Genomic DNA, 144,179 nt, shown 5'->3' on the forward strand with positions numbered 1-144,179 from the left:
GTTGTCATATGCTCTTCCCAGGTGAAGACGCGCTTGGTACCCTCGTAGCCTTAGGTTGAAGAATGCTGTTAAGGGAGAGCTCCTAGATTACTAGATTATGCAATGTGATTCTAGTTTATATTAAATAATGTTCTTTTTGCATTCTTCTTATAACAACGTCGTGGATATTAAATGAAATTATTTAAAAACATTAATTAGAACGATACGATATAAAGGTACTTGGTTCATTATTATATTATTATTGGAAACCAATGTTTGTGTGTACATACCTTTACACGGATTAGCCTTGTTTCGCATTAAATACGAGTAGTAACAGCGAACGGAGAAATTGGTTTATGTTACGACAGAGTTCACGTGTTTAAATTATACAGTTCAATTATTGAGGTTAGAATTAATAGACTTTTTTTATAAATTTCATAAAATGCTGCCTTTCGCGAAATAATATATCACGAGCGAAAAGGTCCACAAAAAATTTTTATTACGTATATTCGAAAACATATGGGTACTACCTATTTCGAGAGAGCTTTACTCGGAATTTCTCTACGAGATCGAATCAGCAATAAGGAGATCAAAAGATGAACGAAAATCACAGACATTTGGCAAGTTGAGATGGTAGTACGTAAACCATATAGTTGATGACCACGGACCGATAAGCGTAGTATGGGAAATCACCCACAAAGTGGATAGACGACAATATGGGTCGTCGGAAAACGCTGGAAGCTGGCCGCTTCCACACAGTCCTCGAAAATATTTGTCTAGTTGTAGACTTTCTACGACTGAAATGATGACTGACCCATTGTCGTAGCCTTCCATGTTTTATTAACTGATATACCCTAAAATTGAGGAATATATATCCATTTTGTTTATTCCAGAGAGTACATGACCTTGCATGGTGTTTGGCGCGCCGATGCTCTGGTAGCAATAAAGTTGATGAACAAATTTTTCATCGTTACTAACAGGTTTTGAACAACCCAGGCAAAATAAATATTGACGTCCTTTCAAACAAAAATACACAATTTTACTGCAACTTAAAACAATTTTAATAAAAGCCAAAAGATCAAATTTACACACTAAATAACTGTGGAAAAATAAATATTTATTTAAAGTAATGCAACATATCTTTTAAATAATAAAAAAATAGTAACAGGCACATAATAAATACAATAAGTAAAATTATACTCAAAATTTTCTGTTTAAAAAGTTAATTAATCCTTTAAGGGACTAAGTGTAGTACGTATAAATAATAAAGTTTCTAAACGTCATAAATCTTACTTCCTCTAGTTCTAAACCTAAAATTAAAAGTATTAAATAAATAAATCTTAAATAGTTTTTAGTTGATTGAAATGTAAGGAACTTGGTTTCGTGACTCATGTAAACGATTGCTTTTATAATATATACTTCAAGCATTGTTAAATTTCATTTAATTAGAGCAACTGTTGAATTTCTGGTCGACTCTTCCCAGCACGTCAGCATTCCAAGCCTTCATCTTACCTACTTGTAACCTTAAAATAATTGACGATTCAAAAATGCATGTGAAAGCCTTCTTGAATAATAATATTGTGAATTTAAAAGGAAAGATAAACTCATGTTGCGAACGTGTGACATACATAATTTTTTGTAATGGCAATTATCAAAAATTAATTTAAAAAAATATTATAATTTTATATTGACGTCACTGAAAATTTGAAGTTTCTAGCAGTCGCCTAACTTTCCCGCTTCTTTATGCAACACTTGATACATACGTGTCATATCAAAAACTTCTTTTATGTTAATAAATTCATATAAAATATTATAATTCTTTTATTGTAACAATCATTTTAAACACAATACCCACTTAACGAGAACATTAGGACAAGCATGCGAATACCGCTCTCGTTTCTATTTAACAAAAACGACGACAGAGCGGCGGCATTTCCAAGAAAAACGAGCCACAATGTCAAGTTATTTGGTTAATTTCGACAATAATTACTAAGATTACTCATGGAAAAAAGCAGTTGGCCCTCCGAATTGCGCTGCTGTAAGTGAACAAGGAGCGATTTCGTTTAAAAGGCTTGTAATTGTTTTAATGACAATTAGTAGGGGGCAAATTAGCCTTCTCAAGATGGCGCCGTGTGTGGCATCCATCCGTTACGGTTGCGTCGAGTGTAGCGATGCGGGTGCGAAGACTGCCGACGTTAGCTGTTCATTGACGGTTTATTTATTTTTTAAATTTACGACACCGCCAGTGAGAAAGCATTGGAGTCGAATAAAAACATAATTACGTATATCTGTTTAAGGTGTACGTGTAACAATCATTTTTATTTATTCAATTTAATGGACTAAAAATCACCACATCCTCCAATTATATTGTGGTTACTATTTTATATATAGGTTGATATAACTATTATTTAATGAACTTAAATCGATTTTCAAACACGCCGTAACCGTCAACTGCAATTTTTATGTCGTTGGTCAAGCTATTGGGATACCTAAACGCGCCTTGAAAACCTTACGACCTTTTATAACAATTTTATTTAAAAAATATATAAAGACGAAAAAGTAATTTCAAATGTTTGAATACAGTGTTATGGATGATGATCGAAGAAACAAAATACAAGAAATTTATTTTATATAAACACTAGAGAATAGTATAAATACCTTTGCCTCATTTATCTTCAGACAAAACTACGAAGTTTGGTTTTGCTCCGTGTCGAGTCGCACGGGTGTATTTTAGACAGAGAGATCAATTCACGTCCGTTGTCCTAATGTATAAAATAAAGATGGATTATATACATATTTATTTTTCTTGTGCTGATATTAATCTTTGTTGTTTTCATTAATGTAAAATATTGTACGCATCGTATTTTCACATACAAATATGTATATTTGTTTTCGTAATCTATTCTGATTCAATATTCATTTGTTGAAATTCTTATCCATCAATTATAGCGGCCACTGGTGTATGTGGAAGAATACCAGGAAAGCTCATTTTAATAGAAACTCCAATTAGATTAATCTCTCGTATAATTAAATAAATAAAAAGGCATGTGAAGTATATTGAAACAGCAATGTACATCGTACAGATTTATAAAACAGACTACAATAAAGGATTCTGAATCAACTTTATATCCTGCGACACATATGATTGATGGTCTTTTATACACTGGCTGTACGTTCCAATATTCAAGTTATACAAATTTGAACTTTACAACATCAAAGTTACTTTTATTTCGACCGCATTTTTAGATTTGTAGTGCTGTATGGGATTCCTGTGGAACACATTTTTTCATATATTCGGTCTCAATATGTCCCGCGATGTCGATATAGATAAGATAACTTAAAATGGTCCGAAGATATTACAAAACTCAAAGTTAACTGTTAAACTTAAGTGGCAGTAAATTATTAAAGGTTCTGTTAATGGATTTTTGAGAGAAAAAATTTAGCCTACATACTGCTCGAAGTTATTCACCTGTCGCATTCCTACAGAAATTGAAAAAAAAATTTCAGAATAATCTCTTTATATGTGGCAAATGAAAATAAGTGTAGAAGCTTTTTGCTTTTTATTGGCAAATGAGCATTTACCTCTTGAAGAATTTTACACATACCAATTTGCTATAAAAAATGACAAAAATTTATCTTAAAAATAATGTGTCAAAATAACTCTTAATAAAAAGAAATCTTCAATAGACAGCCGTTAAATGCACTCACGTTAGTGCTTCCACATTTTATATTTTTTATCTACATACTGTGAACATTGATTTTCTACATTCGTTTTTACGTTAGAAAAAAACGTCTAGACATCTACGTCATCACCATCATCATCGTGAATGATGAACAATGCTATTATTCACTTTTTAAAATTTATTTGTTTACACATATTAAATATTAAAAATTTGTTACACTTTTCACAATTTTTCTCTAATAACATTTCACATTAGCGTTATTACAATAATGCTTTTCTTTCTCAAACAATTGTTTACTAAACATGTAACGACATTTTCTTTAAATTCTCTATATAAATATAAAGTTATCACTTAAGCTTTAAACACCTACAACTAGATATAGATTTCCAAATGAAAGCGAACCGTATGCAAGCGGTTTGCATCTAGCATCTTTACACGACATTAGCACGGACAGTAAACTATCCTTTATTATTTTTAATAATGGTAGCCCAGTGGTAGAGGATTGAGACTTGTGACCAGAGTTCACGGATTCGATTTCCAAGACACAATCTTATATAATTCACGCTTTGTGCATTAATAATATTTGATTGCCGCTGCTCATGAACAAGTTTCCAAAAGATTGTCAGCAGCGTTCTCTGCATAACATAATACCACACTGCGATCACCGAGTCGCCTGCTAAGCATGGCAATTATGTTATATTCCTTCATTAGTATTTTTGGGAATGTCCTATGCCTTGCAATGGATGTTTAAGGACTTAAATGACGACGAATTTATTAAGATTCTCGTCTCACTAATTATATGAGTTTTTTTGTTTCACGTACGGGTTTACAGTTCAAATAATATACGTTTGATGGATGAACTAGTAAAAGTGACGATTGCTACGCTTGCCAAAGCGCAGTCTAAAAAGTCAAACTGCCAATTAGCGATTCCCTTTTTAAATTAACTTTAACGTATTTAGAATATCTAATTACCAATGTGTCTTGACTCATGAAATATTCGTAACACACCTAAATAAACTTACGAAATGGAACGCACCGGCTGCTGCCATAAAATGCAGCTTTCAAAGGTATAATTAAGTCGCCGCAGACGCCATCTGTTAACAAGAAATATAAAATACTGGAAGAACCGTATTCACAGAATAACGAGAGCTGTTTATTCGGCAAATGATTGCCATGATTGCTACACATAAAAATAGACATAAAACTTGAACTTGTACATTATTCAATACCCTATATAAACCTTGTATCATCATTAAGATATTATAACATAAACTAGAGCTATAAAAATAATTACTATTAATTAATATATTTATCGCACAAAAGTAAAAAAAAAATCTATTATCCTTCTGGTGCGCCCGTTTTTTTTTTGTCTTAAATTGCACTACTACCCAAATGACATTTACGGATTAACCAAATTCTACGGGGCAGTTTAGACCACATATTTATAAATTCGCTAAATCCAGTAAAAGACCACCGAGCTCTTAGATCACTTAGGCGGAGGTTCCGTGGAGTAACTAGGTTTAGGAGCCCCTCGAGAGAACCTCAACTTGGACTGTCACTCGTCGATAAAATCCGATTAGGATTTTGACTCAAGGGCGCCCTACGGGGCTGAAGCATGACTTGGTCGCTATTTCCTTGTGTATCCGTTTTTATCTGGGATATTTTAATTTTTCGCAATAACGTGTGCAATATAAAATCTCTTATAGTATAATAAAGTCTCTTCTAGTTCTTCGAACTGCTCATAGTAAAATTCACAACCACGGTCCTCATTGTACGAATGGGCATTTTATTGCAAATTCGCTTGTATTACACTATCAAACTGAAATAGCAAAATTCATTTCATAGATGCACGTCGGTATATATAAAGTAATTGATATTTCCTAATGTAGATGTCCGCCGAGACGATTTCATACTAAACGGTACTTTGTAACATACGTTTATGTTCTGGTTTATAAGTTGTTAACGATGTGGAAATTGTTGTGCGCTAATAATCTTATAAGGCATTTACCTTAGTAGAATACCAATTGCCTTTCTTTCCTGATTCAACAAGTTACATCTTTGCAACTTCGAAACTGGGCGTTGACTGCAGAGTTTTGATATTTTACATAATGCGGATGTAATTGTATCAAAAATGAATATTAAAATAACAATAAAATTTAATTATATTATTCTCAATAATTTTTACACAAATTAATTATAATTTACACAATTGTTAGAGCTATTTACGCCAGACCTAGATTTTTCAATCTTCGAGACTGAATGAGTTTAGATATCCTCCTTGCTGCGGAAATAAGAGTAACAAAGATGTTTGATGCATTAACATAAATATTTATGGAAAATAATGAAAAAATACAGATGTGGCATGGGTACGCTCCCACTAAGTGAACATGACATGTTCGCAGTCACGGGAAGTCGCTAGATGCGGACAGCGCAAGACAGGTATCTGATATTATGTAGATAGTATAATTAGTTCATATAACTGCCTGAGCGAATGACAACATACAAATGTACTGCTTGTTCACCGAGGTAGACATTTAAAATTTCGACACTTAACAACTTTCGATATTCTTAAAAATTTGGTACGAATTTAATTATAACAAAAATATTTTTCTTTAAAAATAGTTAAGAATATTATATTTAATGAAATAACAATTGTTTTAGCGAATTATACATTTTTTTTAACAATCTAAAACTTTCGAACTTCGAGACTAAATATTTTTCTTACGTTATTTATTGGTACCATAAAAATACAATTCTAACAAAAATATATTATTTAAAAATAATGCAGATATTAATTTTATAATATTTAATAACTTTTCTCGCAAAACTAAGCTTTTTATGCAATTAAATTGGCATATTCTGATTGCTTTCATTATCGGTTAAATCGGGAATTTTTCATCTATTTTGAGCTATAAAGACCCTTTTTAAAATTAACCTGAGACCTCCATAGTATATATAGCAAAATTACTCAGAAAATCCCTTTCCCTTCTTACAAATAGATAATATAGAATCTGCGATTGGTTTTATAAAATTGATATCGTTTTTGATTTTCTCGTAATGTATCCGTGACATAATATTAAGTAGATAAAGATTGTAAATAATGACATATTACGTAAAAATACTTAAGTACGTAATATTTTTTCTAATCGCTAAGAAAAAATAATAATGAAAGTTTAAAAAAACTACTGCGTAAGTTGGTCTTAGTCTGTCTACCAATCTAGTTAATAAGAAGTTGCGTTGATAAATAGAAGTCGATTTACCCCCGGGACCTCTTTAGTAATCCTTGGGTTAAACAACTAATAAAATACGGTTTTGCCACCGCATTAATAGGTTAGGTTTTACTAGTTGGTTTGTAAAAAGAGTTTTGAATTTACAAACAATTTCCATTTTAAATAAAATATATTATTTCATAAATTGTCGCAAAAATTTTAGGTGTAAATAGAAAACTATCTAAAAAATCGACACATAAAATCTTTAGCTGCTTGACGTTAATACGTAAGTATCTAAAATACTAAAAGCGAAAGAAATACGCTATAACCTTTAATTTTAAATTTGAAAATAGAATAAATTACATAAATGAATCGAATGCATTGGCAAAGCAAATATCTCAATACGTGAATTTTCCCGCCAAGCGGCTCCCCGTCGCGCTTGCCCGTTGTGCGCCGCCAACTGTCACATTGACAAGGGATAAAGCAATAAATGCCATGATAAACAGTCTACCAGAACGAGAACAAACCTCGCAATTGAAATAAATATGTAATCGTTTGTAAAATTAACGGCCTTGCCTGCATTGCACGAATAGTTCGAAATACAATTTTATTTGACGCTACTGACAAATTATTTCAACAATAGCGACACCATTTTAACATTTATTACTTTATACACTACTCCGTGAAAACGTTGTTGAGTATTTTATATTTAATCTTGTGTACGGATGTTTTTTTTTTTTTTTGAAATATAAGAACTTTAGACTTTTCATCAATTTAGGTTTTCGAGTCTGCCATTGCACAAATTGTAAAAGGGAAAAATATATGAAATGGTTTTCTGATACATTCATAGCCCTCTTTTATTTGCACTTTTGTAAATGAAAGAAACAGATGAAACTTTTAAGCGACAAATTGTAAAGAAATTAAAAGATGCGTTTACATGCAACTACTTTTTACGAGGTGTAACAGTTTATACGGTGTAACATCGCCTTGTCGATTAACGAAAATTGCCTCTTAAGAGTTGTCTAGTAATATACTACACACATTGACCGAAGTTGACCTTTAAACCCGTATTACAACTGTCTTGTTTTACATACAACTCAACAACAAGAACGTCGCCGCAACGGATGACGCACTTCTATTTTACGCTTATCATAGTTGTCCGCGAATCATACCAAGAAACAGGAAATAAAACAGTACATATCGTAGGTAAAACAAATTATTACAAAAGGCAGCAAACATTGACGGATATATAGAACCGATATACATAAGAGAAAGAGAACGCGTCTACGCTGTCCAAGCGACAGATGTGGACTGACATTTTGCCCTCATGTAAACGCATTCTTATCTCTTTATCATCATCCAATCCGCAACTTAAATGTGAGTCTGCGAGATTACATCAGCAAAGAGAATCACTCAGTACAGAAGCCATGTTCAATTCATAACTCTTCTATTGCTTTGTTCGATGAATTTTACGACTAGCAGGTGTTACTCGTGCTAGGCGCAAAACACACCTGAGCTACGACAAGCTTCACGACCCCTCGTGCCCTCACTGCCATGTGACGCATGCGCGGTAAATTCCCGAATGAATATGCGCATAACAATACGTCAAAGTGAAAGTCCAAGAAAATCCAGAAAGAATTAACCGGAAACTCAGTGGAGCTTGTAATTTTTATTATGATTATTTTGCGAATAAAAATCCTTAAACTAAGAACAATTCATTTCTAAACATATTTATCCTGAACATATTCTGAAATAAAATAATTTGTTTTTTTGCAGAGCTTGTACTTATTTTTTTTTAGTTACATAGAGATACTCGTGTATAGCGTTGAAGTGAGAACGTGAACGTTACATATCTAACATCACATCATACGTCAATTGTTACTGTCCACTACGGCCACGATACTTTTAAGGCTCAAACTATTCTTGAGCGGTCAAATTTAAATTCGCATATTTAAAGGTCAGTCGCCAGCAGGGTAACTATTACCGTAATTGTAATTGCTGCCAGTGTATTTAAGTCAAAACTGTAAACAGTACGCAATTGTAAACTTAAGAGTAATGGCGAGAGCTATTATATATCATCCAACATCCAACCTTCGATGTAGAGCAGGGTTTTTTGACTCATTTGCACGGTTATAATATCCACATAAAAATTGTTAAATTTCATTTAAAAATTATTACTTTTTAGTTCCTCGCTCTTCTCAGAAGTATAGCATTCCGAGCCAATGTTAGCTTACTACCTTTAATTTTTAAATAATCTACAAATGCCTGCTGAAATAAAGATATTTTGAATTTTTAAATGCCTGGAGCTTCGCTGTCAGATTAAATCAGAAATTAGGTAATCCACAGAAGAACTAGTCACCGACGTAGATAAAAAAGAATTGCAAGTCTAAAGTGGCAGCGGGCAGGGCACAGCATTCGTCGAACCAATGACCGCAGGAGCTGAAAGGTTCACGAGTGGCAGTCAATGCCCGGTAGACACGTCTTGGGTAGGCTCTGTACTAGGTGATCCTAGCAGCGCAAGACGAAATCGAGGCAATCTTTGAGGAAAGTCTATGCCTTGCAGTGGGCGTCGATCGGTTGATATGATGTAAATGGTGGGACAATTGTAAATAGTCTCTGTATATATATAATACACACTACCTAAATCACACCAAGCTTTTGTTTTCTCGCAATCGAAAAATGAAAAAAACCTTGTATTACCCGTACAAGTATTTTTCTTCCGCCACTCGCATGGCACATAAAATACGTAAATAGTCATAGTCAATGAAAAAAGGAAGGTAAATTAGACACAGCAAAATACAATTTTTTTCTAGTGTAAACGCACCGTTACCTTGTTATCACTAACAACCAATGAGATAGTGTATACATTTTCTAGTGTTAGTAAATGTCGAATGCCATGCAATAATATTTTACATCACACCCTGATACTAATTAATGAAGCCATTCTTACATCACTCAGTACTGAAACCATCATTAATTCCAAATTCAATAATTTTGTGCGATGAATTTTACAACTAGCAGGTGCTACCCGTGCCAGGCGTAAAACACACCTGAGCGTCAGCGAGATTCGCGAGCCCCCGGATCCTCTCCGCCATGTGGCGCATGCGCTTTACCCTATGACTGTCTACAAATGTATTCTTGGTCGAATTTTCATTCGGGAACTCAAGGCGCATGCGTATCATAGCATTGAGGGTGCGAGGCGTTGCGAAGCCCGCCTTAGCTCAGGTGTATTTTACGCCTGGCACGGGTAAGACTTGGTAGTCGTAAAATTCATCGAACAAAACTATTAAACTATAAAATAAAGGTGACTCACTACAGGAATTCTGAGTGATCTCCTTTTTGAAATAAGCTTGCTGCCTCTCATTCCAGGTGCGGTGTAAATTCTCCATCATCATTATTATGACTCCTCCCTCGAAAATCGCCACCATGTCCGGTCTTGCACTGCCGGAATCTTTCAATTTCCCGTGATCTTCTCTATGTCACCAGTCCACCTATTGGAGGCCACTCCTTATAAGATAGAATAAATACTAAGACAGTCCATGCTAATACTAGTAAATGTACAACAACAAAGAGAACACTCAGTCCAGAAGCTATCCTATATTTTTAAATCAAAGGTTTTATTCGATGAATTTTACGACTAGCAGGTGTTACCCGTGGCAGGCGTAAAACACACCTGAGTATCAGCAAGATTCGCGAGCCCTCGGACCCTCTCCGCCATGTGGCGCATCCGCGGTAGATTCACAAAATTGGACTAAAAGTACAAATAAAAAGGTAATCGTATACGTACGTAAATGTATACATAAGGGTTTTTAACAGGAACAATGAACATAGAAACAAGAAAATATTCTAACAGAACTTTCCACAGAATCTTACAAGCTTGCAAACTTATTGTCATTCTTAGGAACTTGTACTTAATGTATCAGAGTACTTTGTACGATTGCTTTTGCTTATTTACCCGCAAACACTACCCCTTATTACATATATACAAAATCCATGATACTATCTTAAACAGAACCAGTGACCCCAAGACCTTGAATATTATTTTTGACACCAAATTTCTTTTCGAGACATTCATTAAGAAGAAGGCAAACAGATCATTTGGTTTCATATAATATGAGCAGCAGAGTTTAAAATTGTTAAATGCTTCGTAATTTTATACTGTGCTTCTGTTCGTAGCCATCTTGGATATGCATCCTATTTGTATCGAGTGTATATTGAAAGAATCGAAGTTATTCAGAAACCTTTATGACATTTTCTACAATTTAGAAACCGTGTACGCGTTCAGCTAATGGATGTGAATTAAAAACTGAACACGTATCTGAATCTTTTTAAAGACGAAATCACCAGTATACATGATTAGAGGGCGCATGTGAGCTACCACCCATGCATGTAATTAGTACTCAAAATAAATACAAATATAATGACAGCGGTCATCACTGACGGAGTCTGAATTCAAATCCATATGAGGCTTTACACCCAAAAGCGCAGGAAAAACAAAAAGAACGCTACAACGACGTTCCTTATCAAACTACATAGTTAATAGCAAGTTTCCATTTGCTGCCACTATATGAACATGGCGGATGTAATTTATCTGCAAAAAATTATTACTGACACCGTGATTCTGAACTCTTGAGTGACATAAGATTTAGCACTAGTAAACTTGTGCAAGCTCACATTGTTATACGTTCACTGTATACCGGAAAAATTATTTCCTTATACGAGCGTGCAGACTGTACAACGACCTCTTGCACGAATTCAACTTACGTGTTTGATAATACCGTTTCTCACTTAATAATAGACAACAATAAAATTATTTTCTTTAATTTTCGAGCGCTGATTTAAGAATTATGAGATAAAACTTACCATTTTAATATATAAATTAAATACTGTTTTAAATCTAAACTACGTTTATTTTTAAAATAACCATTTCCCCTCTTTTTTTTTCCTCTCTAATGGTTGACAGGTCAGGGTTGATAGGATTATTTAAAGATATGTAGATAACAGAATTATATTTACGTCGATATTTAGATTTTGTACTGCTTTTCTACACATTTGTTGAAACTTTTAAATATATCAATTATTTAAGTTTTAAAGGTTCTTTGGCTTTTGTGACCAGTCATAGAACATACTCACGTGAACGTTACATATTCTTAGCAGAATTTTCATTTGGAACCCCACCGTACATGCGTCACATGCCTGTGAGATCTTGTCGTTTCGATAGATGTCTTTTAAAACTTGAACGGAAAACATTTGTTAATTGTAAAATTCATCTAGAAAGCTCCTTTTCGGGTAAACGGGATCAATCAACACAGGAACGAAGCTAGTAAACACTCTTTTCCTCTGTCGATGAAAGAAAAATAATGTGCTTGAGTAGTCTCTCACCACGGCCCGCATAAGGCATACATTGCTAATAACAGGGTAAACTGAACGCATCCGCATAGCGCAAATAATTATTTTTATATTATGTCTTTACATCATTTAATTATTTAGCTAAGAGGAAGCTGACGGCTGTAAAATATTATAATAATATAGCTTATTATATATATAATATAGCTTATTATTAGTACATCTGCTAACATACTGCAATTACACATTATTAAATTTTAAATTAATGAATAAGTCTCTTTTGGACGAATATACTACAGTAATGGTTAGTAAAAATAAGAAACATCAAATACACGATTTTTTTTTTCAAATCATAGACATATTAATATATTTTCTTGTATTACTTCCACGACTTTTTGCCGCCTATTAGATTCTTTTCACGTCTTGAAACAGACTTTGGTACCGTACGAGGGTCAAACTGAAAGTTCTTAGAAAATCAAAAACTAAGCATTCTAGCAAGTTATTAGTTTTATTATAACTTTTCAAAATAGCGTCCATTTACATCAATACATCGCTGCATTCGATGGAACCATTGAGAAAAGCACCTTGCCCACTCGGCCTTAGGGGTCTCTTCGACGGCGTTTTGAAACGCAGCCACTGCTACTTCGGCGTCCATAAAATGTTTTCCTCGAAGTTTTTCTTTTATTTTCGGGAATAAATAAAAATCGCAGGGTGCGAGGTCGGGGCTGTACGGCGGGTGACCCAGTAATTCCACGTCTGAGGTCGCCAAATAGTCGATCGTTTGCCTGGCGGTGTGCGACGAAGCATTGTCGTGATGAAGGAGGATCCTGCTGCGAGGTCGTTTCTCTCGAACTTTTTCCAAGACAAGTGGCAAACAGTTGTTAGTGTACCACTCTGCATTAACCGTTTTCTGATCCTCTAAGACAACTGTCGCGTAATGACCTGTCTTTCCGAAGAACGAGGCCACCATCTTTTTTCCAACACTTCGACCTCTCTTCACTTTAGTTGGCAACTCTTCGGAAGGAAACACCCACTGAGCAGACTGTCTTTTGGTTTCCGGATCATAACAGTTAATCCAGCTTTCGTCACCCGTTATTATGTCGAACACAGCATTTGAGTCACCTCCGTTAAATTTTTGGATCATTTCTCGGCACCAATCAACACGGCGGAGTTTTTGAGCCTCGGTCAAATTATGCGGTATCCAGCGGGCACAAAGCTTCCTGACCGCTAAATGTTCATGGAAGATTTTGTGCACTTGACTCATACCTATGCCTAGACTTGTCCGAATCTGCTGATAGGTCACTCTTTTGTCAGTCTCTATCATACGCCGCACAACACTGATATTGTCTTCAGTCGTCGCTGTAGAAGGCCGTCCCTCACGCAAATCATCGGTGAGATTAGTTCGACCACGTTTGAATTCATTAAACCAGTTGTAAACTGTGGCACGAGATGGGGCTTCATCGTGAAAAGCCAATCGAAGTCGATCATAACTTTCTTGTTGACTTATATGACATCGAAAGTCATAAAAAATCATTGCACGAAAATTTTCTCGGCTTAAATTCATTCTGACGTGCACAGACAATTTTCAATTTGCCGCCAAATCGTAAAACAAATGACAAATGAATGAAATGTATACTCAATATTATTGGTAAAGAGTTCTATTTTCAAAATTTAAACTTATTTTTTTAATATAATGCTTTTAAGTTGCCAGTTCTAAAAACTTTCAGTTTGGCCCTCGTAATACGAAGTCTAAGACGTTGCAGAGGCAGACAAAACGGACTTTTCGATGAAATTTTAAAAAACAATTATTTTTCTTTCTTATTTAATTGCGTTAAAATAGGTTAACTATTATCTTCTCAGTGATTGATAATACTGAAGGTCTGTCTTAAAACACTGACGAAATCGATCTTTCCACGCCACCCTATCCTACGTTATCCTCAAGGTAATATTTATGAAGTTTAGTTATTGACTTTGCTTTCACTCGATTTTACTGGTAACAGTCCAGCGGGCAGGTCGGCATGTGGTCTTTTACCGTCTACTTACCCTATAAACAATTTGTAGACGTTACTTTTTGTTGGTAACACATAACACAATTACTTTCCAGGTGGTTCGAAAATTTACCATGATTCAAAGCCATACAAGAATATCGATAAAACCATATTTCTTACGTTAATTATAACAGTGAAAACTTATCTCTTAACTAATTATTTATTTTATGTTAATATTATTTAAAGTTCTTAAAAAAGAAACATGAAATGATTCCAATAAAAGTACAATACAAAACAATGTTTTACTTAAAACTAATAACGCACGACATGCACACTTACATTAATTGGGTCAAATAAGTTGAATGTCTCTATGGAGATGACTCTGGGGATATATTTAATGGATCAAATATCTGTCAGTCATAAAGCTTTCGAAATTAAGTCTGGACGTGGAATAATTAGACTGCATTATCACCTCCAATGATTGAACTTTACTCGAACACATTCTCAATTTACAAAAATTGATCTAATTCTATTTCCCTTTTATGTGAATGATTTGCATTAAAATATATTTATTAAGAATACATTAAAAAAAAACAAAATGGCAGTCACATCATTTGTACATATATTTTCGTCTTATATATATTAACTAATCTAAATTAACAAACAACATTATTTATAAAGGAAACCATCTCTGTGCACCATCCAGTCTTATAACCTCACCATTTAGCATAGGATTCTCTACTATACTGGTTACTAAATGTGCAAATTCCTCTGGTTTGCCAAGTCTCGATGGGAAAGGTGTCATACGCTTTATAAACTCAATCATCTTCAATGGTAAATATGATAAAAGTGGTGTATCAAATGTCCCTGAAACAAAAATTAAACATTTTAATAAAATTTAAGTCATATGCATTGTGTGTAATTTTGTTTGAATTTCACAAAACTATTAATAAATATAATCAACAGTCTTCTCCCAGATATTTTATTAAGTTAAAACATATTCAGATTTTTATATGATTAAGACCAAATATCACCACTTGCACCTAGTGTATACACATGTCACATATTTTCAACTTGGAAATATGGTGTATTATATCCATATATTGTTATGTATACATATATAAATATGGGGTATTATATACATATGACATTGTTAATGATGTAGTTATGCCCATAATATATAAGTCTGAAAAATATTTTTTAATTTCAACTTAAAAAAAAAATAACTAAAACATTGTAAATTATACTTATTTACACAAACCTGGTGCAATAGTAACTACTCTAATCCCTTGTGATGCGAGATCTCTAGCAATTGGTAAAGTCATTCCTATTATAGCTGCTGTGGAAGCTGCATATGCTGCCTGACCAATATCACCTTCGTAAGCTATTGTAGATGCTGTATTAACAATAACACCTCTTTGACCATCATCATTTGGTTTATTTTTACCTAGCAAGCCAGCTGCTAACCTAATTGTGTTGAATGTTCCAATAGTGTTAACCTAAAATAAAAACAAATTGTTATTAACTTTGAGAGGACATTTTCAGACAAAAAACTACAATTATCTGTATTATTATCTACATCCACATAAGATAAGACTAGGCTCTCCACAATTTGCTACCCATGTGTCCTAAATTATTTTGGCTACACAGTACACAGTCAACCAGATAACTTCGATAAATTACTGGTTATAGCAAAAGATTCACATTGTAGTATTGGATATCAATTGGAAGCAATAGGATGCAGTCTGAAAGGATCAGAGTTCATTTAGAACCCTAATAGCTTTAATTTAAGGATGTTATTAAAAGAAAGCTCAGTTGATTCTAATTTCCATAAATTTGGGCTTTTCTGGCATTTTTTTTCTTGATAAGTAGATAACATTATGAAAGAATTGAAATTCAGTAATTATCAAATCACCCATGAAATTGAAAAAATAAAAAGAAAATTACTTTAGTGACTTACATTTAAACACTTAATAAAATCATCTTTACTGCATTCCCTGTCTTGTTTAAAGTTGTACACTTGGTAAGTTTGTGCAAAACCCGCACAATTGACCAGAGTGTCTAATCTCCCAAATTTTGTTTTTGCTAACTCCAATGCTTTCGTTACATCACTTGTTGAAGTCACCTAGAAATAGGATTTATAATGGATAGCACACTTTTTTTTAATAAATGATAAAAATTTACTAGTACCATAAGCATTTGAAATACAACCTTATGAAAGATTCATTTGTACTAAACTATCACCTTACTAAGAAAGAGCATCGAAACACTTATAGAAAAATTGATAACTTACACAACCAACAGAAACGACAACATTATCGCCGAGGCTTTTCGCAAGTGCCTGTGCTCTTGATCCTTGAATATCCAATATTACAACTCTTCCATCATTCTTAGCTAATCTTTCTACAGTTGCTTTGCCTAAACCTGAAGCCCCGCCGGTTACCAAACTCACCATTCCCTAAAGAAGAGGTTATGTTCAATTTAAACAAGTTTAAGATTATAAGAAAGTATAATATTGTCATAAATTTGTCACCTTTAACATGATGTTATATATAATGTATAAAACTTATGCCTTAAATACGAAATAAGTCATCTAGCATACTTCTTTTAAATTCTATGTAATAAACCGCTCAATATGTTATTGACAGCTACGTAAATAAGATCATTATGAGATGTGAATTGAAGTTTGGTAAACCAGCAAAGTTAAATTTTGAAGTACAAAAATTATAACATTTATTAAAATTAATTTATTAATATCTAAAACCATAAGTACAATTTAAAATATCTATATTTTTATTTTCTTTACATTGTTGATTTTTAATGAAATACAAGATGTTGGACACTGTATTTTATAATATTCTTTAATTCAAATTTTCAAAATAAAATATCAATGTTTTTTATATTATTCCTCCATACATATAATCCAAAAAAATCACCAATACTAAAATAAATCTTGCGTTTTTAAGTGAATAAATCCATTTCTTATATTCAAGTCAATTTGAAACAATTTTCAATTTGTGTTTCAATTAAAATTTATCTACCGAAATTTTCGTAACACGCTATTATATTTTAATGATAATTAAAATAATCACCTAGAAACTTTAGATTGTAAACCGTAATTGCATTGAAGTACATCTCTAGTCAGCCATTGAAATAAAATGTGAAAAATTGGTACAATCGAGAAAAGTTTATTTAAATTAACTTAATTTATCACATAAAAATATGCGAAAAACATTTTATATGAGTGTAAAATTTCATATGTGTATATAAATATAGCACGGTGTTTCCCTTCTCTAATTAATAACGATATATTATCGACTTCGTAAAGCCGGCTTTTTGTTCAATTGAAGACATTCAAATTTTGAATTGAATACAAATTGTACCATGGCTAAAGTTGAACAGCCGATTTTTATATTACCTAAAAAACGAAATGGAAAGAAACAAAATTCCGTGTCGGGTCACGTTGATCACATTATAACAGTGCAGGTTTGTATCCTTTAACTTACATTTTCGTGATAATTATATTTTTTGGAAAATTCTTTCATGATACAAACTAATTGTAACCTTCAAATCTATTATCGACTACAGTTTATTTCAAGATAATCCATAATATTTGCTATTCCATACTAGTATACTAAAATGTAAAAACATTAAACCTTTAATTCTATGTCTAAGACTACTACTATTTTGCAGGGAGTTGCTGATAATGATATGTCAACCAAATATAAAAACGGACTATCTCCAGTTACTGAACATGTTGTCAATGGCATTATACATTCAACTATGGAAGGACTGAAATCAAATATGAAAATCAATCTTCCAATTATCAATGATGTTAATGATGAAGACATGAATGACACAAACATTCTCATTGACTCACAACAAAAGTTACAGAAGAATGGATACCATGCTCTCTCCACTTTACACAACAGTCGGGAGATTATAGATTTATCTCCAATTTATGAAAACTCTTCTGATGCTTGTTCTAGTCTTGGAGACCTGAGAGAAGTGAATGAAATGGAAACTATAAAGGGATGCAGAATATTAAACTCTGATAATAATGAAAGCACTTGTGCTACTCCAAACAGCATGTCCCAAACTCAATCCGAGAATAGTTTTGAAATGGGACCTCTTACAGACAGTCTTAAGAACAGTGCTAAAAGGAAAAAGCGAGTTAATATTGTTCCTGGAGTGGTTGATTATGAGAATGCGGATACTGAAATAACTACACTTAAAGTTGAATCTGAGGGGTCTATTTCACCTACATCATTGACTGATAATTCAAAAGACGGGTATTTGACAATGACGGGTACAATTAAACGAGGAAAAAAGAAAGGACAGAATGTTGATGTCAAATTGAATATATCCAGGGAAGAGCTAGAGATAATAGAGGCCTCTATTGTGGCTGATGAGTACAGTAAAATGGATGTGTCCAAGTGTTCACTGTATAATGGACCACACATTTTTGTATTCAGCCTGCTTTGTGTACCTTTTGTGGTTTTCATTTCAGCTGCATATTCATTCTATATTGGTACATTAGCCTGGTATAACATTTTCTCACATGTCACTGAAAATTTTAATTGGATCAAAAAGGCATTTTTTGCACCCATTGTTATTTTATCATATCCCTTTTTAATAGTAATTTTTACAATTGGTGTGGGATTATATGCTGGCGTAGTACAACTCACTTTCAGCGGAGCAAATTGGTGGAAAGATGTTTGTGATTTTGAAAAAGGGTTCTATGGTTGGCTTTGCAATTTGTTAGGTATGTCAGAGTGCAGCCCTTATGAAGTAGTTGTTTTAATGGATGTAAAACCATCCTAAAACAAACTTATTAATAAGAGTAAAATATTTTAGGCAATTTGCCAATATCACTGCCATTCATACAGTCAAAAAAGATTTCTGACAAAAAAAGTGGCAATAATATTTTTAAGTATATTAATTGAATTAGTCATATCTAGTCATTGACATTTACAGTTTTGATCTTTATTACTTAATTTATTATACCATATTATTAATATTTTTTGGAAAACTAAATTAAGAAATAAAGGGCCTATTGGTGATAAAATGTAATGGAAGGGAACAAATGGATTGTCATAAATGATAGAAAGAAAAGATTTTACTGAAATGAAAAGATCTTCCAATGCTCAATTTCTTCCATTTTTTTTACTCTTACGAATTTTGATAATCATTTTTCTAGTCAAATAGGTTATTAATAAGAAATTCTTTTAACATATTTTCAATTATTAGGAATGTATTTGTATGTTTATTGTGAAACAGAAACAACAGGATATTCTATTAGTTATGTTATATGACTTATTGTCGCACAAAATAAACTGCAAATCAAGGAGCAATATTAATTAATTTTAAATCCAAAACAGTATTTATATGACATATTGAAAGTTGGCATGTTTTACCATAGGAAACTGCTTTTATTGTATTACTGCAAATTATTCTATTTAAATAGTTATAACAGGACTTTTAATATGTAGCTTTACAGTAAAAAAAAATGTATGCAAAATAAGTTGATGTTTTTAATATAAACTAACAATGCGACACATAGACTATATTCTATACAATAAGAGAGGAGATATGCTTAGCAAAATGTAACCATTTATACTGCTTAGCATTTAGGAAACTGTATAATATTAATGGTTCTATAGAAAACATTTTGTGACATAATCAACATTTTTAATAATAAGAAGACTGATGTACTCTAGTCACTATTGTGTCCATTTTCTACATAATAAAGTATTTTATAAACCTCTTGCCCTTTCACTAGATATCTACAACATAAATGTACACAAATAAAACTGGCTGCAGTCCAGAAGATTTTTTTATGGTTTCACGATGCATCTTTTGATTGATTTGACTCAGATTGCGTCCCTTTTGGCTTTAATTCCACATCTATTCTTTCTTTAGCTCTAACTATTTTTGATTGCAAATAGAAAGAGCCACCTTTGGATTTATCATTAACATTGAATAAATGATCATAATTTTTCTTAACTTTCTCAGGGTCTAGTTTATCAATATTCAAAATTTGCATAGCTTCTTCTAATGTAAGACCCGTGGAAGCATTGGCAGCTGCCCTTCTTGCACCTTCTGGTCCGCCACCAGCCCGCTTTGCGGCTTCTTGAGAAGCAGCTATTTCTTGTTTAAGAGCTCTTGCAAAAGCTTTTCCAACAACTTGAGCACCCAAAACAATTATTTGAGCTATATATTTAGCCATTGTAAGTATATCAAATTAAATAATGAGATAACTTGGACCATAACGAAAAGTGAAAATGTCAAAATCAAAGTTGTTAAATTGTCACTTGAGGTTAAAACGCGTTTATGTAAATTTAACATGTAAATTAATTATAGACTGAAAAATATTTTTACAGGACCTGAACATTTAAAAACTGTTGTGATGAGCTAAATAGTTCCTGTGTAAATGAAGTTTTAAGTTTCATTTTTAAATTAACTAACGTTTACTTGATTTAAAAAGTGTAAATATTTATTTTTTATTTGTTAAGGCTTGGCGCTGTTTGCCCATTGGAATTTATCGTTTCTTTAAATTTGAGGCAGACCGTTAGCTCAGATTTATTAAAAAATAATTATTCGATAGCTCAGAGTCTCGTCTTAGATTAATTTTTTCAACCAGGTAGGAGACTACCGAACTCGAAGGTTACCGCAAAGTAGAAAAATTGTTTAAATTGCGAAAGCCCCATAATATATAAGATTTTTAAACCTGAGAGACGATTGATAGATTTAAATCTTTTGCTATCATTTATTAAAATTATACTTGTCACGTAATATATATTACTGAATAATGTATTCATTTTGCTGAAATAAATATACATTTATTATTTAGATTTTATTTAAATAAAATTGGCATTACAACGAATTAGAAAATTAACGTAATTTTTTTTAATCTGTAGGGATTCAAGATTTCGCGCGTATTTTGACAGCAACAATGATAACCCGTTCGCTAGGTTCTTTTTATTTTTAGGATCAAAACTTAATTGTTCAGTTTTTCTTTACTTTGTCGTGTATATCGGGCAGCGATATATATTTTGTTAAAAGAAGATGGTATGTAACGTATTCTGATAAGTGAAAATAAATATTGTTATTTAAAATTTTACTTAGTCCAATACATAAAAGTTAAACTAAGAAGTTTTTTTATTTATCAATTTAAACTAAAAGGTTATACACGTTATAGAGTTCACCAATCCCTGATACTCCGTCTGAGAGAGATGGAGCTCGGTCAAGAATGACTTCACCGGCACGAGATTATGAAATGTTTGAAGATGAAAGTGCTATACTGGGAGAAAATGCAGCTGAAGAGGAAGAAGATGGAGAAGAGCTTTTTAATGACAATATGGAAGCGTAAGTTATAAAATTAATTTAATCATAACTTAGGTATCATATTGATTTAAAAACTTTTAAATTGTGATAGGACAAGGAATCATATCATATGAGTGATTTTTGTATAACTTTATTGCTATTCGACCATACGAAACAACTGAGTGACAAATGTTTTATGCACAATTAGTAAACATGTCAAGCCAATCATTATTAGACCAATATTTTAAGAGATTCTATTAGAGTATTCTATAATATTTTTGAAATTTGCACAGAACAAAGTTTTAAATAAATGTTGCGTAAGTAAGCAAAATACTTAGATGTGTATCAGTATGTAACTATTAGTCTGTGGTTATGGTATCGCTACTTGGTTGTAAAGAGAAAGTGAGAACTACCCTGCTCCTGAAATGGATGCTTAAGTCTCAGAAAGCCGTTCAGGAGCTGCTTTCAGCTTTGCAGCTTTGCCTGCGGTGGATAGAGGTATCCAAGGATCAAGCATGGTTTTTGTACTACCATTTTGTGCAGCTCCTTTCTTGTGCTTTCGTGCTTGTTTGTTATTTTAATAATTATTGTAACTATCATATGTTTTACAGTTAAAACCTCCTTTGTAATAACAATATCTATGCCAGAAAAAAATCATTACATAATATGCCCACTGCAAGGTATATGTCATTCTAAAAGATTGCCATGATGACCAGTCTTGCCCTGCCCACATCCAGAAAATTCTCATGACCTTTAGTCCCTGGTTTATTAATTAGGATTTGCTCACACTGTGTCTGCTGGCCTTTGATCACTTGCAAGAAATTTTCAGACTATGTTGTTGCTTGAGCAATTTTCCATGCCTACTGTCACTTCAGACTTCCACTACAATTTTAGGTCAAAGAAGTGTTAGAAGAAGAGTTACTTCTATGACCTATGTTTTTCTGTGGATCTCCCTATTTCTGATTCAATTAGCATAGCTCTCGCCATTGTTCTCCGAGTCACTTTGAGCCTTCTTACAGGGCTTATTTTAGATAGCCATATCCAAGACAGGAAAAATTACTCTTACATTATAATAGAGTAGTAATCCTGACACAAAATTAGTGCAATGGTAATGAACACCAGCTCACATAGACAAGACAAGAGTAGTAGAGCCTAAAGTAAAGTTTTGCCTAGATAAAATTAAGACAGTCAATATAATATATCTATTTGTGTATTAGAATATCAATAGAACTAAGAAATATAATTATGTAAAAAAAAAATTATTAGAGATTAAGGTCTTTTGGACTTTATAAAATTAATAACTATTTGTGAACAACTGTATTGTTCAACAATATACTCCTTTGTATTATCACATAATAAATTAAGAAAGATTATTTAAAAAAAAACTCCTAATCTGGTTTTAACTAAAAAAGATTGTTTAAATTAAAATAAATTTTGGGAAAGAATTACTTTAACTACTATTTAGAATATTAGTCAAAGTGATTACATTATGATAAAATACCCATGAGGGTATCAAATGTGCCCAGATATGAAAAACAATTGTGATTCTTATCTAAGAAATGATCTGAAAAACATAATTCAATTAAAAATAAATGTATGCTGGGCTGCAATCCTGGAACTTAATTTGATTTCAGTTTCTATCAAATTATGCACTCTGGCTTTGTAATAAATTATAGTATATTTAATTTTATATATACTATAATTTATTACAATGAAGTATAAATTTTGTCATATCCCATTTTGCATGTACATTATGAAACTGTCTAGGGTTCAAATTTAATAATTTTGGCATATTGTCTAAATTAAGTTTAAAAGTGTTCTGACGTTTGATTTTATTAATTAAAAAATTCTGTATTACAGGGACTATCGGCCTATGCCCGCGCTTGATCGATATGACAATGAAGACTTAGATGATGATGACTATGACCCAATGTCAATTGAAGACCGTGTTGCTGCTGAACAAGAGCTGCGGAGGAGGGACAAAGATGAAGGCCGTATTAGACGAGATGATCGTGGTTTGCTTTATGGTTAGTTTAGTTTTTGTTTTTCTCACTAAAATACAGTTGAAAGGTTTTTCTTTTAAATTGAATTTGTTTTGTAATAATGAAAGAATAAGTATAATATGTGTGGGTGTGATTTAGAAGAGAGAGTCAAAATTGCATTTTGACCATTTGGCTATAGTTTGTTTGTGTTAAGAATATAGAGAAACATTGCCAGCTAGATTAAAAACCTAAGTCAGCAGACAATGATAATTCACTAAATGTAATATTACAGTTAAGCATGAACCAGTATTTTTTAAAGAATATAAAAGATTGTGGCCTATTATAATAAATTGTTAATGACAAATAACATGCATATATTATGTTTGTTAAATAAAAATTAACTAGTTTATGTATTTTTTTCCTGATGCTGCTTTTTGTGAAAAGTCAACATTTGAGTAAGTAATTCAATAAAAACTAAATTTTTACTTTTATATTAGTACTTGGTATACATTAGTTTTTTTTTTCCATTTAATATGTTAAAAAAAATACTTGTTTAAATAAATCAAAACCCATTGAATATATATAATATAATTGTGATAAAATCAGTTATTGATTATATAATGCAAAATATGCATTAAAACATAACAATTTACTGCTTGATATGATAACTTATCAAATAGTCATCATTTCTGCCTATGTCATAGGCCCCTTTTATAGATTTTCTATGGCACTGGTTGGTAGCGGCTTGCATCCAATGCTTTTATGTCAAAAGTCTTAACAAGATTACCACTTGTTACTCTTGCCAGTCCGTAATTATCATGCCAGTACCATAATACCCTAGTGGCCATCTGTTTTGCGCCATAATTACCGAAGCAATTAGCCATTCTGCTGGACTGTTACTAATTTAGTTTGTTTATGGATTTGTCCGTTACCGTTATTTGATCCCGCAGAGAAATCTCTAGCGTCGCCCTGTCAATGAGTTGTTGAGTGAATGTGAGCTTGCTTATCTGACACCAATAGAAATATGTGAAGGTGGCAGTTACTGTTTGTAATAATACTACTGTTATAAGTTATCAATACTTAAATAGTAGAAAAAAAACTTTAAACATCCAAGTTTTTATCAATCACAGAAACCTTTTTGCTCTACTTTAATTAAGTCTATTCATGATTTTAGATGAATCGGACGAAGAGAGTACAGATGCTCCCCGTGCGAAACGTCGCCGAGCTGCTGAGAAAGCTGCAACTGGGATTGAAGAACAAGTGGAAGAAGGCATTGAAAGTATAGAGAATCTTGAGGATACTAAAGGCTATACCACCAAGGAGTGGGTGTCAATGTTGGGGCCTCGTACTGAGATTGCGAATAGGTAAAACAATGATTGATAATAGTATTGTGAAATTTTGCCACAAATTTATTATATATCATTATTTAATTAAGGAACTATACACACTTGTGTGAAATAGCTCATTTTTGACATCAAACAGCATACACTAACTACTTAGACACTGAAGCATCCTAGAATCCTATTGCGACGATGATACAACAAATAAAAATTTAATTTTTCAGCCGTTCCATCCTGGTGTCCACAGGCCCTAATTCTTGTATTATTATTATATTTTTGTTTACTTCTGTTTTACTTAGTCATAAACATCTCACACTGGACTAAAATAGGCTATTGTGATATGTTAACAAGTGTCTTTTATACAGTAATTTTAAAATGTTATATACTCTAAGTAAATCAAGAATAATTATAATTTATTCATACGTTGTATGATATATAATTAATAAATAAATGTTTAAAAACACAACTGATTAATTATCTCTTAAACTAAAAATAATCAGCCCATGAGTATGTTTATTAATTCTTCCCATTATTATTTGACATAGATGTAATATAAAATATATTACACACATATGCCTTGTAAAGTTTTGGTATATTAATTAACTGATTACTTATATATATGACAATATATTGTCATATATATAAGTAATCAGTTTACTGGTGCCAGGACATATCAATTTTTTTTTAAGAAAATGATATCTAAAAACTTATTTCTTTAGGCCTATAAGTTTTTTAAATACAGATTGGACTGAACAAGGGTTTTAAACCTACTAATAATACGAGTCATACATTCTTCAGTCTTCAGTCATATGAGTCGTTCATTATATATTTATCAAGTTGGTGACACTTATATGAGTATACATGTTCTAGCTGTTTGGGATGTATATCTTGCATGTATTGAAGAAAAAGTATAATTAATTTATTATCTGACACAATCCTGAATTATAAATTATCATTGGTAGGACTTATAATATTTTGGTCAAAGGGAGGGAGTCAGCAGAGGTCAGTAAAGATGAGAAGTTTTATCCGACAGTATCTTTTTTCCCCAGTTTCAAAAATTTCTATTGTATCATGTTGAAGTCTTTATCAGAAAACTATGAAATTCATGTTAACATAATTTAACATAATTTTTATTTAATCTCTAATGTTTAAAAATGTTTTCACAGATTTAAAAACTTCCTTCGCACTTACACCAACAGCAAAGGCCAATTCGTTTACAAAGATCGGATCCGACGAATGTGTGAGCACAATCAAGCATCATTTCATGTAGAGTTTGATGTCCTTGCAAGAAGGGAACAAGTGCTTGCTTACTTTCTCCCAGAAGCACCATTCCAAATGCTACAAATCTTTGATGAAGTGGCCAAAGACATTGTGTTACAGATATTTCCAAGTTACGAACGTGTTACATCTGAAATACATGTGCGAATATCTGATTTGCCACTAATAGAAGAATTAAGAACATTCAGAAAGCTCCACTTGAATCAATTAGTGAGGACAGTGGGTGTAATTACTGCAACTACTGGTGTTTTGCCGCAATTGTCGGTGGTGAAATATGACTGTAATAGATGTGGTTATATTCTTGGACCATTTGTACAGTCTCAGAACTCAGAAGTGAAGCCTGGATCTTGTCCAGAATGTCAAAGTGCAGGGCCTTTTATGGTAAATACTATTGTCTTCTTCCTTTAAGCTGATAAACAACCTGTGTAATGTTCCCAACTTCATCTCGCAAACTTCGTCATTATGACCGGTCGTTTGCTGCCTGATCGTTTTTTACTTCCCGCGACCCTAACTACGTGAGGGATCTACCCACGTTACGTCTACCGGTTCGTGTTCGCCACTCAAGAACCTTTTGGCCCCCATGACTATTGGTTGCCTAAATGATTTGCCCCGCCCACTGCCATATTTGAAGAGCAATTCTTAGACCTACATCTGAGACTTGATGATAAGTTTTATTATGTACATATGTAATATGCTAAAACCAAGTCATTGGATATTAAAGGGATTTTGTGATTATTTCTAATTAAAATTCTGAATAAAGTTAAGATAGACAAAATAAAAATGCATGGCAAAAAACCACTTTGAGTTTTTTGTGGAATCTTATTGGAGCTTTAAGGTTGAAGGATGCCAATACGAGTTATTTCACATTAAGAATACAGTGAATTATCATTATTTACTAGTCTAACCAGTGAGACATTGGTCAATTGAAGGCATACTTTAGAATGTAACAGATGTGTTTTACAATTTGTGATGTTATATCTAACAATATTTCACTGCATTTTTAGTGCAAACATACTGTAGACATACTCTTTAGTAACATCTATTTATTTCCAGGTGAATATGGAGCAAACAGTATATCGTAACTATCAAAAAGTAACAATCCAAGAATCTCCAGGAAGAATTCCTGCGGGGCGCATTCCCCGTAGCAAGGACTGCATTTTATTGGCAGACCTGTGTGATAGGTGTAAACCTGGAGATGAGGTGGACTTAACTGGGATATACACTAACAACTATGATGGATCACTTAACACTGAACAGGTAATTTTTTGTTGATAATACTGATACATATATATTCAACCAATCATTATACTAGATAGATGCGTTGCTAGTTTCTAGCCAAGCAATAGCAATTACAAACCAAGTTGAAGTTCGGCTCTCTCAACTCGAGCAAAAATTCCCGGGTCCCCTCTTGGGGGCACTTGAGCCTAGTCACTTGGACCATTTGATCCGATCCATGTGACCGAAGCGATCTAAAAGCCCTACTAGTAGTATATAACAACCCAAGCCAAAGCCGAAGCCACCCCAAGAGTCCATGAGCTTCGAGACATTCAAAAAAGGTTTTATGCTAGGCACTCTTAGCTTTCTGCCACCTCAATCAAGTAAGAATCCATACCTAAAATAAAAATTTTCAACACTTGGGCAATTACATTTTTATTAATATTAATAAAATTTTATAAAAGATTATAGTCTGTCCTTGAGAAAATTAACAGTGTTATTTTTTCTTTTTTAATTCATTAAAATATAATTTTCGCTTGGCATACGACCCGCAAGACACTTCCGACATATTATTGTAAAATTACAGGGAAGGCCTATGTCCAGCGGTGGACATTCTGTTTGTGATATGGTGATGATGATATGCTAGCATTTATGAAAGTCTCCCATGTGTACAAATATTAATACTTCTTGAGTCATTTTTTTTAAATTTTGAAAAAATTAAAAGCAAGTTGTTAATTTTACATTAATACTTAATTATTGTGTGAGTTAATATATAAAGCAATAAAATAACATTACAGGGTTTCCCGGTGTTTGCTACAGTAATAATAGCAAATTACATAGTTGTCAAAGACTGTAAGCACATAGTCGAGTCGTTGACCGACGACGACGTCGCCAGTATAGTGAAGCTGTCTAAAGATCCTAACATCGGAGAGAAGATTGTGCAGAGCATGGCGCCTTCAATTTATGGACATGATTATATTAAGAGAGGTCTAGCATTGGCTTTATTTGGAGGGGAACCTAAGAATCCAGGTAAACCTAAACAATTTTCATCCTCATACTTTATTTTTCACATTATCTTCTACACATTTTTCACAACATTCAACATGCATTGCAACATTCTCTTACATTCCCCTCTATATTTCATTTACTTTTCATACGTCACCTTCCTTACTTTGCCTTCACCTTCAGAGTACTAATATATAACATCTTATCATAGTATCTCTTACACATAAACAGTGTTTGTAATAAATGTACATGTATGACAGACGAAATGCCAGATCAAATTGTTGACTGTTAATTGATTTCAGGTGAAAAGCATAAAGTGAGGGGAGATATAAATGTTCTCATTTGCGGTGATCCTGGGACTGCAAAATCTCAGTTCCTGAAATACACAGAAAAGGTAACAATGCTAGAGGTTTCATACTACTCATTATTACTTCATCATCATTTGTGACATAGGACATCCACTAATGGATTTCCTCTCCACATTCAGAGAAATTCCAAGCATTCATTCCATAGCATCCTAATTTTGATGTTGCCACGGGCTGGAAAATGCAGTGTGGGACGTCCACCCACAAGGTGGATAGACTTGTTAAGCTCTTTTGAAGGAGATGGATGCAAACCGCATCCAACTGATCCTATTGGATAATAATTGATGGCTGTAATGATAGTGGTAATTCGTATTTTTTTAGATAGCGCCTCGTGCCATTTTTACGACCGGTCAGGGAGCAAGTGCTGTTGGTCTCACAGCGTACGTGAGGAAGAATCCCACAACGAGGTATGTACTTCTTGTATTATTTTAGTAATATTTTTAATTTATATCCACAAAATCATTGACAGCGTAAACAAAAAGTCATATTAGCCAATAATAAGCCAATATACTAAAATTATAGCAGTGAGCAGGACAATAGCAACATATACAGACAAATGATGGACATTGGAGATGATTAAATTAAAAGAACCAAAAGGAAGAAAAAGAGGGTGCCTCAAAAAATGGTGGAATGAAAATATAATACCACAAAGTGAATAGGGAAAGAAAGCTATGAATAGAGACATATAGAAAAAGCTGAAGGAGGGAGGCCTTTACCAAAGAAAGGGTTTTGATCTTTGGTTCCGGATAGAAGTAAAGACAATGAACAAGATAAATATTAATAAGTCCATATATAAAATCTTATTTTAAAAGTATTTAAGTGTATATATATAGTATATACTATATATATACTCTCCTGCTGGCCCCTTAAACGTATTAAAAGACAAGAAACAAATCTTCTTATAGTTTGAGAGTGATTGCAGAGAAAATAAAAGTGTAAGGATCAAGTTTACCCACGTAGTTTGAAGAATTTCTCACGATAAGTGGCAGTAGGCACATAGCTCATACAACAGATGGCCGTTGACATCGAAAATTCTCTAGTGGTGACCACGAGTCGGTAGCCGCGGCGTAGATAGGCCTCCACACTAAATACACCGACGACTACTTCTTACTTGATAAGGTCTCACAAAGTCATTGGATAAAACGAAACGCGGCATTGTGGTAATCTTTGGATGTGACCTAAGACTTGCAGTCTATTGGTTAAACTGAATTGTAAAACATACTTAAGCACATGTAACAAAAATGTAGAACAGGAATCAATACGCTTTATAATATACACGTAATATTAATTTAGAAAGAAACATTTTATATGTAAATTAATTTGCATTTGTATATCATTCACAGAGATTGGACGTTAGAAGCGGGTGCGTTGGTACTGGCGGATCGCGGGGTCTGCCTAATCGACGAGTTCGATAAGATGAACGACCAGGACAGAACCTCCATACATGAGGCCATGGAACAGCAGTCAATCTCCATATCCAAAGCGGGCATTGTCACCTCGCTTCATGCTAGGTGGGAACTAAATTTTTTTTTTCACTAATAAATATTTCTCACATTAAGTTCAATGGTATGCATAACTATAGTAGCTAGCCAATTTTAATAGACTAAATAATGGAAAACAATTTAATGTTGAAGTGTTATATGCTCATTGGACCAAATATGTCTAATGTAGTGACATGGCTCTCTTTTGTGAGACAACTTTAACATGTTACATTCAATTTTTAGGAAACTGGTTAAGGAACTATTTACTAGACCTATGATTATTAATCTGTCAATTAATATTTTTATTCTTCCTCTGTTTTTTCATACTTTTTAAGGCAAGTGCAATCCAAATCAGTTAGATGTTTTTATTTACTGTTGAATTATATTTATATGTATTGTACCGTAATATATGTTATACCTTATTTATTATTAATATATTTGTTATATATACGTTTTTATATATGTATGTTTACACATTAACTACCCATTATTTATACTTCCACCTTTTCTATGCTATGGTTGTCTGTAAAAGATTGAGTTGTGTGATAAGACCGCCCTTTGTACTCTTTTGTTTATTATTATGATATTATTTAAATGTATCCTAGCGTGTACAACAAACGACATAAAATTTTAAAAAATAGAATAGCATTAAAAACTTATTTAATACTGAAAAAAAAAACCGCAAAAACCAAGACATCCTTGAAAATGCAAGTGTTCTGTGGTTGTCTTTTATGTAATGAGAATTGTTCCCTAAGCATAGAAATAAAACTCCTAGTTTTGGTGTATACCATGAAGTGGTCTACAATTACTGTGGTAAATACCAAGGCATGCCGATATGAGCGATGTGATACGAAGGGTCGATCGCTTTCGGTATATAGCATAGCAAATCACCGTCTTTTCTAATACGAATACTGGATGCTACAATTGACCATAACAAAATGTCCTTTTCAGAGCCACCATGACAAATGTTTCTTGAGACGTCATTCACAGTAAAACATTACATAATTGACGGTAGTGGTAGAAATTTTACTTCTTTACTTAGTGTACTCATATGTAAGTACACTCTGGACTGTCCTCTCCTTCATGTTTATCATTTTCATCTAAAAGTTAGAAGTAGAGATCGCCTCGAACGATAAGAGCGTCGCTTGTGCCTCTATATGAATTTATTCTTTTTTTATTATTACTTAATGTCTGTGGTGTACAAAAGTGTAAATAAATAAGTATTGTAGTTATACTTCTTAAACCTTGCTAAAGATATCTTCTTTATCACAGATAAATGAAATCTTATTAAATTATTTACTACTTATTTACTTCACCGAACCTATATGTAATAGTATGTTTCATGTTCACATTTTACAATTAAGTGAAACCTAACTGAAATCAAATATCTATGAAATTCTTTGACAGGTGTTCAATCATCGCAGCAGCTAATCCGATCGGAGGCCGGTACGACGCTTCGCTGACGTTTTCAGAGAACGTGAACCTTTCGGAACCCATTCTGTCCCGTTTCGATGTTCTCTGCGTTGTGAGAGACGAAGCTGATCCAATGCTGGATGCACATTTGGCCAAGTAATTTAATTGTATAATTATAGTTAAAGTCGAGGAAGTCCTGCGGTTGCTGTATATTGGCTGATATGATGATGATGAAATATAAGCATCACAATGATCTTTTTACACCCACACCTACTAATTATCACGTTTTCTTAGAAAGTGATTCACAAGATGCCCCATTCTTTGTGTTGTTCGAATCATTGGTGTAGTATTAATTTAAAAGCCTATGTCTGTCAACTATTGAATAATACGACAGTTTTTAAAAATGTTAGGAGATTTTTTGAGCAACCAAAACAATATAAATTTTTAAACTGATGATGAAAATACATAGTAAGCTTAGAAATGAACACAACCAAAATTATATATGTATTATTTACTACTTCAAAAAATCCAGATAAAAGATGATGATATGGAGTACATATACAATAACTTATATTTACACAAACAATAACTAGATAAAATGCATTACACATATCATTTTGTAGGTAGTCAAGTATTATAAATACGAGACTTCGAGAAATATGTTTCTTCTTCAATTGTTTAACTTATCTAAGAGTCGATTTGGGGACTCTGTGAGTCTGAACCAGTACTCTGGTGAAAAGCGATTCCCACGGAGCCTAACCCAGAACTGATGTCCCTCACATAGTTTGGTTGAATTTCTTGGAAGGTACATCGGATGTTTACAATGTTTTGCAGACAGCTGATTTGGAAAAGTCTAGGATATAGATATAACTTCTTGCCTAGTTTGCACATTATTCTGTAATAAGCCGTATGCTGTTTTTATTACTAGGTTTGTGGTGAGTTCCCACATAAAACATCACCCAACTCAAAGAGGCACGACCCTGGAGGATACAAATGCAGATGACATCAGTATACCACAGGATCTGCTGAAGAAATACATTGTTTACTCCAGAGAAAATGTGCATCCCAAACTACAGGTAACAAACACAGTATTAATCTTTTTATTATTCTTAAAATGATATATAATTTATTTTCATTTTTCAATTTAATGCTTTTTCAAGGCTTCAATATTCTTTTCTTAAATTTAATTTCTTTGTGATCCTCTTAAAACTGCCATTACCTTACAACTAGCTATCAACTTCGGCGACTAAAAAATTATCCAAAAATAAAAATACTTTACAAATTTCATTAATGATTATTATTAGAAGCTAAGGACTTGATAATATTAAGACTTTAAAAACATCAACATGAAAACGGATATTAGATAAAAACAAAGATTAGCATTTATTACTGTTTATTAAATTACCTACTAACCATGACAATTCCAGTTTTCAATATGTCGAAATATTTTCTATTTGTATTTTTCTTATGTTCAGGTATTAATAGAGTATTTGTTTTCTCAGAACATGGATCAAGACAAAGTGGCCAAAATGTATAGTCAACTGCGACAAGAGTCTCTCGCTACAGGCAGTCTACCAATCACAGTGAGACATATTGAATCAGGTAACATTTATGTAGATGTTATATTTCTTTTGACTATCCCATACATTATTGGGAGGATACAAAGTTCTTAAGTTGCTTATAATGTAGGTAAGACGTAGTCACAATCTTGATTCGAATTCTAACATTAAAAGCACTTTATAAAGCGTTAGCATGAACCTTAATTAAATTAATGGTACATGGTAATGGTAATCTCATATGTCAATCCAATAAAACCCAATATAACCAACAATGTTGTTATGAGCTTGTAGAGAGGTAGAGACAATTTTCATTAAGTCACTAATTGCAGATGGACTCGGCATAGTAAATGATATCTTAAATTAAGCTAAGCTGTTATGGAAATCGCGCAATCAACCAAAATAGTACGTCAAACATTATTTCCTAGTGCTGTCTCGCTCGCACAGTACCTAGTAAGTGCGTGTCCAAGTTCACTGATCCATGAGTCGTACTACGCAAAATGTATAAAAATGGCGACAATTAAGAAGAGAATCAAGAACCATATCGATTAGCAACAATTGACTAGCAATATTGAATACAGTATTTCTTATGCATTCAAAAAACTTTTACTGAACAACCTATCTCTTGCGTTGTACTTACTTTTAATATTTGAAGAATGTGAGAGAATTGTTAGTCAACAAAAGTATACCAATTTGCTGTTTATTTTTTCTATATGTGTGATGGTAATATTTATTTAATTTTCTAGTACCTTTACTTTGTCACACTACTTGACTTTTGACCACCCAATGTTCGTTTTTTAACGTTTTTTTTTTTATTTTAACTGTCTACATAAACACATCTTCTTCAAACAGTTATCCGAATGAGCGAGGCACACGCTCGTATGCACCTGCGAACGCAAGTCAACGAGGAAGACGTCAATATGGCGATACGAACTATGTTGGAGAGTTTCGTTGACACACAGAAATACAGTGTCATGCGTGCTATGAGACAGGTAATTATTAAGTTTTGTAAAAGTGGCTAAGTTAAAATACAATATAATCATAGTAGTGGTAAGCTAATGGTCAAGGCCCATGACTTATGGAACCTACTCCGGAACTTTAAGGCCAGCCGCCCGAAATGAGGGACTATCTTTTTGTACCTTAAGTTATTACTGGTATACACTCTATGCGTTTTCACATTGCCTCTATTCATAAATGGAAAAAGAAAGCATTAGGTGGAATCTAGTATATCATACAACAAGAATCTAAAATATGTTAGATTATACTGATAGAGGAGGCATGTGTCTATTTTAAAAGTAATATTACAAATGTAACATCCTTAGCTTGTCCAAGAGAAATAATTTCACATATTCCTAAATAGAGTGATAATGGTAATATATCTGTATTAAAAACTGACGCAACAAAGATGTACAATTTCCTACTATACAAGATGAAGTTACCAACATCTAATAAAACCTATTGTACTAAGACTAGGTATTGTCTTAGTACAATAGGTTTTATGAGATGTCTCAACCAGATATTCTGAAATTAGCTATATCAAACTAGATAGATCAATGTATGTATATATATTATTAGCATACACAGATGAACAATTGCCCATGCTTTCCAATAAAGTAACCAAAATTTTTAGTATATTAAATGCTATATAGTTTGTCTAAAAAATGTACCTCTAATAACATGTGGTTTTTGCACATATTTTGATTATGATGTTTTATAAAAATTTATTTCTTTTTCAGACATTCCAGAAATATCTGTCGTATAAGAAAGATCACAGTGAACTGCTGTATTACATTCTGCGTCAACTCACAATGGATCAGCTGGCTTATATGCGGGGTCTACACAATCACTCCCAATCTACCATTGAAATATCAGAAAGGGATCTTGTGGAGAGAGCGAGGCAGATAAACATAACAGATTTGAAACCTTTCTATGAAAGCAGGATATTCAAAATCAACTGTTTCAGCTACGATCAAAAGAGGAAAGTGATCATTCATACATTACCTGAAGTACCCAGTGGTTCGCCATAAGTTTATTGACATACTATTCATATAATCTAATTGCGAAATTATTAATAGTACAAATTTTCATCTAATCCTCTATACTTTAATATCATTATAAAATAATAAGAATTATTAATTTGGTCAAATTTGTAATGTGTATTTAAATAATTTTTTTTTAAATGCTGATATTTTAATGTTATTTCAGTCCAAATCAACATTAAATTTGATAAAGCAGTAAACAAATATTTGATATAAAAATCAGTAAATATTTTTTTTACAATATACAGGGTTATTGGTTATAAGTGTAAAATCTTTGAAGGCATCAAAAAATTAATGGTTTCAGAAATAATACTAGTGATAATATAGTAAGAAAAAGTATTTTCAAAATTCAGATTACTACATATTAAAGTTAATTATTATTTACTTTCTATACCTGCAGGATTTGTAGTACCAGAAGTTTTTGGCCCATCGCATTTAAATCGAAAAAATAGATTAATAGAACATTACTCTATACAGGTGATGGTTTAAGTTTTTTCACCTATTTACAATTACCCTATACAATATCTTTTATAAGCGAATTTTCTTTCGTAATGTGTAGTAAAATAAGCTACTTGAAATTATGTCCGAACTTTTAAGGCTTTTGGTGATGTAATTTAAGCATGTCTTCAGTAGTTAAACCATTATCAATTATACTGTGTGAATGCAATATCTGTATGGACATGAGTGAGAGGATTAACAGTAATGAGTGATTTTAGGAAGGTACATCTCAATGTAAATAGTAAATTCACAGTAATAATAATGATGTTGATACGGGATTTGTTTTTGTTTCTTTTTAATGAGCAGAGGTCCAAAATTCGGATATTTACCAAGTTTAATGTTGAGGTATTGTGGAAAGCACTTTTGTATCAAAATAATACAGGGTCGAAAGCTACTCTATATGGTGTTGTGTGAAACAAGATAGAAGCGGCTAAACAATTTTCTATATTAGTTTTGCCTCTATAAAGATTTTTGAATGTTATAGTGGCGAATATTTACGCTGGTCGAAGTGTAGTTAATATGTCCAAACATGGATCTTACCTCAACAGAAAATAAAAAATCAAAAAATTGTGGTAAAAAGTTATTAGATTTTTTGACATTTTGTGGAAATTTATTTGACTCATGTAAATTTATTTTCAATAGAAATTTAGTTTAAGTAGAAATTTAAATTAAAAGGTAGCAGGAATAATTTCAAATTTCTTTCCTAATTATCAATGAATGTCAATATAAGTGCCTTGAATAGTATGTATGAAAAATGTTATAATTTCATTGAGAATCACAATTGTGTCCTATGTCTTAACTTTTATGAAACTTTGTTTCTTTGTGTTAACCCACCTCTTACGTTATTTGTTTAATATTATTCTACCTTCATGATTAATTGAAGAATATTATGTAATTTTAATAAGTATGATAAAACGATGATTGTATTTGTAATGATTGAATTAAATAAAACTTGTACACTATTTAAATATTTTAATTAATTACTTATCAAAATTCATGAGACAACTTTCATTTTTTTAAATAAAAATTAAATTAGATTCAAGAAACACATTTTGTCACTATACAGTCTTAAACATATTTTCAACTATAACCACTAATACAAATTCAAATTAATATTATTGTTCCTAATAAAAAACAATCTGCAATTTTTATACAAAGCATAACTGGACTATGTCAAGTTATAAGATTAATGCCTCTACGATTTGAAATTACATCAATAAGACAACATACTTTTACAATAAATCCTTAAAATTGTGAAATAAGTGACCTCATCACCAATAAACAATAATTACAACAATTTTTTACAACACTAAAACTATGAGAATTAAAATGTCAAAGTTCACAATTAAATTGTTTATCGGTCATCAGGTAACACAAACAAATACATTACAATCACAAACAATTAACACTAGAAATATTTGACCTTAACTATGACATGCATCACCAGTGGGGTAGTGCATTGCAACAGAGAATTTTCTTTTTTTTTTAAATGACCGGCATTGTAAATTCTCTCTTGCAACCTACTTTTTAAAGAACCTCTTCACAGTGGCAATCTCTTAAAAATAATTCATTAGCTGTGATAAGACTTCTGGTAGATTAAGATATAAAAGAGAATTTAAGAATCACTGCTCCCCGATCCGGATTCAGACTCACTGCTGCTGTCGCTGTCACTCTCTGAGCCACTGCTGCTGTCGCTCTCTGAGGATTCGGAACTGTCAGATGTTGATTCTGAGGAGCTGCTGGAAGAATCCTTGTCGGAGCAATCTGAACAGTCAGAGCTGTTGCGTTTCTTTTTGTTTGGTATCTTGCATTTTCCATAGCTGAAAATAAATTGTTCATGTTACCATCATTAGAATTCCCCCTGCCTCCCCCTGATTTCCAATACAACCAGAATGAACTGTGGCATGATCAAAACATAGAGTGAATGAATAATTATACCAGGAACTACAGTATCTACATTCATTTGAATGAATATGTTTGATAGCCTGATTTGTTAAGATAGTATGCAGCAAATTTGAACTTGTTGCAACTATGGTTTAGCTTCAACAGCTAGGAGAATAGAGTCATATTCAGTGTATTTGTCACATCATGGATTTCAAACAACACATTAACAAAAAATTTTGTTTGGCCCTTCAAGTTTGATTTAAAAGCAAAAATGGTTCGATAGAACAGGGGATTGGCAATTTGAGATCTTTGCAAGAAAATACACATCTCAAATGGGTCCATGCAAAGCATTTTAAGTGATAATTTGCAAATGATGTGCAAAAAAAATTATGACTTTCTGTCCACACACTCCTTATTCTCCGTATTTAACACAATGAGATTTCCATCTTTTCCCAATAATAAAAATCATGCTAAAAGGAAAAAATGTTGACACAATTCCCAATATGAGAGCGGCAACAGATCAGCTGAAGTAACTTCTAAAAGAAGCATTTCGGAAGTGTAGAAGCATCATGGAATCAAGTTAAGTGCATCGCTAGCCAAGGAGAGTACTTTGAAGGGAAATAATTTAAATTTCCTGTAAACTTAACATTTTATTAACAATAAATTTAGTCATCATATTTTTTTACCACACCGAGCTAGCTACCTACCTGCATGCTGCATAGATAATATATTACATATTGAATGGTTAACAAGTGAATCTCAATTTAATAAGAAAGTCAAATATTACAAACAGAAAATTTATGTATAGACTACCCTCTTGTTCATACATGAAAAAATAATAATATACAATTTATGTTGATATAAGCTTTGAAAATCTAGTTTTATTAGTTGCTTTTAAATTACTATACCTAAATAATTATATCAATTATGCATATGATTTAATATATAAGTTTTAATCTAGTAAAATTTAACAATAATATTAATTTATAGTAAAAGAGGGCACTTCAAAAATAGTTTATAGATTTTGGGTTAAGCAATACATTTTTAATTATTTAAAATTGTTAGTCATAATATATTAACTGTGAATTAAGGGTAGACCAGTGTTGTTTTTCTATTTCTGTATGATAAACCAATTACAATTGTAATAACTAAATTTGAGATTCAAAAATACAACAACCATATGGTAGCTAAAAATCAACATTTTCTTAATTTGTATTTCAAAGAAGAAATAACGAAAATAAAACGAAAATTAATACAACCTTATATATCACGAATACTTAGAAAATTTTGAACTGTATATCAGGGTGACTATTTTGACCAGCTACCGCCAATGATAAAAATCATAGTAGAATGCGTAACAAGACAGGGAAAATCGCAGCAAAAAATTAGCAATCCTTACCTGCACTGCCCTTCGTCCTTAGATTTTAAATTCTTTTTAAGGATTTGTGTACGTGATGGTCGAATCAATATTTTTCTTTTGCCATTGCATTCGTAGCTCCAGTGGCCATATTCCAAACATTTCTGACAACGAATACCCTGAGGAAATGCAGCGGCCAAAGCAGCTTGCCTGTAAAATAATTCGTTATTGATCTGCAACGTTAGTAACAATAGCAAATATTCGGAAGATTATTAAAACATATATTTTACTTTTTTCTTTGAGCTTGATGTCTGTTATAGGTCCCCAACGTCATTTTGTTTTAATTTGCTCACTTTAAGATTGAAATCAAAATTAAATATTCGCTTTTGATAAAGTATAATAATCCGCAGGTAGGTCAGTAACTCTTTCACACTTTTCAATCTGCAAACAAACTAAGTGATAGATTCGCGTCAAGCGTGGCCATCACACTTTTGTTTCTTTTTCTTTTTTGACAAATTTAGAGATGATCGATGATTAGCGATATTGCACTATTTAAAATTTGTAAAATTGATGCTTTAATTACTTATAGAAAATCATTAGAGTCATCACGGCATTATAATTATAATTTTATGTAATTTAAAATATTTCTATTGGTTTAATATTTATTAAAAAGGAACATTTTAAGTTTTTTTTTTACTTTTCTATATAATAAAATATGCGCTATACCGTATATAAGCTCATCACCTTGATATCTAAAATAGTTTGCCCCATTAGACCAGTAATTTGATTATCTTATATTCGCTGGACAGAGTTAACAAAGCACCTTCATGCGATATTTTACACTTTTACTTACTTACTTGTAGTGAGCGTCAATGACTTGAAATGAATGTTTAGGTACGTTTATTTATTGTTACTTTTTAAATATGCTTAAGTAACAATTTTTTATTGTTGAAATAATCCTTAATTATTTTACTAATAGAACTTGAATTTTTAGCTCATAACTTTCTTTTTTGGTTAATTGACTACTATAAAATGGTTAAATTAGTTTAAACAGAAATCAGTATAAATATATGCTATATCGTTAGTTAAACAGAAACAATATATACACGAACAAAAGAAAATGCTCGTACCATCCTTACGAAAGATCTGATTTTACTCTATGTAAACGCATCCTTAACTTGTTATCACAGATCGATAAAATTAGTTGTATATTTTCTTTTATTCACTTTTTCTGACATATACAGTATAGTTTACTAATTTTAGAATTAAACATCTTTTTCCGTTAAATTTTGTTAAAAACATTTGACACATTTCTGTTGACTTGATAGAATTTTCTGTCAAGATGACATTTTATGTAATATTCTGACAGTTTACGTGGAGGTGTGTGAGTGATCATCTGAGCTCTTGTATTATTTACTGTGTATAAATACGAGTATTTTTAACACAGATTTTCAATAGACTTTTAAATAGGAGTTTCCGGTTTGAGATGTCCGAATATAATTTTGCAATAATAATATGTCGGATTGGTATTGGCGGGTGATTGCCTTGAAGGCAGCGTTTGCGCTTACTTATTTAGTTTCTTATCTCCGTGCCGATGTTACGATACCGAAGTTACCGTTCTGTAATCCCCACAACGTGAACGGTGCGCTTAACGAGTGAGTTTCCTCAAGAGTTTAATAACAAAAATCTTTAAAGATGTTATTAATTTCTAAAACTTGTTCAAACATGTAACTTCGGTTTGTTTATGTATTACAATTATTATTACAACTTATTCGTGGGTCGTCAAAGTTATCCTAAAATTAGAATAGTTTTACCTTATCCACCTAATGTGTGTAAATAAATAAGAATAAGATTACTTGTTTCAAGCAATCATTATCCAATTAATCATGACCTTGTCGTGTCGATAACACAACTGTAACTGTACAACTTTGGTACCGTTAACCTAAGCATAATATTTACCAAATATTTGTGACGTATATGACGATATACTATCTATATTTTTAGGGAACAGTTTGTACATTAATATATAGGTATTTTAATCATTTTTTCTGTTAAATATATACTTAAATGAACTTTTTATAACTTTTGTTTATTATCGGCAATATGAGGAACATATGTAAAACTTACAAATAATAGTAAGAGAACAAATGAAGGACTATGAAATTACTATACTGTAAGAGATTAGATATTTATATGCATATTTGTCCATACTTATTTTTTGACCTAGAAGTTATAAATGAGGTTTGAAATATTTACTAATAGATAACACAAGGATTTGTTTCCAGAGATTCTCTTTGCAGCCACTGGCCTAGTTTGCCAGTTCAATATTCCTTTCACTTAAGTATTTTCTGTATTAAGCTAATAGTTCAACTGTAGGTAAATATGCTAGTTGCATATAATATCTTATATACAGGGTGATTGGTTATAAGAGTAAATGCTTTATAGGGGTAAATGTATAGCTCAATTGTCGGCAAAATGGTTTAGAGCTTATACACTTAAACCTAATCATCTGTATAAAATGACCACTCCAAAATATGATATGGTGCTACTGGAATGTTACAGGCCACTGTACAACTTCTGACATTACAAAGTCAACTAGGACAGATAGTAAATAATAATTAATTTTAAAATGTAGTAATCTGAATATTGAAAATGCTTTTTCTTACTTTATTATCATTAAATTATATATTATTTCTAAAACCATTGATTTTTGAATAGAGTGTACCGTATATAATGTGACTGCAAATAAACACTTTTAAAGCTTTTACATCTATAATTAATCACCCTCTATAATGTTAAGTTTTGACCAAACAAAATAAATAGTTATTCAAACTTTACAGCTTAGTAATAGTGAGTACACTTGATGGAAAATTGACTGCATTCTCTACACAAGATGGGATTAAAGCGTGGGATGTTGAAACCCAGCCATTGTTGTCGTCAAATCTTCACCATGTTGAGGTATTTTTCATTTAAATCTACTTAATATTGGTTACTTTTAACTAGTCCTGCCAAAAGTTGTAGAGTAACTTTTCCCACAGCTCTTGATTAAATTGACTAGTGTTAAAAAGTTGCCTATACTGGAGAGGGCCTTCGTTCAGCAGTATACTTCCTATAATTGAAATGATAGAGGTCATCCCAGAAGAAGATTAAAGAAGGAAGCATCGCCTCCATCACAGATAACAACAAATGTCACGCTATATTTATAGAATTTTCTACAAAGTATATACAATATATGATAGAACAGAATAAGACTCAGAACTAAGTCAAAAAGGGTTGACCAAGATTCAAAGCTAGTCATTAAACAAAACAGTATAGGTCTAAGATAAGAAAAGATAATAAAATAGCTATAATATAGAATAAAAATAAATATTGTAACAATTAAACATGAGCTATTGTTTCAATGAAAAATGAGAAAAATTAGAAAATATATTCATATTATTATGATGAGTTTGAAGATTAGAATTTGTGGAACATCTTACAAAAAATTAAGTAGGATGATATAACTGTAAATATTTATTCCAAAACTATGAAGAAGTAATGAAATCCATTTTACTTAAGCATGTGTAGAATAACAAAAAAAAAATTTTGTTAAATACAAATTAAAATACAGAAAAAATTTAGTCAATAAATACAAACCATATAAAAATACAAATAAATATTTATTTTCGTTAACTTTATTTATATTGAGGACTGGACCAACTAGGAGTTATGGTATTCCTACAATTATATTTACTTACCAATACAGTCTCATCACACCTTGATAAAAAGCAATGTTGTGTCAGCGTATTTCTAGACTTGGCAAAAGCCTTCGACACTGTCTCTGTCCCCATACTTTTACAAAAACTGGAGAACGTTGGAATTCGTGGAACTGCTTTAAATTGGTTTAAAAGCTACCTTACACAACGGAGACAGCGTGTAAAGATTGATAGTATTACTAGCTCGGAACATTCTATAAATTTCGGCGTTCCTCAAGGCAGCATCTTGGGTCCGACTCTTTTTCTCCTCTACATTAACAATATTCATGAGCTCCCCTTAACAAATGCCAAGATTATTTGCTACGCCGATGATACGGCAGTGGTTTTCCACGGCCCCTCCTGGAACTCTGCCTGTAATGCTACTGAACGAGGGATGATACTTATTTCGCAATGGCTTGAACAGAACCTTCTGACTCTGAACAAGCAGAAGACTCAATATATATGTTTCCATAAGTCAGCGGCCTCAGCACCGGATGAAACCTCTATCAAAATCCATCATCCATGTCCTGGAGGAGTTTGTTCATGTGAGTCGCTTAAACGTACGAAGTGCCTCAGATATTTAGGAGTTCACATTGATGAAAACCTTTCATTTAAATTCCATATAGAGGCTCTCTCGTCAAGAGTCAGAAAGATTATATCAGTAATGAGAAGTGTTAGAGATGTAGCAAATCGGGAAACCCTCAAATCAATTTACTACGCATTGTGCCACTCAATAATAACATATTGTATAACATGCTGGGGGAGTGCTGCCAAAACCTTCATGATCCAAGTCGAGAAAGCACAAAGATCAGTCCTCAAAACCATGCTTAGGAAGCCATATAAATATTCTACAGACAAACTGTACAAAGAGGCTGACGTTCTTAGCGTAAGAAAGCTTTACGTTTTAAAAAGCACGCTGTTGACGCACCGCAAAATATTATCTGCCCCTGATGAGTACAAATATCTACGAGATAAAAGGGTCTACAGAGTGAATATGCCAGTGGTGAATACTGCCTTCGCGCAACGCCACGGTCTCTTTGCCAAGGCGTTTACATATAACAGAGTGGCGATGCACTGTAACATTAAAAACAAGAAAATCTACGAGGTAAAAAATATCGTGTCAAACTGGCTTGCCTCGTTGTCCTATGGCGAACTCGAGAATAACCTGGATTTAAATCGGCTAAACTAAAAAAAAAAAAAAAAAATAGTGATAACTCATCTATACATAATCCTCACGACACAGGCTTAGCCTAGTGTGAGGGTTATAGGAAATAGAAATTTTAGAAATAAGTAAACTTTGTTAATCTATATCGCCAAATCTAAACTGTAAATAATTTTTGTCAATAAATAAATAAACAAACAAACAAACAAGCTATATAAATAATAAAACCATGTAAAACAAGAGTTGAGTGTATTTTGTTTTTATAACAATATTTCACTCTTAAATGTACATAACGTAATGTAAACATACACCACATAATTTTTTCATAACAGGGTCCATAAATATTTATATCCTAAAAAAATTTAAATTACAAATTATACATATCTTGTATGGTAAAAGAGCAATACAAAAGCTTTTTTTGTTATGTTTCCTTTGTTTTTTTTTTGTTATTTCAGTGTACAATAACATAGAAATAAATGAATATATACCTTCTTGCTAAGCCCTTCTGCCGCCTATAAGTAGTACATAAGTAAGTACTAATTAAGTGTGCATTAAAACTTGTGCCAAACAATGAAAAACATCAAAACTGCTGCTGGTGATAATGTATTATGAGCCTGTTTATTGCCTGGCCATTAGTGGATGTACCATGTTTTATTACTTAAATAAATCGAAGTAACTAGATATTGTTGCCAATCTCTTACTAAGTCGAATTTGAGTGGGTCCTATTTCAATGATATCTGTACCAATTTTCACAGTTAACAGCTGGAGGGAAATGGGTGCGTCTAGTTCCATCATTACGTGGCTCATTATACAGCCTTAGTGGTGACACCATTGAGCCTTTGCCATTTGATGCTGAACAGCTACTATCATCATCATTTAAGTATTCTGATGACTTAGTAATTGCCGGTAAGTTAATTTTTTTTATGGCACTAACAGTGAATTTTTCGATACCTGTTATAACTGGTGTAAGTCTTGTGAAATAGATCCAGCGCAGATTAAAATTTAAATATATGTGACATATACTGTTACACTAATAGATTACAATGAAATACATTATGAATTAATATATTAAAAGAGGCCTTGAACTATTGCCAAGATACAAGTTCTTACTTAGAAATTAAATAGCAAAGCTACATCTGCAATTGCATGCCAAAGTTTTACATGAATATATTATGCAACCTTTCATTGTAATTTTCGTTTCTCCAATATTATGATAATATTTAGCATTTATGAAAATGTTGTTGATACTTACTCGGAAAGCTAATTATTGTCACGGACTCTATTAAACTATATTTGTAAAGAGCAACTGTTGAGTTTCTCACAAAATTTTCTCAGCAGAACTACCTTCAAAACCAGTGGTAATTTCCTGGATGGCTAGTAATGCCGTCATGTAACGTTGATTGGCGATTTGAAAGTGCTTGTAACAGCCTATTCTACTGTGGGAGTCGTATATACACTGATGTGATGTCTGAATGAATAATAGGTGTAAGATTTTGTGGGCGAGCGTAGCCGACGGGCGAACTTAGTGTGCCGAATTAGTGCAGCGGGCACATGCACGCACCGGTGACGCGGGCGCAGACCTTTTGTTACTTTTGTTTCTTTTGTTTCTTTTGCGCCTTTGTTCTATTGCCCGCTTTCACTCGGTCGCAGAGCACATTGCGCCCCAGAGTCCTACGACGAATGCACGTCCTTTTTGCTCGCACTCAAGCGCTCATAAAAATTTGTTCGTGTGTTAAATAAATTGATAAAGTGTTACAAACGTCTTTAAATAAGACGCCTAACTCTTTACTGGTGACCCCGAAACGAACGCAGCAAGCATTAAGATGGAATCCAGAAGCGGTAGTCGAGAGCGCAATGCAGACGGAGCGGATCAGCAATATGCCACAGAGGAGAAGTCAACATAGTGCTGACCGGGAGCAATGGCAACCGCAACCACAACCGCAACCGCAATCGCAACCACAACCGCAACCGCAACCACAACCGCAACCGCAACCGCAACCCAACCGCAACCGCAACCGCAACCACAACTGCAACCGCAACCATAACCGCAACCGCAACCGCAACCGCAACCACAACCGCAACCACAACCGCAACCACAACCGCAACCCAACCGCAACCGCAACCGCAACCACAACTGCAACCGCAACCACAACCGCAACCGCAACCACAACCGCAACCGCAACCACAACCGCAACCACAACCGCAACCACAACCGCAGCCGCCAGCGCAACTACGCACACCTATCTACAAGATTCAGAGTCTGGCCAATCGAACCGACGTTAGTGTTAGCTCATATGATGAAGCGTACATGGACATGTATGGTGCTGCGGACAGGTCGCAGTACGGCGAAACACTACGACTACGAAGAGAGTCCACCGTTACCATAGATCGACTGAAACCAGCATATATGACCAGAGATGACAACACGACACCACAAACCAGAACCGAGCAGACTCCGACTTTAGCCAATTCCGTTCCTGAAAATATCAACCCCACTTTGACAGAAGAAACCGTTCCAGTAAGGAAAACCAGATCGGGACGTACTGTCCGCTTTCCAGACCACTATCGACCTCAGTGACCTTCGGTCTCAGCGGGGGAGTACTGTGGGAGTCGTATATACACTGATGTGATGTCTGAATGAATAATAGGTGTAAGATTTTGTGGGCGAGCGTAGCCGACGGGCGAACTTAGTGTGCCGAATTAGTGCAGCGGGCACATGCACGCACCGGTGACGCGGGCGCAGACCTTTTGTTACTTTTGTTTCTTTTGCGCCTTTGTTCTATTGCCCGCTTTCACTCGGTCGCAGAGCACATTGCGCCCCAGAGTCCTACGACGAATGCACGTCCTTTTTGCTCGCACTCAAGCGCTAATAAAAATTTGTTCGTGTGTTAAATAAATTGATAAAGTGTTACAAACGTCTTTTAATAAGACACTAACTCTTTACTACTAAAGAACATTTTGATTTTTTTCTTTAATACATCTGGCCACCAATGTTGCATCAATACACATGTTTTCCCTTGCTTATTAACTAAAACAATTTTTTTCAGAATGTATGCAAATCAGTGGCGTAGCTATGGTATTTGGGGCCTGGGGCAGATTGGAACTTGGTGCCCCCCCCCCCCCCAAAGAGTCTAAATAATTTCAAAATTCAGAACAAAATGTAGTTAATATATATATTTTTTTAGTTGAAAATAATAATAAATATATATAAAATAACATTAGATTTTAATCAAATTTATTGGGAAAATTTAAAAACGAACATTCCTCGCTTTTTGGTCTGCAAAGTCATCAATCACATTTTCAAAATCAATAGTGTCGACTAGTTCATTTTCTATTGACATTATTGCAAGAATATTTAATCTATTTATCATTAAATAATCTTGCAATAATGTAATAATTTATTATTTTGTCATTAAGGGCCCTTTTAAAAAACACTTTATGTGTTTTGTGAATGAAAGGGCTTAAACACTGTGTATATTATAATTTGTAACCGTTTATTTTTTTTAATGTTCATATTATTTAACAACTTTTTAAGCATAAAAATAGTAAAATTCGATATTATTTTTATGTTATTTACTTTAATTTATGGTTTTCATTTTTCTTTTAACATTTCATTATTCATCATTCGAAAAAAAAATTCAAAAAAATTATTTACAACTTTGGTGCCCCACCTACTTGTGGTGCCTGGTGCGGCCGCCCCGCTCGCCACCCCCTAGCTACGCCACTGATACAAATCGTAACAAAGTCATTAATTGGATTATTTATTGTTTCAGGTGCTAAAGAGACATTATGGTTGGGCATAGATGCACACACTGGTGTCGTAATATATGAGTGTGGTTCTTCTGGATGTAGCAGCGAGCAACAGACTGCTGGAGCTGGTCGTGATGTTTTAGTTTTGCGGCGACATTCCAGTACAGTTCGTGCGCTCGAGCCACGCTCTGGACAAGAAAAGTAAGCACGCTATACATAAAATAATTCAAATAAAAAATTAAAATATTCAATATTTGTTGATATTGACATTATTCAGCATTACTTATACACTTAATTTTTTTTACACAGTAGATAAGTTCTTTAGAAAATCATGCAAAAAAAATTGTGTTAAAAAATACATGTGATACATAGTAATATGGGGATCGCCCAATCAACCAATAGTGCGTTAAACATTAATCCCTAGTGCTGTCTCGCTCGCACAATACCTACCACACGCAAACCTGCGCGGGTTCACTCACCCACGAGCTGTACTATGCAAAATGTATAAATATAGTGGCAGTAAAGAAGCCAAAGAGAAGCTAAAGAACAAAGAGGTATAGGAACAAGCTAGGAGAGAATTAAGAACAAAATCGATTACCAACGATCTACTAGCAATATTGAATACAGTGCTTCTTATAAGTTCGACGAACATTTACTCAACAACCTATCTCCTACAGTAAATTTGAGGATATATTCATCAACTTTAAAAGATTTTATAAGATAAATATTTTACCTGAAATCCATGCAAAGTAATAATAAAAGCCATATTAAATAAGTATTTAAAAACAAAAATTAAAATTGGTGTACAAATTTGTACACTTTTTTTTCTTTTATTATTAATGGTCTCAGTTGATTTTTGTTGTCTTTTAATAGCTGCTGTTTTTTTTTAAAAAATATTAGTAAAGAAGTAAAAATCTTGTTATATATTAATATTGTTAGTGGTGAATACCATTATTTCAAATTATTTTGGAAAAGAACTAAAAAGAGAATTATGTGTATTTAATAAAGCATAAACTGGCATCACATTATCATTTGTCATAGGTATTAGATATCTCTTTATTTGTGCCTGTTCCCCAAGACATTTTTCTAACAAACTCATTAGTAAATTCCTAAAAAGTTATTTGTTGCAGATGGAACTTTAGCGTAGGGGAACACCAGTTGGCAATAAGCCGACGGGAATGTTTGGGCGCCAGTTCTCCGCCCAGTCCAGTCTCTGTTAGTGTCGCGATGGCTGAAGGAGTTGTTGCTGTTAGGACCCCGGGGTCACAGAATCCAATTTGGCAACAAAAAGTAGGTTACCAATTAACATTAAATGTAAATTATTTTGACATGTTGACATGTGTTCTTTGTGGATTCATTTATTTGATGCTTTTATCATAAAAAAGTACACAAGACTACCGCTGACGGCTATGTTGACAAACTCCTTTTGGTGATCCGATATTTTTACACAAATGCCAAATGATTAGGCTGACTAAAGATAAAACAGATAAAGATTAAAAAATAGTCAAAGTATATAGTGAAACTGACCGACCATAAAGTAATAACAAATATCATTTATTTTTAAATTTTATTATGAAAGTAAATATAGATAAATAGCTGTATCGACGATGTGGCGATCATGAACTAATAGACGTAACTTGGGTAGGAGCCGTCTTGATTGATGACTGACAGCATAGTCAAGGTGGCGGGAAGACGCTGGAAGCGGTCGTCGTAGAAGTCTTTGGGGGAGGCCTATCCATGCAGAAGACATTTATCGGTTGATATGATGAATGTTGATTTTGACTTAAATCAAATATATTTTGCATAAAACCGTCTAAGTAACATCTTCTTCTTCTTCTTTCCCTTTTCCCTTTATTTGGGGTCGGGTCTCCTTATCAATTTGCGCCAGGCCACTCTATCCTGGGTTGTCCCTGCATCAAGTTGAAGGGTTCCCAGTTCCTTTCTGATATTAGACCACCACGTAGCTTTTGGACGCCCTCTCCCTCTTGGGAATTCTGGGAGGCTTAAGGCAGTTTTTACTACGTGGTTATCTGGTTTCCGTTGAATGTGGCCATACCATCGTAATCTTTTTTCCTGTAATTTGCTGGGGATCGGAGCTACCTTAAACGAACCTCTCATATATTCGTTCCGTATTTTGTCCATTCTAGTGACGCCACCCGACCATCTAAGCATCTTCATCTCATTGACATGAAGTGTTTGCTCGTGTCTCTGACTTACAGTCCAGCATTCCGAGCCGTAGAGCATAGCTGGTCTGACAACTGCTTTGTAGACTTTACCCTTGGTCTTAATGGGCATACGGTTATCACATAGAACGCCTGACACTTCCCTCCACTTCATCCATGCAGTTTGTACCCTGTTCTTGACATCAGCGGTTGAGTCTGCATCGATACTTAAGGTCGACCCTAGGTACCTGAACTTAGTGACGGATGGTATTGGAATGCCACTGATGTTCAGATTGCTATGGCCTTGTGTTGGTGTTGGTGCAAATGCACAGTGCATGTGTTCCGTTTTGGATCTACTTATGCGGAGGCCGTTGGATTCTAGTTCTCTAATCCATAGGTTCAGGTCTCTCTGCAAATCATCCGCTGATTTGTTTGCAAGAACAATATCATCTGCATATAGAAGGCACCATGGTAAGGCATTCTGTATATCCTTTGTGAGGTAATGCATGACGCAGTTAAATAATAATGGGCTAAGTGCGGATCCCTGATGAACGCCAACTGTTACTTCGAACGGGTCACTGAGTCCTGCCGGGCTTCTCACCTGGGTCGCGCAGTTGTAGTACATGTCTTTTACTATGGAGACATACTTTTCGGGGAGGCCTTGAGACCTGAGAGCTTGCCATACAAGTTGTCTTGGCACTCTATCGAAAGCTTTTTCCAGGTCAATGAAGACAATATGTAAATAAAACAATAAATAAAACATAAATAAAACCGTCTAAGTAACATAATAGTTAGAATTACTATGTAAGAATTACTATGCATTAGGTAATGGATTTTGACATCCAGTCATCTTTTGATGTACTTATAAATGTACATACATATAAAGTTTCATTCTTATGTTTTTATTTAAGTGATATTATATTTACAGCTTGAAGCTCCGGTTGCAGGAATGTGGCGATTACAAGATGGGTCTTTGCAGCACATGGATGTACTGTGGGAGGCAGCTCAAGCACTCACAGGAGTTGAACCCTTACCCCCATCCTTGTATGTTGGTGTACATGATCGGCAGGTCAGTACTGAATACATTTATTGAATATAACAGAGGTGGCCAGGCTCTGATAGTGCAAGCTTTTTAGAAGTTTTAAATTTTTTGTTATCCGCATTTGAATTAGTGTATAAAACATGGATAAGAATTTTTTTTTTTTACAAAAATATGTGAATTGAAGTTAGATATATTGGACACGTATATGACAGCACGCCTAATAATACTTAAGATGTCGCTTAATCAATAGTGATCGGTGTTAGGATTTCTTATATCTTAGGAATAATTATAATAATATTCACACCAGTAATTTGTTTCGATTTCCCAGGAGCTAACATAGGTAATATAAATTTAAATATTTAAATAATTCGATAATCAATCGGTCAAACAGCCACATGTGGCTTGCGAGCCGCAGTTTGGCTCACTCCTGAAATATAATATCTGTTTTAGTACCCGGTGATAAATATTGCACATCGACCTTTGGAAAGAGACAATCGGCTAATTTCCGCATCGTAGAACGTTATCTCTGTCGCACGAAATAGAACGATTTATAAAACGTCACATAGTTAGTGTGCGACAGAGATAGTGCTCTATGGTCTATGAAGTAGCTTTATAAGAAGGTTCAAAGTCAAATAAAGAGTAATGAAGAGAGCTATGCTTGGAGTTTTGTTTAGGGATCGAATCAGAAATGAGACCAGTTGAAATACCAAGGTTACTGACGTAGCTAGAACAATTGCTAATGTAAAGTGACAGTGGGCGTGGCACATCGTTAGGGTACGAGACAGTAGACGCGGCGCGGGTAGGCCTCCCACAAGTTTGATCTATGACATAGCTTAGGTCGCGAGTAGTTGCTTATGGGCAGCACAAGACTGGTCATAGTGGCGGTCTTTGCGGGAGGTCGACATCTTGCATTGAGTGTATAATGGCTAAAAAGAAGAAGAATGCTGTTTGTAGTATTTTTTTTAGTATTTATTAGGGTGCTACTTGGTTATTTATAATTAAAGGACTGCACAGCATCTGTCGGGTCAGCTAATTATCTGTGGCGGTCGACTTATGTTTATAACTTAAAGCTTGCAATTAAAGAAAATATAAGTATAAATTTTGCGTTAACTATAATATTTGCACTTATCATAACAGCAAAGATAATTCTCTCTCTCTCTCTCCTGAACATTATTAATCCGATCTGATCATGGGGTTTGCTTTCCTTATCTTCTTTGTCCACCTCGCGCGATAGGACACGTCGTTCGCGGAAACTTTGCAGGCAGTCATGTCTTTCGCTATGGTAGATACCATAGCCAGATGGTCCATCTTGTTTTCGGTCTTCCTCTTCTTCTGGACCCAGAAATGTTTAGATCCATAGCGATATTCCCGATGTATTCAGGAGCCGACTCTCTTGTTGCTTATCAGCGATGTCACGTACCCCGAGGCTACCGCGAATGTACTCGTTGCGTATTTTATCGAGGCTTATTACTCCGCACATCCACCGAAGCATCTTCATTTCGACGACTAGGACTGAACGGGTATGGCTTTGTGTCATAGCCCATGTTTCATTCCCTGCAAGGATAATTATTTTAATTAATCTGTGTACAAGGGATATGTGGTGTAATGAGTGCTACTTTCTGCCCCAGCAGTGGCAACAATGTAACTGTAATAAGGATGTATTAAAATATAAACAAATTGCATACAAATAATACTCACGAGTAATTCTATATCAAGACAATTAGATTCTTATCACTTTAAAACGACTGCACACAGATAAGATAAGAACAGATTAAATATGATTAACATATAAAAAGTAAATGTAATCATCTACTACATGTGTACATTTGTGTATGACTAATATTTACATTTATGCTTCCATTGTAGTGCATTATTTCTCTTGTGTGAAACTCAAGTGCATTTTGTTACTTTTTTACAATGTTTTAAATGTAAAGTTAAAATTTAATTATTCAACATTGGAACCTTTAACAGAACTCTTATTGATCGTCAACTATTTCTTTAACATATTTTTTTTTATTCTACACTGCTTCGCAAGGTGTTCTAAAGATGGAGAAGAACCAGGAAGAACCTCCACCATAACACATATATTAATAGTTTAACAACAAAGATTTATACACATACACCTGTTGTTTGTTGAATGAATAAATATAAAATGATACCTTTTTATGAGTAGTGGCGGCCCGGCGTTGAAGGGTTGACATTAGCGAATGTTGGTCGCGGGTTCGATTACCGGCATTCAATATTATATAATTCACGCTTTGTGTATTAATTATATAGAATTGCTACTGCTCATAAGTTTCCAAAAGATGTACAGCAGCGTCCTGTGCGTAATAATACCACACTGCGATTGCCAACCTGCCTGCCAAGCGTGGCGATTATAATATATCCCCCCATAAATATCTTTAGGGGAGACCTATGCGGAAATATGCGTTTATGGGGTAAAACGCCGACGACGATATTTAATTACTACAATAAAAATTCTCGTTGCTATATAGTGCTATATGATAAAACATGTAAAGAATACATCCAGTAAATTATATAATCTTTTATTAAATTGACTATATATGTGTATCTTCCTGGATAACTGAGATAAGCCATTGATTATTGAATCAACTTTAATTTTGAAAATAGTCTCTGCCTGTTTATGTTTATTTGATACTAATAGATATTTCTATATAATGAAAGTTGGTGATACAGGTTGTCCCATAAATAAAAGTCAAACGAAAATCAGTTGATAGGATAGCTTATGCGTAACTTCTTTAAATTTTAACCCTTTCGCTGCGAAGCGCCTAAAAATGAATTACTCTCCCATCAACCGGGCGCGATAGTAGATTGTCTATTCGAACGACACGCATTTGGTTATGTGACAAAATATCCGCACAGGAAGCGTATGCAGCTGCCGCATTGGTAACAAACAAATTAATGACCATAATCATGCAATTATTAATACGATAATGTAAAATAATGTACGGCGCCAGAAGGCGATGTTCGGCTGTGAGAAAGCATCTATAGCCGAGCACCTGAAGGCGCTATTTGCAGCGAAAGGGTTAAAAGTAATTACATTATAATAACTTAATCAATTTTATGCAACATGTTACGTTTTCTCTGTAACGTTTTACTGCAAATTTTTGTTTTTTCCTCTTAGATGTTACCGTAAGCGACTTTTCTATATGTAAACAATAAAGAACTTACTACTTTTACATCTAGCTGAACCACTCATTGTCCTATTTGGTATAGTACAATAAAACATCTTTTATTTTCAGCTATACATCCAAGAGAGTCTGATGTATGCACAGAAGTTGGAGACATCGGTGGCTGCGAAACCTGTGCCTTGGAAATTGAAAAACTCCCGTCAACTTACCAGCGAGACGGGCACGGCTCTGACCGTGCAGGATCCTGATCCAAACACCTTATCGCTTGTCACGCTGTACAAGAATCCAGGGCAGACAGGTAATAAAAAGAATTTTACATTAAATAAAGTTGGGTTTATAGCTGCCATTTTATTACCATGTTTTATAGTTAACTAAAGTGCAACAGGATTATAACTCATGCATCAAGTTACTGTTATAATTTTTTTTTCCAAAAAAAGAATAGCCAGGATTAAAAAAATATTAGTTAGACCGGAAAGGAAAGTCGTTTCTGTCGTCATATTTCACAGAAAAACCGGTTGATTTTTACCGCTCCGGCATTGAAAATTTGTATACTGGATGACAAAAGGTTGTTGATAACGAAGGTGAATATATTTTTGATACGAAATAAAAACTTGTTAAAAATGCAGTCGTGTGATTTTAACTTAAGAAAGCGACATTACTTTCCAGTCCCCATAATAAATATTTTTTACCTAACCCAAACTTTATTTTTAGTTAAGTTTAGTCTTACATATAAATCATAGTAATGTTTTGGAACATTTAATAACACCAAAACAAAAAAAAATGTCATATATTTATTTTAGTATATATCTATACATATTACATATCAACAATTACATGTAATGGCCCCTTTGGTTTTAAGCGTAGAGTAGCGTAGACTATGTAAAAAATTTAAGAAATAAGGGAAATTGGGAAACGAAAACTACATATTTCGAAAACAAGAATAAAGAAAAAATTTTGAAATATGAAACCATGCAGAATTTTCGTAAAAGAAACGGATAACATCCAAAATAGCATATTTGTTTAGAAATAAAAGTAAAGATAAATAAGAACAAAAAGTAAAAAATGTTAAATAATTACATCATTAATAAAAGTATACTTATTATTATTATACAGCAGTTTGTTAAATGTGTCAATTATAAATTAAAAATTAATATTTTTTAAAAATGAGCCAAATAATAATAGTTTTATGGCAAACTTGAAAAAGACTTATGGTGTAAATAAATCTATGGAAATGGGCTGCATAAGACCGATCTTTAGGGGAGGTGTATGCCTATCAGTGGGCATATATATGTTTAAATGTACATTACGTCAATATTTTGACAATTCAAAGATATCTTGAAAAAACCCGCTCATTTCATGGAATAATTATTGTTTCAGGTAATCACGGCTTCTTTCTCTACCTCCAAGAGACGTGTGATCAGGCAGTCCAGGTGTCAGATGACACGTACGAGACTCCGGACATTGTCCTCCCGAACAACAGCGACGACCAGTTCGAACACCACCATGTCCACGTCCACGTGTACTCTCTTTGGTTCTGGTGGAAGGAAGTATTCCTTTTAACAGTTAGCACAGCTCTACTACTCAATCTGCTGATATTGCCGAAGTTCTTCGCACCGAAGCTCCGTCCGCCCACTCCGTTGCCAATGAACCAAGAGGTTATTGTTGTGGAAAGACACTATGAAAGGCCACGTTCGAATAGCAGTAAAGAATATTCTGGAAGGTACGAGAATGATTTTACGCCGTTAAGATGTTTAGGACAGGGCGGGTTCGGTGTTGTGTTCGAGGCTAGAAATAATATCGATCATTGTTCTTATGCTGTGAAGAGGATTACTTTGCCTAAACGGTAAGAAATGTACACATCCTTTATAAAATTTTAATAATGAATAATATTATTAATTTTGAATCATAATTATCATTTTTAGTAACGTCCACTGCTGGACATAAGGCTCCTCCATAGATTTCCAATAAGATCGAGTAAAAGCTGCCCTCATTCAGTCTTTTGCGACGACCTTAACAAAGTCATTTGTCTTCTGAATGTTCAATATCACAAAGAAAGGTATTGTGTATCAAACTGCGTCAATGTTATGTTGCTGGGTGCTATTAATAAACCTAAGTAAAAATAGTACCGGTTTATACACGTTTAAAGCCAGGCGCCACGAGCGGATAATTACAATTATAATAATTATAATTGATAATATTTTTGTTTGACGTGAAATAAATTTTACAACAGACAATAATAGATTATATCGTTGTTCAGTTAGTGTTGCGTCACCACAAAAGGCGTTATTGCGAATTGAGCTGTCTTTCATAAAAAATAAAGTTGAAATTGGCATGGATATATCTATCATACAAAGCACAAACACATGTTTGCACACATATACACAGTGTCATGACTGTTTCACATATTTTTTTACACCGGCACACACAAAGAGAGGGAGACAGAGGCGCACACGCGTACATAGAACATACATTTAAATTCTCTATAATTACTGTTCCTTTTAAACTGTCTTTTTATGTATAATGTTAATTTCGTGGAAGCTTTAGCGAAATAGCGTAGTCTTTCAATACAAGCAAAATCATTTTGTTTTAAAGGTGTCTGTATACCTTAACATTTATATATATATATATATATATATATATATATATATATATATATATATTACTTTACAGTCAGTCGAAACGCGAACGTGTGTTGCGAGAAGTCAGAGCTTTGGCAAAGCTGGAGCACGAGAACATAGTGAGGTACTTCAACGCGTGGTTGGAGGAGCCGCCGCCATACTGGCAGGAGCAGAGGGATGCGACCCTCATGAGGTACGCAACTTTGCCACAATGTGATCACACACTGATCATCGTGTCAGGATTACTGTGAGGATCCAATCTGGATTATTTTTCAGATTTTTCTGTTCTTACTTATGACCATATCTACAACAATTATTAAAATATTAAATTATAAAAAATCTAATATTGAGCACGGCAGTGGCATTTGTATTGTTTTTTAAATTGTATTGTTATCAAACCATATTTTAACAAGGAATTGAAACGGATTTGGTCTGAAATCTGTTCACTCTTAAAATACAAATATAAAAAAAACTATTGGCTAACACTGGCAATTAGCATACGAATGCAGTAGTAATATATTCCTTGTTTTTGAGAATCGATTTCTTTGCATTGTTCCAAATTGTTTACCTGGCTGCATCCCTTTCTAATTACAAGGATCCCACTCAAATAACTAATTACTGAGATTTTATGTGTTTTTACTGTTTTATTTTTATTTCATTATAATTGCACGAAAATCTTTATTATGATTTAGTGTATAAGCTTTGTTTTTTAGTAAATTGTAACAAAAAAAAAATTATTTGGGAGATTGGGAACTTGCTCAAAGTATGAAATATCGTTATCGTATTGCTTGGCTTGCAATACCTTATTATATACAATTAATAAAAATAATAATAAAAATAATGTCTGTTTGTTTACTAATAAGTTCGATAGTTATATGAGAAAGAACAAAGAATACAGTTCACTAATAAACGGTTTAATTTAGAATTAAGCACAGTACAAATAGGAAGAGATAGAAACAAATTATAGCCAAAGAGAAAAACATTAAATATAAGAAATACTATTTTACGGCAAACCGAAAGAATATAATGCAAGGCTTATTACCTAAGCGTGCGTCTAGCGCCGGAGCACAGCTAACGATCGCGAGCGGCGGACGAGGCGGAGATAGCCGAAGTTGACCGATGCGCCAGCGCAGGCAATAAACGCTTGTGAAATATAGTTGCGATCTTTGCGATACTAAAAGTACGACTATTTAGTGTGCGTTCTTTTAGTTCGTCACACAGTACAGCGTATAAGCCCCCTCAGAGTGTACGTTTTATCGTAATTATTGTGTGTTATATAGATTTAGTATTTTTATATAGTACTCAATCTAGTTCAAATTACCGCTCTACAATTTCTTGCGTGTATATATACTATCTATATGTTATCAGTAGTAAAACTACAATTAGAAATGTTATGTGTGCGTGGATTTTAATAGAACAGGAGACCAATGTCTGTCTAATCAAAGCCCATAGTTTCTCTTCAATCTTTTAACTATATTGACGTCGTCAAGTAATTTAGAAGCAAGCGGATTGGTATTATGACCTCATTAAATGATGGACCTTTCAAATTAAAATATTAGGGGGACCGAAAAATAATATCGCGTTTTAAGTTAAAATCACATGACTACATTTAAATTCAGTTTTCATTCTTAATCAACAATATATTCACCTTTATTATCAACAACCTTTTGCCATCTAGTATACAACGTTTTGCAAGTATGTGATGAGCTACCAAATGTTAATCACATATCGACATGCGCAGAAACGACATTACTTTCCGATCGCCCTAATAATATGCTAATTTCGCAGAGAGTTAGGTGGTATGTCTTTAGTAAGCAGCGAAGATTATACGTCGCACGCTGTTGGTGCCAAGTCCACGCCGAAGGGCGACAGTGTGATGCTGTACCTTCAAAAACCAACAGACGACTGTGTCGAAGCCCTGGATTATGAGAAGCAGCTCAGTGAACCCAGACGTCTTAGGTAACAATAATAAAAACTTTTGTAGAAATTGATGTTTCCTAAAATTACTAAAAATTGGAAAATGTGCAAATGAAACATGCTTCCTTTATTAATGTAGTGCGAATCTGACGAAGGTGTGGTCACCTCACTGCCGAAATGATAATGATGGTGATGAACCTTACTACTCACAGTACTTGTTAGATCATGCATTGTGGTCTTCACAAAACAAAATATGTTGTCATATTATGTTATGTTTGTTACACGTTACTTATTTATTTAAAAATGAAACCATATTTAACTTAGCCATGCCAAAATTTGAGAACGTCATTACTGATTTTTACATTCATTTTCTTATTTTTTATTTATTTATGCTACATGGCGATTTGTGATATACAATATTTCATTTTGCTGTGATAGTTTTAATTCTGAATTTAACGTATCAGGAGGAATTTCTTCAGTATTTCAGTCGGGAATGTAGGCACTTGCTGTGCAAAAAAAAATTACTATAAAGAATTTACTTAAAACATAATGACTTGGAAGCTATCTCACTAGACGGTTCGCTTCGAACTTTGATCATTACAGTTTACTTGCTGCTTATTTATATTGTCGTGTAACAGCCACTTTGTTCAGTATCTATCAATCAGAATATAAGTTTATTTAGTGCACATTTGAACAATAAATAAAGTAGTCACTCTGAAATATGATTGACATTTTTTGACATGACATTTTTTTTTCTATTGGAATGCTGTAAGTCAATATCTTCTGGCAGTACGAAGTCTATAAACAGCAAGTTAGATAATTTCTTAAACAATATAAATAAAATCTTACCAGGTCCCTAAGCTGCAACGACTCATTCAGTATTATATTTGATGAGAATGTATCAAAACATTCTGACTCATCGCAGACACAAGTGAACAGTACCGAGCCTCCAAACATGTTATCCAAAGACCTTCAAACTTGGGACAATGAAGACTCATCCGTTGTATTTGCTCACTCCAAACCTTCTAAAAGAACCCACAGCGGTGAGACCAAACACACATTGTCCAAAAATAAAGATACTGATGATGACTCATTTATTGTGTTTGAAAATGAAGGACAAACTGGACATTTAGAGGAGAGATTAGACTTGTCCAATAAGATACTGGATAAAGTTAAGGAATCTGAGGGATATGTTAAGGACAGCTTGCATCAAAGAAAGAAGAAGGTAATATATAAGATGATAATTCACATAATTTCTTTTTGTCTTTAATCAATTTTAAATGCGTTAAAGTATTTTTTTTATTGGAATGCGACTAATAAGTTATTGCAATGCACTGTCTGTAGAGACAGATAATAAACTAATAATCAATTTTAATAAATGCTTTGATTTACTATATTATAATTAATTTATTTATTATTTCTGAAAACATATTTGGATAGTGTGTACCATACAGTAATTGACAGCGAATGTGCCATAAATTCACCCTTTCAATGTTATCCTGTATATTAATAGATATTATAGAAAGATAGATAAAATTGAAATTAACTTGAAAAGTTTCATACATAGACCAATGCGTGTTGTAATCGTAGATATCTTTTTGTACTTTTATATATAATAAGGTTCTTTTTTAAGTTCGAAAATGTAAAATATTATATAGGAATGAGACGCCATCAATATGATTTTGGTATTTAATGGATAGTTACAAATATGGCCATTGCTATATAAAGGGAACCTTTATGAAATTACTATAATTTGATTATATGCTCAATTGGTATGAGGTTTGTCGGTAAAGAAGGGGACAGAAATAAAAGATACTCTAAAGATTGCAATACTGTAAGTAAATTAAAAAAGATGATGTGCGTTGTGGAAGGAACTTTTCATAGTTTTACTTTCATAAGACTAGGTTTCGCTTTTAAGTTTTTTAAATCCTTTTCTATCCTAGACAACGTAATATATAATCGTGCTTATTTAAATATTTTATCTATGGAACATTGTTTTGTTTATGCAGAAGGGTCACACGCGCCATTGGTCGTTAGACCTGTGCGTACGTGAGGGTGAGGACGGAGGTCCGAGCGGTGCGAGCAGCAGTAAGATGTATCTGTACATTCAAATGCAGCTGTGTCGACGAGACAGCCTGCACGAGTGGCTTCGACACAATCGCACCTGGGACGCGCGCCGGGAGATTGTGAGCTGAACTTGATTATTTTTTATTCTTCTTTCGTTAAAGAGCTCAGCAACTAACTGCAAGGTATAAGCCTTTCTCAAAGATCGACACAAAGACTGTTCTTACACTGCCTGAATCTATCAATTTCCTGCGACCTGCACTATGTGCTTGGTCCACTCAGTAATAGTGATTTTAGTAATTACTAACATAAAATTATTTAATAGATCAGTCAAAGTATTTCATTCATCTTAAAATCCTATTTTTTTTGGAATCAGAAATACATTGTCGCACTAGTGGCAATTACAAATTCAGGGGTTTAGGGTGGCAGGACGTAAAGGGCGCCTAGTCTAAGACGTAAGGTAAGGAACCTGAGGGCTCCCGGGGAAATTATGTTCAAGGGACACATGTGGGAGAATTGTGTTTGATCTGCTACTCTTCGATTATATCCATTTAGAATTTCGACACAAGAGCGCCTGAGAAAGTCGAACCTCAACTTGGTCTATTGCTATTTTCTAGTTTATAGCACTGAGAAAAAAAAAGTGGCGGAAAAAAACTCATTTACGTAGTTTGATGGAAGGTTGGTGTCGCCTGTTAAAATGTAAACCCGAACATTTGTAGGTGAACACATTGTTCAGTCAGATCGTGTCGGCGGTGGAATACGTACATCTAGCGGGGCTCATTCACCGTGACTTGAAGCCCAGCAACATCTTCTTCGCTCCGGACGGCAGGGTGAAAGTCGGAGACTTCGGCTTGGTTACCACCATGGGGGATAACTCGCAGGATGGGGAACCCACAGCTGAAATTAACATGCACACCAGACATACTTATCGTGTTGGTAAGACTTGCTATACCTAGCTCTTAATTTATTTGCTTGTGTGTGTCTCAGTGAATTATAACCCGTTGCACGCGAATTCTCATTGTGATACTTGATGAAATGATCTTATTTCTTTTCAAATTTATTTACGTCCGAAAATCGCACTTTTATCAACGCTTTTTTGAGAATCGTTTCGGTTTTTATATCGACAATCGTGAAAACGGCGTCCCCGCATTGGCCTCTGGAGTTTGCTGAATAACTGAATTCGCACGGAGCCAAAAGAATCGAGTAGTATGACATCGACCAAAATCCAAGACTTGACGCTTGTGAGACACAAGACATTAATTAAAAATGGTTTCGGCGGATCCCTATAAAATTCCAACTTTTAATAAATAGGCTGTCAGCAAACGTTATTGATAGTTCTACCAACCAAGGAGTAATAATTAATATAAATGTAGCAATTGTTATTTATTCTTATTTATGTTATTAATTTTTCTCCGCTTATAGTTGTGTACGTGTGTGTGTGCACATGTGTCTGTATATATATATGTATTGATATAAGTATGTTTGTATATATGCTTCTATATATATAAGTGTAAGTATTTGTAACTGTATGAGCGACAAGAACGCCTTTTGTACCTTTATATGAATTGTTTTTGATTTTTTTTTCAGTTATTATCTGTGGTGTGTAAAAGTAAAAAAATAAACGATTAATCTGCCTTCCTAATGCCTGGGAGTTTTAAATGATTATTTCACCTTATTTTTTGATCACAGTGGATTATATTAATTTACTATTTCTTACTTATTGGAAAGTCAGTACTAAGTATGCAGGGACAGATAGTAAACAAAATTTAATTTTATTACATAGCAATTAGAATTTTAAAAATATTTTTCTATATATGCTACCAATACGTTATCTGTTATTTCTGAAACCATAGATTTTTGGATAGTACCATACATTAACTGATTGTAAATGAACTATATATATCTTCATAGTTCTTTCTATTCTATACATTCTTTAAAGTTTTTACACCTATTTCCAATCATGCTGTATGTATGTTGAGATATTTAAAAAAATCCTCAATCTAGTTCTGTTAATATAGATTTAAAAATTTTACACTTATAACTGATCTTGTATAATTACTAGTTGTAATATAATTTTCATAGTTTTATAACACGTTACAGTCACATCTTAGTATAATTTTTTTATAGGTACGCATCTGTACATGTCCCCGGAGCAGCTGATGGGGCGACCGTATAGCTACAAGGTGGATATCTATTCATTGGGGCTGGTGCTGTTCGAATTGCTGCATCCCTTCGGCACGGAGTCGGAGCGCGTCACGTGCCTTCTGAGTCTGCGCAAAGGTTGCTTCCCCCACCCCTTTCCTCAGACCTACCCAGCAGAAGTAAGTTTACAATATTATAATATATTCCCATGTCTCTTAATAATCTTATTAAAAATTTAAGAATACTAAGTCTATTAAACTGTGAACAATTGATCTTGGAAATAAGTTACAGAAAAGTGGCCTCAAACAAGACCTTCCTATTTCGTTGTGGACTCTTCTTAGACTGGGGCGCGTTTGGAAGCCTCTTAGTTTTAAGTTGAGGAATACCATTTTAAAGGATTTCAATCTGATTCTAGTTTCTATCAAATTGGACACTAATATTCTTCTCATGGTGTACAAATGGTTATTGAAAATTGTCTTATGGGAGATAATATTACGAATAAGTGAATAAAACAAGCCTGGTACAAGACGATACTAACTTTGTGAGAGCGGTACTACTATTGTAAGGGCGTATTACTAAGCACATAACGCAAAGCCCTGGACGGGCTATCCTAAATAACACAGTGCGAACTGCGGGTGGTCCTGAACTGGAAGATACCGCGGTCCCTCATTAAGCACAAAGGGCCACCACCGGCGGTAGTAGTAGGTTTTAGTGAGTAGGAATCCCACATAATCCTGTTCTTCCCATAGACTAAAGCTAAGCTCGAAGGCCCCCCTGGGGGAGCCTCGGTCGGGCTGCTGCATGTTACTATTTAACTGAATTGGGAAGCTGTCGAGCTCTAAGATCATTTCCGCGAACGTTCCATGGAGTGACTGAACTCAAAGGTTCTCGTGAAGCGATCTCGGCCTAGTCACTTGTCGATAATACCCGCTTCGCGTTTTGGGCCGCCAAGAGCGCCGTACCTTGACTTCGACTGTTGCTATTACATGGTTAATAACTGTATTATAACTTCGGAAAGCGTAAGCGCTGAAGGAAATAGTGGTAGAAGAAACTCCAGCAACGCTTCTATCTAGTACGATCCTCGTTTTAACGGAACAAGTTCGAATGGTGAATATTTCTTGAAATTTTTATAAATTTCATATAGATTCGCCGCGTATATTTGACCGCTATGGCTTCCAAACTGGACAAAACGAAATTTATAAAAATTACGGAAAATCCTTGTGGCCGGCGCCCCGTGTGTAGGCGACCTATATACAATTTTAGACCGCTTTAACAATTCGTTGTTATCAACTGATCGTGCTAAGGTGCCTCTTCCAGAAATCTTCGTATTGTTTTGAGCATAAAAAATGTCTAGGTGCAATATCCCAGATAATAATTAATAAAATGTGTTAAAACTGGACCTAGTAATATGTATAGAATAGAGAAAATAAAATAACTAGTGCAGATTTCTTTTTAAATCGTTCAATTGCAGTATGAATGCTTGTCTGTCATAGATGAATTATTTAGGGCAAAATGAATGTAAAAACTGTAGTAAAGTAAAAGAAAAAAACCATCATAGGATTCAAAAAATTCATTTACTTACTTTTATATAATTCGATATAGTCATTTTATTTTTTTTTAAATTTCGGATTGACGATTATTTATTGGACACGTCTCTCTCTCACTCTAACATTATAATACTATTCAACCCAGTGCTATGCTGAATAGATCCGCTTACATGCATATAGACACATTATTACGTTCGAGACAACCAAGGAGGAATATTTATGTAAATATCTACTATTAGAAAAGTGTCTTATTGATTATTAGTGTAGTTTTTCGGGTTACTTTGATTAGTTAATTATAATTGCATTGCAATATATATATTATAATTATTTATGCTAGGTGATATATTATGTTGCAGACTGAAGTATTAAAGCTGATGCTAAGCGAAGATCCATCACAGAGACCCACGGCTAGCGGCGTGCGGGCCCGAGCACCTCTGTACCAGGCGACTGACGAGAGGTGGCATTTTACACTACCCACGTTAACAGGCAGTTAGATAAAGTAGACGATAATTGTGCATTATATACTTTATTAACGAGAATTCTTGTATAGTAGATCATACTACTAATTTTCAAGAATATTAGCCAAAATGATCTTAAATAATCATTGAAAATGCTTAACAGGTATTTTTAACATTTAAAATCATGATTCTTGCTTGTCTTTTATTTATAATTGTATCTATGTTGGAAATAGATTAGTGCTACCGAAATCGCTGTACCGCGCGTTATGCACGCGGCGAGACTTGGAGGACGGCGCTCATATTTTTTTCTCCGGCCCCCACTTCGCTATAGCGGGGTATAGCCGTTTTGGTAGCACTTTACTACAACAAATGTACTATCTTTTATCAACCTTCAATCCAGTGTTTTCTTTAAGTATTTATTTACGGCAGATATTTTTACTCGAAAATAGAGGAATTTCATAAAGCACCCATTATGGATATATACCTTTGAGCCCGCTAGCGTCCTGATGAAAAGCTACATCGGTCACTAGAGGACGAAAATGTGATGATGGTCAAAATATTTGATCTCTATTTTCAATATTAAAATATGTTTTCTGTGTAATATATTATTATTGTTTCATCTATGTTGTGCATTTACAATAATGTATACATATTTACAAATATAATTTATTGAAATAATTTTCTTAGTTCGCCACAATACATTGTATAAACATTCACAATTATGCAAAGAGAGAAGCTTACTCGCTTATCGTAAAGATATTTGCGGATTTTATTATTATTACAATTGTTTTTATAAGCATAACTTGTGTTTTGTGGTTATGTTGAAAATTTATTAAAATATACGATAGGAGTAATATGTAATGGCCGTCCATTCAAATATAATTTAATCATTACAACCAGAGATGGATAATGTGATGTATATTTATCCAAAATGACATAGCTGTTATAATTATAGAGATGGCTTCTTAAACCATATTTCAAAAAATTGTAAACAATTCACTAATAATATTCTATAAAGATTTCGGTATCAAATAAATCTATCTAGTCTATTATATATTCCTATATGTATTATAGCCAACGCCTAAATGTAATAAACATTCAAGACACCGGGATTTCACATAATATTAACTTGTGATAAAGATGTCATCATAAGTTAATATTTTTTGAGGTTAGTTGCATCAAATATTTTTCATAATAAAATGAATTTTTAAGTAATATATCCTCAAAAATTATATAAGCATTCAATCCGAACATTAAATCTGTAATTTTCACAATTCCGTGATTTATTCCATATAAAAGTTCTTTTCGTTGTAAGTCAATGCTTCAATTTTAAATATGATGAGATTGAGAGGTGATGTGTATATTATATATCATTCATGAATATGTCGATAGAAATATAAAAAAAGAGTTTTAAATCATTATTTAATATTAAATTTGTTCATTGGGAGTAGTGAGAAGTATTTTTTAAAAGTTTTCCAATCGATTTAAATTAAAAATCCCTGCTATGGACTCTCCATATCAATTGACAGTCAAAACATCAACGACTGTCGACCGTAATTTGAGTTTTCGGAATTCTATTTTCAAATTCTGTACTCCCGGAGGCATGTTTCTATATAGCAGTCGCCCCAGAGACATGTTTTCATATAAATATATAAATCACTGCATCTGTTACACACAGGTTATGTCTACCATCTTTTCATAAAGGAATTATTGTAATTTAAATCCTGAAGATAAAATTTCGTGACCTATTCGTCTCAGAACGTTTACGTCTCCTCGAATAGGCCAACTGTTTTAGAAAATGAATGAATGAACTTTATTATTGTTGTTATGAATCACACTTTACCTTAAATAAAAACAAAATTAGTATGACGTGAACTTCTTAGTCTAGCTAAGTCTCTCCTGTCGCTTGAATGATCAAAGTTCAGTCTACTGTTTCAGACGATTTAATATTTTAATTTTTTTTCTCACAGTGAAGTAAATAAAAACATATTACTCTTATCTGAATATAAATAAGCAAAATAAAAAGCCTTTTTGTGCCTTATATATTGTAATATCCAAATTATATATTATCTATGTATTTATGATTAACAGTATTCGTTAATACTTTACGCTTCACAATTTCATATCAAAGGATCTGTGGAGTCTTCGTGATTGTTCTTATTCAAAAGTTCGTCTGTAATGTTCTTTCGTGACTTGCCTATTCATAATAGTGAACATAATACACTAACTGTGAATAGACAGAAGTTGAAACATTAGCAGAAGGTAGTTAAACTGAAAGTGACTGAATAAGAGTGGTGCTTTGTGTATGGCTAAAATTTCTACATAATATTAACATCAGGGAGAAGATATTTGGATGTGTATTTACCTAAAAAATTACTGTCTTATTATGGAAAAAAATGTTGTTTTAGAAAGCAATGAATTTTCAAATTTTTAAAAAATAGCTCTTGTCATAATTTGTTAGCGAAGCTAAAGGCCAATATACATTCGATTATCCAATCTCTGAATAGTAGTTATTGGTTTGGTTCGTGACTTATATAAATATAAATCAAAAAATTGAATTGTATCGTATCATGTATTATTTTGAATTATTTGATACTGATTTTGTTTTAGAATGTCCAATAAATCAACGTCATAATTAAATATGAAATTAGGTGGATAGAAAAGGCAATGTCTATGCTATAAATCTATGTATCTATATACATTTAAAAATTATTTCCATTTAAAACGTATGAATTTTACTCACGCTGTGATGTTTTTTTTATTACTATAATTAAAAAATCATTACATTCCTTCCTTTTTTAATTTTTATGTTCCTCTTCAGACTAAGATGCCATACTGTAATGGTCTGATTTGAAAATTATTATTACATCTAAACTTATATCACACGATTTCATGTTGACGTTGATTTATAGGAGACCTGTATAATTTGAAAATAATGTTAATTATAGTTAAAAGAGTGATATTTAATACTCTTTAAGTTTTTGGCGGGAAATGGTGTGGTAATGTGTATGACAACAATATGTTTTACTTTAGATGTAAGTGGAAACCCAGTGGAATTTGCAATATGTCTAAATTGATTGGAGATTGTCTTTGTTAATATTGAAAATACTATAAAAAGTATACTGAAATGTTTATATAGAATATGTATCTATCTTTGATACAGATAAAAAATTATTTTGAGTACATATGCTACAGATATTAGCATTCGTGCCTTCTTTTACAATCCCAATTAATATTTGTTTTTTTGCACTTGTTATTTACTGTCGGTGTTTATTTGTACTTATTAGTGCTAAGTTATCTAAGTCACTATTTCGTAACTAAATAAAAATATCTAACTAAATCTATAACTATTTTTAAACTAAACTGAATTTTATATGGTCTTGTTTAGTATACATTTTATCATATTGCAGTACTCAGGTTGTACGACACGACGGTAGTTGTCGAATCTTGCGATCGCATCTCGAGTCTCGGTCTCATGTGGCGTGATATTGCTATCGCCTCATGATAGACACTGTCATACAGTTTGAAGGTGTGATGTTCGACGTACGATGATCAGTATCTCTCTTCTTAGCCCATGAGCCTTTTGGATAACGAACGTCCTTGTACCTACTGTCATCTGTACTCCAACCTTGGCTATTGAAATGTTATTTATTAATCTGTGTATGTATCAGATACAGTGTGTTCCTCTGTTGAGGGTTATTTAAAAGGCGTCCTTACACTCCTTGGAAGAATATAAAAGAAACCATTGTACCACGCTTTAGGAAAGTGCGTCGAGGTGCGGGCTGAAGAAAGAAAAGTATGGGCGTCGTCCCCGCGTGCGTTTAAGATTGTCGAAATACAGCAGCCGATCTTGTCGATTCTTTCGAGCGCGGTACAGCTGTTTCGGTCGCACTATAACTTAACAAGAAAATATCCATCAGCTCCATATGTTGGTTTTAGCCATCATAATAAAATAAATATTTAAAAGTATGTACTAACGATTTTTTAAAATAATTTTAAAAAGGTAATACTTGAAAATAGAGGTTTTCGCCCCAATTTAAATTCACTACCGCCCCTGAGAAAGCTCTGATTACGAGGTAGTGGTACCGTTCCGTTGGTAACTTATGGTATGGGTTGTTGTTGGTAAGACTTGACTCCAAAATCATTTAGACATGTTGCAAATTATCGAAATAGCTGCAAGGCTACTTACGCCTTGTAAGAAGCAATAATGATTTCGTATATTGAAACTTTAAGACTGGACATTGAAATGATTGTGCGTTTGGTATTTAATTATGCATTTTTATTTAGTATTATTTAATTTTTGTCCGTTAGCCAGGTGCAAATTTTGTCAAATAACAGCAAACCTAACCTGAATTTACTTACTCTATTTATCAAAACTAATTAATTTAAAAAGTAATTTCATTATACAATTGTTAATACAAAGTCCGCTTTTCATTTATTACCTATTGTGAACTATGTTTCGCTTGCGCCTGGCTAAGCTCAAAAAGTCTTAGTTTTATGTGGCTTGAAGTCTTTAATTATAGCCGTAGTTCTGATTTAAAATTAATAAAGTCAAAATTATGGAAATTTATACTTTAGTAAAACCAAAAAATAGTAGTAATAAAGTTGACTTTAGGGACTGTACTTCTAGAAAAATGTATCATCTTTCGTAATTCGACACTAGAGGATAATGGTATGCATTTTTATCTAAAGTTATGTTTCGCTGAGTCATTATGGAGGTGGCTTTTGAATGCCGACCTTATCAGATTCAATGCCATAAAATATAATACATCGAAATTTCGGCGTCATACATACAGATTAAAAAAAATTATGAACCATAATAACAAATTTTTGTAATTATGTTAGGGGGACCGGAAAGTAATGTCGCTTGTGTTAAATTCACACGACTACATTTTTTACAAGTTTTTATTTCTATTCGAAAACATATTCACCTTCGTTATCCACAGCCTTTTGCCACCTACATACTTTAGTATACATATTTTTTGTTTTTCTGTTATATATGTCGACAGAAACGACATCAATTTCCGGTCCCCCTAATATTAAATTCTATATCTTGAACGTTCAATTTATTTATCTCGAATTTCGAGTATTTTTCAATATAAAAGTACCCTATATAAAAAAAATCTAACTATAGGTAAAAATACAACTAATCATCCGATCTCTTTGTATCAGACAGAACGATAATGCTTTGATAACTTATATTATTAATTTGGTTCCTTTTGCACATATTACATTTGTTAACTATTTAATTGTCTTTAAGCAAAACCACTTGTAATTATGTAGTATACACGTTACTGGCGCAAAAAGACAATACGATTCAATTATCAAAGGTTAAGGTATTAATTTTAATTAACATTATAGTTAATATGCTAATTATGTACATTTGAAAATAAATAATACAAGAAAGTCGTTAATGAATTTTATTTTTTTGTTACACTTACCATGTTTATGTAATCACAATTATAATACTTATTAGTTAATACTTTATATCAAACAATAAATATAACAAAAAATATTTATATTTTGGTTTCACCAAGTTTAAAAGTCATTAAACTGTTTGTCGTTATACGTAATAGTTTATTTAGTTACCAATAAATTAACGTCAAGCTAAAATTTTGTGATAGGTTAGTGCCTAACTCCAGAAAATTAATGAAAAAACGTATTTTTCATTGCCATTTAAAAAAAGGAATTAAATTTTACGTAACACGTGTATTTTTTTCTATATTTTTGTTTACTACAAATTTTTATATTTCTAATTTTTGTAATATCTTTCTTTCGCTTACATTCGCATAACATTTCTGTAAATCAATTTCATACTGAAATTGCTTGATTTTACATAAAAATAACACTTGCTCAAGTTATATATACCCTAATTTAGTACTAATTAGTACATTGAAACCAACCATCATGTTAAAAAATGTTCGTAGCATAGTTTTCTTAATTAATCAGACCCTATTTGCAGACCAGACCCTATTCACTTGATTTTAATTTGACGTTGATTTATGGTAGTAATGGATACACAATAGATTTACAAAACCACAAATGTAAAAACGAAAGTTTAAGATTTTATCACAATAACAACACCCGAATATAGAAAACTAAAATAATGAATATCACATTAAATGAGTGTGAGACCAACATTGAGTGTTGAAATGTAAGTAAAATGTAAATATGGAGATATTTCAAATACCGCAAGAGACGTAAATATACAAAATAATTTAAAATATTTTAATAACTCATTTTTATGTTATATATGTCAAGAGAAGTATACCAGGAGCCATAAAAATAGTAACCCCTTTGTAACTGTGCATTTTATAATAAACACCCAAGTTATCAATCTGAGTGATCATGCAATTAATTAAAAATAGTTTATTAAACAAAAACTTGTTAAAAACCAATACAGTGTAAGGGATTTTCAAGCAATAATGAAGCTTGTAAAGCAACATTAATATTTGTGAAGGTAAACAAAAAAAACTAACACATTTCATTTTGCTCATTTTAGAAAGTGCATTTGAAAGCCTGGTAGGAACGCTAGCCTTGAGAGATGTCATAGGAGAGCCTAATTTCGTAATAGTTTAATATCAGATTGAGCTTTACTGGCATTCTTTCCATGACATACACAATTGATCACTATGAATGATCTAAAGTGAATAATTAAAAAAATAAATATGTATGTACACCATACCACCATATTAATACCCCATCTATTTAACCTATTCATAACAAGTGCCACAATTAATGAAATTATATTAAGCACCTCGTGTGGAATGTCATTAATACAATAACAAATATGTTTTAACTTTAAATTATTCTAAATGTGAAGCTCACTGGATTATTGGTACAGATTAAAATATACATTTTCAGTTATTAAAAATTCATGTTTAATTTTTTTGATATTCAAATCGGTATTTAAATATAAATGTATCATTATTAAAAGAGCTTTCATATAAGAAAGCTTAAACTTTATTGTCAACTCTTGTGGAAGCTATGTGTGGTATTATTACTGTTTTCTAAAAAGCTCGGCGTCTTACCTTCCTTCACGATTCTCAAGGCCTGAAGTACTCTAGCCGTATCCAATTCTTTCTCAGACGCTTTCTCGTTATCTAAACACACTTCAGACATTCGCGCGTTAAATTGCTCTATGACTTTCACTCTATAGTCTATAGACGAGGCTACGGGGTTGGCTGTTAACCACAGATACTCTAAACAAGGTAACTTACATATATGTTGGACCTCTTCAACATCTGTTATGACGTTACAACTAAGATCTAGACTTTCCAGCGAATATAAACGAGAGAATCCTTGTAGAGATGACACTTTGTTCTGTGACAAATCGATTTTGACTATGTTCCCGATCTTTGCATGCCAGTTTTCGCATAACGCGAAATTGTTCATTGATAGGTTGAGTACGCGGAGCTCGTGTAGGCAGGATATGTCGCAAAGTTCGGTCAGTCGGTTGGATGAGAGGCTAAGGTGCTGCAATTTCGGCACGAGTTTAATCGCCCAGTCGACATTTTCAATGCAGTTGCTTGCGAAGTTGATGACCGATAGCTTTTTCCAAGTCTAGAAGTAATAAAATATTTGTAATAAATATATTCAATATTGATAAATAACATTACTACTAGAATGATGTAACGTCATTTACTTGTTTATATGGTTTTATGTACAAAGTAAAACTTATTATTACCGGTATTGCCTCTTGAAATATATACATATAGATATTTAACCATACATTTTTTCTATTAACGCAAGCAACATGGCCATCAAATATTTTCATATTTAAGTTTTTTTTATTATGGATTACCAATAAAATATACAATACTATGTACAAATACTTTTTATTACTATTTTCGTAACAACACTAAATTAATTGCAATTTTGATAAAAAGCAACCACAACATGTATAACATGCACAAAAGTCATTATAATTCAAAAATTTTTAAATCGATTCCAAAATATTTTTTAATACAAGCCTCTTCCAACCGGTTTTCGGAAATCTATAGTGAGAGGCCTATGTCAGCAGTGAATATCCCAAGGCTGAAGTCATTTTGATAATAAATTCTATTATTTACTATAATATCCAATGAAATAATTAATCCGATGAAACATGTGTCTAGGTTTATATTACCACATGTAGTAGAAACTTTTATTGGAAATAAGATTAAATAAAGGTCACCAAAAATTTATAAAGACTCTCCCTATTTTTTTTTGTTACAAGACAAATATTTAATTTTAGTTGCAAATCTCTAGTAATTCATATTTTTTTGGTCTGACTTGCAGATTACGCAGGTATGAGGTAACAGATGCCTATACCTCATGCCTCTAAAATTTACTGTTTGGATGTAAGACTGAAATAACTAATATATACATATGCAGATTCCTAGCTATATTATATATGCATTTTTCTATCAATAATATATATATATATATATATATATATATATATATATATATATATAAACAAACATATACACATATATGTGTATGTGGAATGTAATGTGGAATGATCTTCATATCACATATTTAATAGGGACATTAATATTAGTTATTTATTGAGATGATAGCAAGCTTGGACATGTGTAACCTATTTAAACCTGCTCTAACTGTGTCAGTTCAGATAACATTGTGACTCACATTTGATATGTTATAACAATTAGAACAATGATCTAATACTATAAATGTATGAATAGGTAATTTGTCGTGGTTTATATGACGTTTAAGCAAAAATATTTTTAAACACAATTAGTATTAAAAATCAATTTACAGTTAAGACATAGATACTTTGAATGGTAAATCTGTAAAACAAGTTGATGGTTTTCTGATTAAGGATATTATATGATCTTATCCTGCTTTAATAACAATAACTGTGAAATACTATGCACACTGTACCTTATATGTATGTAATTACCTTAATAGATAATATTCTATAATGAAATATAGTATATATGCATAATGTATGCCAATATACTATACATGCGTTAAGCAAATTTATATTAATGCAATAAGCTGTATATTACATTATATACATAATATTACTGTTCACAGTACTTGCAAATTTTATTAAGTAATAAATTTAATGCATGAATATGAATGTTTATTATATATTATCCTGTTTGTATTTGAATAAGTATCTATATTAAACTAAAATAATACTGGCTTAGAAATTATGAAAGCAGCTTCAATTAATTGACTAAATGAAATAATAGAGTGTCTCAGTGAACAAGCGGCAGCATGTCATCTCAATTGCCCTGAAACATCCTTATATTATATAATTAAAATTTATCTTTTGTTATTGTCAAACCAATATAAGCCAAGTGTTAAAAATATACATCATATTGTTAAGTTCTAAGTATATTTAGCACATAAATTGAGATTTCTGGAGAATAGAAAACCAAACTTCTGTCATGATTTTTTCACGATTTTCAATTTTGGAAGGCTATTTGAAAAGAAATATTTTATTTTTCTTCCTATTATGTCACAAACATACTGTGATAAAATCATATAATAATTTGAGTGACGTTTCTTTCAAAATGAATCTTCTTACTTTCTAAACACTAACAGAAAGAATTATTACACTTTTAAAACACGCCCATGTAAATTTTTTAAAGTTGTAGCCAGTAGCAAGAAGGCAAAACTAAAACAAACAACTTAATTTATACTAAAAGCACCTACTTAAATTATGTTTGTAAAACAAAATAGAATCCATAAGGATTTGTTGGTGACATTTTTTAGACCGGACGTTCTATTTTTAGTCATATTAAAACATGAAGTACTAACAGAACTTACTGTTCCTTAGGATAGAAATATATTCAAAGATTATATAATTAAGGAGAAGAAAACCAATCCAACAAAATAACTAGAAATAAATTAATAGAGAATTTGTATGCTGCTAAGGCATCTAAAATGGCAGATATGTGCATGATAATGACTATATGTATTTTTATATACATATAAACATACATAAATATTTATATATTTATATATATATATCTTTGCAACCATACTTAGAATTTGCTTACCACTGTTTCAGCAACACTGGAGGGATCTTTGTGTAGAACATCAACAAGGAGAAATTCGTTGAGTGAAACCACACTCGCTATTAACACAGAGAGGCAGATCAAAGTGTCACGGAGACTGCCTGTAATTCAATAAAAGATGAATTTCAATGTTTATTAGTGCATACTGAAATTTATCAAGACATATAAGTCAAATCTATTTATAATTTATTGGATAATGGTAATCTTTATAATATAAAGATAATGGTAAGTTTTACAAGTTCAATACCAAAAAGTACTAGTTGTAATGCCACCATATATTGCAATATAAGAAAAAAAAATTGGTTATTTAAATTATTTTTGTGACTATAAAGCCCCTAACAAAACAATTATAACAATATTTTTCTTATAGGTTTATAAGTGAAAACTGATTATTCAGTATCTTTAGTTTAAAATTAAATAAGCTTTAAGGATTATAATATTTTTACTTTTATTTAGACTTACAAGTCTCAGTTCTCACCAAGCTTTCTAGCATTTTAGTGGTGATTCAGTGAAGGCTATATATATACAATGAACATACTCACCAACACTTTGTATACATCCCATTGGCACACCAAGAATCTTCAAATCCATTAAAGTTTTAAAAGGTATAAGGTCAAACTTGAGGTCATTGGGTATAATGTTACTTGTGCCAAGGTTACTATAACTGCCTTCAATGCTCAAAGAATTAACTTGTGAACAGAAATCCAATATGTGACTGAAGTCATACATTTGATCTTGTTTCTCTGTGGGTGGGCAGGCCATTTTGAATCTTTCACTTATTGCATGCAACTGAAATAAATATTTTTTGTCACCAGGTGATGGGCACTAGTAGGCACCAGATTTTCCTGTTTTATGTTAGCATTGATATAATCAATGCTTAATAGGAGAATTATTAGAAAGAACAAATAAAGATTCAGCAATAAAACACAGAAAGTATTTATGTTCATAAATCCTATGCTCTTTGTTTTTTTAGCATTATAATATATAGACAAAGGCAGTTGTTTAAAAAGTTTTTATGCTTTTTAGTAGAAGATAAATTACATGCAAAAGTTAAAATAAACAAACCTCTATGGGACTGAACTTGTGTGACTTTTCGTTTTGAAGTAATTTGTCACCTTCCAAGAACAATTTTTTAGCTAAGTCTTGTAGCAAAAAAAATATATCATACAGGTGGAAATCAAGAAAATGTGCAAAAATTGACGGCATCGTTAGTTTCAAATAGTTAAACACGTTTTTCAAATAGTCGCTGAGCGCTTCTCGTCTTTGTTCGATAAATTTAGGGGTTTTATTTCGTATGACTTTCTTTGGAGGCAACAGTTCCTTCGCCACTCCATGGTCTGACACCAACTTATCGTGAAGCTCATCAAAGTCGCTGTAACGATGCTGCACAGTCCAGTTTACTGGACCCACTTTTATAGTTATCATATAATATGTTACATTGTCCTTGGTGCAAGCATCGTCAACACTCACTGCACAATCGTTCCTGTATTTTATAAACGATGACATATCTGATATCTCTCGCGTTATTTTAATCAACAATTTTTGTTACTCATTTCATGTGACGCAACAACCTTCTTCCGCAAACAACTACGAGTTAATTTAGAAACTATACTTCAAGGAAACATTATTGGTTATTTTAACTGTCAAATAGCATTACTTTTGATAGCGACATTGACAGCTTCGTTGTAAAATTATCCGCATATATAATAATATAGTTTATCAATGCAAATATTTATCAAGTTTTTAAACGACTTACTTAAAAGAAAAGTTAACATTTCTTACGTTACTATGTACATACTTGGAAGTTATCTATTTCAATATTTTTCAATGCAATTTTAAATGGGTAATATTGTTTAGGAGATAAAACAAATGTTATGAAAATATAATTTCTTTTATTATCAAATTATAATGTAATTGTGCAAAGTAATTTTTTGTAGATTTGTTTAAAATACATTATATTTTATACAATCATATCAAAAGAGCGTTTTGCACACTAATTCAGAAAACAAAAAATTTTACTTTCGTTAATATTACAGCAGAAATTCAGGATTACATAAATTTGTAGTATATTTGAGCAGAATGTTTACTCTAAGATAAAAGTTATACACACTTAGTCATATAAAGAGGTTCTAAGCTACTTTAACTACACTGTTTCCAAAGATTTGTCTTTAAGAAGCCAACGACTTTTACGATCGTTACTTCAGATACAACATATTATTTGCGTATTGTAAATCGGAATACTGAAATAACTAATTAGCTCGCGTTTTATAGTACCCAAATTGATTTATGAAAGAAATTTAACTAATTTATTTGTTACTTTCCTTATTAATATATTATATAACCAATTTTGAATTAAAACTAAATATATTTTATTATTTTTCTATTAGTGCATAAATAACAGTTGCTCGAATGTTTTATTACACAATTTTTGTTACAATCGTACAATTTTGTAATCCTTGGACGGAAAACGATGCCTTTTTGTTAAATAATATGTTTTCCCGCTACTTGTAACTCAAAAGGATTCTGAAAATAACTTAACTTTATAATTACAAAATCAAAATATGCATCAAAATTAAAGTTGTTACAAACAAAAGGTGATTTGCGGTGTCCGAATTACACTTCTTTTAACAGATGTTTATCTTGTGTTATTGTTTAAGAGAAAAATTAACTCACATTATTAGGCGTGGGATATATATAAACGTATTCCATTTATCGTTATACGAAAATAACTAATTTATTGAAATAGAAACAAACAAATTTAAAATATAAGTCAATAGTTACAAACATAAAAAGTTAAAATAATTAAAATGTTTTTAATACAAAAAAATGTCGGTTAAAATGCTTATAATTAATAATTTTCTCTTATATTAAGGACGACACATTATCATTGCAGAGATAAAAAATTGTAATTCCTTCAAAATATAAACGGCCTTTTTTATTAATATATTTACAATAAATTAAGATCCAAATAAATTTTTGAACATTATAACATCACAGTTCAAAATTACATTCATGGCATTATTGATTATTATATAAATTGCAACTACAATATCTAATTAGGCATTTAGGTACATATAGTTAAGTAATTTATGTTAATTAAAACTTAGAAAATATATTTTAAGATATTTGTTCACTTTATCATATCTACCTAATATTGATTTAAACTATACCATTTTCCAAATGGTTGCAGCGTTCAGACAAAATTTAACTGTATTTTGTGGTGACTGTGGTAGAGAGACATCAAGGGGTTTACCATTTTAATAAATAGGTTATACAAAGACAAGAAATTAACCCTTTTCAAGGGTAAATATACTGACAAACTCATCATTTTCTTTTTATTTTTTGTTACATTTACGTTTGTATCAAACCATATTTATTTTTGTTTGTATTAAACAACATTTAGAAAAATACATACATGGAAAAACCTTGTAGATACGAAATGCAATAAAAGCAACATTACTGATGTCTCTCCTACCACTTAAAATTTATGCCCTTCCACTCCTCATAACATTTCCATGATAAGTAAATGTTATTATTTATTTATTTATCCATGTTTACCACATACAAGCGGAGTAACTGCTATTCAACAATCTAAATTCGCCGGATGCCGGAATAAATCCATGCGTAAGGATGTGTTTACATTGGTGGCAATGGCTTAAACCACAACATAGAAACAAGAGACAGGAAATTTATTCTATAGATGATATAATTAACGGAGAAATTGATAGTGAATAGAACTTTTGCATTATATTTAAAAATAATGTTGTTACTTGTCCGCCTTTTAAAATATTGCCGTATGTACATAAGTCTTTTACTTAAATATCTCTTTATTCACATGCTTTTTTGAAAATAGCGTTAAATTAACTTTGCGGCGAATATAGTATAGAATTCGGTTTGATAATTAAAATGAATTTATATTGATTGAAAGATACAGTTATTATTTAAATAAAAATAAGTTTGGTCGCTGCTGTGGGCGGAGTCGTAATTTCTTATGCACTTAACTATTTTTTTGTTTAAAACTAATGTACATCACACGCTCGTGTCAAACGAGCACTTTTGTATCAGTTTTTTATTTATTTTAGCGCCTGAGGAGGCAATGGCTGTCAGTCATAAAGCCACCGACCGTATATAGGAATTGTCTTCATAGTACTCGGAGGTGAGTCTCAGTGCGTGTTCCTCGCACAGGGCGGCCAATTCCTTAGACCACTCGTCTAATATAACACCGTTAAGTATTGAACGTAGAGTTATTGATTGGTTCCAATAAGCCTCCTGTGTGAACACGAGACGTTTGTACACTGGTGTGTTATGGTGTGTGTTTTCTAGGCTTTGCGGACTTTGCGTTGGGGAAGCTGAAATATAAGTATTATATTCAGTTTTAGGTGTGGTTGAAACATGTTTATTGGTTATAGTAGTAACAGCTTTAAATGGGCGAATGTATAGCTTATTTGCAGTCAATTAATGTATAGTACATCGAAAAAACTATGATTTCTGAACTAGCGTTTACATAATTTGAATTACTATATATTAAAATATTATTTAATGTCTGTCCCTGCAGAATTTGTACTCATGTCATAAATTATTGTCCTAAAGCATTCCAATAAAATAAATTAATTAATGCAATATACTTTAGAGCAACTACTTTATATAGGTGATTGAAAGTAAGTGTAAAATTTTTAAAACTTTTTGGTAACAAATGTACATTTACCCATATAAAGCTCTTATACCTATAACCAATCAACTCATATAATTCCATTTATTATAGTCAGGATTTGTTGTTAACATTCTCAATGTTATTTTATAAAAATACTACACAGAAGGTAAAAATTCTCTACTCTAAAGATGCGTGTTCATATGGTAGTTAACTCTGTAGCATAAGGGTGGTCCGTGTATGTCTGTGTTTGATAATAAATAAATTTTGATCTTAATTATGAAAACAGAGTAACTTATTTCATACAGTGAACATATTTCATACACTTAGTCTCATATAAAAAATCTCATATACATCTGACATACTCTTTAGTAGTGTATGACCACTTTCTATTACAAAAGTTAATTCTTACTTTAGACATGGGTAACTAATTATTTTCTCTTCATGGTTTTATTACCTACGTCTTTACAGTGTGTAAATTTATTTTTAATACTTGTTATATCTTCTATGTAAATAAATAAATGAAGCATTGTTTAGATGCAAACTGATTCTAAGCAGAATCAAGTGAATAACAAGCGGACCTTATTGACTCGAATATAAATCTCCAGCGTTCAAATAGTGCTTTAACGATCAATAAAAATAAGTCTTATCTATATATATATTTCCTTATGAGTTCGAATTAGGAATGATGAGATCTGTAGACCTTGACAAGATAGTCGGAAAACTCAACAGCTCGTTGCACCCGGGTAAAGGAAGAGAAAATAAATAATGCCCATATGCTGGTAAGGACCACCAAGTAATGTAAAAATTAAACAAATAATGAAAATAGTAAAAGTAAAAATAGAAATAGTAATAAAATATATAAAAATTGTTATACATAGGCGTGAAATATAAATGAAATAATAGATATTACAATAAGTAATTAATTATAAGATTAATAGTAAAGAAAAAATGTGAAAAATTGTACCTTACATAAAAAGACTGCCATTACGCGGAAGAGGCTCAGATGGCGAATAAATAAAAAACTCTGGATGTAGGCCCCTTCCAACCAGTCCTATTGGAAATCTATCTAGTCTGAAATATTGGTGATTGAAAACTAAGTGTATAGTCTAAAATACTTACATAACTGTCGTCTTCCAAACATATTAGAGAAGCTTGAGGAGAAACTTCGACGTTTTGACTCTGTACGGCGGAAGGGAGACTCGTCTCTCCGCGTTGAACCTGTCTCTGTCGCACGCGCTTGCCCTGAGATAACGAATTACCGGGATAGTTCAAGCAATAGATATAAAAGATGACTTTGGTGTATGGTATACAAATAAAATTATATTAAAACATAAGTACATCACTTGTCGAATCACTAGTCACGTATCGTATTGACGTGATTACGTAGGTAGCGTATTGAGCAACTGGAAGAGAGTTACTCGCCTCCTGTTATTCGCATGTTTACTCGCCCGCCGTGTAAATGTGCTTTTAATTTAATAAGACATATATTGCCATATATTTTTTTATGGTATAAAGGCATTTTGATTACGGCCCTTGTTCAAATACCTTACATAACCTTACATATGTATAAAATAAGTTATCAATATTTATTAATAATTTTACATAATAAGCAGTTATCATCATAGAAATGTGTTATAGTTTTTAAAATGAAATTAATATACATACTTTGAAACCTACTGTCGTCGCTGGCCTGTGACCGCGCCTTTACTAGCGACATCTCTCGCTGTACGAGGAACACCCTCGCCTTGTCCACCAATTCATCTTTGTTCTCCAAGCCCGAAGTCAGTTCATCCACTTCTTCCTTTAACTTGTGAAGGATCTGTATGGAAGGTTCATTACTTTTATGAGAAATTAATTAAGATATTTATATGACTGAATCTATATTTTATTACAATTTAGACAGCCAATTAATACTGTCTTTTTCATTTCTTAACGTTAAGATATAAGCTAGCATAATTATGGCCAGGGCTGTGTGCGCCTAAAATAGGCAAACAAATTAAATTTTTTACTATATTCTACGAAAATAACATATACTTACGTTGGCGTGCCTATTTAACATAAATAAATAAATAAGTGTATTTGCGATTAAGTATATTTATATCAAATAATCTTGTACAATAGACTTTATAGTATAAGAGTATTTGTAATGATGATAGTGCTACCTAAACCATAATACCACTTAGGGGGGGGGGGAGAGGCAGAGGAGGGCTTGAGGTTCTCTCGGAGCGTTAACGAATTAACGGAGCGGAGCGGCCGATGTATCGTTGCTTACCGCAGGATTACCCAAGGTGTGGTACAGATGTTTCGGTAGAACTATAATTATAACTGAAATGATGTATTTAGTAATTTTTTTTATTTTTGTCAACTAGACTACTGACCTGATACAATGAAGGCACATTAGGCTGCAACATAAAACCGGGGCACACAAGCAGCGAGGCGAGCAAAGGCGTCGGAAGCGATATAAGTTTCGACAATATACTCGTTACCCGACAATTCACAACCAGTTCAGATTCTAACAGCGCCGCTGCTTTTCTTAGGAGGCAGCTTAAGAGAGGACCTAAAAAAATAAATTATAATTAAGAAAGAATTGAAAAGCAATAAAAAAACATCGCTCTAATAACTAAAAACTATCTTGCTGTATCAACACGTGCTATGAGACGGCTCTCAAATTAATATGGCGCTTCAACTGACGGCGCGTGGCTATTTCCTGTTCAGACCTGCATACGCGGTGTTTGTTGCTCTGCAGTACAGTGAAGTCTTATTGTGTAAGTTAAATAGCAAATTTTTTTTTTTGGATATTGCTTATTATGGGTATTGTGCAATTGCCAGAAATTAGATTGTATCGGTCAAACAACGACATGAATGCGAACGCAAGTATAAAAAGCAATGAGACGGGACCGTTTTCTATCTATTCTTAAGATTCTACAAATTACATAAAAAGCAATAAATAATGAAGTTATAAATAAAACAATATTAGATTTTATGTTAATTTAACCGTATTTGAATTTTTTGTATAACACTGAATTATTATGTTTATGTTATTTATCAAAACTTATATTTCTGATTCATGATTGATTATAAATTATTAAAAATAAATGTTTTTAATGAATAAACGTTAAATTTTCAATATTTTAATAATCAGGGTCTAATAGTCTAATAATTCGCCGGCGTGAACGTGTTAAAGACAGTTAAATATGCAACTTAAAGTTTTTTACTTATATAAGAGCGTTAAATTATAATCACATAATTAATTTTTCTAACCAATAATTTAATTAAGCAACACACAAGATCAACATTATTTGACGATTTAACATGTTGACATGCAATAAAATAACGTAATATCAAAATTGGATGTTTATTCTCAAAATACAGGGTGGACTTATGAATTAGTTAACATTTCAAAAACTTATATGGTAAAAACTAATAGATATGTATAAAAAATTCTTTCTTTACGCGAAAAATGATAGTATGAAAATTTACTTTTTTTAAAAAATCATGTCATCTAAATGATCACCAGTTCGATGTTGCGACATCGCATTTCTTTACAGATTTTGCCACATGTTTATGTGTCGTGTTTATAACCCCTTAAAAGAAGTCTGTTGTATGTTGTCTAGTTTAAATAATTACCATAACATAAGACTTACGAATTATTAAAAAAATAATATTTAATCAGCTTTTTGAACAATTATTGTTTAATCCTTAATCATGTTTTTTTAAAAAGAGACTTTTAATTTAATGCCCGCATGTTTCAGAACATACTTCAGGATTAAAATTTAAAAGTAAGGCCTAAACTACTACGTAGCGAAGTCATTTTATTGAAGTAAATTTTCGATAGCGACACATTATTATTTAAGTATTTTAAAAAACTGGCAACATATGTATTGTCAGTTTTGTCTCTCAGAGAGAATTTGTAATTTATTCTTTATTTATCACTATTATAGCACACTTTAATCAAGATGCGAGAATTCGTTGGACGCGGGAAGCGTAACAACATTAATGGTGATCTTTAGAGAAGGCCAATGCTTTGCAGTGGATGACTATCGGTTTATATGAAGGAATGAATAATCAATAATGTTTAAAGGTTGCTTTAAGTTACTTTATTTTGATATTTCATCATCAATCTATAACATATTTTAAAAATAAAATCTTAAAACTTATATCAACTATTATTAAAGGAATAAAGTTGACGTAATAAGAAATATTATCGATACGTAAATATAAACAATCAAAAATCGATTAAACTCACCGATAATACTTTCAGCACTAGCTCGCCAACATCTATATGAAGCAGCTTCCATGTCATACTCTTTCCCATTGCGCTCTTTTGTGAAACTCTTTCTAAAAGAATCTTCTGCGAAAGACTCTCCATCTTCACTTTCTTCTATTCTAAACTTAAAACTCTCATAACCGTTACATTCTCCGATCGACGTGAGACTATCATGGTCCTTAATTTCAGATGTGTGATGATCATTAACATTCTGTTGTTCAATGTTTTGTTCATTCTTAGGACTCTCTGTCTCTTCTAATGACGTTAAACTGTGTGGCTCTTTGTCCGGAGTCCCGCTTGTTTTTAAAGTATCATAACCGCTGGTGCAGACAGAAATGAGGCTATCCTGTTCTTTCCCAGCTATTTGACTATCTATCTCTTTTAGGTCTTTCGAGTTGTTGTTACTTTCTCGTTTCGGTGACAGAACGGCGTCGTATTTTGAGCTCCAGTTAGACGATGCGATTGTTTGAGATACTATTTTGAATCGTGCGTCACAGAGATACGCATGGTAATTGCCGTAGAGAGTTTCGTTCGGGTTCTGTAATAAAATTTTCATTAAAAAAAGTGTATTGACCGGTTATTTCCCGTATAGATCAGAATTAAATCAAGAGAAAAGGTAAAAAAAATCTTTGTATTAATATGTGGGTGATAATATACCACCGCTAAGTCCAGAAAAGAGTCCATTCTGGAAAGAAGTCAATCGTCTAATCTAATTCGTCTGGGCAGGGTATCTACGAAATAAGTTTTCTTCTAAAATCTCTCAGTGCTTTAAAACTAATGTCAACAATCAGTGATGACTTGCGGCAGTTAAACGTTGAAAACTCTTAACTTTGGGCTTCATTGGCCAGGTCAGAATAGCTCAACGAGTCATGGGGAAAGCTATTCTTTACGATATCGAATCAGGAGTAAAGTAATCCTTAAACGAACGGAAATAATTAACTTAGCCCGGTTGGTTGACAAGTTGAAGTCTGCCATGTTTATCATTCTAATAACGTGCAACAGATGGCGCTCGATCTCAGCACAAAGTGTCTACCAACAAAGTGGAAAGACGACCATGGTAAAATCATAGGGAGTAGTCAGGTGAAGCAGCTCCCAACTGGTGCCATTGTGATTGATGGCGGGGACTAATTTCCAGCAGTAGACGTTCTACGGTTGAAGTCATGACGATGATGATATTTACAATAAACTTTTAGCAAAATTACCAATTTTATGTTAGAAAGTCATTCAATGAATAGGTTACAGTCAAAAAATATAATATTTTAAAGTATCTTTTGAGTAATATTTGTCCATTAAATAATTTTCAATTGTCAACAGAATAGAATTATTTAAGGTAAGCAGCCACGGTTATTTTAGAAGTTTTTATTGCTATACTATTTTTAAACGACAATAACACTCTATTACTGTATTAAAGATGTAAAAGTGGCCATAAAAAATCCCGACTGAATTTATTGTGGGCTCTCCTCGCATCAGTGTGTGCCTGCAGCCCTCGAAACTTCAGGTTAAAGGTTGCCTTTATAGAGAAGATTAATTTTTCTCAAATGACACAGTTATGAGGAAACAACGAAGAAGATTATTTCACGCAATCCTGTTATACACAATAATTCTTATAATAAAATGAGAGATTTTAAAATAAATAGCGTCATAACGAAAATAAGAAGGAATTATGAAAAAACAACACAACTTACCCCATAATCAAAATTAACTTCATGGACTAGACTGTTCATGGCTATATCACCGTGGACTCCGTTAATTCTGTTATTCTCCTCTTCTTTTCTAAAATCTAGAACTCTTTTCCCACTAAGCGCCAGATCATTTACCCAAGCACGGGTCTTCTCCAACGGTCTGGTAAGGCATTGGGGCGTCAGCTCCTGGAAGGCGACTGCTGCATCTCGGTACAAAGCGGCATCAGCCACTTTGTGCTTAAACGTCGCTATTAGGTGATGGCCGTTAAGAAGATATTTGTAGACTAGCTCCAACAGCACATCCTCGCAGTTCAAGTCGATGAGGGTCTCCACTAATGATAAAGTAACCAGTGATAGCTGAAACCATGACGGAAGCTTTTAAATTTGGATACCTACTTAAACTTGAATGAACATTTTATAAAATTTGTATTTATTTTGATTTACATAAAATAAAGTCTTTGTTCAAAAATTTTTAATCTCCAGTCAGGGGAAAAAATAAAAAAACAAACGAAATTTCTTAAAGACAACCTATTACGGTTCATAATCATCATGTTAGCCAATAGACGCTTTCCCCAAAGATGGCCACGATGATCGGTCTTTTGCTACCCGCATTTAGCAACGTATTGCGAGTATCGACTTCATAGTAATGGGACTGCTTCGTGGGTTCACCTGGTGGTGGGTTTACCCACCAGCTTCAAGAGAAGAAGAGTGTACATTATCTAAGACTCGCAAACTTTTACACCTCGTTTCAATGTTACATTAACTTATTTTTTCTATTGGATTGCGATAGATCATTAACTTCTGGAAGTACAAAGTCTGCTGGGACAGATAGTAAACAATAATATTAGTAAATAAGTAGCTATTCCAATTTTGAAATAGTTCTTTTTAATTATTATTTTTGAATCTCTTGATTATTGGATACCTAAACATTAATCGACCGTAGATGAGTTATACATTCACCGTTTTAAAGGTTTTAAACCTATAACCAATCAATTTGTGTCTTATACTGCGGTAGCTACAAAATTGTTTCTGTGGTTTACTCTAGAATATGAACGCGCAAATACCCTTCAAGTAAAAGTGTAATCTTTTTATCCACCCCTATGGTGGGTAAAACTGCTTACTTGAGAGTTTCCTTCGAGTCTGGGTAGCAGGACGTCAAGTACCCTGAGGCCGTCGTACTCGTAGGTGAAGAGGAAGTGCAGCACAGCACGCAGCAGCCCGGCCGGCGTGACGCTGCGCAGCGCCAGCTCCAGGTACGCCATGGCTGCCGCCTGCTCGCCCGCGCCACTCTGCAACCCCGCTCTCGTCTACGGTCGCGCTCGCATTAGTACGTTCCGTAACAGAGTGACGCGCAATGGACTTTACCGCCTTGTCATACGACAATTCAAATATAAATAAGCTACTATCGGCTCCGAATGCTGCGAAGAGCCGTCCAGAAACTCAACAGTTACATATATTATATAACAACTAATAATATCAAACACATAAATGAGTCATCAAATCTAGTTCCACACGTTTCGATTAACGAAAAGTTTTTGAAAGCTATAGCAAGATATATTAAATTATATACTTTGTAGCGCAATTTACAGTAGGTAATGCACGAATGAAACTATCTGAGCGGGCTTCAAAGTCCCCAAATACTAACAAACGAAAATATCGCACGGTGATTTATCCAATGATCGTGCAAAGAAATCACCGAGTAGCGATGCTGGTAAACGCTATACAATACGAGTAAAGTTGTAATTATAACTCTTAATTTTAAATTATAAACTTACAAAAATAAACTCTAAGGTATCATGTGGAATTTTACTACATAAATTTAATATTATTTATAAGTAAACCTATTTGTGTAATGCGTTCGTTATGCAATAGAATTTCATCCGATATGACTAATGTATTATTTAGAAAATATTTGTACAATTTTTTCGAAAAAATAAAGTTTTATATGTATGCCAAATTTTGTTTTTGGCTTAGGCATTCAAAACCTTAAAACCGGTTCTACTAGTACACAAGTAAATACGCGAACATTAGTAGTCTATCAGAAGAGGACTGAGACTTACGATCGTAGGTTCGATTCCCAGGATATAATCTTATATAATAGACAGTTTGTGCATTAATTATATAAGATAGCCACTGGTCACACACAAATTTCCAGAAGATAGGCAGCAACCTGCCCAGCGTGGCGATTATGGTATATCCACCCAAAGATATCTTTGCGGGAGCCTTGCAATGGCCGTCTATGAGGTGAAAACATGAACGACTAAACACGCTTAATGTTAGATATGAATGTTTGAAATAATTATTAACCGAATTCGATACTAAATACAAGATTTATTTAATTTAGTTAAAATAAATATTAGATAAATCTGTAATAATTAAAATAGTATTTTGTTTGTTATTAAACGGGTAAAATAATGGCTATAAAAATCTGAAAAGTTAAAAAGAGAAGATTTTTAATTTTAATTCAATTATTCAATGAAAAAAATTATTAATAATTTTAAAACTGTGCCTGAATTTAGAAGGAAATGATCTTTTGACATTTTTTATCGATGTAATCTTGATATTAGCAATTTAAAGTTGCCGTTTTGTGATTAGTCTGAAAGCTCTGGTAGAAAATTAAATGACAAAAAAATCAGCGTAAATAGTTTGGCATCACCGTATGACAATAGCATATGAACCACACCGATGTTCACATCCATTCCCTCGTGCAGCAAAAGCCCATTGCAGTGAAACCACGGTCACTCCAGTCCGAAACCTCCAATCGAACCTTTGTACATTTTATCTTTAACTACTTAATATTAACATAAACATCGTTGTCAAACCAATACCAAAATGTATACCCTTGAGGCATTAAATCATCAATTTACCCATTTCAAAACTTTTTGGATATCTTTTTTTTAAAAACCACAATTGATTATATAATATTTGAATCACTAGGCAGTAATAAATGAAAACCGAAACCGCTGTACCGCGCTTTAGGTATACGCACGGGGGGGAGCGGAGTAGCAGCCGCTCCGTTCTTTTTTCAGCCCCCACCTCGCCGTGCTTTCCTAAGGCGCGGTACAGCGGTTCTGGTAGCACTTTAAAAACTTTCCTATATAGTAGGCTAATGTTATGTAGCTAGTATTAGTTGGACAACGACGATATTTAGTTCTTAATTTAGAAATGAGTACCAAAATGTACAAAAGTATCACTTAATATTATTAGAGAACGGATATTTGGATCCATATTTACTATGATTCCATATTTATAAGGATGAAATGTTATCTTTTTTATAGAAAGCACTTTTTATCAAATAAATCTTTATATACGAATGTCTTTGAAGCTTGTTAATTTTGTAATTACGCCACTGTATTTTGAAGGAAATTATTAAGTAAATATTTTTTTATTGTTTATTTTTCACAGCGGCTATATTAAATTTATTTACAAAATTATTATATTTATATAAAATAATTTTGACTTTTTAAAAAAACGTAAATTTTGCAAAGTATGTTGTAAACTCTATATTATTAGTTTGTGTATAATTAAAAATAAATATAATTAATGTAGCAAAGTCACTCATATCAGGGGCGATAACAAAAAAAAAGGAAAATGTAGGCGGGTAGGCAACCTTACAATAGTTAAACAATTTATCTATTATTAAATTTAAATAAATATGCATCCATTTATCCAGACTCTTACTTATATATTTAAGTACAAGCTTAATTATAAATATACTTATAATTAAAAAATGAAAAAATGACAATATATAACACAAGTAGTACTATAAAAAAATAGAAAAATATTTTTAAGCTTCAATGAAAATTATATATTGTTAATGTCATTCTTTTTATGCATTTATACACGTCTATATGTTGTATATATATATGAATAAAAGTAAGAATAAAAAGAAAAATTGTCATGAAAAGGTTTTTATTGAAGCTGCACTGACTCGTTAAATGAGAAACTCTATAATAGATAAAATAAATAATATCCAGAAGATGGATTATTTGAAAATAAATAGTAGTTTAATTTATGTGAATTATGTGTTGTCATTGTTAGGACAAAGTTTTTAAAAAAAAACCATTAACGAAATATTTCAGATACAACTTCAAACTCACACACACACACACACGTAAATGCAATTTAAAAAGTAGTTGAGAAATCGAGCTGAAATGAATAAGCGATGGCCTCGTCATGACCTGCAATATAGAACATCATGAGATACATAGCATCTGTTAATAAAAATCACAGCACACCATACTCACACTGACATATTTCTATGTTCTACTCACAATATATTTACAACCTAATGTATGTATTTTAAAATCAATATAAAATTCAGACAGATAGTGATCTCCATCAACGTAATGTCTTTTTATTCAGGTTAATCTTTGAAATTACTGGACCGTTTTTGACGGAACTTATGCTGGCAGGTAGCTGATGTAATAGAGTACCTTGTGCTACTTTTATTAAAAAAAAACGAAATATATATATATATATATATATATATATATATATTTCATTTTTAATCGCGGAGTATGTCGCTTAGCTCTCAATATATTTGATTCGCAAAATAGAGCGATCCGAGCAATATATGAGTCAGGGCTGCGGATCTCTTTGAGAATATGGTTTAAATAAATCAATATTCTCACTGTGGCCTAACAATATATCTATGATAATGTTTTATATGTTTACAATAATAACAATAAACAAAAATAAATAGGGCACTATAGTGTATTTACCACCCTGAAGAACTGGCTATATCAAAGGCCTATTCTTCAATAAACGAATGTTTAAATGACAAGAATCTTTGACAATGTTGTCGCTTTATTTTGTTTTAATTTAGGCTAATATCTGTCAGATAGTGTATATACATAATGATGTGGAACTTTTTTTTGATTATCCTTCACAGCCATAACGACTTGTTAAGCAGAGTAAACAAAAATAAAAAAGATTAAAAAAATAAAGATAATCAATAAGTCATGTTGAATAAATTATTTTTTTCTTTACGATTGAACGTAGTTCGTAATATTAACACTAGTGTTCCTCGCCGGTTAGCTTAAGCAATATTTGTACCCGAGCATGGAAATGTACAGATCTGAGAACACTAAATTTGGCTGAAGATCCTACATATTTAAATTGTATCTGTATGAAAGACTTTGAACTACAGGCATGTGATAGTCATGGAAATATGTCGTGTTTCAATATCGCATCACCGTTATTAAACAAAATGAAAACACTCCACCCATTACCTCGTACTGTATAGGAGGTTACCTGTAACAGTGCGGGTCCCATTACTGGTACCAGAAATCCTTGGTGAAGAAGATCGAGGAGTTCTTTCTTGATTGATGGGTGCGCCACCTTTTAAAAAAAATATTATGATTTTAGATTATCAATAGAAATTTATGGGTAGACGACTTTATGGTTTTACGCTGCGTTTTACAAATATAAAGGGTAATTGGATATAGGTGTAAAAACAAAGGACTGAATATAATACTCTTTTGGTGTCAATACTGTACACTTTTTACAAAAACCAATAATTTCAGAAAAAGGACATAGTGTAATGATATTCAAGTAAAAAAAAAACATTGTCAGAATTATAACATATAAAAGTAATTACTATTTACTATCTGTCTATGCAGACTCCTATAGAAAAAAATATTTAATTTAACATAATTCAGACTGATCACTTTATACAGAATAATTGGAAATAGATGATAAAACTTTAAACCTTTTTGCTGACATTTGAGCTATATGATTTTCCTTTTTAAGTTTTAATAATGCAATAGGCCTTCCCTAATAATATATATGGGGAGAATTACATGATCGCTACGTTTCGCAGATGGGTTAATAGTTGCAGTGTGCAAAGGAAGATACTGCCCATCTTCTGAAAACTTGTTTGTTAGTGAATTATATAATATTGTATTTCGGGAATCGAACTCGCGACCTACAATCGCAAGTCTAAATCTTCTATCATTGGGGTATCACTTCTTATTATACTAGATACCTTTAATCAATTATCCTGTATCTAATATATAAAATTCTCGTGTCACGGTGTTCGAACTTGAACTCTCTGAAACGGCTTGATCGATTTTTACCAAATTTTATATGCGTATTTAGTAGGTCTGAGAATCGGCAACTATCTATTTTTCATACCCCTAAGTGATAAGGGTTGTTCACCCTTAAAAATTTTTTTTTATTTTTTTGACGAAATTTTATTTTATTTTTTTATGATACAACATACAAAAATACATACAACCCTAAATTTTCACCCCTCTACGATCAACCCCTATTTTTAAATTGAAAATTAAAAATATTTTTTTTGCAAAACAACGTTTGCGGGATCAGCTAGTAATAAAATATTAATTTTGATAATAAACATGTTACCTGTGCTACGGCGTTGCAGAATTCTAGTGAATCAATAAACAGCGTCAGTTTGTGCATCTGTTTAAGGTCGTCTGGCGTGATGCGGTCGATTTTATCGCTTAGCGTTCGCGGGAGAAGTGAGTACAGGCCGCTCAATCCTTTAAAACATGTAGTATTAATTTAATATATATTGAAATTTGTTTACTATAACAATGTATGATCATCATTGTAAGACGAGTCACGATCACTCGTATAGGAGCGAAATAGGAGTCAACACAGTGAGCAATGGACAAGCTACGAGGAGTGTCGACAAGCTAAAGAGGCAATGCACAACAAAAGCTGCCGTCTTTTCAATTCCCTTCTATGGCTATAGCGGCCCCGACAGCGTCTGATTATGATCTTTTAAACAAACTGTTTACCATGTGTTACGGATTGTCTGTCCTCTGGTATAGGACATGTATGGAAGATGAGATTGCTGCTCACGTATTACTTTGATGTACAGAAAGTAGCACCCTACAGGCCTATCCATCTCGGATCAGCGAGGTGGCTTCTTGAAATCGCTGGAGTATTAAGGGTTTACTAAGATTTGTCTACGAATTGGGTTTGCTTGAGTAAGGCTAACATTACGTTAAATGAGCGCAGTGCCGTTTGGTTGCTGAAATCTGTACCAGACAATTGAGATCGATAATAGTATATATATATATAAATATTTCTTGATTTTCTTGAATATTTGTTTTAATATTTGAAACGAAAACCAATATTAATATTTTTTATGGAACAATGAAACTAGTAAAAAAAATATACATTGGAGTCGTCATTTCGAATACCACTAATAATTAGGGGCATGGTTAGAACAAGAGACAATAACTTAATGCATTCTTCTCTCCGTTCTCCACATTTTTCATTCGACCAAATGAACAAAAATATGCCTTTTTCTTGTGTAGAATCTTTAGTCACGTTTATTTATTGCAAAATATAACTTGTTTACACGAAGGGTTCTGTGTGTATGTCCAAAATCATAGGAACTGCTGGACATAGATTTCCTCCATGGTTTTCCAATAGGACTGGTTGGAAGCTTCTTCCGCCAAACTTAATAAGGCCTCTGCGGCTCCCTTGTGGGTGGAAGTGTGACACTGCGTTTACTAGTCCATGGTCTTCACTCCAGAATCTTAATGCTCTAGTAGCAACCTGTTTTGTGCGCTATGTGGCTTATCTGCCACTCTAATGTGCGAATCTGTTGTATACTTTCATTCGTCTACGGATCTCGTTATAGATTTAATCTCTTATAGAAATTTCGAGCGTAAACCTCTCGTATATGTAAGTTAGTTAATGATATTACCTGTTGCCAGTACTGGACATGTGTTCCCTGCAAGAATACAGTGGGCGAGAGGTGGGCACCTCGCAGACATCTTGGCGCATAGCAATAGCGCGTCACGCGATGCTGAACCAGTGGCGCCCTCTCGGTGCACCGTGGACAGCAACAAGCGACCGATTATAAACCTTAAACGTATACACATTGCATCCGTTTTACCACAAATTCATATCAAGTTTTTTCGTTTCCACATAGATGAAAGTATAATCATAATTTTATAGTTAAATAGCTTAATTAATTCAAACAAGATATAAGAACACAAGTTTGAATTTCATTAGCCTAAACCAATTTTATAAGCACAAATATCGGTAAAGTCCTTCTCCAGTTATGACGTGACAAGAGAAATAGGGATTAGTTCTTTCTATTTAGAAACATTCGTTTCTTACAGAATGCCATGCAATTTTTGAATCAAAGTCTATGCATTATACGATCCGGGGATAACAACTTACTCAGCCTGCGATCCATTGTGCGTGTGCGTCATGAGAAAGAACAGATCTATGAATTTCATGTTCTGCATTAGTACCACGCACAGCTGATTGAGCACAGCCACTAACTGACCTGAAACACATGAAACTTAAAATATAAAACTACATAAAAATTTGAAGGCTTAATAGCTTTATAATTGACGAAACGTTTGCCTTATATGCATTATATTGTCAAAGCATTAGAGGTCACAGAGAGTTGAGGTACAAAAATCTTTTTTAGTGACAACATTCAAAGGCTCCCTCTGGATCCTCAACTCAGGGTATTCCATTAAATATTACACCGTATTGATAGGTCACAGGAAATTGTTTGTTAAAGCCTTTCATATATGTGAGGTTATTCAACGATGTTTGAGATCAGTACTCAACTTACTCTCCAAGTTCCTCGGCGGCAAATCGTTCCTGAAGCCGCTAAGAAGTTTCAACAGCGGCCGAAGGAACGGCTCTGCGGCTATCACCTGCGAAGCAACGTTTCAAATAATAAATAAGCAAATTAAGACAGGTTTATTATACGAATATATTAAAATACATGCCACGTAAGTATTATTCTACCTTCCTTCGTACGGTTTCTTTGGAATATCAAACAATATGTTGGTAAAAATGGAATCCTATAGATTTTTATTCTTCTTTGCAGCCGTCAGACACCTATTGTAAGGCCACTCCTAAAGATCACTACGGTGACCGTTCCTGTGCTGCCCGCATCACAGATTTGACATGATTTTAACTATGTCGTCGATTTTGCACTTTAAGTTATTAACATGTCGATTTTCAGTGGAAAAGATACATTAATGTCACTTTAACCAGATCGTTAACTTTATTTATTTCATTAAATGCATAATAAATAACTCAATTAGGCGATCGAAAGGATTGATCGTTGTAGTTGTTAAAGGATAATATAAATTTGAAGCAAGTGTACTAACAAAAAGGCGAGGTTGAAAAAAAATTTTCGACTTTTGGGCCAATTATCTATTTTGTTCTTCTATTAGTTTAGAAAGTGGTTAAGTCGTCCTCAAGTTTTGGTGTGACCAAGGTAAACAGATATTAATTTTTATATATATTGAATTGAGTGGTGTAATTTATTGTGAGAAAAAACTATTGTGTACAGTCCGATTGTAATCACCCTAGAAAAAGGTCTGTAACTTTTAACTAGAAGTATAGAGATACATGTCGGTAATAATGTCAGCTGACAGAAAATTATTGCAAGACCCCCCCCCCCCCAAATAGTCGCGATGACGTCAGTTAGCATGTTATATTAAAATTACCTGAGAACCATAGTGACTGATGAGGTTTCCAAATAATTTGAGTTGTTCCAGACGCACCGCATTTTCGTATCTGTGAAAGTAAGCCGTAGATGTTAATAATATATAGATGTAAAAAAAATTGTCAGGTAAAAACTTTTAAAATATTATTTACTCGTGACTTGGAACTTGGCCAGGTAAAACCCTGGCTGGTATTTTTACATTCATACAGAGGAGAATGTATAGCTCATTTCATCAACAAATAGCTTTAAAGTTATCACTTTTAAATTTGTTATTTTAATTTAAATTTTTCTATTGGAATGCGACAGACCTATAACTTCTGGTAGTACAAAGTCCGCAGGGACAATATCACGTTTATTCTTATTTATTATTTCTGATTCCATTGATTTATGGACAGAGCGTACCACCATACATACAATAATTGACAGACAATAAGCTACGCATTTGAAGCTTACCCTTTTGCACCGATAACTAACCCATATGTATGTTTAAATAATTAAAAACACGCTTTAAGCCAATAGAAATCATTCTGAAGACGATTTTATAATCATAAATCAATATCGTAACTATAACATCAATTTTAAAATATACTGTGACAATTTCATGACATTAAATGATGTTAATACAAATAAAAAGAAAGAATACACTTTAAAAGCTTAAAATGTGTTTATTATAATTTGTTACGGCGAAACTTTGAAGTTAAGGACATCTAAAATTTTAACCCCCTTTGATGTTGTAGTCTAAACAAAATAATACATCGATGTTTTACACGCTTATATTTTTTATGAATTTTTTTACTATATTAAGAAACTATTAAAGTAATCCTTTACTAAAGCGTTCAGTGTAAACCTTTTTACAGTAATTAAACTCAATACGTTCTTCGGGAATTTCATCACGAGCCGTTATGTTATGTATTTCGAGGAGAACGCTCTATGGAGTTACGTGTCGTGATAGCTTATAATAAATATCCGAGTACACGTATGTACAAAATATTAATTATATTAGTAACATTTTTTGAAAATTTTTTTTTTAAAAAAAGCAAATTAATTTTTTAAATATCTTATTATATTGTGTCTTTAGCGTGTAGCGCAGGACGTCCGACTGCAGAGTGGAGACAGAGACATTGTTATGGTTAGCAGAAGACGTTTCCAACCGGTCCTATTGGAAATCTATGGAGGTGGCTTATATTCAGCAATGGAGGTCCCACGGATGAATCAAGAATAATAATGATGTTATTCCCGATTAGAACAATACATATTTTAAAATGACAAGTTTTCTTACGATCTTATTGGCATTTACCTACGATTATTCAGCGGACTTGATGGTGCAAAGCGTAGATGGTGTTTAGCTTAAATATTTACGTAACGTAGCTCGGAGACCCTTTCGCTCAACCACGGCTCGGGTCGTTTTACATCACATACAATATTATCGAATTGAACGCAAAAAGTAAAACTGTTTGCTTACATTTCCTCTGTTATAATTTCATAACATCAGTTATCTGGGAGAGTGTATAATTAATAAGTAAAAATGTCGTCTACGGTGTCGTATCTCTCGGACAGAATTTATCATATCTGGGTCAAATAAATTTACGAGTGTGTTTATTGAAGCAATCGATTTTAATTAAAGCCAACAAAAATTAAAGCCTTTAGATTTTTTTTATATAAAATCAAGAATGTTATTGCTCGAAAACATTTTTTTTTCTTCGTTAATTAAAAATGTATTTTATATTATATTAGTTGGGAGTTATTGGAGTGTCATTTGGAAGCAAACGGCAGATAAAGCTGGTTGACTAAGTCCGATGGAACCAGGTCTTTAGGAATGAGGAGAACCACCAGAGAAAGAGACATCGTAACTGATAGAAAGAAAGGTATCTGTTGCTTTGAGACATAAGATTTTTGATCATTACCTATGATAACAAAAAGAACCTGTCCAGCGAAGGTTTAAGTTAGGGAGTAAATAGGAGAGATCAATGTGATTCTATTTTGTATCAAATTGGATTCTTCTGGCATTCTTCTGAACAACAGTATGAGTCAAGTATATGTTTAATTTCTTTTTAATATATTGTTTTGTTACAAACAGAGCTGTCTGTCTGAAGACATTAACAGCTTCACCGAGCGTAACACGACAGAAAGGTGAAAGTTGACATATCACATAGAGTTACACGCTTAAGGTGTAGTTAGATTTTGTTTGTGAAAAGAGCTCGCTCTTAACCATTGATTCGTGGGAAGTCTTTCGTGTATAAAGTATATATACCACTCCGGTGCTAACATCGATTCTTGCTGGCACCCTGACTCAAGAGGCGAGCATTTTTATCTAAAGATTCGATCGCCGAAATTCTTTTGGTCTGTCTGGCATATCGTACGAAAACAAGGTTATTAGTTCTAACGTTATCAATCATCTTGTACAAAGTGATCGTTCTAAAATAGGTTACATTAATTTATTTTTTATATAAGAATGTAACAAGCCAATAACTTCCAGCTGGACCGTTGCTCGACAGATATTAAACAATAATTAATTCAAAATATTGTTACAAAACACGAGTTACAGAACCCTCTAAACAATAAACACTGAACCCTAGGGTCAAGAGAGAGAGAAATATTACAGCATTAGTAAAGCCACCTGGTTGAACATCCCAATACAAGAAACACTGCTATGTGAAGTCCATTATTACATATAATAAAATACCATTGCATATAAGGAAACTACCACAAAGGCTATTTTTACATAATTTACGGATATAGTTAGTAGATAAAAGCTACTATACTGTTAAGGATTTTTATATAATGTTGAATAGAATAAATACGCAATGTAAGTTAGTACTTAAAAGTAGAATTGTTTTAAAACAGGTACAGTACCTAATTACTTTTGTAAGCCGATACTGGCTAAACATGTGATACTTATGTTTATGACATTGTAGCAACCTTTTAACCGTGTTTACGCAAATAAAAATATTTCATTTCATTTGAAGAACAGTCGTGACCTAGAAGTTATTTATAATTTTTTGTGTACCGTTCTCGGAAATTCTAACCGAGTACTCTCTCGAACTTACTAGAACCTTATCCATAGTATAAACAAGTGTACTCCTCATGACGACAGTTAAGTGTTGTTTTTCATGTTATAAGAATAAAACCTACGATAAGTGATACAAAATGACTATTTAGTAAGTTATTTCGACAGTGATTTTTTGAGCGATTTGGAAGCGTAGTTTGAACGAAGCAAAAGTATACTTTGTGTTAAAGTAGGGTGACCAATCGGAACTTTTATAACGATTTCTTAATATTTCATCATTATTTAGTACATTTGAAACCATTGGTACTAGGATAGAGTATGCCATATATTAATTAATTGCCAAAGAGCTATACATTCACTTTAAAGCTTTTATATTTATAACCTATCATCATCTATAGCTTGTATATTAGCCCGGTATGACAGACATTTTCGAAGGTTTTGCAAACATATATGAAGATGGATATTTAATTAAATATTCGTGCCACAGTTTGATATCCACGCATTGATAGTATGGTACGGCAAGTAAAATTTAATTACCCTAATAAAAATAATTCAAGTGGATAATTAAAGCGATAAGGCACGTAAAGGTGACTCATATTCGCATAACATCCATAGATAAATGTGTTTGTTTTGATCTCACTTCAACTTTATCAAATGGCAGTCAATTATATCGATTTTCAACATTCTCGATTCGCCTTATTGTGTTTTTATTATTTATTTCCAACATTGTTCTTTTTTAAGTAGTATTGTTAGGGTTGTTTTTCAATACATATTGTTTATGCGTAAAAATTTAAATATGTAGCTTATTCGGCACAATTCACTAACATTTGTTCCGACTCTAATAGACGAGGATTTCACACGTAATCACTACATTTGCAACGTTCTCCAAAGCGCGCCAGAAAAGCAAACCTCTTTTAGCCCCCCGGATTTCCTTAAATACTCCTTGTCACTGGTCGTTATTATGATACATATCTAAAAGAGTTGCCATCTATTTGTTCGAACTGCCTTCGAATACTTTTTATAAGAAAATGACAGACACATTATAAATGCAATAAATAAATATAAACTCCTAACTCCTAAGTTTAGTGTTGAAAAAGTAAACAAGTTTGTCCATAACGGAGTATAATGTATGAGAATGTACATTAATTACGGGGACCGGAAAGTAATGTCGTTTCTGGCGGCATATTTTATAGAAAAACCGATTCATTTTTACCGCTCCGGCATTGAAAATTTGTATACTACATGGTAAAAGGGTGTTGATAACGAAGGTGAATATATTATAGATTAGAAATAAAAACTTGTTAAAAATGTAGTCGTGTGAATTTAACTTAAGATAGCGTAATTACTTTCAGGTCTCCCTAATACAATAAAGTTACACAACATACCTGATACCTTCCTATTTTTGTTTTAAATATATAATTAAAAGTATAGCACTCAAAAGTTTTTAGTTGATCGAAATGTGCGGAACTTGGTTTATTGACCGAATTTACACGATTGGTATTATTATGTTTACATAAAACATTGTTAAATTTCATTTAAAAATAGCAACTGTTGAATTTCTTGCTTCCTGTCAGATCAGCATTCCGAGCTGATTGTAGCTTACTACTTATAACGTTAAAAGTTATTGACCATTCAGAAGTGCGCGTAAATCCTTACTCGATTAAAGATATTTTGAATAACGTAATTTGTATGTTGCGTAATGTTTTTAAATATAACAGATGTAGGAGTCTTTTGTTTAAAGTACAAATGCCCGACTGTCTACAGATGCTGCTGGAGAACGAAGGGAAAACGGCCCCGTACCTGGCTGCTCGAATGCTATTTCGACTTGGCTCTCCCCCTTAACGCGAACATTACCAAAGCTTTTCAACACCAGTGTCTTTTGTGTATATTGTTTAAAACGGATTACAATATACGTAGAATACCTTTCATCATTTGTGAATAATCGTTAAAAGCCGACGTGAGAGCCTACGTATTTTAATTACACGTAACTTAAATATTTTTACAATTCCGTATATTAAACTTAACTAATGTAATTGATTCGTCACTTAACGTAACATGAATCACTCAGGAAACGGAAGTCGATAAGAATATGGAGAACTAATTAAATAACTTATGTATAGGTCTACAGTATCTAGGTACTGTTTAAAAACAATTAGCTACTGTTTGAATTACTTATCGGTTAATTAACACGCATACTTCATATTGCATATACATATCTTTGATATAAATGTATTTATGTTAAGATTATTTGATACTATTATCAGTGAACGTATTCACTAAGTTACAGAATCGATGCGACATATAACGTCGTGTAGACAAGAGAAATTTTATAGTATAGAGCATTAAATAAAATATAACGAAGATAATTATTTTGATTAATATTCAATGAGTTGCCATTACAGCTTTAGTTTATTTGTTAGTTTTATTCGCGTAAAAACGAAACGTATGAGACCTGTGTTTGACACGAAAAAATAATGTAAATATTTGGTAAATGCGTAGATATGGTATTGGATATTAGAATAGATATAACATAAATTTTAATTAATTTATGATACAAAATTACAATAACCCCGCCTCTTATATACTCGGGGTTTTTTTTAATTATACAATATAATATAATGTTCAATGTTATCTGCGTTATTAAAGAACTTAACGCACATACGTAGTTTGAGGGAGATTTTTTTCTGGATAGTAATCTCTATGCTGCCCAATATGAGATGGCAACGCTGAGGGTGCCTACCCTAAGACCTCTTTTAACACATTACTTGCCATATGGGGTATATGCTTCCTACGTTGCGCTTTCCGTTCAGGCCATTTCCAATTCTCATTGAAAGACAAAGAATTCTTAAAAATTAATTGTAGTGTCTAATATAGGTAACTTCACATCACGTTTGCCCATACGTAATGCATATAAAATTTATAACCCTTTCCCGCTCATTATAATCGCAATATTGAAAAAGTGAAACATACGCCTTAAACGACTTTTTTAAATCTTTAAAATGTGGGCCTGGATGGAAAATGTACAAAAATTGCCGCGGCACGGAACGTGTTAAGTTAGCAAAGCTTGAGGGCTTTCGGAGGAACTTCGGCTCATAACACTACTTCACCATGCAACTATTTCAACGGGTTGGGAGGCCGCCGAACTCTTAGATTCCTTCAGACAGACGCCCCATAACACAGTTTGTATTTTATACCAATGCTCCGCAACCTTTTCTCATATACGACAAACTAAAATCTTTCCTAGAATTTTGCGGTTCACCAAAAGCTAAATTCGAGTAAATTCTAAGTAAATTCGACCTAAAGACGAGTAAACGTGACATGCAACTGTCTCAAATACAAAATATGTATAATGAAAATTGGTAAAATTTCTATTTATTAACTTTTACCGCGGCACACTTGTTTCAGACCTACGGCACGCCGATCGCGGAGCACTGTTCTATACGTACTTCACACAAGCTGTATCCTATTAACAAAATTTAAACAAAAAAATTGTTGGTATTGGCTTGCGAGTAGTGTTAGACCCAAGAAAGTCAAACCTCGACTCATACAATTGCTAGTATATGTTTTATACTGTATATATATTTTTAATAACGTAAAGACGTTTACACTCACTTTCCAGTACACACGGCCCATTCATAGAGTTTGTCCAACAGGTTTTCACTAAGCAGGTACTCTAGGCAGGCAGCTGGATGGGTGTTCGTTGTGAATTGTCGCGCCCTTGCCTCTAAAACCAGAAGTGTGGTCAATTGCTCCAAATGGTTCACGACTCCTAGCACGTCGTCGTGAAGATGTTGTGGCTAAAACAAATAAAAAAGTGGTGTGTGAACATTATAGTTCGGCTATGTAGTGGCTAAATAAAATTTGGGCGTTCTTTTACTTTTTTTGCGTTTATTCTAATATGTTTCCTAACGCATAGAACTGTTTCTACTGCATTACAATTTTTTCTATCGGAAAACCACAGGCCAGTATCTTCCGGCATTACAAAATCAGCCTACAGATAGGAAACGAAAATATTAATTTTAATATGAAGTAATCCGAATTTTCAAAATGCTATTTTTAACTATATTATCATTACGTTGTTATTTCTGAAACCATAAACTTTTAGATAAGGTATATCATACATTAATTAACAGTAAATGTCCTGTTCGCCAGCTTAACGCAATAACCTAGTATAGTTCACGAAATCCTTCTGCTTCGTGAACTCATACTAGACGAAGCTGTAGAAGCCTTAGGGCTAGCAGCACTAGCATCTTCGAAATTAGTACAGTAAAGTACAGTACAGTACAATACGGTACGGTACAGTATAGTACGATACGGTACAGTACTGTAAGTTATAACAAATAATTCTATATAAGTAATTCGAATAATTTATTATTCTTGTAATACACCGTCTGTCATTCATATGAGGAAAATGTAACTGAGGTCAACTATAATTTATATGTATAGGACATTTGCATAAATTGCATAAATCGATTTATAGCTTACACGATGAATAGAGAGAAAAAACTAGGTTTACTTAATGTTACGTGATCTCTATAGACCAAAGACAATAATTGTTTTTTTTAAATTAGAAAGTGACAGGTCGATACCTAACACAGAATTTCGTAATGTGAGTTCATACGCTTAAACACATTTGCTTTCGTTACCATTAATTGAGATAAGACAGTATGACTCATTATCTTATAATTGCCAGAATCGGAACACAGTGATTATTGTTTGTTAGCAGATATATATGCCTCTCTATTATTCATCAACTTTTTTTTCAATTTGTTCTCATAGAACACTTTCAAAATTCAGCTGGTTCCGGTGGAACTCGCGGTTTTTAAAATACTTTCTGCATATGTAAATAGATGAAGTCAAGCCATCATTTTACTGCTTCACTATCGAAAGCAGATAAACTTTCGTAGACCGCCATTTTGTATCATACCTAAGTAGACCCCAATCGATTCTCATGTGGACCCCCAGGCGCTCACTTTGACTATTGACCTACACCAGCGGCAGACAAGTCATCCAAAATATGTAACAATAATTCAAAATAAATCTTTGAAGATATTTTTAAGAAAATAATTATGGGTGTTATAATGTTAATGAAACCATTGCAAGGACCGCGCCTAAGGACAGCACAGCGAAGTGGCGGCCGAGGAAAATATAACACGAGCGTCGCTGTCAAGTGTTGATGGCACACTGAAGGAATGAATGGCCGATACTCCCTCAGTCTCAGTGCGCGGTATGGTAGTTTCGGTAGCATTATAGAACATTCTAATTAAAATAAAATGTTCCTAAGTCACCTCTCATAAAATATATATTCTCCTTTTTTTCGTGGCGAATGTGGAACGGTAACAATCAACCGGTTTTTCTGTATAATATGTCGAACGAAACGATATTACTTTCCCGTCCCCCTAATACTTGCAGAAGGTCTGCTAACATGATAATGATGTACAACTATTATATTTTTTAAAGGAACTTCTCTAAGAGTCCCTATGTTCAATATTATAGATGGCGAACAACGAGCTCCATGATCACTAAGACGTATAAGTTTACGATAACACATACCTGAGATTTAAGAATGATATCATGTGCCTGCTGCCAGTGCTTGCAGAAGGAGTTGTAGCAAGCTTGGGGCTCATAATCGTGACGAGGGTCGAGTGACCTGGACAACTGCCGCGCGAACGACAGCGAAGTGTTCCGGAGCCAACTCATGATGAATTTTCAGATCATTACGTCATCTACAAATATAAATTACATTCATAATAAACTAATGTATAGTACCCGGCATTTGATTTGGCACGTCGATATTATGAACTAGATACAACGCAGATAATTTCCGAAGAATTATCTATCGCAATTATCAAGCTGTCGGTGCGTTGTGCAATTAAAACAATGCGATACAAAGCTGAGGCCAGTTGATCTTTGACTTAAGTTTCTTACTTCTGCCTATTGTGCCAAATTAAATGCCGGAATTATTTTGTAACATAAATTACTAAGACTCGGAAATAAATGGCTTTATTCATTCATTGACCTAAAGTTATGGATAAAACTTGCTTATTAAAAAAATCCTGAAATTCAAATGGATGGATTAGACAGATTACTGTAACCAAAAGTACACAGGGAGAGACTTTCAAAATAGTTCCTATTATTAACTATTCTCTTCATCATTGAAATCATCTCCATAATTTCTGAGTGAATAACTATTGGCAAATATTCATCTAAGTATCCAATATCTTCTACATTTAGACCAGCACAGCAAAATTACTACTTAAATACATGAAATAGTAATAGTTGGCAACATTGTGGAATTTAAAAGTTTCAGAGGATAGTCATCTACTCACTAGGTTCATGCAATTTAAAAACGTGCAACACCTCCATGCATTGTTTATTAAAATATTCACAAGAACATTTTTGAAAACCATGGTAGCATGAACTGACATTCTTAACTAACCTCAGTTAGTAAAAGACTAAGTCAGTTATACATTATAAGTTATACATACATAGCACTTACAAACATGTAGCGTATTTAAATCTATTAATAGTGCTTTTAACTACTGTACCATGTAAACATAATATGACACTTGATATGTCAAGCATATTGTTTCCTTTATTGAATTACATATTATAACATTATGAATAATCAGGATCCTTAACTTATTTTAAAAATAACTACAGCTGCATATATCATTAAATTAGCATAAAAAATTCTGGCAATATAGTTAAATGCATTATTATTGAAAGCTGTTTAAAATTATTCACATTTTGATTTACATATTATGAAGACAGATTGGTTATGAGTGTAAAATCTTTAAAGAGGCCACTGTATTTCTGATTTCATTTCATCATCAATAGTTCCAAAAATAAGGATTTCCAAAATTTAAAGTCACATATTAAAATTTAATATTTTATACCATTGATCCCATGACCAGACCTTCCCTTCCCAGACCTTGACTTCCCGAAATTATTGATAGTCGAATTACAATAGTGAGAGAGAGACAGAGTGAGCACTTTCTACAGGGTGATTGGAAATAGGTGTAAAAGCTTTATGCTGACAAATGAACTTTATATTGAGCAATGATACAATTTGCAATCCTCATGTATATATATAGCAAGTTTTGATCTGCTCATAGTGCTTTTAACTACTGTACCATGTAACATAACATGAAACTCGATGCATCAAGCATGACATGTTGATTTACTTATTAAATTACATTTTATAACTATTGTGAATAATCAGAATCCATAATAAGTTTTTAAAATAAATATAATGTTTGAAAATTCAGGCATTAGGATTATTATCTATAGAAGTTTCATTTAAAATTTTTTGCAATTTGCTTTACATGTTATAAACATTGTAACACCAAATGTTTAAAAAATTAATAGAAATTGATTTTTGAACATGAAGTTTTTATATCTTTTTGCAATGATACTTCAAATTATATTTTCTCAGTTTAGAAGGCTAAATCTTTCGATTTTGTTTTCAGTAATATGAACTTAAACTTATAAATACTATTTCCACCGAGGACATCAACAATATTTGTAAAGGTACAAGTATAATAACAAAGAATTGTGAATTGTCAATCTGGTGTATCAAGTTTTACTAATGGTATTCAAAATGGATAAATTTATAAATAATGATGGAAATAGAAGAAACAATAATACAATATGAAAAATATTGGGTACCACGAACACGCCTACAAAAGATATTATCTAAGCTAAGTTGCTTTTAATACTGAGACCTATAACACAATACACATGGTTGATGTGGAGTTTAAGATATATCTTAATTTTCTTAACATACTTGGACATATTCTAATGTAAGATTTTTACAAAATATACATACTTGGATAAAATATATTTAATTGGACTTAAAATTGTTGAAAATTTACTTAAACATGCTATAAACAAGTTTGAGGATATATATAGATATATTCTTTTTTTTTTTAAAAAAATCTAACAACTTTTAAAACAAACATTATATTGGAGTTTTTATGACATCTATTTTCTACTGGTTCATTATCTAAGAGCAATTATTTCTTTCAATGTAATATTTCATGGATATAATTGAACAACTCTTTTTAAAGAAAATTAAATAAACCAAGCTTTTTAAAAGATTGGAATATTATTAGCACAATATAATAATTGGAAAATATAACATCATTTATGTGGAAAAAAATAAAACACAATAAATTGTGTTATAATTAAGTAAAATATGTCATCTGAAGTAACATGAAATACAGTTCATAGAAAAGATGTGTACTACACCTATGAAGACTCCTACAAGTTTGTCTTGTGTTAATATATAAACCAAGGTTGTACTTTCACTATTGACATAATGGTTAGAAATCTCATCATTACAAACTGATAGCGATGGAAAATCAGACATGTGAGAAAAAAAGACAATGGATTTTCGAAATTGCATGCTATATTTTTTGTAGCATAGATGTTTAATTTATGTATTAAAAATGAAAATGTTTACAGTTATATTTAAAAATCCGAAATAAATCCAATAACTTTTAACAAAATAAAATTGTTATACATCGGTGCATTATAGTGCAGCGAAATATTAAACCTTGACATTCGTTCTAACAACTATTTAAACATCTGTTGAACTACAATAACAACAACTGATAATATAAATTAACTACAAAAATACTTATATATATATTGAGGCAATAACACAAATCTGTACGTACGTTAAGGAAGTTTCTTGAGTCGAAAATAGACACCACAGGCCACAAAATAAACCACTAAGGTTACATGATACGCAATACTTTGATGCTCCGGAGACAATTATGTCACCCGCCACTTCAAGGTTTCTTCATTTAACACTTTTTTGTGTTTAATATTGTATTTGTATGACAGTTTTTGACTTTTGTTTATAATGTCTTAATAAAAGAACAGGAACCATTGAAAAACGATTACGTTTTGCATAAAAAATGCAAAACAACCACGCACGAGAGCTTGACAAATGACATGACAACACTGACAATCTAATTCTTATGTTGCCAGTTTATAAAAGTAGACGGTTAAATTTGTAGTAGTGTTACAGATTATAATTTTTTTTGCATTATTTTAAAATAATTGAAAACTATGAAATTTCGAAATGTTTATTATGTTTAAAATGAATTTTACAACGGTAGATTATAAAATTAAACGTTTATAATAGATTTTTTGTTCTAATTTTTGAAATATTTCGTTTGTAGTAGCAATTGCAACGAAATTAGGGTAGAGTTCAGCGGTACCACAATTTTAGGCTATTTCTGCGTTATCAGTTGATAGCAGATCTCTTATTGAAAATCTTTTAAGGAGGCAACAAATTGGAATCAGATTAGTAACTAAAAAGTAATGCCGAAGCTTAATTGTATCTAACCGTCTTTAGTGATATTGACTTATAAGTTGTACGTATATGATTGTTAAGTGTAATAAGTGTAACGATCATTGAGGCAGCACTGTGAAGTTTTCAAATTGAAAAATCCCTTTAGTAACATGAAGTTATGAACAGCGCTCTGCTTTATCAGCCCTTTACGTTGTAGAAAATCTATTTTCGTTAGGTGTTATATTTTATTGTTTAAAATAAAAATTAATTTAATTACCTATAAATATAATTAAAGAATTAGATGGTATCTTTTAATATATACGTGTGTAGCAGGTGGTTGTGAACTGCCACCCGTGTATGTATTAGCTCCTCGAAATCAGCGGTATCATAAGCGTCTGAATTCAAACCTTCCTTCGAATTTGAAATCGAAAGCGCAACAATTCTTTCAAACAAAGTATTGTAGTATTGCTGGCCACTACGCATTACGAAGTGTTTAAACGCTACTAATGAAAACTAAAATATCTTTTCACTTTGCGAGATTTGTAAATGAATTGCATAAGTTTAAATCTTTTATTAAAGTAATTTGGTCGGCCGTAACTTATATTTCGGGGAATATATATTTTTTTAATAATTTCAAAAAACTTTTATGATATTCAAGCATTGATAGTATTTTATACAAGTTAATTCGTATAGTTTACTATCAGGGAAAAGAAATAAAAGGTTTTATTGCAAAATCATAATATATTTACAAAAAATACGTTTAGAAATATAAGGCTTTCTTAATTTTAATTTTACTATTTATGAACTAGTTTTGGTAACTTTCGTTAGACAAAAATTACCTCAATATTATTATCAGTATTTTGATATATAAAAACTTTTAAAAAATAGACGATTTTTACATATTAATTTATGAATTAACGAATTATTAATTACTATCTAAAAGTAAGGTTATGAAGCACCAATTAATCGTTTGACAACGTATTTCTACTGGCATTCAAAAATACAATTTTATAGCCTCTTGTTTAAACATAATACTTTTTCGAACTCTCACGTTACGTATAATACTTATATTAAACTTTTAAAAATGCTATGGTCGTTAGTACAGAAGAATTATTGATTTCTAGGTGGCAGGTATTCTCTACTAGGTTTTTGAGCATTTTGAGCCTTTTCTTGATTACCACCAAATGAAAAACTGGGACCATTAGGTTTGCCTGATGGATATCCTTGACTTGCTCCTGGATAATTTGTTTGTCCTTGAGATCCTGAATAATTCGACCCTACTTGACTCTGCGATGTAGTTGACGTGGGATACCCTGAGCTTCCAGGATAGGTCGGCGTACCATTTTGTTGAGTAGGATAAGAAGATGATGGACTCTGTTGGCTTGGATATGATTGAGAGGTACCTTGTTGTCCAGGATATGAAGGTGAACCTTGTGATCCCGGGTACGAAGGAAGTTGACCTTGTTGACCTGGGTAAGAAGACTTTTGTCCGGGGTACGTAGACAAAGGTCCCTGTTGATTCGGATATGAACCAGAAGGACTTTGTGATCCTGGTGAACCTAATGTTCCTTGAGGAGTTTGTCTTCCAGGGAAATGAGACGATGATCCTTGATTCCCACTTGGATATGATGCAGAAGAACCTTGTTGACCAGAGGATCCAGGGTAGGCAGAAGATCCAATAGGTCTTTGGATTCCGGGAGATGTGCTTACAATACCTGGATAGCTAGATGGACCTTGTTGACCCGGATTTCCTGGGTACGATGGAATCTGTTGTTGTGAGAAATCAGTTACTCCAGAAATTGAGCCAGATCCCGTTATAGAGTAATCGTACAAATTGGCATTGAGCTCATAGAGACTAGGTGCTGAGTTACAGTCAAACTGATTCCACCAAACGCATACAAATAGTTCTTGAGAGAAAATCGTGCCATTGGGGCAGAGGAAATCATAAGTAATATTATTTGCGCAAACGTGGAAGACTTGACAACGTGTTTCGACATCCGCATAATATCCTGGATAAGATTGCACATTACAGCTAAAGGACGTTTCAGGTATAATGGATAGTATTGGGTAATCTTTCTCAGGTTCTCCTGGGATAGCAGAGTAATCGCCACCGTCGTAGGCACCAGTGTCGTCAGTGCCAAATCCCGGACTACCTGGACCAAATCCTGGCGTGTTGGGTCCAAAGCCAGATATCCCGGCTGGGCCAGGTCCAAAACCTGCAGAGCCTGGACCAAAGCCAGGTGAGCCAGGGCCAAAGCCAGGCGAGCCAGGACCAAAGCCAGGCGAACCAGGGCCAAAGCCAGGCGAGCCAGGGCCAAAGCCAGGCGAGCCAGGACCAAAGCCAGGGGAAACTGGGCCAAATCTCGGCGTACTGGGTCCGAATCCGGGGGCGATTGTGCTGAATCCGGAAGTACCAGGGCTATCGGGTCCCTTATTGGGAATTCCAGAACGGCCAAGGTCTTGTCCATTTTGACCAGGGAAGTTTTGCGTTTGTCCAGGGTACGTCTCTCCGGTTTGTACGGGGTACCCAGAACCACTTGTTCCTTGACCCGGGTATGAAGAGCCGGAATCTGGATATCCTGTTTGTGGTTGATTATTTCCTGCATAATTCGGATTACCGCTTCCTGATGGATAATTTGAAGATCCAGTTTGATATCCTGGTGTTGATCCGGTTCCTCCATTTGGATATACGTCACCTTGCTGGTTAGAGTACGATGAGGTGGATGTAGATGGATATCCGTTACCCGTTGGTCCTACTGGTTGTCCTGAGCGGCCTGGTTGGGGACCTTGGTTAAAGGGCTTGCCTGGTTTATTATATTCGTATCCATTTTGAGCTATTGATGCAGCCAGTAGAACTGTAAAAATATATAATAATATTAATTATTATATAACATAATTATTATTAAAAGTATTGTTTCTCTATTGTTAAAAAAATAAAATAATACATAGAGAAATAATTAAAATATAAAATTTAAAAAAGTGAGATGAAAAATAATCAGATATCATTTGACATTAATAAAAAAAATAACACTTGATAAACACTACACTGCTAATGTGCGTAATGGTTTACATAATTAGGTGTTGAAAAGATGATGATGAATTACTGAAAATATCAATTTCTGATGACACGGCTGTGACTTCATTACAATCGTGTAAATCAGTATTATTATTATGGGTTACATGTTGTTAAATTTGCTCTTAGATTGGCAGAAACCTTAGTGTACAATTTTGTTATTTGTAACTGCGCAATAGGCTCTTGTCATTATCTTTATTTACAGTTGTTACAGCTCACAATGTCTATATTATTCCTATGTTAGGAACCCCAGTGTTTATATAATGCCATCCTCGAGGCACAATGCTGCGAAGCATCTCTCTGTATTGAGATTACAAGCGTCAGATTGTATGGTTGCCACTATTCATTTAATACATTATAATACTTTATATAAATTCAGAAAAACTGAAAGTATTTTTTTCCCGTTGGGATTACAGTTGGTAAGTATCAGTGAATTTGGAAGTTATTTTCCCTTCTAACTAAAACACGATGATATGTATGTTAACTAGAAAGAAAATAAACTCAAAAGAAATCTATATTGATACTAAAACTGTCAAAACGCATTAGAATTTCCACGAATACCAAAAAATTGGTCCTTTACCACTAGCGTTCAAATTTTGATTATCTTTTGTTAATTTCGTTTAACACCATTATTTTTGCTAGAACGCCTTAAAACAACTTCCATTTATATTTGCATCTAATTATCTTTTAATAGACGACGTAAGCTATGAAAATAAATAAAATGAATGAATGAATAAATTTTATTTCAGAATCTAGTGAGTCCATAGAATATATTATAAGTAAGTTAGTAACAAAATTTACTTAAAGGCTATAATAGTTATGGATTAGTATGTTATACAATTTAACTATAACACTAATTTTGAAAAAGTCGCTTAACATAAAAACACACACTCAAAAAAATGTTAATTAAAAATGGTTTGGTTTAGTTATATAATTGTTTTTTTTTGACAAATTATTTTTTTAGTCTGTTAACTTATATAGTCTTTTATTAGTAGTAATAGGCGGGATATTTAATAATCAAATAGGTTTTTATGCCGACACTGACAGATTAGTGACATTATTGTATTCTTTTTTTTTTATTAAAGAGTGCTGTACAACATATAATGTTTAATAATATTCGTTGACGTAAAATGAAACCAAAATGTGTAGTTGGATGTTAAACAATTATTAGCTATTTTTTCCGAACGAATAGAGTTAACAATATTTTTTTTTGTTAAAGAAACCTAAGGCACGTTACGTTTATTGCTTGTTTGATTTCACTTTCAGAAACTGGCCGTAAAATTAATGTTAGGAAAAAAATATAAAGTGAATTATAATTTAGCAACCCTATATGAGAATGACATCGCGTGGGGCAGACGCTTCCCATCGAGACTTCGCAACGCCGCTAATGGGGGAGTTGCCGCAATGGACGCAATTTTACTCATTGGGATGGAGCTCGGATATTAATTGTGCGATACATTGCTGACTTTGGAAATGCTTTTAAATATATTTCATAATAATACGCAAACAATCTTCTGTCTAGATGAATGCTTTGGAATTCTACTAACCTACATTAAGTCATACAATAGAGATTATGAAAACATTGTCATATGCATAGTTTATATATTTTTAATTATGTAATGTTTTTTTTTTAATTTTAAATTAAAAAAAATAAATAAATTGAGCTAAGTTCCACGGTTACGGTCTGGTTGGTTCGGTTATTTGAATCAACCAGCTCAGGCTGGTACATACTACTATTTTACCAGATTGGGAGTCCGGCCAGCTCTTAGATCGCTTCATCTGTTTGCTTTCGATGCTTAGCAATGGAGTAATGGCTTGGGTAGTCACTCTATTATAATATCCGCTTAGCATTCGGACACAAGGGCGTCCGAAAGGGCCGAACCTCGGCTTAGTCGGTTACCATTGCCTGTTATCAATACGACCTCTTCGGAAAGTATAAGAAGATCTGGAAGAATAAGTGGAGGAAGGAAGACAGGAGTTTTTAGTATAATCGAGGATTGGCATCCTCTGTGATATACGATGATATACGGTCTCGTTTCCAGCGAGACCGATTGGTTATCGAATGGCGATGGTGTGCAGTGTACGAGGCTTGTCTTATTGCCGTCGCGTTGTCTGAAAACTCAAGTACTTGTCTCGGTCTCAAAACAGTACGGCGTTTGAATGTACCGAGTATAATTGTATTGTAGGTGGCAGCATCTACAATTAATGAATTTGTGTGTTGAGCGGCCGACGCATAGTAGCATAAATTAATCGATGCTCGTTTTAAGACTTGAGTGGTTGTTGCCTTCCTTTTTTCTCAACCCTTAGTGATCCCGGCTTTCACGGAGTCCATGTTGGTTGTGACAGAAAATGTGGGATCACAATTCGCTAGCGTGGATCCACGAAAATTTATCGGCTTTCGATAATGAAAAACTAAAGTGTTGGCTTGATTTTACCTTATTAATATAGACAGATAATACTTTAAGAAGCTCGGCGATTATTACGTGTAAAATCTTCCGTATTTTTGATCTAATCTCTAAATTTTTTTTTCGAATTTCGTGAATACGATAGAAGTATACAGGGGTAATCCGAAACCAGTTGATGTTTGAAAGTGGTCTAAAATAAAATGATTATAAAATTATCTACAAATATAAAAATTTTAAATGACTTAAGTTATTATTGGTTAATATTTACGTTCCAGGCGATTTGAAATGTATACATTGAAAGAGCAATAGCAAATAATTTCCTTGCAAGAGAAAAAAATGTTCGATTATGTAATATGCTATTAATTTCTGGTAACAATCACAATAACCCCTTATCTCAATTCTGGGTCACACTTTTTTGCGTGATTGTAACCCGCTAGCTTAGCTACATATACATTAATATGCGTATTGTTAGTGCCTTTATCATATTTCCATTACATTTACGCATAAATCCGCCATTTTGGCTGTATCATGTTCAATAATGGTACGGTGAAATATTAGTATTTTTTATTATTGTTATCTAGACATTTCTATGTATTTCTTCACGTTTTTTGAAACTAAGTTTAATTTAAATAACTAATGCAAAGTAATATTATGCATTAATTTTTGTTATAAAGAGATATCGGATATTTAGAACCATATTTACATGTAAACAATAAGTTACAAAATTGCTTAGTATAAATACACATAGTAGTATGAAGCATATAGTTAAACTTTTTAAAGGATTTGTTGTTGTAGAATTTGTTTTTGATTCTTCTCTCGAAATACAGTAAAAATAAAATAAAGTTAAAAATGTTGACGATCTATAGCCGCTATTTTTTATTTTTTTATATTTTTATCTCGTCTTAAAAAATTATAGAGACGGTTTTTAATTCGTTCTCAAACATTAGTATTATTATTACATTTATAAAATATCTCTATAATAACAAACTTCAGCATCTAAGAAAATGTGCAATTCTTTAAATACAAAATTACCGTTTTTGTTGGAAGCAAAATTGTATTTTACCACAGTCGTCAACACCTAAATATTATTAAATATATATTTAATTCTTCAATCAGTATGTGGAGAGTATTTACTTCGGAGGTATTTTTCACATTTAAACCCTCCACAAGAAAATTAAGTTTCAACATTATTATCATTTCAGCCGTAAGACATCCTTCTGGTCATGATGAACATAGACCACTTCATAGATTTTTAATAGGACCGGTTGGAAGCGATTTGCATCCGTCTTCCAATAACCTTCTCTAAGTGCTTCATCCTTGTGATGACGGCAACACAAGACAAGAAGGCAGTACCGGTAAGACTTAAACTGGTAGGTCCGTCGTCTCCTTTCCTGGAGCATAAGGATCCAGCAAGCTCAATCCTTTATCAATTCCTAGAACTTTGAACTTGAACTTGATTTTTTCACACCCATATATTTTTTTATCAATTTATCTAAAATGCATGCGAATATACGATCACAAGTTGTATTGTTTAGGTTAGATAGATAGGATGATTAGATATAGCTTTTAAAACTTTTAAAGTGACAATGTATAGCGTGTTTTCTGTCTACCAATGTTAGGTACACCCTAACCAAAAATTAATGGTTTCAGAAAAAATAACTACTATATTATAATAAAGTAAGAAAAAGCGTTTTTAAAATTCATATAAATTAATTATTGTTTACAAGCTGACATATAATTGGAAAAAAATAAAATAAGGATACATATTTTAGAGTGATCGATTTGTACAGAATGTTTGGAAATAGGCGTAAAAGTATAAAAACTGTTTGCTGTCCAAAAATCTGGACATTCAACCTTTTAACGATTCACACCAATAATTAATCATCCTTTATATGAGTGGTCTGGAAATATCCATAAATTAAATTCAAATATATCGATTTTCGACTATTTTTGAATTTCATGTTAATTTTTGCTAAATCCATTGCTAGTTTCATATTAATCGTGCATCACCAAATGAAACAATGGAACTGGGAAATGCCCTATATTAGAATGCCCTGAACTGTCGCGTGGGGGCGCATCGCTCGTGACAGCTTGGCACGAAACGGACCAAATAAACGAGGAAGCTGGCTCCAAGCTAAACACGACCGACTTTGTACTACATTCTTGAACAATGTACATTAGTTATCTGTGAAGGAATTTCTTACGGTTAATTATGGCAACATTATTTTAAATAACAATAAAAACATTACTCATATAAACAGGGCGTTTGTCTATAGTTGCAAAAATTTTAAAGGGGTGAATGTATAGCTTTTTTGCTGTCAATGTATATTACACTCTTTTATGACAATTACGTTAGAAAACGTGTTTCAAATATTCGGATTGCTACGTATTAAAATTAATTATTTTGTACCTGTAATATAAAATATTTCAAAGTTATCACTATACCACTATAAAAAGTATATAGGGAGACCATGTACATTCAGCAGCGGTACAATTCGCAGTCTTATTCTAGGAAAAGTCTTACAGACAATGATAGTATGGCAACACATAAGGACAAATAGTAAGACTAATAAACAAAGAAAATATTATTACATCATACAATTTTAAATAAAAATCTTTGAGAGTGATAAATCTTGTATTTAAATCATTATGAGCTATATAAAATACTAGTTCCCTTATTTTAATATAACAAAAGAACTAACAATAAAAAATTTTCAAAAATAACAATGAACTCGATTTATGTAAATGATTAGGGTTTTCGTGAAGATGTTAAGTTTCTTAACGGCGATTTCGTAAATTTAAACACATCCAAAACAATGCAAAATCTACATTTACTTGAATACGATTGAGATGTATAATTATTCTGGGTTCCTTGCGTAATTATTCTCGGTTTTATTAGTGGATTTCTGTTGAAAAATTATGTAATTTTCGAGTATTTTTGCATCCCGCAGACAACACTAATAAAAACTTTTTGAAAGATTTTTTTTTATTATTTCGAGTACAAGAAAAGTTAACACATATTTAGCATAACACAGGTAATATTAAGTTGTAAAACAGAAATTTCTGAGCAAAATATATAACAATGTAGTCTACTAAATGGAAATATAGTTTTTGTGTCTTTTATAACAACCGCGATGTAATGAAGTAAACGCAAAGCCCTTTGAATTAAATATTACTTAACTGCTGACTCATCATGTACAAAAGGATTGATTTTGTTGTTTTAGCAACAAATTTAAACTATAATTTGATGACAAATAAGTAGAATAAATATATTTTTTGTCCTTTATAATTTTTATAATTTATTTTTTGTAGATTGTTTGCGAAAGAGAAATCAGATTTGAACAAAGTAACTTAAAATTGAATGATTCGATGTATGACTCTTAATGCGATTATCGGCTTTGTGGGTTTAAGTCAACTATTAGTTACTGAATGACGAGTGCGGTCGTGAGTATTCAATTTGCAATTACTAAGTGCGCACTCCACACCTGTCACTTGGTATTTACACATGCTAAAACTGTCGGCTGTAATGAGCCGTAGTTGCTGGTGCATGTAATGATGCTCCATTCATCGGCTCGTGTATTACGTAACCAGCTCCGAAACTATGCCTGCGCTCGAAGATTTGCCTTAAATTGGTCACGAGATGTTGTTTGTTTAGGTTTTAGTTTCTTCGTGTAAACATAAAAGGCTTAGAACAGCGATTCATTCGAACTGTGTTAACAAACATATGTATATGTATGCAAATTTAACATAAAAACCTATAGAATATCCTAAAAATATGATCATTTATAAAAATCAGTTTACATTTGTTTGTTAAAAAAATTTTATGCATTTGAATAAAAATATTACTTCAATGCTTACATCCTACATGACTTAAAATAAAGAACTTTCCGTGCGTCAATCGTGTATGTAAATTTGTTTAGAGAAATATTAATTATTTTATAATAATATAACAAAAAGAACATATGATAAATTATTCGTTTAAAAAAAATTAACTGAACAAGTTTCTTAACGACGAATTTGTAAAGTAAAACACATCCAAAACTGTATAAACATTACATTTTTTTGAATTCGAATAAGGTGTAAAATTTAGCAGGGGTCTTTGGATATTGAATAGATAATTTATGTATCACTATAAGAAAGATTAAATACTTCACAATATTTCTGGATCGCTATATGCTTGACACAAATGCAACGTTATAACTTCACGTACGTACACCTGAGACAAGAAATCACTATATTTCCCGCCGGAAACTCGGACAAACGCGTCCTTGTCGATTTTCCCGCGCAAGTTGACATTTTGCTCGGCGCCATTTTGTAGCGTTACTCTCTCATAGCAAGAGCACAATGAGTTTCGAAATCACTTACTTATTTGAAACAGCCGGCGGTACCTTATACTTAATGAACGCACGTACACAATATCTCTATGTTAAGATAAAACAATAATAAATTTTTAGAACTTGAAAATATTTGGTTTTAATAATAAAAACCTATTTATTGTTTCTTTTAATCTGTGTTTCACATAATTTAAATTATTCAAATTTCATCTTTGCTCTATTTCGAAACTGATCAAAATTTTTCATAGCGATGTTAAAAAAATATAAACGGGAATAAAACAATGTTTTTATTTATTCAACATTGTAAAATGTATGTATGATGGTTATAGTTTACTAAAATTAATCATGAAAAAGATTGCCATCAAATTTTAAATAATTTAGTAAATACTTTTTTTAATAATAAAAAAATATAATTCTATACGAAAAGTTTAACAACTTAAAATAATGACGCTAAAAGTAATTAGTCTAATGTTAAACGTAAAGGATTACTTATATGTAGATTCATTTTCTCTTATTATGTTTATATGACATGGTCATATGTAACTTTTACATTAAATTCATATTTTTTTTATTTAAATTCAACATATTACGGGATTATGAGTTCGTAAAAAGACTACAAGTGTTTTAAACAATATAATTAATCTTTCAAAATTTGTATGCATTTCTACAATGCTAATATATAGAAAAGGCGGATCTTAGATATCTAAATTTTTATACTTTTATTATTTTAATTTATTTTCCTCCCGATATAATCGTTGTTTTTTTTAATTATACACAGACATAAACGAGAGTTACACAATAGATCCTTTAAATAATTTATAAGCCAGTAACCCCGGCTCTATAATGTTTTAATGAAAATTTTATTTTTATTCAAATACGCATTTATTATCCAATTTTCGATTATGATATTATTTGTATAAACTTTTACTTAAATTTTTATGACATTTTTTATTTTTAAATAAACAAGATATTGTTAATTATTTATTACATATAATATCGGTCGTGTTAGAGATCTATGAGTTAGCCCTATGTCTGGCAGTTGATGTCATACTAAAATCGATACGGATGGTAATGGTGATGATAATGAACATATTGCATTAACTTACGTTTCTCCGTTATATAACCTTGTTATATATTTGTGTTACCTTATGAACGTCTTTCAATTTCGTAAATCTCGTTTAAATTCAAATCAGAAAAAGGCAAGTTTAATATTCGCATGTGTTTGCAATATTTTTTTTAAATTGTATGGTACTCACTTAAAAACGTTGTCAAACGAAGCATGTTGTTGGTGCTGCCCATCCTTCTTAAATTAAATCTGAAAAAAAAACACATGTTAGAATTATTTTAAATGCAATAAAATGCTTCGTGCATTTTAAAGTATGTATGAACGCGTTTATACGGTATTAGTAACTATAAATTCTTATATATTTTAAAAACTATATAAAAATGGCGAATTGAATGCCTAAACGCAATCTTTACCAGTCAGCACTTACATAAAGTTAATTGATTAATATTATTTTGTAAGTTTTGATTAAATGTTCAGTTATACTTAAAATATGTGTAATAAAAATAATCGTCTTGCATTATGTTCATATGAAGTTTAGTATTTTGTTCTTCACAGGGGTATGGTAAGTAAATAAATTTCTACAAATGTTGGAGACGGTATTAGTTACCTGTATAAATTTCCGTTACTTATAAGTTGGAAAATATGGTAATATTGACAAGTTTACAATTCATCAGGAGTTGATCCTTATATTCATCATTATTTAAGTAGTAGAACATCCATTGTTGGACGTAGGTCTCCCAATAGATTTTTGGTAATATTAAGGGTTTGTGCCAATTTGCTTGGCATGCAAGTTGGCAAGAGCAATTTTTTTTTATTTGAATGCGTTCGGCGGATGATGCTACCCATCAACATTTTAAGCAAGTCACATTCGCCATTGTACAATGTGTAAAAAAAGAAAGGAAAGAAAAAAAATTGACATACAATAATTTTAGTCCTACGTCTCCATATTTTCTAAGAAGTTTACAGTGTAAGTGACTTAAGAAGGTATTCTGAAACGTCACAATGCATGACCGGTGCATCCAATAAGTAACACCTCGTACCTTTGTCGTAGGAAAAAGCAAAAAAAATTTGAAGGGACTTTTTTACAAATAATATGGTATTTAACAATTCCTTATTCTGTATGAAGCATAACTATAAACTAAATAACTTATTTCAATTTATTTTTATTCATTTGTAATGATTAATTTAATAAAGGAAACGGGGTTTTAACTAAAGTGTAAAAGTTTTAACGTGTGGTAAATATACCCTTTTCTTCCATTTATTAGTCTATTTTATTGCTCCGTTTAAAATAAATTAATTTGTATACAATTAACATAAAATTTAATTCCTAATGCAATCATTGCTTTATCCGAAGAGTGTTAGATAATATCATTAGGTGATGAGAGCGCAGTGGAAATGAAGATAAGAGATGCGAACGTCCATTGTCTAAAGTGACAACACGGACGATTAATGGAGCACCTTGCGATTAAATAAGACCATTTACACTGCGTGAGTAATTTCCATTTTACGTATGAAGATTTTAAGAAAGGAAAATTGATAAAAATTCAGCTAACAAAATGTAGCCTGAAATACTAAGCGTTATTATTTAAAAGTTATTTTCTGTATTCATAAAAAAGGTTGTTAAGATATTAAAGGAATAAAAAAAAAATCAAAGTAATAAAAAGTCTACAAAACATAGACAATTAAAAACGTAAGTTAAATTTCTTTCAGTTGTTCTCTATTAAAGTTTCATTATCATTATAATATCTTATAAGTATTATTTTTACAGCATATATATATATATATATATATATATATATATATATATATATATATATATATATATATATATAGATTAAAAATCTTTAGTAAAAATATTATTTTTGAAAAATATTTTAGTAATTATAGTAATAAATGTAAGGATTCTATAGCTCTAACTAATAATAACATTATAAAGTAAATATGTCGATAAAATAAACAGTAGGGCGGGCGGGAAAACACGAAATGAAGGAAAGGTAAGAAAGAAAACTTGATAGGAATTCGACAAAAGACAACTAAATTTAAAAAAAAATAAATTGAAAAGTTTATTAACTTTTTAATGAAAAATTTTTCATAGATAAAAAATTAAAAATTACGAACAAAAGTAACTGGCACAAAATCATAAACTTTTTTTATTTATTATTCTGATGAAATATTTTTGTGTCTGAACTGTCACTTTTTGTATTTAATTGCGTAATTTAAATATAAAAAAAAATTAGAGAAAACTTACCGTGTACGTACGGAGCGCTAGCGCGTCTGTGCGGACTGTGTCGTGGTAGCAGAACGCGGGCCTTTATGTGTTCACTGCAACCACCACCTCACGAGGGATGCCTCTCGGAATGGTACCATCACGCCAAATAACTAGGTTAGTTGAAGATTTCTGATATGTCGGCATTGGACTATCAATTACTTTCGATATATATAATTTCACTAATGACTTTTGTTTAAGTCTAGTCTATGTTTTTGTTTAGCAATTTCAAAATAATCATGTTCTTAATTTTTATATTTATATATGCATATTTTGAAACGAGTACTTAGTTTATTTCGTTTTGTTACATGCTAAGGACATACGAATGAAAATTTAAAATATATTTTGTTGCACATATTAAACTTGTCTGCCATTTTTATAATTGAAATGCGTTTCTTTTTAGTTTATTGTTTTTAGGACATTCGTTAGGATACAAAACTGAGAGGATGAAACAGGCCACTAATTATTGATTTTTTGGTTACATGGCTTGACGTATCTATAACATGGTTATAATGGATTTTTATTTTTGACCATTTATTATATAACTGTTATACATGTAAATAAAAGATATATATGTCATTTATGTACACGTATTTTTTTGGTATTTAGATTTAAATTTTGGAAGTATTAAATTTTAATAATCTGAAATCTGAAATGTAAAAATAACTTTGAAACGATGCTTTAAGAGCTTATTGTAGAACTTATGGGAAGGATGTTTGTACTTCTTTTGTTTTTAAATCTACAAGTACGAAAGCCTTTAGCTTTTTTAAGGCAGTAATTGCTGCGTTACTGTTTGTATCGCTATTTTGAGATTTTACTTAATTAGTTCTGGAGACCATGAGCTAGCAAGCGCACTGTGTGGCGGGAATGAGCGGAAGGGGACGCTGTTATGCAACAAATCTCTCTTGATAATATTTAGGTGCAACATGCTGGCCATTGCATTTTGGTTACAAGGTTTTGAATGAAGTTAATAAAATAAAAGTTTAAAAATATTATTACTTATAGCCAGAAATTGTAATTATTCGATGATTTGGATGGTGATAGATATTCGATTCATAAGCTGGGAGGATGAGACTAATACTACACTATTTGTAAAAAGCATGCAAAGAAACCAAGGGGTCACGTGGCACCCTCAGAGAGAAAGAGAGAGAGATCGGGAGAGGGAGAGAGAGCGAGAGAGAGAGAGCGCAACTTAGATATCCTAGCAGGTTATACCACGCCGGGCTTCAGCAATCATAACAAGAACATGGCGACAGATTCTTGGCAATACGCCTCAAGTATGCTCGTGCCCCACGAGCATAATCTCCCGCATGTTTGTGATGACTTATGATGTATTTATGACGACGGGTAGGGGCTGTGACTCTACTTCAAATCGTTGACGCGATAGGCCACTGGGTTTTAGCCGGTAGGAGTCCGGTATAAACATTTCGCTTACCCTGCACCTGAAAGGTATTCTGTCTAAGATTTCCCACGAGACAACACCCTCCTCCATTCCAATAACATAGCCTTGGCGGTGGATGCCTAGTGCTCCAACGATCAAAAGTAAAAAAAAAACATTGATATAAGGAATCCTAACTCAACTAACTATCTAATGTTATTTGTTTTTGACAATCTCGAATTGGTACAATGGGTATATTTTTTGCATTTGTCATCAATGAAACAAAAGCTGACGACAGCGTGAATAGTAAAATTATCTATCCACACATTCTTCAAAATTTTGTTTGAATTCTATGATTGCTACGTCTGTTGATGCCTTTAAATAGGTGTAATAGTAGCACCTGTTTTTGTTTTTTTTTTTATTATATGATAGATCGATGTTTATGAGAGTGATACTGCAACAGCACTTCAAATTGCCGCGAATCATTATTTCGTTGTTTCTGCGTTTGTTTTCATTAAACTTATGTTTGAGTCAGTAAAAGACTTTGTCGTAACTAATGCATCGTGCTGTAACTGGAATAATTATAAAACAATGAACGCAAACCAACATTTTTCGATTTGAAATTTCTGAAAAGTGTCGTTTACGCGAGAGGTTAATTTTTCTGGTATATAACAATTAATTATTTTTAATAATACAAAACATTGTCATTGTTGTAGGTTGCATGACAAAAATTTTACATAGAGATTTTCGTTAAAATAAGTTATTAATTTTTAAAACCGATGACATTCTTTTAAATAGCGGGTTTGATTTCCCAGGGATAGGTGACCATTATGTGTGAAATTTTATGACAGTCATTTGCATATCATTGGACTGAAGTATGAATGAATGAAATCTGAATGTAATCCGCCTTACGTATGATGCATACATAGATCCTAATTTTATTACCATTTATTTATAAATAAGTGGAATATGTTTTTCTTTTCTTAAGTAGTTTTGTTTTGCTTTTTTAATATTACATGATTTTAATATTAAAAATACGCTTGAGTACAATAAACTCATAGTCGTTTTACCAAGAAACAATGTCTTATATGTCTTAAAGTAATTCTTTATTTAAATTTGCAAAAATAAATCGTGGAAAGTATTGAGGCTTAAATGTTGCGTAGTAACGTTTTTGTCTATTTAATATTTTCTCATTTGATGTTTTGTGTAATGGGTTTATTTTTAATTTTCGTCTTAAATAAATTTATAATTCGTAGTTTCTGATACCAAAACGTAATTTAAATGCCAAATATATATATTATATATGCACACGAATCATTAGCTTTTAAATAAGTTTCGATTGCAGACGTATGTTGTTTTTGTGAAAAATAATAATTAAAAACCCACATGAAGAAAAAAGTTATCACTATCCTTGTCTTACTATTTTCCTAAATAGTTACGGAATAATTTGAATTTGAAATCAAAGTTCTACAACCGGAAATCTTGTAAATTTAGACAATACAGTTTTACATTAAAGAGACATCGTTTCGTACCATGTCTTTAACATTAAACGGTAATTAAATTTTAATGTTATCTTTTTTTAAATGCTTCGATAAAAAAAAGAATAAGAGTTGAGTAAAAACATTTAAAAATGTATAATAAATTAACGAACAAAGTTTGAAGTTTCTGTGTGATTTGCAATTGTAGTAAAGATATCTGACTTTTCGTTTTAAAGTGACGCATACATGATTGTTAATTGCATTTTTAAGTTCCATGTAGTACGTTACATTTACCATGTGTTGCTGGTGAAGAAAACGCCGCAACTGATTTTTGATTGGGAAATTCACTTTCATTGTCATATAAGCGAATATTCCTTCACACAAAGCAGGCAATAGAGGTAATATTAAAAGTTTTGGGGAGTTGTACTTTCCATATGCTAGTTCGTTGGAAGGCGTCGGAAATAGGCCGTTGTCGACCGATCTTGCTGGATATTAATGCAAGATGCAGAATGCCCATGTCCGGAGGAGGGCTTACTGAGGTTTATAATTGATGATTTTGATGACGAATTACGTTATTTTATTTCTTTAAGTGTTAAATTGTGATATATAAATCATAACGAAAAACGTTTTGTGTTGGTTTCTAAAGGTGCTTGCGTCATACTTTATTGTAACTAAGATTGAGGGCTCCTACAGAAGTCAGACAGATACATTGATATATTGTTACCTAAGCAGTTGTACCGCGACGTAAGGAGGCGATATAGGAGGGAGTATCGTTTACTCCGTTTCGCCAGCTTGCTGGCATCTCTACGGTGGTGGCAACTTGAACCCTTTTTTCTCGGCCCATTATTACAGCGCGTTCTTTTCAGTTTCAGTAGCACTATCACCCAACTCTTGTGTGTCAGTTTCCATGTTGATTAGGTAGATATTCCGTGGACTGGGCAGTAAGGTTCGCAGGAGTAAACCTCGGCTTAAGCTGTCATTTTACACATGTTTAGCTTTTGGATTCAAGTTTAGTTATTTAACAAATAAACGAGATGTCCAAACCTTGACTAGATCGATTATTGTAAACTCTATTTGAGACATAACAGCGTGCAGGTCTCTCTTCAGATGGATCGGCTACTTTACAAAAGGACCCGAAAATGGATGAATATATTTTCAACATAACACTTTTGATTTGAATCTTTCTTCGCGAATTTCAATTATTTCAACCTGTAGATACAAAATAAAACATAATAAATTTGAGAATAACAGTAGATGCTTTCAGTCGATTGTTAGACAAGGTTTTAATGTCTCGTTTGAAATTTAGGGTCAAAACCCCATGATTACCACGTCCGCTGCTACTTTCGATTGTAAATAATAACAATGGCATACTTATTATGTCATCGATTTCGTAAGATATCAGGCAGGCAAACGATATAGGTATTGAGATGTAGCACTAGATATTCCACGGTTTATTTAATAAAATATTAAAGTGGTTTAATCTATGCTTCCGTTGTTGCTTCAGCTTATAGACGCTAACTACATGGCATAGCTCTCCCCCAAAAATATTACAGGAGGATATACCATAATCGTCACGCTTGGCAGGGTTGGCGATCGCAGCGTGGTATTGTAATACGTATATTGTAATACACAGAGGACGCTGAAACTTGTTTGTGAGCAGTGGCAATATAGAATTAATGCACAAAGTATGAAATATATTTTATTGTATCTCGGAAACTTAACCTGCGACTTACGATCGCAAGTCTAACTCTTATACTACTGGGCTACTATTCCTCAATGAATACTTTAAAACAACTAAAGTGTAAGGCATTGCGGTGTTTTTAAAATTACTGATGTGTTTCTTTGAAGTACTCAAAATCACCAGATAATCACAAGGGTTCGCCTAAAAGATTTGTATGTTTATGCATTGCTCTGCCTGTTGTCTTTTTATTAACCTATTTAGTGGCTGGAAGTTTAACAATTATTACTTATTTATTGTAAAACAATAAAAACAACAGATACAAAATAATAGAATGTTAATATGAAACAAAAGGAACTAAAAATATTGTATAACTAAATTATATACGTACCATATAAGTTTAATTAAACTAACAAAAGTAAAAAAGACTACCATATAATTAGTTCTTTATACGATTCTCTCAACACCCTGTGAATTATCTAACACATTTTAAAGAATAGCTCCAGGCAGTTTTTCAGACAAAAAATCAGAAAGCCCTAGTCATGATCTGATAGATTATTATCGAGTTAAATCATCTGAGGCTACGTCGTCCAATATTGTTTTGCAATGATTGCTGGTTATTCATAGTCATATTTCTGTAAGTTTTATCATACCGGAATGATTTATATAATTAAAAGATAATTTTAGATTACTTAACATTTAGATTCTCGAACCATACTCAATTTTATTATTAATAAAGGGCTAACATATTTTTCCCAAACTTTAAACATATAGATTACTGAAGAAAAGAAAAACGAATGATATTTCATATATCACACTGATAAACTGTTTGTGCCGCCACCTACAAATTAATCCAATAAAGGAAAATTATTTGTCGCCTTTTGAGACCGAGAATAGCCTAGAACCGATTTAAAAACCTTTAAAGCCAGATCATAGGCATCCCTCGCCGGCGTGGATGATTTGCTATATCGTACAATCCCGATACCGTCATGTATTAATGATAAAAGCTTTACAAGAGTTTCTTTCCCCAATCCTTTTCTCAGCGTCAACCTTTTGCGAAGGGGTAGCTGTAGGATTTCTATCTAGTTCGATCGGTAGTTATTTTGTAGCTCAATATATATATATAGGATTGAATGAATGCTTTCACAAATATATATTTCGTTTGATATTCAATGTACTTTATTTATTGACAGACAACTTAAATAAAATGCAATCCTAGTAAACTCAAACTACTGTAGGATTATGTGTTATGGATAGAAACGATCAGTGTCCAATGAATGATAAGCAGTTTGCAGAAATAGTGCGTATTCTTCCTAATTTTGAATTAAATAGGGAGTTTAATTGGTACTGCCTACATCTTTTAAACCTGCGGTATGCAAATCGCAATAGTTTCACATGTTATGTGCAATTCGTTTGAGTGAATCTACAAATGCGATAACCCAGTTACGTTTAATTACATGGTGCTTTTGTAAAACAAACCGTATGTCCGAGTAATATGAGACATGTTACCGATAATTGTGTATCCAAAAAACAGTTAATAAAATGGAAACTCCAGAGTTATTTCATTATAATAGGCCATGTAGCGCATCAATATTGCACGACATCTTCGTTTTGTTTTGGTTAAAAGGGTCGTTAACCAATGAAAGTTAATGCTATGTTAATTTAAAATTACTTGCAATTATTCATACTAATATTTACTCTAATAGTAGCCATGGTTTCGGATCCAAAAATAAAAATTCCGATATAAGTTAGTTCTATATATGCAATTGAATGTAAAGTTTATTTGTCGTGGTACCGCAGAGTCTCAATAAACCGACAATTCTTGCGCGTTCTCTTTTAGTTACTGGCAAACTCTGTACTAGTGTCTGTCTATATCCCGGAACCTTTGTGGCTGGACCTCGATTAAGTTGGGCCAATGCCCAACAACGTATCAATATACTACAGTAAATAGACTTATCTACCGGCTTTTACAATACAAACACAAGTCGCGAATTGGAGATGGCGGGGCATTAAGGCTTAAAATTGAAGTAAAAAAATTAGCTTAAACCTTTTAACAACTAAGCCAGAGCTTTCCACCGGGAGCTTCTACTAGAGCTATAGCTTTATCTCACAAGATTCATATGCTGCCAAGTTCTTCGGTTGCGTAAAATCGCGGGTAGGTTTGGGCTTTCAAAATGCAAAATTTCTTTGTGACTATCGTCTTAGGAAAAAATAAGTCTTTTTATGTCCTAATAGCGCGAAATTTGAAAATCGTAGGAGCTAAAATTAATGATCCTTGGTTAAAAAAGGAGACATGTTGAGATAAATTGGAAATTGTAAAAAATATCCAATCAGAGAGGTCTTATTTACAGTTAAAAAACCATTTAAACTTTGTTATCGGCAAAATTACACAACAAATATGTTATATTTAAAATATTTCATATTTCAAGATCAATAACTTAATTAAAAATTGTCGAATGGATACTGAAACCGCTGTACCGTGCCTTAACTATGACCGTGGCGAAACGGAGATGTGTCAGACGCTCCGTTTCATCCGTTGTCAATGCTTGCAGCAGCGGTGATCATGCTTTTTTTCCACAGCCCAAACTTCGTCGCGCTTTCTTAAGGAGCGGTACAGCGGTTTCGGTAGTGTTAAAACCTATTGCACAGTAACATTATACAAAAGGCAAGCAAGGAAAAGTAATAGTCATAATATAAACTTAAAAAAAAAATTATATCTAGATTTCACTTGTGAAAACACAAACACTTCAGTCTAGTACAGAGACATGAGAAAATATTGTATATAAGAAAAGATTAACGCGTGATTCTCAGCTGGAAGAGTAAAGAACTCTATCAAATCGCGGCAATTCCTCTTCTGTCTGTGCTGATGAGGAGTATACATTGTAAACAAAACTTACTTTTATAATTAAAAAATAAAACACCCTAGTAACACAAATAAGAATATGGAAAAAAAACAAAGACTAATTTCTAATTAACTTTTATATTGTTGATATTTTATCGCATTTGTTGTACACCATGTCTAAAGTTCGATTTGTAAAGCGAGTCCGCGTGAGATTTGTTTAAATGTATCATTAAAAGCAGTATCGTGTCACGATCGCAGACCGCCATGAACGCTTTTTTGACATAATAGACGCCATTTACTAACCGACTGTAATACCCTAATCTGTGGGTCAATGTCGAATTGTTAAGCGTCATTTCTATAATAACGGTGTATTAGTGTTTAATGTAAATTCTAAGGTACTCGGCTCGTGTTCTTAAATATCTATTAACCCGGCCTGGGCTAATGACAAAGTTTTATGAAATTATGTTTAAATAATGCCATCTAATATTCGATATTATTGATTTTTACATAAATTTTCTTTAAAAGAAACTCGAAGAAAATGTTAAGATATCCCTTTTCCGCTTATACACTACAGTGTTAATAAAAACATATGTCCTTCGCAGTTACATGTTTGACGTCAAATAGAAAATTGCGTGTCAAGATTAAATCTTGCAGTATACCAAACAGGAAATTTATTTTTATAAGTAACGTTATCTTTTCATAGAAACATTAAAACATAAATAAAAAGAATCGTCCTGAAATACGTTATATTCATTAATATTTTTTATTTAAATTCCACAGGCCTCAGATTAAAATTTGTTGAGTCAACTAGTGTCATTTGTTTTCTACTAGCATTATGGAGCTACCGTGTGTCATTCAACATTGAAACATTTTCAATTTTTGATTTTTTTGACAAAGTTTACTTGCAAGCTGAATCAACTTTAATGAGCTTTTATAAATGAGAAGCTTTTTATGTACAGCTGCTACAAATGCAGTCGCTTAAATTGTAAAGATAAAGAAAGGAGTTTTTAATTTGACGGTTTTTACAAAAGATGTTACCGCTGCCAGTAATAATTTTAATATAACAAAATTCGGGCATCGCGAGCATAAAGATTCTACACAATCTGCATGGCATTTTACACAGGTGGTTATGTCAGGTTTTTTTCGCGCTCGCTCCTCCTCAAACTCATTATCATGGACAACACGGAATTCTTAAATACTACACTGGTAAACTTTTGTCTCATACCCTTCGTCTAGATATCACTGTATGTTACTTTTTATATCCTAAAATTAAAAACCCGCTCAAAAGGATGCAGTTTTTAACACCCTTCTGGTGCATTCATTACGTTTGTTTACAAATTGCTCTTTCTGCGATACACGCCTACGAAAAAATAAGTATTAATTATACATTTTACTAATCTAAGCTATTATGCCTCGAGAAAGTTTTAAAATTTATTAGAAATAATGTATTTAGATTTATAATGATATTTTAATTAATATTGGTCATAGTGTATATTTGATGTATATAGTAATAAGTAATAGTACATTAAATACAAAAATAAATAGATATACGCACTATTTAAGATAAAATCTACATATATACACATGAATCCCTTTTTCCTTTGGTTACGTCATAACTTAACACATTTTTATTGACTACATTCATCACTTTTAATAAATTTTCTTGTAAATTGTAAAATTTAAATTAATGAGCTGTGGTAGCACAGCGGTAAGGACAGACTTGAGGTCTTATGTCGTGGGTTCGATTTCCGGGATACAATCTCATATGATTCACACATTGTGTATTAATTTTATAAGTATGCCACTGCTCTCAATCAAGTTTCCAGAGGATGGGCAGCCAGCAGGAATGTTTCAAGTAATTTAATTTTTAGATCAAATCTAATTCTTTAATATAACTTATTACGGGGGGGCTCATAAAAAAGTACATTACTATTAAACGAGACTGTATCTTTTTAATCAAAATGTTACGAAGCTTCAGTGTCTCTTTACTTAACAAACCTCATTACTCTATTCATGAGTTACGGGCACGTTTGCCGCGATCTTGAGTAACATGTCAGTTTTGACACAATATTTATAGAGAACGCTTACAGAAGTCGGGACGATTCACGTTAAACTTTGCCCCAGTTAATTTTGTAACATATATGAAGCTGGTGTTAGACAAAATAGACAAAAGAGATAAATATTAACTGTTTAGTATTTAAACTTCTACGGCAAATTAATTTTACCTGCTATGTTCTTATTTACAATCGTTTATATTTTTAAAGGTCGTGTCCGTATTGAAATGCCTTAACGAAATCGATGACGATCTGTTTACACAACGTCCTATCTTCTGCTTTCTTCAGGTCAGTTGTAATAGGGTTATATACTAGACTTTATCTGACCAGCGGGTCGGTATTATTTCCTTTTTTTACTGTCTACTTTCCTTACAACCAGGATTAGTTCGTCGAAGTTTTTTTATTTATTATATTACTTTCTTTTAAGATATTTTCAGGATTGTTATTCAGTCTCAAAATCTCCAAGTTTAAGAATTTTTCGTAAAAACCTTATTTTATTTTATTAATAAATAAAATACACTTTTGTTTAATCACACAAGTATCGAATTAAAATACCAGACGTAAACTCATTAGAAATAATGAATTAATTATACATGTAAAATTTCGGTTAAAGTATTTATTTTAGACTATGTGAGATTTCATTTTATTTTCAATATGTCATTGATCATTATCTTGAATATTTTGAAGATTTTGGATGTAGGCTTTTTCTAACTGGTCCTATCGGGAATACAGCGTATACGTCTTACATTTGAAATTATGATGATGAAGATAATGCAATGGTATATTACGAGTTACATTAGCCTAGTAATTTTGTAACGAACTGAAATTGCACAGTTCCATTAAAAGGAACAAATTGACAATTAAAATCAAACATTCTACCATACGTTATGAAGTCATCTGATAAAGGATTTCTCAATCCAAATTTAAAGTCGTAGAAGCAATTTCAATAAATTTCATTTAGCTTCAGAGATACAAGGCCGCACGTGACAGAGAGCACGGCGCGGGTAACCGATGTGAGGATCCTCTTGAGGTCGAGGAACCAGACGTGATCATCTTACTGTCGAATATACACGCATCCAAAACTTACGTTAAAGTTCATTAGGTTAAAACAGATTTTATTGAATCACTTGCGAAACTATAATCACAAGTTTATGTTGATTTAATATTACAAACAATCAATTGTAGGCAATATTTAAATTATAGCAATTGATAGACGAAATGCTCTTTGAATAAAATAATTGATTACTAAAAGTAAACAGTGAATTTTCTTTTTAAAAATTGAATTTTATGTAAAGTACTCTCCAGATAATTTAGTCAAAAAAATACAACACATTTTTTATTTTGAAATATCTATCCGGACTGAGTTTGTACTGCCAAGTCATTAGCCCATCGCAATCCAGTAGAAAAGATAAATTATAGTAATTTATTGAGTGAACACTTTATTGTTTAAATATGTTGCTATTATTTGCCTATAAATGTGCAGTACGTACAATGAAAAACGCGTGCAGTTAAACATTGACTGTCAACTTACATTGTACATTCATTGAATAGTTAATATTTTTTTTCTTTTAGAACTTTCTTAGTATTAACAAAAACAAATAAAATTGGTAAAGTCGATGATAGCACCGACTTTGTCATCATGTGACAGCATCATGTGTTGCATGACATACACTAAATAGCAAACACAGTTATTATGTTTAGGAGTCTTATTATTAAAACATTTTTACTATATTGATTCTAATATCAGAATGTACCATTAATAGTTAGTTACTGTATCCTTACAGGATGAAGAATGTTTTAATATAGCTCGACAAGCGTGTCCACTTCATAAGTTTATTGTGAACTGTTTTAAGAACATTACTAATCTTTCATCAAAATCGTTGTATAAAATAAAAATATGTCGTACTGAACTAATGAAATTTAGGCGCGAGCTCGCTTTGCTTTTTAAGATCGCGCCGATAGCGGATCCTCTCATTATTTTCGACAATAACCTCTAATTGCGGCGTAAGTAATTGCTCTCTCGAGTCACGGGGCGAGTGTTATGATGTAAGTCTTAAAGGGCATTAGAAACGTTACCGCGCTTAGACACAGTCGAATTAAAAAAAAACTGTATTTGAGTTGATTTTTTTCTTGATAAGAGAGTTAGAACAGCTAGGATATTAAGGATATATTAAGGATACACATTCTGTTAATTGCAATTGATGAAACTGTAGCTGTCGCACTTGAAGATAAATATGTTATCGCCTGATTATCAATTATTTTCATAGCGTTCTCTATTATAGCATTTATTTAAGGGGCGGAACCGTCTATATTTATTTTTCATAAAGGAAGAGCTATACGGGCTATTTATAACTTAAAAGCTAGAGGATTCCCTGAGAGATGTTTTTCAATACATTTTTAATAACATATTATTTATGTGCCATAATTTAAAAAAAAATAGTGACAGACACAGGATTGATACAAGTAATAAAAATAAATTTGTAAAGCCTTAATTTTGTGTTCAAAAAGTTGAAATCTATGATTAAAAGTATATTATTAAATAAATATTATTTTAAGAGTTTTTAGTTGTTAGAACTTGGTCTGTTAACTTATTTACATGATTGATGTTATAAAATATACGTGAAAAAAATTAAATTTCATTTAAAAGAGCAACTGTAGAGTTTTTGGCCGGGACTTTTCAACAGATCAGCGTTCCAAGCTGGTGGTAGCTTACTACTTATAATTTTAAAATCGACGATTCCAAAACGCTTGTAAATGTCTACTTTGATAAAAAATATTAAGAATTTTGAATTTTTTACCAACTCGCGAGTGCCAATCGAATTGTCTTGTTGACAGATACCGAATTTCGAATAACGCTTAAAAATGCAATTGAAGACGGCGATAAAGACCGTCACCACAACAAGCCCTTTATAATACTACACCCACATGTGTCGAGTTAGTGCAGGCTTAGTAGAGACATTCTCTATACATACTATCCTTTTCATTACGGCCACACTTATCGCTAGCTGTAACCGCAAGAATGCTCCAAAGTTTATGTGGTTTGTGTCTCGTAACAATTATATCCTTTCAATTGATTGAATAGGATCATCAGTCCGAAATTGGCGGTTTTGCTAATGAACTTTGTATGTAAATTTTGGATTAATGTTATTAACATTTTCTTACGTAACGTCTCTAATATGTGATTGTTTAAAATTAGCGTAGTATTCGCTATTCTAAATGAAAAACTGTTGTGTAAGCTGTCGGGTTTTTCCATACGGAATATTTGAATTGACAAAATTGCATGGCTATTTATATGCCTAAGGAATGATATCATAAAAAGTTCATAGAGTCGCCTGGCGTACGAAATCGTTTGCTGTCTATTGTGGCGGCTGACTGCCCAAATCGAGTTTCTTTTTCTGTGACTCTCGTGGCTATTCTACCTATGCAGCGTCTGCTCAAAATATTATCACAAACCTGTAATCTTAATAAAATTGTATCGAGCGTAAGCTTTTGAGATATCTTTAGGATTTCGGTATAAAAATAAGTTTAGATTAAGCACCTGCAGAACTCAGCGATCTAGATCTCGTTACAACAGTTACATGCCAGGTACATGCCTTTTGAAGGCAAATAATGACAGTCCTTTACAAATGTGTACAGATTTTGTAATATTTGTTTTTATCTGAAATACAAGAACGAAATATCTAATTGCGAAAATGGAATGATATTTAAAACGATTGTCTGTCTCAAAGACTAACCTTGAAGAATATATCTTTTGATCTTCTTATATTTTTTTTTACAAATCGAACTATAAATTATTCTGAATATACAGGGTGCGTATAAATAGAAGTAAAAGCTGAGGAATTTATATATCTAATAAATAACGTTTTGATAATATAGTTAGAAAAATCGTTTTTACAGTTCGAATTACATCATATTAAAATGAATATTTATTTACTATCTGTTCCAGCAGACTTTGTACTGCCAGAAGTTATTGATCAGTGGTATTCTAATAGAAAAAACAAATTAATGTAACATATTTCAGAGTAGGGGTCGGAAGTTTCTCGCGTGGCGACTAAAAGCCGGTAATCGTGGCGTGAGTAGGCTCCCGACTATAGATCGACCGAGAACATTGTTATCGACTGAGATCATGAAGAAGTCGTTGGATACGAGCAGCGCAAAACTGGTTATCATTGCGATCTTTGTGGTAGGCCTATCCCTAGCAGTGTGGCCTACAGGCTGACATGATAATGACGATGGTTTTAAACTAGTCACTTTATATGGATTGATTAGAAAAAAGGTGTGAAAGCTTGAAAGCTTTTGTTTGACAAATAAGCTATATATACCCATTTAAAGCTTCTATACTTTTAATCAATCACCCTCTATATTGTATTGCATTGTAGACAATCGGTAACCGTATCTCGTTACTTAACAATAGCGTGTCAATGTGATGCACGGTGTCGTGACAATTCGAGGTTCGTATGGTTTAGTTTCGACCCGTACCCGCGGGGATCAAATGAAGTATTGCTCTTCTAAATTAATTCTCAAGATATTTTGTTCTAATATTTGTTATAGATCTACTTATGTACATAAATTATTTAAGTCAAAGAACGTTCACGTGGAAATTTAATATCATACCACTTTGAAGTCCAAAGCAGAGGTTTTAGAGTTTAATTATTTAATAGAAGATTTAGATTAAGCGCTACCAACACTTTACTAACTCAAAAATCTACGGATAGTATCAAAGATAAATAAAGAACTAGAAAATTGACGAGGAACAGTAAATATAACACTTTTCTATTCTTATATAAACACAGTTGATTACAGTTCCTGTTTTTAGTCGTTAAATATTTGTCGGCAATCAAAATAAAAAGAACTTGTTAATATGAAATCAATCAAAAAACTTCGTTTACTATAAAGTACTACAATGAATATATGTTCCGAAACATAAACACTTTTTGTAAGATTTCCTTCTAAAAGTCATTATTAAGACTAAATTATTAAATAAAGTACTAAAAAATTTAAAGTTTACTTTGAAATAATTTTACTTTTATATCTGTTAAACTATGACGGATCACTAAGTTTTGATAGTATGAAGTCTAACGGAGCAGCTACTATAGTAACAAATAAATACAGTATAACACCGATATTAAGTAGTAAAGGAGTAATGGCAGCCCAACGGCAAGTAGCGAATCTTGCGATCGTAGGTCGCGGCTTTGATTCCCGGGACACTGTCATATATAATTCACACTTTATGCATTAATTACTTAGTCTGTACTATTACAATTAAAAAATAAAATATGACTTTTGAATTAGGAATGTCATTTTCATATGACTTTATATGATTTTTATATGACGTGTTTCCTTATTTTCGCGCCAAAATATTGTAAATTATTTTATGGTATTAAAATGGAGTGGGATGATAAAGAGAACTGAATTGTTGTGATTGTATTACATCAATTAAATATAGTACCAAAAACAATTATTATAATCCTCCATACGCTTGGTATTAGTTAAATGTTTGCCTCCCGGTATTGTGTGTGCTTCGTGTGAACCTGAATAATCATATAAATTATTAATATATTGTGTGTATTACAGTAAGACACTTTGCCGACGTAAAAAACCCTGGAAAGATATTAAGGTTCTGGAGCGGAGACCTCGGAGCAGCGAATGCAACGGGGTACGCTCATAGGACAGACAGTGGACATGTGACCTCACTAAGGTGATTGAAAATGCTGGATGCTGCCAGTTTCCTTTCGGTCTTATTGGAAATCCAGATATAGTTTGTTCAGATTGCAACTTAAAAGTTTAAATACATTATTAGGTTTTATATTTAGCAGTTGACCGTTTACTGTTTGTCTCAATTCCTTTCATTTACGTAATTTATTGGAGATTATTTATGTTTTATTATTTATTTTGTGATCATATTAGTGGTTGATTAATTAGGTAGTGTATAGAATACTTTAATATTTCTTTACTTTTTTCCTATAAACTTTCTAAGAAGTAAGAACTTGACTTAAGAAACGCTTCTTATGTGCAATGATACGCATTGCCTTTTTTCATTCTCTTGAGATTACCGTATAATATATATATATTGAAAAAAACAGTGAAGGAAGACATTTTCATAATATCAAATACATGAGATATGGGAAATCTGTGTCCAACTGTTTTTGGTTATTGATATTAATTGGCTGTCTATTAAATTTATTTTAAAATATGTTAGTTATAAATTTTCGTAGACAAGTTTCAAAATAACGTTTCCACATATTCTATTACAAACGTGTTTACTTGGCTACTTGGAAGTGTTCTTAAGACAATCGAACAATAGATTAGTAACGGGTGTAGATGTTTTTGCTCGAATGTTTCCACGTATGCGCGGCTCTTAATTCGGCAGGCGGTCCCGTAGAGAAACATACACTGGTAAAAATATTCGAACTAATATATTTTATGGCATTACGTAAGCATTGATAACTCGTGATCAGTGAATCATAACCTTTATTTATTATAAATATTGAATAAATAATGAACTGATATATCTATTCTTTAATGAAAAATCAGAATGTAGAAATTTTGCATAAACAACGCTGAAAAATAAATGTTATTGTTTTTATTTTATTTAAAAACGTCCTCAATCAGCAATCTCTTTAGTTCTCAAATGCAGATAATATGTCAAAGATCTAAATTTCTAAAAAATATAAATATAAATCTAAATATGTACTTACTTTTGCCATAAAAATTTTACAAAGAAAAACAATATTTTTTATTACGGTATGATAGTTTAATATAAATTTATTAGAATATATATAAAGCTTATTACTTTGAGACTAGGTATTAACAGCAGCATTTCAGTTTCTCTTTTTTTTGTGATTGTTTTTGAGACTCCAAATGGCGTTTCGAGAAAGCCTTACTCTCTAGAACTACTAGACTAGATGATGGCTAGTCTTCAGCTCTGTTGAAGCCCGGGATTTTCGTTTCTCATCAAGGTTGGGTAGACCGAGCTTTATAACCCGGCGCTGAGTCTTGCCAAAGCATCATTCTTTGTGTTGTAAAATGGGTAAATGGCATCTTGATACACTTGATACCTTTTCCCCACTAAAATTCTTTTTAGTGGGGAAATGGCATCAATACATCAGTCACTCCTTCATAGCTCAAGCCATCGAATAATCCCCCCGTTATACTTCTTTGACTAATTGGTAAGCTTCTTTAGAGCTTTCAGCATAAATAAGGTCGAATCATTTATTTAAATATTGCTCAATTGTAAAAATATTCATATCCGTAAACCGCTTAGTTCTTTTGATTTTAGTAACCTATTATTTTTAAAATTATTTGTTAAAAATGACAATTTTCGAATACGCGACATGGTTCTCGGTGCCATTTTCATCTCTCATGATATATCTTTTGCTTTCGGACAGGATTTTTGAGATTCTTTCCCTCACTACTTTGATTACGGCTAGTTCTTTTTTGGTCATGAACAGAGGAGGTGTCATTGTCTAAGCGTATAGAAGATTTTAAAAATTGTATTTTACATATCAAAGCGATTCGGTTCTCTTTATCTCTCCACTCTATTTTAATATCGTAAAATATTTTACAATAAATTGGTGCGGAAATAAAAAAAACACCACGAATAATCATATAAAAATGACAGATTCCAAACTTTAAACTATTATAGTGTTTATTTTTAATTATAACAATATTTATAGCTAGACTAAATATATACATGAGATGTCAACCTATGTACTGCCTCATCACTATATATTTAAATCGATACGGTTTAGTGACCTGATAGTTAATAAGAATATTCTTTTCGCCGAGAGGTCGGTAAAAATGAATAAGACGAAAATTCATCCGCAAAGGAGGTTGAAATGCTTCGTTAAAAAATGAATCAATTTCGGTTAGAACATTTTTATTTCAACTAATTAATCAAGAACGGATTTTACGAAATTACACCAGCATAATAATACATATAGTTATTATGAATTGACTGTGTAATTATGGTCGACTCTAAGACATGAGAATCTTTCTGTGAGAAAGTTATTACAAATATTTATAACACCATAAGACGTATTTATTACTAGAGTGGTTTACATTCACCATATCCTTTTTCAATACATTATGTCTGTCTTAAGCCTGGGAATGTTCTCATTGTGGGGATCCATAATCCACTGTACGGAATACACATGACACGTGTCTTTTGAATACGTGGGTTAAGAACATGCCAGTTTCCTCTGGATCCATTCATTTATCGTTTGTAGGTGGCAATGTCAAGTAACCTTTCGGCAGGAAACGTCCTCGAGAGACGACCACGAGCCCGTGGACCTCCCACTAGGCGAACAGCGCAAGAGCGCGTTGTGACGATCCATGGGGAAGGCCTATGTCTTGCGGTGTGCATCTACCAACTGACATGATGATGCTGATGATGAATATTAAATAAGTGATACAGCGTTCACATCAGTAACGGTTCTTAATACTTGAATAAAGTTTCAATCGACATCTCTACTTAATTAAGTAATCAAAAAATGCAGGCCAGACGCACGAGTTAAATTTCACCTATGACACGTAACTCGGAGCGCTGGGAGGAAACCGTGCATGGAAGCATTTCAACTTCTCGGATTACGTAGCATTCAATTTATTAACAATATGATGAAATGCGAGACGAAACTAATAAATAGTTTATTCATATTGAACAATTTTCTGTTGCGATTTCAAAAACTATTACGAGCCACTCTACGTACAAACAGCAAAGAGGTAAACATCTAAATGAAAATGAAAAATCTTTATGAAAATTAAAGTATACTACAGACATAAACTTTTCATAGGTTCCCAAATTAGGCAGAGCTTGTATCTTGGGAAACCATTACATCAGCAAAACATAATTTTGTTAGGATTATTAAGTTTTGTTTGGAATTATGTTAGAGTATGTGAAAGTGTGTGTGTAAGGGTGTGTAAGGAACTAGTTATTACATGTATATATATGTAGGATCAATGAAGAGAGAGTGACATTATCAGACTCGAAATATAGAGTATTCTGAAATAAACAGTAGTCTCAAATAGAAACGAAAATCAAAAATGTACTTCATAGTTGAAATATATTTCAAGAAGTATCAAATGTGTTTCAACTATGAGATACATTTTTGGTTTTCGTTTTTGCTTTGTCTTAGAGATCATATAATCTAGCTACAGAGTTATAGATCACGAAATTGGAAAATATCCTGGGATATCTTTGGGCAAATTTTAATTTAGTAGTCACTTTAGGCAATTGGAAAGGTGCGTAATTCGATTTTATAAATCAGGTTTAAGCATAATTTTGTGTAACATATAAACGAGTTTGTAGGATACGTAAATAGTTTGTTGAAGTGTGTGTGAATTCTTGAAGATTGATTATATCGATCTTTGCACTTCTATTAGTGTTTGGCAGAAACGTTTCTGATTATTCATGTGCAATTCAGTTGCATAATTAGATTGTTTTAATTGTAAACAAAGTGGAATATCTTAACAATTGCAGTACGCAACGCAAACACACTAAGCAAAGATTTATAAAATTATCCAAGAATCTACTAAAGAATTTATTGACTTTTCTTCTTGTCTTTTAAGTTACATTTCTATACAATAATCCAATAAGCAGTAACATCAATTGCACAACAGAAAGGAAAAGCCAATGAGTGCAAGCGCTCTGTGACTATGTGATATCTAAAGGACAGCAATACGAAATTAAATTAAAAAGTTTGTTGGGAACTTATTAAAATTCATGTCACACATAGTGGACATCAAAGATATATTCTTGCGTTATCATTACTGTTTACTGCTCTGTAATGACGGACATTAGTGAAATCATTTTTAGATACTATCCTTGCTTTTCGTGTATTTTATGGTGTACCATTAACAAATATAAAATACGTGCTAAAGATATATTTAAGGCTACGCAATATTTTTTAACAAGTTCTAAATAAAAAGTATGACACAATCGTTAGAGAGATAACAAATAGATTAGTTGACGACTATGACTAAAACAGCTGTAACAATACCTTATATTATCGAAGTAAAAGTCATTGAAATCTAGTTTCGAAATTCACCTTTCCGCACGATATACGTCTAGAATAAATCTATAGTTCAATCTGTCCGTAATACAATGGAGTGCAAACATAGCGTTATCTTTTGAGGAAGAGCTCGAATTGTAGTGTAGACACGGCGACGCTCTTTAAATTATTGTGAAAAAACTTTGACATTTAGATCAACAGATTTGACTTATATTATATATATACCATTTGATAGTTACAATATTGTTATTAGATTTTATATTGCATCAATCAATTCTATTCATAGATTTATTTATACTTTTACTTTATGTATATCTTAAAAACATACAGTACACGGCGATAAATATTGCACATCGACCTTTGGAAAGAGACAATCGGCTAATTTCGGCACTATCTCTGTCCCACGCTAACTATGTGACGTTTTGTCAGTCGTATTTCGTTTGTGGCTGGGTAAGACAGATGTTTTGATTATAAAATAGTTTTATTTTGGCCCCAAAACCTTTTAATTTACGATTATTAATTTATTTTAATTAAACAATATATAACAAGTGCGCTTCAATGTTATAACTGATGTGTAATAAAAAATTACATCGCTTAATTGAAAATTAATTTACTTGTTAATTAAATTTCGCACCGAATATGCGCTGCGTAAAGTTAACTTGTTTTTCTTCGTTGTAAGATCACTGTAAGTTACATTAGCATTTTTAGTTTCCGCTGATAACGTCACTGAACATTGAGATTTATTATCATGTCAACATGTCAGATGCCCACTGCAAGGCATAGGCCTTTTGCAAGGATCACCACGGGGACTGGTCTTGGGCTGTCCACCTTCAGCTACTTCTCCCGTCTTCGATTATATCGTCGGTAAATCTAGAAGAAGGCCTCACACAATGTCTACCGGTTCGTGGTCATTAAATTGAGATAAGCGTCTTAATATTTTTTTAGTTCTTCTTAGCTCAAGGGCTTTCTTTTTCTTTTCTTACTTTGGCCTACGACATGTTAATTATTTCATTGGATCGAAAAGCCGAGGAGTGAGGAGGCGCATAAAGTAAGTCAATACGCGCTTGGCATTCCTATTCGATCGCCTCGATCAGTTACTGCAGTCGGGTAAATTTATACAACAGTATTGTGGTCTTAAGGAGTTTCTTTTATATCAGGGGAACCGGAAAGTAATATTTCTGTCGAAACGTTTTACAAAAAAACCGATTGATTTTTACTGCTCCGGCATAGAAAATTAGTATAATGTTGTACAGTATAGTATAGTACTGTAAGTATAGTAGTAGTAATAGTGTACGAGTACAGTATATTATTGTAACATAGGAGCATGGTAATAATAATACAGAAGTACAATTGGCAGTTTTATTGCATTCCGCGATTTCTTAAAGACTTAAATGATGCAGACTGCTATGGAAAGAGAAGAACTATATATGTGATATAATTAATAAAAAATACTGTACAAAAATATTAAATTTAAGTAAAATATATTGTAATTATTTATTTTATTAATTATTACATAAAATAAATATCAATATAAATAAAAATTAATTCAGAAGTATATAAGATAAGAACAATACAAAAAGGTGACAAATAATGAAGCATACAATAAACTAGCTACCACAGTTTTAAGTTACATACAATCACCAATGAGACCGCCGCTACATTTTAAGAAGAGAGTACAATCGCTTTGTTGACAGACGACGTACTTCGAGTAACGCCTTAAGTTTATCAGGACATCGGATTGACCAGCCATTCATACGCCGTGCGATTGTGGGAACCCTTCATGCCATTATTCCAGCAGCTTTATAAAACAGTCAAGTAATTCTGTCAAAATAAGCATTCGGTCAAAGCATAAAGCTTATGGAATAGTTATGCTGTTTACTTAGTAAATAGTATTTTATTTCATTTAGCATAGAGAACTACTATTTTCTTTTAGTTCCTTATCCCTAAAAAAGTAATCAAATAAAAAAACAAGTTAATAATAAGCTGTCACGATATGTAAGAAGAGACAAAAGTAAATGTCGTTTAGTATTTTATTAGAGAGTGTATCATTCCGATTATGGATTTCAAAGAAAGTGATGCGGGATTCAAGTATGAACAAAGTTCTAAGGTATTTATTTATCAATCTGTTCAATTCCTTCTTTTTAGATGATAGAAGCCCCCGGCAAGCCATTGGCCTTCCCCAACGATCACCACGATATTTGGTCTTGCGCAGTAGCTCAAGTATCCAAGTATGGATTCAGCGACTTTCCGAGACTTTAACGATGTCGTCCTTTTTCATTATCACCGTCACCCTATGTCGTCACCAGTCGATAGACGATCACTGCAAGGTAAAGGCTTTCAAATATTGCTACGATGATCAGTCTTGCGGTGCCCGCATCCAGCGAACTTTGCTATATCATAGTGAAGGGCTTACTCACGCCGTCTCTACCGATTCGTGAAATAAAAAATATTTATAGCTAATTATTAAGTTAATGAAGTTAGGTCAATGAAAATAGATTTTTAATAATTAAATAATTTACCATCAAAAATATATGGAGATAGCCGTGTAATAGAATAACTGGGTGTAACTAGTGACATAAATTTTTTAAAAGAAGATGAAAAGATTGTATTATGAAGCGGCCATTATAATCTAGATTACAGTGCCGTGCCCATTACTTACGATCCACATATTAGGTAACGCGAGTACTTATAACGAGAAATAAACTCCCTGTTTATATGTCAAAATGAAAATATGCAAACTGAGTCACTATTACGTAAATATTTAAAAAAAAAACAATTTATTTATAACTTAATATGAAGCAAAAATTATTTGTCAAACGCAAAAGGCATCAGCCGAAGCTTTGAAAAATATTACGTATGTAATATGTAAACAATAAGCTGTATATATAATAATAATTTAAAAACGCGCTAAAATTTCTATCACATTATAGTTGTCCCCGGCCTTGAGCATAATGAACGCCTCCTCAACCTCCTTGTGGGTGGAATTTTGTAAAATCCGTTGTTAGGTGAACTTTACTTGGCAAAAAGAATATTCCTACCGAATTTCAAGTGTCTATATGCTAATGGTTTCTGAGATACCGTGATGAGTTTGTACATAATTGGAAATCTTTCCACAATGGGTCGGTTCATCAAACAATCTTTGAACCTTCTGTATCATACGAATATCCTTTTCTAAATATAATTTCCAAAAGTTTTGTTGATAGATGGGAAAGTTTAAAAATGGGATTAAATGTAAAATGTAATGTATAAAATACGGTCAATTAATTTCGTATTGATCTTCAGTATATTCATACCTATGCCAATACAAAAAAGTAATTTAATAGTAATTTTACTCTTTTTTAGTTCTTTACTACTAACAATTGATTTTTTTTAATAGTTACGAACTATAAATTTGTAATGCTTATACTATATGCAGTCGTACGTCCAATTAAGCAAATTTCTATGTTGCTTGACGCAATGGAATCTTAACCCTCATAAAACCGCTAACACAACTGCGGATCTGACGTGACTCGAATTTTTTCTCTGGCACCAGTGGAGCAGTAGATCCATAGTGATTAATTTTATCAAAACGGACATAAAAAGTTTGTTTAAATTTATTACAGTATTATGATGACATAACATTGTCGTAAACATGTTATTGTTCCGTGTACAAATATCAAATTGTACAGCGTGTGCTTTTTTCTAGTTGGAATTACAATGTATGACAAGATTACATTTTTGTAACATAACATTTTGTTGGCGGCAGAGGATTGTGAACTGGATAAAACGACATTTTGAAGAGCACTAGCGTCAATAGAAATAGAAAGAAGTAGAATTCGAACTGCCAAAGGTGACCTATAACATTGACTTCTTTTACTAGTGTAATTCACTGCCAGACGTTACAACTTGAGTAAGTTTACATTACGTGATATTTTTTGTTTGATTACATCCTTAAACGCCTTTTTGGTTATTGAATAATTTCAACTGTTTCAAAGTTAGGGATGAGATGTCTTAATTTACCCGGAGCTTGGTTTTTCCTTTAATAATATTCCTGGCCTAATGGAAATACGAAAAAAATATCCAAATTGGTCAAGCCGTTCTCAAATTTTGCGCTTAACAATACATTTGACTCTTAGTTTAAAGTTAAGTAGCTATATCTTTATGCTATGTAATTAATTCTGTAATACTTGTAAATTTAATAATAAGCTACAATAAAGAAAAAGTAAGAAAAGGACCAATATTTAGCTACTGCCGCACATGCAATGGTAGTCGTGCAACAAAGTGTACCGCCCGCCAGCCCGCTGATAAATGCGTATGCGGCAAACAATGCGAATCACACAACCGCCACCGCCAAATTACTCAACACGTGTTTCACCCCTCCACGGGGCATCTTCAGGAGTTATGTTACACCGATTAGTGCCAAACACAGAGTCAAACTACAGGTAATGCCTGATTCCATTAAATAATAAAGAAAAAAATTTAAATTCTTATATCTTTATTTAAGCAATAA

At 32.6% G+C, this 144,179-nt stretch overlaps 9 protein-coding genes across 11 annotated transcripts; 3 read left to right on the top strand and 6 right to left on the bottom strand.

Annotated features, from left to right (window-relative positions):
* Nucleotides 1-14,537: 14,537 nt before the first annotated feature.
* LOC137920201 (3-hydroxyacyl-CoA dehydrogenase type-2-like) lies at nt 14,538-16,843 on the bottom strand. Its single transcript, XM_068763467.1, has 5 exons — nt 16,739-16,843; nt 16,499-16,663; nt 16,166-16,330; nt 15,467-15,704; nt 14,538-15,072 (listed from the first exon to the last, which is right to left on the bottom strand). Exons 1-5 carry the CDS (start codon nt 16,745-16,747, stop codon nt 14,879-14,881), a joined length of 771 nt encoding a protein of 256 aa, XP_068619568.1. The 5' UTR covers nt 16,748-16,843; the 3' UTR covers nt 14,538-14,878.
* A 646-nt stretch (nt 16,844-17,489) lies between these two features.
* On the top strand, nt 17,490-19,385 carry LOC137920211 (transmembrane protein 169). Its single transcript, XM_068763480.1, has 2 exons — nt 17,490-17,691; nt 17,899-19,385. The coding sequence occupies exons 1-2, from the start codon at nt 17,590-17,592 to the stop codon at nt 19,027-19,029; spliced, it is 1,233 nt and encodes a 410-aa protein (XP_068619581.1). The 5' UTR covers nt 17,490-17,589; the 3' UTR covers nt 19,030-19,385.
* A 217-nt stretch (nt 19,386-19,602) lies between these two features.
* blp (mitochondrial import inner membrane translocase subunit Tim16) lies at nt 19,603-20,507 on the bottom strand. The gene has a single exon (XM_068763481.1). It carries the CDS (start codon nt 20,432-20,434, stop codon nt 20,051-20,053), a length of 384 nt encoding a protein of 127 aa, XP_068619582.1. The 5' UTR covers nt 20,435-20,507; the 3' UTR covers nt 19,603-20,050.
* Nucleotides 20,508-21,181: 674 nt separating this feature from the next.
* Mcm2 (DNA replication licensing factor Mcm2) lies at nt 21,182-36,527 on the top strand. Its single transcript, XM_068763465.1, has 15 exons — nt 21,182-21,276; nt 21,407-21,573; nt 23,392-23,558; nt 24,688-24,877; nt 26,020-26,512; nt 27,185-27,388; nt 28,144-28,375; nt 28,654-28,745; nt 29,038-29,123; nt 30,060-30,227; nt 31,605-31,766; nt 32,539-32,686; nt 33,113-33,212; nt 34,019-34,158; nt 34,903-36,527. The coding sequence occupies exons 1-15, from the start codon at nt 21,274-21,276 to the stop codon at nt 35,191-35,193; spliced, it is 2,643 nt and encodes an 880-aa protein (XP_068619566.1). The 5' UTR covers nt 21,182-21,273; the 3' UTR covers nt 35,194-36,527.
* A 648-nt stretch (nt 36,528-37,175) lies between these two features.
* On the bottom strand, nt 37,176-39,438 carry LOC137920343 (zinc finger CCHC domain-containing protein 10). The gene is made up of 3 exons (XM_068763643.1): nt 39,235-39,438; nt 38,987-39,154; nt 37,176-37,523 (listed from the first exon to the last, which is right to left on the bottom strand). The coding sequence occupies exons 1-3, from the start codon at nt 39,276-39,278 to the stop codon at nt 37,319-37,321; spliced, it is 417 nt and encodes a 138-aa protein (XP_068619744.1). The 5' UTR covers nt 39,279-39,438; the 3' UTR covers nt 37,176-37,318.
* Nucleotides 39,439-40,332: 894 nt separating this feature from the next.
* Nucleotides 40,333-65,149, top strand: LOC137920226 (eukaryotic translation initiation factor 2-alpha kinase-like). The gene is made up of 15 exons (XM_068763499.1): nt 40,333-40,599; nt 41,785-41,902; nt 44,596-44,746; nt 47,614-47,791; nt 48,721-48,880; nt 50,681-50,821; nt 54,058-54,244; nt 55,324-55,789; nt 56,617-56,757; nt 58,353-58,523; nt 59,334-59,706; nt 60,491-60,667; nt 61,265-61,481; nt 62,673-62,866; nt 64,591-65,149. Exons 1-15 carry the CDS (start codon nt 40,460-40,462, stop codon nt 64,726-64,728), a joined length of 2,952 nt encoding a protein of 983 aa, XP_068619600.1. The 5' UTR covers nt 40,333-40,459; the 3' UTR covers nt 64,729-65,149.
* Nucleotides 65,150-70,429: 5,280 nt separating this feature from the next.
* LOC137920239 (nischarin-like) lies at nt 70,430-76,360 on the bottom strand. The gene is made up of 4 exons (XM_068763514.1): nt 75,795-76,360; nt 75,272-75,518; nt 74,712-74,830; nt 70,430-72,255 (listed from the first exon to the last, which is right to left on the bottom strand). The coding sequence occupies exons 1-4, from the start codon at nt 76,233-76,235 to the stop codon at nt 71,662-71,664; spliced, it is 1,401 nt and encodes a 466-aa protein (XP_068619615.1). The 5' UTR covers nt 76,236-76,360; the 3' UTR covers nt 70,430-71,661.
* Nucleotides 76,361-76,714: 354 nt separating this feature from the next.
* On the bottom strand, nt 76,715-106,755 carry LOC137920495 (FHIP family protein GH13096-like). 3 transcript variants are annotated; one of them, XM_068763866.1, is made up of 16 exons: nt 106,484-106,755; nt 103,353-103,525; nt 101,412-101,596; nt 94,794-94,863; nt 93,905-93,989; nt 93,499-93,607; nt 93,017-93,177; nt 91,699-91,835; nt 90,586-90,672; nt 86,451-86,618; nt 85,333-85,686; nt 83,627-84,185; nt 81,759-81,937; nt 81,046-81,199; nt 80,500-80,622; nt 76,715-79,078 (listed from the first exon to the last, which is right to left on the bottom strand). In XM_068763866.1, exons 2-16 carry the CDS (start codon nt 103,497-103,499, stop codon nt 78,837-78,839), a joined length of 2,760 nt encoding a protein of 919 aa, XP_068619967.1. In that variant the 5' UTR covers nt 103,500-103,525; nt 106,484-106,755; the 3' UTR covers nt 76,715-78,836. The 3 variants fall into 3 exon arrangements, with proteins under 3 accessions (XP_068619967.1, XP_068619966.1, XP_068619965.1); XM_068763865.1 differs by having other exon boundaries at nt 81,058-81,199; nt 86,451-86,636; XM_068763864.1 differs by having other exon boundaries at nt 86,451-86,636.
* A 1,354-nt stretch (nt 106,756-108,109) lies between these two features.
* Nucleotides 108,110-120,262, bottom strand: LOC137920322 (calcium-binding protein P-like). Its single transcript, XM_068763622.1, has 3 exons — nt 120,233-120,262; nt 118,175-118,233; nt 108,110-109,961 (listed from the first exon to the last, which is right to left on the bottom strand). The coding sequence occupies exons 2-3, from the start codon at nt 118,215-118,217 to the stop codon at nt 108,217-108,219; spliced, it is 1,788 nt and encodes a 595-aa protein (XP_068619723.1). The 5' UTR covers nt 118,218-118,233; nt 120,233-120,262; the 3' UTR covers nt 108,110-108,216.
* Between the last annotated feature and the right edge of the window lie 23,917 nt (nt 120,263-144,179).

The sequence above is a fragment of the Battus philenor genome, unplaced genomic scaffold (assembly GCF_028537555.1).
Source record: "Battus philenor isolate CCGP_79_NKW_IND1 unplaced genomic scaffold, ilBatPhil1.0.hap1 SCAF_18, whole genome shotgun sequence".
Classification (NCBI taxonomy): Eukaryota; Metazoa; Arthropoda; class Insecta; order Lepidoptera; family Papilionidae; genus Battus; species Battus philenor.

What these genes read in the sequence shown, in the direction of transcription:
- LOC137920201 (XM_068763467.1), bottom strand. An exon ending in TTGTCGTTTCTGTTGGTTGT is followed by an intron (nt 16,331 to 16,498) that starts GTAAGTTATCAA and finishes TCCTATTTCTAG; the next exon opens with GTGACTTCAACAAGTGATGT. An exon ending in AGTAGTTACTATTGCACCAG is followed by an intron (nt 15,073 to 15,466) that starts GTTTGTGTAAAT and finishes TTTTTGTTTCAG; the next exon opens with GGACATTTGATACACCACTT.
- LOC137920211 (XM_068763480.1), top strand. Translation starts at nt 17,590, where the DNA reads ATGGCTAAAGTTGAACAGCCGATTTTTATATTACCTAAAAAACGAAAT. An exon ending in ATCACATTATAACAGTGCAG is followed by an intron (nt 17,692 to 17,898) that starts GTTTGTATCCTT and finishes ACTATTTTGCAG; the next exon opens with GGAGTTGCTGATAATGATAT.
- blp (XM_068763481.1), bottom strand. Translation starts at nt 20,434, where the DNA reads ATGGCTAAATATATAGCTCAAATAATTGTTTTGGGTGCTCAAGTTGTT.
- Mcm2 (XM_068763465.1), top strand. An exon ending in AGGAAGAATCCCACAACGAG is followed by an intron (nt 29,124 to 30,059) that starts GTATGTACTTCT and finishes TATCATTCACAG; the next exon opens with AGATTGGACGTTAGAAGCGG. An exon ending in TCATGCGTGCTATGAGACAG is followed by an intron (nt 34,159 to 34,902) that starts GTAATTATTAAG and finishes TTTCTTTTTCAG; the next exon opens with ACATTCCAGAAATATCTGTC.
- LOC137920343 (XM_068763643.1), bottom strand. Translation starts at nt 39,278, where the DNA reads ATGACGTTGGGGACCTATAACAGACATCAAGCTCAAAGAAAAAA. An exon ending in CATCAAGCTCAAAGAAAAAA is followed by an intron (nt 39,155 to 39,234) that starts GTAAAATATATG and finishes ATTATTTTACAG; the next exon opens with GCAAGCTGCTTTGGCCGCTG. An exon ending in AAGGACGAAGGGCAGTGCAG is followed by an intron (nt 37,524 to 38,986) that starts GTAAGGATTGCT and finishes ATTTATTTTCAG; the next exon opens with CTATGGAAAATGCAAGATAC.
- LOC137920226 (XM_068763499.1), top strand. Translation starts at nt 40,460, where the DNA reads ATGTCGGATTGGTATTGGCGGGTGATTGCCTTGAAGGCAGCGTTTGCG. An exon ending in AGTGAACCCAGACGTCTTAG is followed by an intron (nt 58,524 to 59,333) that starts GTAACAATAATA and finishes AAATCTTACCAG; the next exon opens with GTCCCTAAGCTGCAACGACT. An exon ending in TGCATCAAAGAAAGAAGAAG is followed by an intron (nt 59,707 to 60,490) that starts GTAATATATAAG and finishes TTGTTTATGCAG; the next exon opens with AAGGGTCACACGCGCCATTG.
- LOC137920239 (XM_068763514.1), bottom strand. Translation starts at nt 76,235, where the DNA reads ATGTCATCGTTTATAAAATACAGGAACGATTGTGCAGTGAGTGTTGAC. An exon ending in ACAAGTTCAGTCCCATAGAG is followed by an intron (nt 75,519 to 75,794) that starts GTTTGTTTATTT and finishes TATTTATTTCAG; the next exon opens with TTGCATGCAATAAGTGAAAG. An exon ending in CCAGTGTTGCTGAAACAGTG is followed by an intron (nt 72,256 to 74,711) that starts GTAAGCAAATTC and finishes TATTACTTCTAG; the next exon opens with ACTTGGAAAAAGCTATCGGT.
- LOC137920495 (XM_068763864.1), bottom strand. Translation starts at nt 103,499, where the DNA reads ATGAGTTGGCTCCGGAACACTTCGCTGTCGTTCGCGCGGCAGTTGTCC. An exon ending in TCTGCAACGCCGTAGCACAG is followed by an intron (nt 90,673 to 91,698) that starts GTAACATGTTTA and finishes TTTTTTTAAAAG; the next exon opens with GTGGCGCACCCATCAATCAA. An exon ending in ATGTGCCTTCATTGTATCAG is followed by an intron (nt 81,200 to 81,758) that starts GTCAGTAGTCTA and finishes CCTTCCATACAG; the next exon opens with ATCCTTCACAAGTTAAAGGA.
- LOC137920322 (XM_068763622.1), bottom strand. Translation starts at nt 118,217, where the DNA reads ATGGGCAGCACCAACAACATGCTTCGTTTGACAACGTTTTTAA. An exon ending in TCGTTTGACAACGTTTTTAA is followed by an intron (nt 109,962 to 118,174) that starts GTGAGTACCATA and finishes ATATTTTTACAG; the next exon opens with TTCTACTGGCTGCATCAATA.